This window comes from Notechis scutatus, chromosome 2 (genome assembly GCF_049901735.1).
Source record: "Notechis scutatus isolate UNSWTSFEM ecotype Mainland chromosome 2, rNotScu1.2, whole genome shotgun sequence".
NCBI lineage: Eukaryota > Metazoa > Chordata > Lepidosauria > Squamata > Elapidae > Notechis > Notechis scutatus.
In genome coordinates this window covers 166,584,412-166,728,590 of record NC_142010.1, presented here as the reverse complement: position 1 = coordinate 166,728,590, position 144,179 = coordinate 166,584,412, and the positions used below count along the sequence as shown (strand labels likewise).

At 39.9% G+C, this 144,179-nt stretch overlaps 3 protein-coding genes across 12 annotated transcripts; 2 read left to right on the top strand and 1 right to left on the bottom strand.

Moving 5' to 3' along the window:
* The first annotated feature begins 10,583 nt into the window (after window positions 1–10,583).
* On the top strand, window positions 10,584–27,082 carry MLF2 (myeloid leukemia factor 2). 8 transcript variants are annotated; one of them, XM_087957309.1, is made up of 9 exons: window positions 10,584–10,944; window positions 12,183–12,255; window positions 12,696–12,822; window positions 14,952–14,987; window positions 23,426–23,479; window positions 24,449–24,574; window positions 24,863–25,022; window positions 25,114–25,279; window positions 26,520–27,082. In XM_087957309.1, the coding sequence occupies exons 2-9, from the start codon at window positions 12,206–12,208 to the stop codon at window positions 26,524–26,526; spliced, it is 726 nt and encodes a 241-aa protein (XP_087813435.1). In that variant the 5' UTR covers window positions 10,584–10,944; window positions 12,183–12,205; the 3' UTR covers window positions 26,527–27,082. The 8 variants fall into 8 exon arrangements, with proteins under 8 accessions (XP_087813435.1, XP_026542038.2, XP_026542033.2 ...); XM_026686253.2 differs by having other exon boundaries at window positions 26,516–27,082; XM_026686248.2 differs by having other exon boundaries at window positions 25,114–25,354; window positions 26,516–27,082.
* Window positions 27,083–61,400: 34,318 nt separating this feature from the next.
* COPS7A (COP9 signalosome subunit 7A) lies at window positions 61,401–71,118 on the bottom strand. 2 transcript variants are annotated; one of them, XM_026686240.2, is made up of 8 exons: window positions 71,016–71,118; window positions 69,907–70,113; window positions 67,796–67,871; window positions 66,977–67,065; window positions 66,651–66,853; window positions 64,704–64,809; window positions 62,189–62,340; window positions 61,401–61,989 (listed from the first exon to the last, which is right to left on the bottom strand). In XM_026686240.2, the coding sequence occupies exons 2-8, from the start codon at window positions 70,066–70,068 to the stop codon at window positions 61,950–61,952; spliced, it is 828 nt and encodes a 275-aa protein (XP_026542025.1). In that variant the 5' UTR covers window positions 70,069–70,113; window positions 71,016–71,118; the 3' UTR covers window positions 61,401–61,949. The 2 variants fall into 2 exon arrangements, with proteins under 2 accessions (XP_026542025.1, XP_026542026.1); XM_026686241.2 differs by having other exon boundaries at window positions 70,611–71,038.
* A 26,788-nt stretch (window positions 71,119–97,906) lies between these two features.
* On the top strand, window positions 97,907–137,165 carry PIANP (PILR alpha associated neural protein). Of its 2 annotated transcripts, none has more exons than XM_087957308.1 (6): window positions 97,907–98,281; window positions 125,132–125,199; window positions 126,108–126,679; window positions 126,963–127,044; window positions 132,654–132,881; window positions 135,742–137,165. In XM_087957308.1, exons 2-6 carry the CDS (start codon window positions 125,183–125,185, stop codon window positions 135,761–135,763), a joined length of 921 nt encoding a protein of 306 aa, XP_087813434.1. In that variant the 5' UTR covers window positions 97,907–98,281; window positions 125,132–125,182; the 3' UTR covers window positions 135,764–137,165. The 2 variants fall into 2 exon arrangements, with proteins under 2 accessions (XP_087813434.1, XP_026542051.1); XM_026686266.2 differs by lacking the exon at window positions 97,907–98,281 and adding an exon at window positions 98,557–99,304.
* The last annotated feature ends 7,014 nt before the right edge of the window (window positions 137,166–144,179 follow it).

The following is a 144,179-nucleotide window of genomic DNA, read 5'->3' as shown; positions in this document are numbered from 1 at the left end:
TGTCACTGAGTGAGAAGTCTCTGCAGGCACAATGGCACCTTCAGATATCCTATGACATACTAGCCAAATCACACAGAAACTCCTCAGGGACTCACAGAATTCCCTCCAACTCCATTTCCTTCTGCAGTTGAAATGTTCTTAATAAGCAAGTCCTGCAGAAAAGAAACAGTTGGCAGTCTAAATCTCATTATGATTTTGGTAAGGGGGTGGGGAGCTTCTCCACAACAGCAGTTAGACCTTGAATCGACCCAGATTTTCCATGCTCAAAATGATCTTGAACTGTGATGTTATTGAGATATCATAAGGAAGAAACTCTTATTTATCGCTAACGTTTAAAGAATCAGATCAGGTTTGCCTAGCGTTATTTTCTCTCTCTCCTAGCTTTGTTCGAGTGTTCTGGAAAACTTGACAGCCTTGCATACTTTGTGGTCTTTGCATGAACGAAAACAACAATATGCATATTGGGACGTTTTTATCGTTTATCAAACGGAGAAGGAATGCATCGTCGAAATCTCAAGTGCTTGTATGCGAGGTAAACCAGTTGCACCGAGCGAACAACATGGCGACACAAGCTGCGTAGAAAAGGTTACAAGTCTGAGAACACAAAGCCTCCATCTTGCGCCTTCTCATCCTTGTAATTTTCCACTCCAGCTGTCTGTCACTCTCGCTCGCTCTCCCCGCGTTGCAACGCGCCGCCCTCCACGTTCCGCCCGCTTTTGCTCTCAACAAATTCCCGGGTTCACAAAACCTTCTTCCCAGGGTCCTCCTCTAGCCAAAGAGGCGGAGCTTATTCACTTGGGCGCGCGAGAGTATTGAGTTTAAGGGGGGGGGGCAGGGGAAAGAACACTTTTTCCCGCGCTCTTAACGGGAATCCACGTGGTTTTAGAAGGACATGCCGCGTTTCACTCCCCTTATAAGGAGAAAGCAGGGAAGGCGTATGATTGGGTTATTTAAATGAGCAGGAGGCTTAGCAACAGGCTTTTTATTGGCTGTTGGGGGAAAAAGCTGCACTGTGGAAGAAATGGAGGGAATGGGAATGAGGCCATGGGGGAGGGAAAGGAATATTGGGCGACGGTTTCCGTGGTAACCGGAAAGTGGGTTTCCCCTCGAAAACGATGGGGTGAGGTATTTCAGGACAGATATTTAGGGTGGGGAAATTGTTTCAAAATATGTGTTTAAAACTAGCTGACCCACGTGTCCACACAATAGGAAAAATAAAGCCTCAAGAAGCATAACACCTAGATGTATTTACTTTGGGTATATACAAGACTTATTCTCTTTATTAAACATAGCATTTAAAAATACAGTAGGCTGACCATCAAATTGTGTGTAGCTCAAATCCTGTTAAAACCTCTTGTCCTTTCGCTAGGTGAAAGTGTCCTAAATGTTATTTTTCATGATTTAAACAATAGAAACTTAGCACCCACCCCTCTCCTAGAAAAATGAAATATTCTAGGAAATATTAAAAAGGCAGAATATTATATTCTTCCAACAAAACAAAAAAGTGGCAAAAGTTTATCCTATGTGGGCCAGGAAGCTGAACAAGGAAATCCAAAAACTGGGAGGGGGAAGCAATTTCGCAAATCACGTATGCATTGCTCCTAACAAAATTACACAGAAGTGTCTGAAGACAGTAGGCATTCATATCCACTCCAAGGAAACTACATTCTGAAACAAAAGTAGCTTAGCAAGAGTTTGTGGCCCTATACAAAGAGGTTCTGGAGTTGTTTGTAAATGTTATCTCTATATAACTCCATGTAAATATGAAGATTTAAGATACTGTAGCACTTCCTTGAGCAATTTGCATTGATCACCTCAAAATTTTACCAAAAGGCTGGGCAATCAGCCACGAATGGCCTTGAGGGCCACAGTTTGCCCACCCTTACTACAGTCCACGGCTTTATAGATACCAGGGAGTGGGTTTACACATCATGTAAAGCCTGAACAAACAAGCCACAATACAACTTAATGTATGTGAATCCAGTTTCTGTGGTTTGTAAATTGAATTACAAGAAGTAGGTAACCTATAGCCATCCAAGCTATTTCTGCAGCAAGTTGCCTCCTTCGTATAATTCTTAGTTTATAAGCTATCATGCTTATGGTCACACAACATAGAGCCAAAAAATGCAATAAGCCATGGTATAGATTAATATGTATGAAGCTGGTCACTGTAATTTATAAGTAATGGTTTTGAGCACGTGAGCAACTATGAGACCTTTGAGGGCTATTACAATACTCCCAAGTGCACTGTCTAATTTCCTACAATACTGACGTGAAAAATGCATGAAAACTAGTGCTATTTAAAATAGGTTTATTATTAAAATAAAAATAAACCCCAAACTTTCAGTAATAAACAAAACAACCCCCCCAAAAAAGGGAGGGGAATAAAGCAAACAAAAAACCCGAAGTCCAACAAAAACAAACCAGAGAATGAGGTATAATTTAATAAAACTCAAGAAAATGACTAAAGCTTTCTGGAAAACTAAGATTTAAATTCCTGAGGTTAGTACAAAAGCCTTGATGTTACTAATTGCAACACTCTGTGCTGAAAATCTGAGTTCACACATTAACCTGTGGTTTATTAAGCACAGTTTATTTAATGTTTCAGTGGACTAGGCTCACACAAAAATTAAGCCAACATAACAGGCCTAATTCAGAGAGTAGCTGAAACATGTTACGATGTACTTTATTTATTGCATTTCTATAGCCACACATCTTAAACATGTAACAATATAACAGAGTTGGAAGGGATCTTTGAGGTCTTCTACCCCAACATGTTCAAGTGACTCTTGGCAGTCAAAAAATACATCTTCTGAATCCAAACTGTGACTACGTCATGGTAATTAAGAAGTGCTTTCACCAAGCTTTTATCCCTAGTCTGCTTTATGTGAAGCCCAACTCTTATCCAAACCATTTATGGCTTTATGTCAAGATTGAAGAACTGAATTTGGTCAAAGTTGGCCTCCCATTGACCTGTCAGGCAAATTCCATCAGAGGACCTTCTTTTATATCAATCTGTGATATTATTTAATCCTGAACAATCATTTCTTTCATGGAGAAGGGCCAAGAGAAACATTTTTCCTCAGGATCTTTTCCATACAGAAATCTCCTTTACCAGGCTTATAACTTTGAATGGCAGATGTTCAAAGGGAAAGCAGCTCAGCCAGGTCCTGCTTGATGTCATTCCTGAAGATGTAATGCACTAGACGGGGTACCAAACCCACATCATCATGTGATGTATCATGACTTTTCCCCCTTCACTAAACTGGCCAGCACGTGACGCATCCGGCCTGTGGGCCGCAAGTTTGATAGCCCTGCACTAGACAGCTTCTATCAACTTGGTTTGGTTATTTCCTTCCCCAAATCGTTAAGATTTGCACTGAGGGAAGTGGCCTAGCCACTTTTTGCCTAATATGATCTCCAATTGGAGAATTTATTATGATTGGACTCTGAATGGTTGTGTGTCTTGATGGTTGTTGACTATCTTTTGAATAAAAAGCAACATACTTAAATAACCAACTGCTAAGTGGTGGGTAAGCGTAGGCTATTGTACTCCTGGAAGGGTTTATAAGATTTCTTAATGGCTTTAGGCAGAACCTTGTGACACTGTATGCTGGTATTTTTGCCTGATCCAGCCCAGGTCTTATGTTGATCAGTTTTACTATGTCTTGTATTTCATCTGCTGAGGATGGGGAGGCGAGATAAAGAATAGGTAGACTCAATCCTGCTGACACTCTTGGAAGGGCATTAGTAGGGTTAGTGAAACAGGGAAGTTTGGGTAGAGTGTAGGTCTTGTTGAAGAGCTCCAAAACTTAACAAAGACAGAGGGCTGAGCTGACAGGAAAGAAACTCTCCTTTTCTTCTTTTAAAATAGCAGTATACCAATAATACTGAATTATTCCAATTTGTTTCAAATAATCTGGCAACCATATGTTAAAAGTTCTACTATAGTAGTTACTTCTAAAATATTTTTGAACGAAATCCAGCAGATTTAGATTGGCATTATCCCAATCAATCATGTCAAGCTCCAATTAGAGGCAATCATGAAATTGGACAGAAAAAAAGGCATCTAATATCAGAAAATATATTGCATTGAAAATTTTTGTAGTAACAGAAATTTATGAAAGTTCAGACAGAATAACAAACTGTTAAAATACAAAGTTTCATCTAACACTCACTTCTGCCTACTCCATGGAGTTGTCAATTAGGGGGAAAACCTGTATGGATTGATTGCAAAGGCAGGTAAAAGATACAGACAGCACAATGTATCTCTTTCACATGAAATCCAATAATAGTAGCACTTTTTATATATGTATGGAATACTGAAATTATGACTGTCATCTGGAAAAAAATTAATACATTCTGTAGAAATGTTAAGAAATTATTTTGGGTTAAATAGCCATAACCAATATGGTCATACAGTATGTTTTTAAACAAGAGCACTACAAATATATGAGAGTTTAAAATATCTTCCTATTAAATTATTTCTGCACCCAGCTTCTCGCCCAAATATCAGCCAAAATATTGAGAAACATAAAATAGACAAATTAAATTCTACATCTGAAAAATAGTCATAATATCAGTTTCTAAAAAGAAAAAGAAAACTACATGAAGTTAGCAATTCAGTGAGCTTTCTAAATATACCAGGGAGCTGTATTCTACATTTCTGTTATCTAAGCTCTGGGTGTTTGAGAGCTAGTATTTATGAAAGAACAGTCTGGATTCATAGCTTAAAGGGATAATGTAGTCAACCTTCTCATCTTACCTCATCTCATTCCAAATGAAATAGTCATATGTAAAAGAGAATAGGAAACTTACACTTCTAATAACTATATCATATAAATTATACCTGCTAAAATTCTGATTTTTATGAGACTACAGAAGAAATGTATACACTTATATCTGGCCACTCTAAAGATCAATAAGCTCCTTTTGTTCTTATTACTTTTCTTTTTACTTTGTCACTTTAAATTCCATCCCAGAAGTAAGAATCTCTGATAATTTAGGTGCATGCCATTCTATTTGGGGAGTGTAAACTTCCTTAAATTTAATGGAATTTACTTCTGAGTAAAGATGGATTATGCAGTATACATATACTCCTGGAGCTCATAAATAATGCATAGTAGACTAAATATACTAATGTATATTGTTCAGCTAGAATATATATTTTTTAAAATCTACTTAAACAGAACTAATGTTAAAATTGAGGCTGTTTCATTCTGCCATATAATGTAAAAAGGAAAATATTAAATATACAGATAATTCTCGACATACAACAGTTGATTTAGTGACCGTTTGAAGTTACAACAGCACTGAAAAAAGTGTCTTATGACCATTTTTCACACTTATGACCATTGTAGCATCCCTGTGGTCACATGATTTAGATTTGGATGCTTGACAACTGACTCACATTTATGACAGGTGCTGTGTACCAGAGTCATAACCTTTTATGATTTTCTGACAAGTAAAGTCAACGGGGAAACCAGATTCACTTAACCTTGTTACTAATTTAACAACTGCACTGATTCACTTAACAAATGTGTCAAAAAAAAAGTCATAAAATGGGGCAAAATTCACTTAACAAATTTCTTAGTTAACAACATAAATTTTGGGCTCAATTGTGATCGTAAGTTGAGGACTACCTTTTAGATGGACTAGATTTATTGCTTCATGAGCCAATATACATTCCCAGTTATTTCTGGGGATTTCTTGAAAGTATTGTTTAGAAATTAAGTTATATAATTAAATTGTACAGACATGATTTTAACTGTTTTAGAGTTGTCAGCTACCAGAGTCATTTGGCTGAGATGGGTGGCTATGAAAAGGAAGGAAGGAAGGAAGGAAGGAATATGAGATATCTTAATACTATACAGCAGGGGTCCCCAACCACCGGTCCGCGGACCGGTACCGGTCCACGGAACAAGTCCTACCGGGCCGCTGGCTTGCTGGCGCCGCCATCTTTTTGATGAAAAAGTGCTTCCGGTGAGCTTTTCTGGGTAGAAAGCTCACCGGAAGCACGTTTTCATAAAAAAAAGATGGCGGCACCAGCGCTTCCGGTGAGCTTTTCCGGGTAGAAAGCTCACCGGAAGCACGTTTTCATCAAAAAAAGATGGCGGTGCCCAGCTGATGCCGGTACCGGGCCGCGGCGTAAAAAAGGTTGGGGATCACTGCTATACAGTATTCTTTTCAAGATAGTTTGGATAACAGTTTCCTTCTGATAAAGCAACAATATATTGATTTTAACATAATGGCTTCTATTTCATTTTCTGACGAAGTATTGTTTATAAGGTATAAAATCTTTAAAACTTTAAAGCTTAGAACCACATTATGAAGGAATTCTGTTCTACCTTTTTTTCCTCATCCCACTTTTCACACCTACTTTTTATTATATAATTTTATTTGAAACATTAAAAATGAAGATTAAAAATTAATATAACCAATGTAGAATAAGTAAAAGAAACAAAAAAGAAATCAACGAGAAGGCTAAAAGTGCAAGAAAGGGAAAAAAGAAAAAGAATAGAAAAGAAAGGCAAGGCAAGAAAATGCAAAGTGGCTTCCAATCTTCTTTGAAGCAGTTATAAGCACCATTATAAATTTACCTCATCTCTTATTTCTGTAATCTATTATATCTAATCAAAACTATAACTCACAAGGTTTTTTCTGTTTTACACAAAAAAGTCTATATAGAGGGTTTCCAGCAATATGCATATTGTATTTTCTTTCATCAAAGAGGTCAATTTAGTGATCTCGCAATTTCCAACAACTTCACCAACCATTCCTCCATTGTGTGTAATGCTAAATCTTTGCACCTTTGTACATACAATACTCTTGTTGCAATTATCATGTATAAAATCAAAGTTCCATTATTCTTTTTCTATCTATCAATCCCAAAAGAAAAATATCTGTTTTCAATTGTGTATTCATCTTTTAAATCCTCTTGAATCACCTTTCCCATATACTCACATTCTGTTCATCAGTGGAAGCAATGAACTTCATTGAGTTTATTGATTGAGGCATCTCCCAGTGTCTTTTCAGCAAAGGCCCCAAAATTATAAACATTCTTCCTTGAAAAAAAAATCTTTCTTTTGGCTTTCAAACAAGTAATGCTCCTATTTCATCAGACATCTGAATTGTCTTAATAAACATTCTGTTATGGTTTACTTATGACAAAGAAGATGGGTGTGGAGAATTTCTTTCAGTATATCCAGGAAGACAGAAAGCTTCCAAAATGGGCTTTCCAGAGGTGAAATTTCATTGCTTTGTGCAAATATGTTGCTTTAATTAATTAAAATTCACTTAATTGATTGAGCACAATGTTTTAATTAGCTGAAGCCCTGAGTAACTTTTGTTATTAGATATGCTACACTGAACTTTTGAGAAGCAGTTTCATAATATATTTACTTACAAAGCAGCTATAGAAACAAATTCAGCTTAGTGTTTAATAGTTGATAGGGAATCACTTCACTTTATTTTAAATAACAGTAAAAAGTATTACTGTTATTTAAAACTGAGAAAAATATAATAATTTCAATGCATCATTTTATATATGTGTGTGTGTGTGTGTGTGTGTGTGTGTGTATGTATTGGCTTGAGGTCTATCACTATCATCTCTTTTTTATATTCTAATAAGTACATTTGGGATTGTGAGAGCAAGTTATAGAAACTATTACAAAATAGCTGCCATAATCCTGCCCATTTCCAAAATGATTAGCAGTGAATAAAGCTAGCCATTAAACATCTATTTTCCAAAATATACATTAGTGTGATTGAAAGAAAGGCAGTGGTGGGTTTCAAAGTGGTTTACCATCGGTTTGGTGGGTGTGGTTTGGTGGGCGCGCTTTGTGTGTGTGCACACACTTTGCATGCGTGTGCCAAAAACAGAAGTTGCGCATGCGCAGAGGTTTTCCTACTCACCTCCTGCAATCTCTGTAGCTTCAACAGCTGATGCATGGCAATCTGCTATGCCACGCAAAGCAGCTGCGCTTCAAAAGTAGGGAATAAAGGTCAGCATGGGAGGCCAGGCAGGTGGGCCCAACAGCAGCTCATCAGAGAGAACCAGTTCGGTTTCAGGTGATCTTCAGCACTATCGGTACACCAGAACTGGGCCAAACCGGTAGAATAGCACCACTGCAGAAAAGTAACTTTCATAATAAAATGGGGAGAGGGGAAAAGACATAATTCCATCACAGACAAAACATTCAGCTACCCTATGTATCTATGCTTGAAATAAAAATAAAATCTAGGCAAAACCATGCAGGTCACCCCAAAATATGTAGCAGAGGCAAAATATCTTCTTCACACTTTCCAGTCCTCCCTACCAAGTCAGATTACTCCGTCACCCATCTAGAATCTCAAGATGGTCCCTTGTGTGGCAAGATAAGAATATGTCAGAGCAAAGTTCTGAATTGTAAACAAGAAACAAGTATTAACTGAAATGAACTCTATAAACATATTAATAAATGAATAATAAATACTCTTACTTGGCTGTTTGAGATAACTGATGTTACAATTAGGTTTATGAACTTTACATTAACTAAAAGATACATCTTATTTAAAAATCCATATCTCCTACTTTCTAGCAGTTTTTCAACATTCAGAAACCTCTTCCCTCGCAAAGCAGGAGAGAGCTGTCAGCTAACTGGCTGAAAAGTTAGGCATCCCCTTATATTCTCTGATCACAGTACTGTATGTGCTGCTACCATTTCATAAGCATGCAGAGACCTCTGCTGTTCATATAGGTGTTTTGCAGCTTCAGTGAGTACTGGCAACTCTCCTACCATAATCAGGAACAGGGCATTCTCTGCCCATTTGTGAGAATGAAGGTGAAGCTGGACTGCTGGCAACCATTTCCTTGGAACAAATCTTATGTTCTTTTATTCTGTCTTGCAATATGGTCAGCCTAAAGGGGTGGAAACCCCCAGTCTGCTGTCTCGGGATATCTATTAGGCTAGTCCCAATTTTCAGCTTTCAAATGGAAGGGAATTATGTATCACACAATTTCTATCATTGTGTTTGAACATAAAACACAACATTGCCAATGTTGTGTTTTATGTTCTAAATCTAAAGTGATAGAAGTTGTCTAGACGTTTTGTGAGAGAACTACATTTTGTGTAGTATAGGGTAATTAAATAATGAAGTTAAATGATTGTTGACATGTTGGGTCTACTGCTAGCCATAGCAATGTATGGAGTGACCTACAATATTGTATGTATGTATGTATATGTGCATGTGTGTATATGCATATGCATATGTATATATGTACATATGTATGTATATTGGTATATACTATTCTTGAGAATAGACTTTTGAGTTTATTTTGAACATCAATCTTTCTCCTTTTTTTCTTTTCTGTTTTCAGGCCTATCCTCCAAGAATAACCATTGCTTCCCACACAATCTGGACATTTTAGCAGAATTACTATTGTGTAGCCCAAAATAGTTAACAGCATTGTCAGGACTTAATATTTTTAAGTAGGGTTTAATTCCTGTGGTATTGAACAGTAGCATACACATTTTTACAGTAAAATTTAAAACTATATCCAAGGAATTTGTAACACTTTTAACACATACACATATTTCCTTGGCAAAATTTTGTGTTAACAATTGTGGCTGAAGACTGAGTTATATTAGTCTTAACAAAATGACCTCGACTCTATTGCTACTGCTCATATTGCTGGAATGTGAAGCCTTTGACTTACAGACTACCTTTTTTTTCCCATTTATAAACTATCTGTCAAACCTTTCCTACAAGAGCTCAAGGTAACAGATTACATTTCCATTTTTCCCTAAAAAATGAATCAAGGAAGGTTGGTCTGAAAGAGAGTGCCTGGCTGAAAGTCATTCAGTAACTTTCCACAGCTGCATCCAATCTAAGCCAAGACCATAACTACTACACAGGGCTGGCTCTACTCAATGTTTGCCTAACCCACATAAATTGAGGCTTCTAGCAGTGGAATCCTCCTTTTCCTATGGATGCTTCCTCTTTTGCCTTTCCCCCTGGAAGTGAATGAGCTGCTCTGGAGCCAGTAAGACAGCATCAGCAAACAGCAGGCAGGCATTTCCCGAGGGAGACAGAATTTCTAGGTATACCTTGAAGAAATCCATCTTGGGCCTGTGCTTCCCTCTAATGCAGATAGTTCTTGTTGCTTGTTATTTTAACTTTCCTTTTCTTTACAGGTTTGCAAAGGTTATAAATGCAAGGGTCATTTAAGTTTTTCATCACTGTTCTAACTGAAAATGGCCACTAAACAAGGCAGTCACTCAGTAAGGACTCTATTTTTCAGTGCAAAAGAGTAGAAAAAGGTAAAATTACAAGCCCAGGTGTAGTAAGGTAGCTTTCCAAGAGTGGCATATCAAGCAAAAATTCAGGGGTGAATATTGGCCTCCTCCAGACTCACATAGTTTAGTTTAATATATACATACATTCTATATATATATATATGAGAGAGAGAGAGAGATGTCACCACTCGACATGGTAAAAATTATTACTGCGTTGCTTTTCAACAAGCAGTTTGGCTAGTAACTCTATTTATGGAAGGCGGAGCTTATAAAGGAGGGTGGTGTTTCTGACCTCACATCCTGTTTAGGCCTTGTGGGTTTCTTTGAAAACGAAAAATATCCTTTTACTGCAAACGGGATTTGCAACAGTATTTATATTTTTGTCAAGGAAAGGGAGACCCAGTGGAACAACCCGGCCTGCTTTTCCTGTTGCCGTGAGAGGCTGCCGCGTTGTGGCAGCCTGGACCTGGCCAAGGGACCATCTCCTCTCTTCTCCACCCCCACCCTCCCGCACGCAGCATAGTTACAACAAAGAACACGCTGTGGGGTGGGGAAGGGGGCAGGAAGGGATGCAGCGTTAATCTTCTCCTTTAGGGCTCGTGGCTGGAACAAATTCCGAGAGAACAAGGGACAGGAGACGGCAGTAAGAAGGGATTTGGCCGGAGAGGTGAGTGGTTTCGCTTCAGAATGTTGTGTGGGTTTTGGAGAGGGGGAGGTTGGCTTAAGTCGAGGAGAAGCTGGGGATGCGCTCACAAAGGCCCGGGTTTCTCATCCCTGCTCCCGGGTCATTCTTCCTGGAGGCGGGCGCTTACACCGGAATTTGGCAAGGAAGGTTTGGAGAGAGAAGGAAGTCGGAAGATGCCGCAGGCCGGCCTATAAAGGATGTAGGGCAAGCCAGTGTTCTTGATGCGGTACTTTGCAATAAATGATTGTTGAGATTATTGTGTTCTACCAGCGGTGTGTTTTTAAAAAACAAAACCCTTGTTATTGTCACCAGTAATCTCTAATATTAATGGCATGTCTTAATAATCGTATTTGCTAAATGTGGTGTTAGGTGAGCTAGTGTCAACTTTAGGAGTGATGGGACGCATGGAGAGGAGCTTTCTAATTTGGGGAGAGGGATGTTGAGGAACGCTGAGCATCCTCTGTACTGAGAAAAGAGCCAGATGATTTGAATACATGCGGGAGATTAGGATTGAAGGACGCCTTTGGGCAAAAATGTTCCTGGAAAAAGAGAGTAGATTGATGCATTGCTTGATGTGTGTGTTGTCACTCTGATTATAAAATCCTGCAGAATTCCTGATAGATTGCTATTGTCTCTTTGGTTAAAAAGATTCTGTTACATAAATTGAATGATTACTTCTGTAAACACCATATTAAAGCAGTCAGATTAAGAGGAGAACAAAACTTTTATCATTTTTAGCAGCTGAGTAAGAGATTTTTGGAAATAGCTTGTTGTGCAGCATTGAGAAAAAGAACCTACATCATTGTCACAGTTATTAAAGGTGCAAGGATTTTCTCCTTCACATTTGATGGCCTTAACATTTGCATGAATGTGGGAGAGAGGACTGGATGGTTTAGCATGAAGATAATTTGTATTGGATGACACAACTTGAGTAGTTCTCAAAAACAGTTTCAACTGTTTTTGAAGTCTATTTTTTAGTTTGTTTCTCTACAAGGAAAGCAATCAGCAGCTGGGTTCCAGGTGTTGTAGTTATTGGAGTTTATTTATGAAGTGTTTAATATTGTTTAGGGACTAGTATTTATAACTGTCTAATGTGTTGCTATTGCAGGTAAAAGATGTGATTTAGTCTGGATAAGAATAAGTAGAGTAAGACTGCTTGAAAGGAGAGATTTGGGAAGTTAACAAAATTCATATTTGTTTCCTGTTTCCCTTTTGCACAGCCCATCCTGCATTTGAGGGAATTATGTTCCGGTTCATGAGAGATGGAGAGCCAGAGGATCCAATGTTTATGATGTGAGTCAAGCATCCTAGCCTTTCCATATAGGAGAAAAGGATTAGAATAATTTTCCTAACGGTTATCCACAAGGATTTTGCAAATATCACTGTTAGAATCACAAAAACAAGTTTTAAAAATGTTCCAAAATTCAGGAAATGTCTAATGTCACAAGATTTTGATACTTTGTCTGAAATATCTTGAGATTCCAAAAGTCTTGAAAGGTGTTTTATTTTCATTTAAAAAAATTAAGAATTATGGTTTTTCAGACACTACCTAGAATGGTCTTTTTATTTGTATGATTTCTTAAGTCATTGGTGATTTTCTTCAGAAGCTTTTGCCTGATGACATATGAAGTAAAAGCCTGTGAACCACTGCTCTAGGGGAAGGAAACCGGACTGGGGGAATGATATGGATGATTTAGCAGCTTAACTCCCTTATGAAACTTCCTTTCCCATAGGGATCCTCTTGCCATCCATCAGCAGCATGTGAATCGTGTGCTTTCAGGTGGATTTGGATATAGCCCTTTCCTCAGCATTGGCAATGGGACAGTACCTGGAACACGCCAAGTTAGTCGAAGAATGCAGGTAATTCAAAAGTCAGTGGGTTGTGGCTAAATCTGTTTATGTTTCTAATCAAACTTAATTTTTAACGTAGTGCTTTGGCTTGATGAGAAAAATCTGGATTCTGTCTTGGTTATATACCTATAACCAGAGAAAGAAGGATGTCCCACTTCCCAACATCAAAACAGGGTGATGCAATTATTTTTTAATTTATATTCTACTTTGTCATTTGGTGAGATTCCAGACATATACATGATTAAAATAAGCACATAATTACACTAAAATAAAATAGAAAAGGTACAATTGAAAATAGCCCTAGTTAAATTCCAGTAACACAATTTTAATTTAGAGCCTGTAATTTTGTAAATATTTCAGTGTATCTGGGAACAGGATTGTGCAAATATGAAGTCCCATGGAGATGACTAATTAAAATACCAGTGACTCACCAAGGTTTCCCCCCAAATTGCTACTTTTTAACTTGAGGGCAAAGGCCCAACCATTCCTTAGCAAAACACATGGCTACCTCTTCCTTGAGCAAAACCAATGAGTTGCTGTTTCATTGGCTGCCCACTATGAAAGATGGAAGGTTCATTGTTATCTACTTGATCTATTTTGTAATACATTGTGTTTGGTTATATATGGTACTCTTGCTTATATATGCTACTCCTACCCATTCTAATTTAGGAAGATCAATCTGAGTAATTCATAGAATGAAATTATCCTCAGGATTGGTTTATTTAAAACTCATGTTATCAAAGATAACTGATGAAGAAATTAAACAATATCAATCACAGAACAGAATGCTTACAATGTGGGAACCTTTCACCTTTTCTCTCCCCCCTCCCATTAGATCTATACTTTCTGTTTCTTTATCTAAGTGCAAAGCAGAAGAGCTTCTGTCTTTTATTCAATTACTCTTTGGAGAATCTATAACTAGGGATTTTACGATTTTTCTCAGTTATTTATTAAAACTACACCAGTCCCAGTGATTGCAGGTGGTTTATATGATTATGCCTATGTTTATAGACATTCTCAATATAGTTTAACAAGGGGCTGAAACAAGGCTTATTTATTTTAGTTTTTTAAATCAAATTTCTACCCTGCCACAATCAGATGATAATTTATCAGTTTATGGAAGGCAAAAAATAAAACATTGAAAGTCAGATTAAAATTCAGTCACACTAACAATCAAAATAATAGAATAAATGTTTTGGATAAAAACAAAACCAAATAAAAGATAACAATAAAAATAAATAGAAATAGAAAAAACATTTAAAGGGGGAAAATGAATAAGAAAAAGCCAATGTCTTTGCAGATAAAATATAACATTTCATTTATTAATGTTTCTATAAATATAATCTTAATCTTGGATTTCTATTATTTTACTTTATTTGCCTCTTTATCTGTCAAGTTATTCATCCCATGACTTTCATTGTATTTAAGTTAACACAACTTTGCTAGATTGGAGGTTTTGTGTGTATATTTTAACTTTATCTGGGCAAGATTTCCAGTTGTTAAATGAAGTCGTCTTTCTTGTCAAGTATTGTCATCTTTTTTGTATGTATTTATGACCTTTCTAATTTCTCTTACATGATTTTAAATAACCTCCAGGCTTCTGCAAGGAATGTGATATTACAAATAGTGATTCAGATTTTAAGGAATTCTTGTTTCATAATCGACTGTTTGATTTGCTTGGCAATTTCTATTTGTGTGTTTGTTGAATTTTAAAGTCTTCTGGCTAAAATTTCCCTCAAAATAGATAACACTTATCAACATCCATCTTATTTTTCCTAGAAATCAAATAAAGGGTTATTTAGGTATGTTTCTTATCTTGTAGTTTCATGGCCAAGACAGCATTTTATATTTTATAGTTGAGAATATATTCTATGTATTCTCAGTTTTGTCTATATCAACATAAATTCATCAGCACTGACAAGCATGCAGTAAACTGTATAGATTTTGGCTCTTTAACACAAATTTGGGTAATAATCAATTTGAGAATAGATGAAGTTCTAGTATATACTTCCTTAATCTTTAAATTGAGTGTAAATTTAAAGTTCTGAGTTCCTTGGTCCTTCTCTATGCTAGATAAAACAAGATTACTCTAGAGAGGTGAAGTCTAATTACTTCGTGTCCCTTTCTTGTTTTTATAGCCTGGAACTGTTTCGCCCTTTGGGATGCTAGGAATGGTAAGCCATAATTTTCTCCTTTCAACAATTACTTGTTCTAGCCTGGTTTTTGTGATCTTCTTTTCTGCGTAATACTTCAGTTTACTTCAGTTTGTGATAGTTTAAATACTGTATATTACTGAAAATAATGAGGATAGCAACATTTCTCAAATAAATTTATATATAGCTGTCAGTTATTAAAAATGATGCTGGCTGGAAAGTTGAGAGTTGAATTCACCTCTTTCTAGACAGAAAGCTGGGGTTTCACTTTTGCATCTAGTAGGTGGAACAGCTTGCCCTGCCTGCCTGAGCTTTGCCTTCTAAAAAACAACTTTTCCTTTTGCCTCCATTTTAGGCTGCAAATCGCTGTTCTTATGTAACATTATTACATACACCATCATCATTATTATTACTATTACTATGAATAGTGCATCCAAAGAAAGAAAGAAAGGGAGGGAGGGAGAATGATGCAGTATTTTTGGAATCTTGCTTATCTGTCCAGATACTGCTTGAAAAGATGATGATGAAGCTGGCAGGCATTGAAAGAGGGCCCACAGGAAGACCTTGGTTGTGTGGTCTAGATGCAATCAGGTTCCATGGTCACCTAGGGAAGCATTAGCCATGATCTAGGCTGACATCACATGAAAGGAACATAATTCTTTCTTTCCCACCTCTTCTGCTATTATTCATCCAAGAAGCACAAGTCAAACAAAGAGGCCAGCCATTTTTTCTTCATCAGCAACTAGTGCAATAAAGGAGTCACTGAAGGTTAAGGTGGGCACCATTCCAGCAGCCTCTTTTCACCTGCCATCAAAGGAAGCTGGACAAGCCATCAACCTTTAGGAAAAGAGGTGCCAGGGAGCCAAAGAATATTCCTCTGAACTTTGAGGAACAATAACATGGACATTTTGTCAGATGAAATGGGAATGAACCTGAATAGGTCAGGAAAAGTTTCCATCGGCTTAGTAAAGGAGCACAGGATCTAGAGAAATCAGATCTTCAGTGGTCTCTCCAGCAGATGGGGATAGCACTGTTGGAACATGCCCCTCTGGGAGTGGAAGGGATGAGTTTTATTTTGCCAGATCATGGCAGAACTGAAGGCTTCAGGATGCAAAGGCCTTAGAGTTTCTACTACTACTGTCCTGCTGCATCTTCTTAGCATATTCACAATCACTCAGAAGAAGCTTAGCACAGGGGTCCCCAACCTTACGGTCCAAGCGGACTTCGTGCCGACCCAGTAAGGAACAAGCCTTACCGGGCGCTGGTTGCTGGGCGCCGCCATCTTTTGGTAAAAAGTGCTTCCGGTGAGCTTTTCCGGGTAGAAGCTCACCGAAGCACTTTTCATCAAAAGATGGCCGGCACTGGCGCTTCTCGGTGAGCTTTCGGGTAGAAAGCATTTCTACCCAAAAGCTCACGGCGTCATGGCGCTTTGCCATCTTTTGACGAAAAGTGCTTCGGTGATGTCACCGAGGCACTTTTTGCACAAATCATGGCGGCGCAGACCAGCTGACGCCGACCGGGCACGCGGCGCCCAGCTGATGCCGGAACCGGGCAGCGGCGTCCGAAAAGGTTGGGGATCCCTGGCTTAGCAGGCGTCAAATGAAGATACTTATTCAGAATGTGAGAGAGGGTTAGGAGAGAATATTCTGCCACCTACATTCTTGGTTTTCATTGCATTAAGTGGGGGGGGGGGAGACGATGAATTCACATTCAAAACCATAAAATAGAGGGGAGGCTTTGTTAAGCAGTCAGATTTCATAATGAGAAGTTTAAGGAGGTTAAGAATGGCTTCCAAAAAATATTTTATGCCGATCTGTTTTCAATACTGATGAGGAACTAAGCAAAAGTAATTGAAAGTCGTAGTTATTAGCACCAGCACAAACTATAAAGCTATAGGAACACAACATGTGGCCAAGGGTTCTCATCTTCCTGAAGTTCAGACTTAAAAGCCCTGCTTCCAGTTCTTTTCACAGAGCTTATAAAAAAAGGGAATGGGCAAAGCTAAGCACACATAGACTCCATAGAAGAATTTGTCTTCTGCAGGAGGCCATGAAATGACAAGGCATTGCCCTTGATTGACAAACAGCTGTCTTGTCTTCAATACTGTACAAAGAAAGAGATGAAATGCTCATGGATCTATAAAATGTAGAGGTGATGGAATGCTAAAGCATAAATAAAGCATTGGGCATTTTGGTGACAGGCTACGTCTTCTATACCCACCAGAGGAATGATAATTTACGGTGCTAGTAAGAATTGTTCAAGGACATAATTCAAAAATTTCAGGGAAGCAATCAGCAAGTTTGCAAAAGCATTCAAACTGATTGCAGATACAATCTTGGGTGGATTAGAGTTTGCAGCCAATTCTCCTGAAATACTAGCATATTGGAGCCTGTGACCTGCATATTGGACAGTAGACCACCAGTCAAGAATCAACCTTGCAGCCAAAACTTTTTTGTAAAAAAAGTTTTTGGGAGAACCTATTGACCCATCGGTTGATGGAGGGGAAAAAAAAATTCTATCCTTGATGCAAAGTCGGGAAATATAAAATACTCTACAAGCGATGCTTTAATTTAGGAAATGCGCATTGGAGATATCAAGAGAAATATCATAGCAAGAGATGGGGTTTAGAAGGAAAATCCCAGAAAAAATGAGTCTGAAATTAATAGTACCACGTCCTTAGTGAATGGTTTGCTGCCAAGATTTTGGCATATTGGGAGCAGGCTTACAGAGACAAATTTGGTATAAGAAAATTTAAAAGGGATAGGTAATCTTTGATTTATGACTTTTCATTCAGTGACTGAAGTTACGATGGCACTGAATGAACAGTGATTATGGTTGGTCCTCGAAATTCCTGCCATCCCAGTTTCCCCGCGGTTACATGATCATAATCAGACCTCTAGGCAACCAGTTCACACGATTGGTTGTAGCATCCTGTGATCATGTGATTGCCATGTGCAGCCTTCCTTGCCGGCTTCCCCAGAAAAGTAGCAGGGAAGGTGCAAGTCCCTAGGGTAAGTCTCCCGCACCGGTGCACTCTCCTCCAGCCTCTCTCTGGCAGCCACTCATGCATCCCTGTGTACATTCCCCCATCCAGCAGTAGCCACTTGCCTGCCTGCCAGGCTGGGACTGAACAACTTCTAACCAACTTCCCTACTGACTTTGGTTGTGGGAAACTGGCATCAAGTTGTCTCAACAAATGACTAGGATTTGATTAGCAGTGGCAACCAGGACTGCTGGGCTTTACGACTGAGTCACTTAGCAATGAAAATTCCAGTCCCTTTGTAATTGAGGACTGTCACAAATCTCCAAAAATTTAGAGAACATCACAGGCTATTAAAGTCATAGGCTAATTTCTGGACATTGAGGCAATAGATTGAGTCCTTGGGTAAAAAGATCCTCCTGTATTTTCCATTCCATGACAGAGCCAAAAAAAGAACAGGGTTCGCAGCCAGTCTTGAGAGCGTTTTGTTTGGTGTTAAAAGCATTGACCCATCCAGTAAATGTTATGACAAAACTATAAGACCTCTTATAAGCACAGGAAAATTCATCATGAAACGACGCAGTCATTAAATGAGGTATCACATGATCACAACTTGCAACCTTCTGTCAGCCTTTCCCATTGACTTTGCTTGTTGGAAGCAGATTGGGGAAATCACAAGTAGTGATCACATGACTGCAACACACTGCAGCTGGAATTGGTTGCAGAGTGCCTTGATCACAATCACATGACCCCAGGGATGCGACAATCGGAAGTGCAAGGACTCTTAAGTCATTTTTTTAGTGCCATCATTACTTCAAACAATTGGTAAATGAACGGTCGTAAGGCAAGGTCTATCTGTACATCAACAAGAGTGAAATGAGATTATAGGTGGAAGCGTCACATAATTGGGTGAAAACATCTCTGGCCTCCTGTCAATAGAGCATGTAAAAGATGCATAGAGTACAATTGTGGGTCAGGGGAACCAAGAGCCTGTCTTGGATGGGTAAATGGATCCTTGCAACAGTGGACCCCAGGAAAGCAAGAAAATTCATCTGATTTCAAATTACAGGGCAAAAGGAACTGATGCCCTCCTGCCTCTATGGCCAAAGAGACTAATATTTAAACACTCCTGTCTAAGCTGATACACAAAATGAGGATATTCGGGGCATGTATAATATTAATTCCTCCTTCTTGCCCTGCAGAGCTCGATGCTGAACAGTATGGAGATAAGTAGGAAGCTTCCCAGATATCTGTCAGTACAGCCAGACATACTGAGCCTAGATCTTGGAATGACTTCATTTCTCTGCCTGAAACTTGAAAGGGACATCTTCTGAGTGTCAGCTTGCCAGACTTCTGCAGTGACACCATCTTGGCATCCAGGTTATCTAAATACCATCAGAAACTTGCCATGCCTTTGAACACTGGTGCAGAAGATAGAGATGAAGAGTAATAGGTTTCTAGAGATAGGTCTGGATAATACCCTTGAAAACAGTACCTTTCAAAATCAGGTCACTCATCTGGGGTTCAAATTATAGGACAGATAAAAATTTCATTTTGCAACATCCCCAAGTTCAGTATGTTCACAGGGGGACTACTAGTCTGCTATTTCCCCCAGTTAGGCACCATTTTCCTTTATGGGAACTGATATTAGTTCTGGGACTAATTATCCCTGTCCCCTTTAACACGTTAGAGTGAACCCCATGAGCATTCTTGCACAGAAATAAACTTTTCTAATGGAAATCATCTTCGCCTGTGAGATCTGAGAGAATAGACAGTCTCTCAAAGGAGACTCGTATGCGCTTCACCAACCCAGGGTAGTTTTGAGATTTCATTCAGGATTTTATCCCAAAGATTAAATTCTAACTTTCTCAGGGGATAGGAGATACTGCTGCCAGATTTCATCCCAAAACGGAGTAAAATATTAGACATATACAGAACCTTAAGAATTTGCCTTCAGTCCATTCTAGGGAGCAGAAGGCTGACAGCTTATTCCTCTTCTTTGAGAGATGAAATGATACAGATGGATCAGTGACTGTATTATTCTGACCTAGTCAAGCAAATCCTGACTGACATCACAGCCTATTTAATCAGCCTCGGGAGATCTAGAAGTGAGGATTCTGCTAACAGACCTCTACAGGGTAAGAACTTGGGCAAATGCAACTAGCTTCAGTAAAGCATTCCAAGGCAGACACATTTGACTTGGAAGAGGCAGCATCCTGATACTCTGTACTGCAGACAATCCTTTAACTCATACTGATCAACCTGGCACGCTGCTACAAGTATATGTTTTCTGGTTATCTCCATCTTTGGGGACTGAGAATTTGCATTTTGACTTGTCACACTTTATTGTGGTATATACATATCGTAATACCATACCATACAGATGGACCAACAATCCTACCCAAATGTAAGGATCTGTAGAGGTAATTGGGAGGAATTTATGAAATTGGTTCTTTATATTTGGCTTTTACATGACTGGTTTGTTTTCCTTGTTTACCACACTGAAAACATGCTTTGTTTCTAAATCATTTTCTCAGCTGAAGTTATGGTGGGTATTCCTTCCACCAAATGCAAAATGCTAAGCTGTGCTTTCTGACTAGAAGAGGAAGTCTTCAAAACAATTAAAAGAGATAATAGGAATTTCTAGTAAAATTATCAATAAATTTACTGAATTTGAATTAAGCTTTTCTCAATTACCTTTTATGATAGGATATTAGGATAGAGTTTGGTAGATTGTAAATCCGATAAATAAATAAAAATACTACTAAAACTTGTCAGTACCTTTAACTAGGCAAAACGGTGCATCATAGGGCAACCATTTTTGAACCAAGGTAACTCAGATGGGCTAACCTACAAGAATGTGTCCAAATTTGGGACTCATAAATCCCAATGGAATGAAATTTGGGGAAGTGGGGGTTGCTTCAGGTCGCTGGCGGCTGCTGTGCTGCTGCAGCCACATGGTCTTCGTTTTCAACATTCAGTGAGTTTCTCAGCCAACCTTGTTATTACCTCACTCGCACATCCAATAGCAGCCACTTACCTGCCTGCTGAGAAGGGAAGGAAGGGAAAGGGATATTTCCTATGTTCCCTGCCAGATTCCCACAAGGAGATTCAATGGGAAAGCCGGCGGGAATTCACTTCTCCTTCCTCTGCTTTTCGCCCACTCTTGCTTATTCTGTTTTTCTGTTTAGGTAAGGAAATGTCTCTGAAGTGATGACACAACAAGTTGTCTAGTATGTCCTAAAACCACATTGTAATGTATATTTTCTTAAATGCATATTTATTCTAAGTGTTATCATGTAGTACTTTGCAGATTGCAGATAGGGAGGAAAAGATGCCGTATTTTTCAGTCTATAAAATGCACCTAGTTTTTTTTGGAGGAAAACAAGAAGAAAAAAATCTGCCTCTGTCTCTGCCTCCCAGCAATTTGCCTCCTTGCAGCAAACAGCCAACCAGCCTGGTCAGCATCAGCACAGCCTGATTTTGCATGGGTAGCTGATTGGCAATTGGATCGGCCGCTTGGAATACCGAGGACCAGCTGTTCCAGTCTTCAGGGATCGCCACCCCCATCACTGCGCGGAGGCTGAAAATAGGGTGCACAGAGGCGGCGATAGGCGTGGCAATCCCTGAAGACTGGAACAGCTGATCGGTGGTATTCCAGGAGGCAGGTCCAACTGCCAGTCAGCTGCTTGTGCTAAATCAGGCTGTGCTGAAGCTGACCAGGCTGTTGGCTACTGCAAGGAGGCAAATTGCTGGGAGGCAGAGGCTGAAGGATGTGAGCTGGTGGGTGGGCAGGGCTCCAGCAACATCCACTGTATAAGACCCACAGACATTTCCACCCAGGGTTTTTTTTGGGGGGGGGGTGGAGTGCATCTTATACACCGAAAAATATGATAATTCAGAGTTCTAGAGAAATTTAGATACATATTCACCAAAAAGTTAACTGATTATGATAAAAACCATTTACAGTGTTCTCCATTTTCAAATCACATATAGTCTACTCCAAGTAAATAAACAGATCTAAGGTGTTGCCCCTATGCATCAGACCTAAAATCACCTAAGTATATCCTGACCCTCATCCAGACCTTGGATATTAAATTTCCCTAGCACTAAAGTCCAAGACACTCCAGCACAAGCCAGACCTCTAGAAAGATGTACAAGCTTACTGTTGGAAACAGGATAATCATAACATCAACCTAAACATTACTTTCTGGCCCAGCTTCACTTAAAGGGCATTCATATCTGGTAACCTATGGAGTAGCATATATGATCGGTGCCATGGTCTCTTGAAAAATAGTTGCCATGATCCCTTCTAGAGCTGGTTATTATGACTTTTGCCTGAAATTCAGAAGATCAAATGGTAAGGCTACATTCCTGTCCTCACTTGCAAGGTTTGTGTGTTGCAGGCACCACCTTGACCCATAACACCTCTTGAATGGCGGCATTCCCAACAACCGCTTTTGTAGAACTCCCATCAATTTCAGTAGTCTCTCTCTAATCCTGTTGCCCTTTCCAATTACACTCTCTTCTCTGCTGCTGCCATTCTGCTCCACTTCTTTCATGGTCCATCTTTTTCTAAGCTCATTGATCTTCTTGGTGGTTTGGCTATAGTGACCACAACAATGCATGGCATAGTGGTCTCCTTGATTTAAAAAAAAAAATTCTACAGATATTCATAGAGGCAACTCCTTAAATCTGTGTGTTTTTTAACTTGGAGTAGATTATATGTGATTTGAAAATGGAGGGCGTTTATCATAATCAGATAACTTTCTGGTGAATATGTGTCTAAATTTCTCTAGAACTCTGAATTATCTTTTCCTCCCTATCTGTAATCTGCTAAGTATCACATGATAGTGGCCATAACAATGCATGGCATAGTGCAGTGATCCCCAACCTTTTGGCCGCGACCCGGTACCGGCATCAGCTGGGCGCCGCCCCGTACCGGCATCAGCTGGGCGCCGCCATCTTTTGATGAAAAGTGCTTCCGGTGACCTCACGGCACGCGTTTCATCAAAAGATAAGGCGGCGTCGCGCTTCGTGAGCTTTTCCAGGTAAAATGGCTTTCTGCCGGAAAAGCTCACCGGAAGCGCTGCGCCACCATCTTTTTGATGAAAAGTGCTTCCGGTGAGCTTTCTACCGGAAAAGCTCACCGGAAGCACTTTTCATGAAAAAGATGGCGGCGCCAGCAAGCCGCGCCCGGTAGGGAACTGTTCTGCGGACCGGAACCGGTCCACGGACCGTGGTTGGGGACCCCTGGCATAGTGGACTCCTTGAATTATTAAAAAAAAATATTGCTACAGATATGTTTAGTAAGGTAGGAAGTGTTTTCAGAATCTGCCCTTGAGTTTGGAGCATTCATATCATTAAGGGTATAGAATGTACTCATGAACAATTGCTAGAAATTGCAACAGCTCCTAATTTCACTGTGTGACTTCCCTGTCTGGTCACTCTCCACAAAGCTCTTTTTCTCTCTTTTCAGGCAGGTGGCTTTATGGACATGTTTGGAATGATGAATGACATGATTGGGAACATGGTGAGCTCATTTTGTCTGCATTTCTTTTCCAGTATCGTTCTAGTTGATATTATACGCAGTGTAAAAACCCCTTTAAATGGACAGAGAAACTGGAAAAACTCTGGCTTCATGGATATATTATAACATGATTGTGTTATCAACATTATGATAACATTGCAAAATCAAAAGTTTTTGATCAACCAAGCTTCAATTATTGTTTGTTTTAATTAGAAGCATTCCAGAGTCCCACGAGTCTCTCCTTCTTAGAGAATAGAGAATTTGAGCTTCTTTTCAAACTATTCCCATTATGGAGAGGCAAACTTCCAGTAAATGAAGCAAATTTCACCTGAGTTCAAAGAAAGAAACCTAGTCAAATTATCCAATACTATAAATATTTCAAAATAAGATTTGTAAAATAGCTGCACACCTCAGCTAAAATGAGGGAGTTTTCTTAGTACATAATTTGAATGAACTTATAGAAGATTTAAAATTAATGAAACTTTTCACCACTTCTAGTGCAGGCGGTGTACAGCCTTTCTAATTTATGTACTCTTCATGTGGGCAGAAACAATATTTTCCCCCCATCTCCATATTTGATTATTTTCCCCATTCTTTCTTGAAAAAGCCAGACTTCAGAGGCAGAGAGGAAAATCAAATCTTGCTTGAGAATTATCAAGAAATCATCAGGAAGGGAACTGAACAACTAAGCTTGCAGGCATTAGATTTTTGGTACAGAATCAGAACTGCATAAGAGCCTTTCCCAAAACTGCTACGAAATTGTACTTTGTAGTATTTCAGAAGAAGAAAATTATGAATTAACATGAAATCATATGAACTGAATAGCTTTCATCCAAATTAGGTTTGGTCTGACAATTTTTGAAGTGTGCTTCAGGAGAGCTATTGAGACCTAATGCTGCTCCTCTTCAGAAGGTTAATTCATATTTTATACAATGGAAAGACTCAGTACAATTTTTCTTTATTGTACTTCAGGAGCACATGACAAGTGGTCCCAATTGCCAGACATTTACTTCTTCCACCGTCATATCCTACTCAAATCTGGGTGAGGGCCCTAAAGTCTATCAGGAGACCTCAGAGACACGCTCTGCACCTGGTGGGGTAAGAAATTGGCTGTTTCCTTTGACAAAATGTTTAAAGAAGCACCAAGATTGGTTAATTCACTGGGTATTCCTTTGCATGAGTACGAACTTAAGAGAGAACAAGAGGTAAGGCTTGTTTTCAGGTATGGGACGAACCCTTTTGTGTGACAACAGTGACAACCAAGGATACCCTATTTTATCATTTGAAACAAGTTGGTGCCTGCTGAGGCCAAATTGAAGAATTTCAAGGGTACAAGAAGCAGCAATATTATATTATTCTAATTATGATTTGTTTTGCTACCCTCAGATCAGGGAGACGCGGCGGACGGTGCGAGATTCCAACAGTGGACTGGAGCAGATGTCAATTGGGCACCACATCAGAGAGCGTGCACACATTATGCAGCGCTCACGCAACCATCGCACAGGTGACCAGGAGGAGAGGCAAGACTACATCAATCTGGATGAGAGTGAGTGTTCCTTGCCATCGCTCTCTTTTCCTGCAGCAGACTGCACAGCATGACCACACTCAGTTGCTGCCTGTCCTGTTTTGATTTTCAGGTGATGCGGCTGCATTTGATGATGAATGGAGGCGAGAGACTTCCCGCTTCCGGACACAGAGGGGGCTGGATTATCGACGTCATGATGGAAATACTGGCCGAAGAATTGAGGGGGGTCGTCTTGCTATTCAAGGACCTGAGGATTCTCCAAGCAGACAGTCGCGTCGGTACGACTGGTGAATCCACAGCAGATTTAAGGGGGGGTGCAGTGCAGTCACCCCCAAAACTACATTCATGCTCTTGTAAGTCTTAATTGTTGTTTCCTCGCTTGCACTGTGCGTGCCTTCAAGCTTCTGAGATAAGAGAGTTATGGGACCTTGTGAGCCAAACCACCTTTTTCAACATGAGTTGAGTCAGTGGTTTATTTTACAGCCCAGCAGAGTTTGCTTTCTTTTTAATCTTTCTGGCACACAAATAAAATGGTAAACTGGTACAGCAACATTGCACGTTTTGGTAAACTGGAAGACAAAGTTGCTGCTTGCAGAGCAGGAGGAAATATTAAGATCTGGTAGACTTCCAAAAAAGCATGAATGAGCTTATATTTATTGATATTTACCGTATTAAAAACTAAAATGGATGTATTTGAGGAATAGTTACTGAATTATGTAAAAATAGTATTAAACCCAGATATTAATAAAATTATTTTTAACAAATAAAAATACTGAGAAGAGTTGCTTTAAAAGTTTGTAAATAGCTTCAATGTTTAGCAAATAATTTTGATTTTCAGGTCCTTGACAAGGTTTTGGGGATCCCCAGGGCTTCTCAGATCACACTTTTAAGAAATGCTGCCTTGAAGTGAATGGCTTCTTCCTCTTAAATAGCCTTATAATTTTAATTTTGATTAACTGCTGAGGCTTTTCTGTGAACAGATTCTGTACTTAAAGTACCATGATTTTGATTCTTATAATAGAGTATAAAAAAGTTGCAAATTATTATCAGAATAATTTATATTCTAAATAGGAGCTAGATATCTCCGGTGCAAATATTTTTTACTCAGATTGAATTGGATAAAAACAAATAGTTATTTCTTTTTGGTGGCAGAAAATTATAACTATTACTCAAAACTATGTTCAATAAAGAATAACATCTATTTCTCATTAAGGTGGTAAGTCTGTGAATTGTACTTCAGGCTGTGTCTGAAATATTACCTGTTCCATTTTTAAAAAGAAAAAAAAACCTATTCACAAAGAAAATCAGTGGGAAGAAGTAAATTATTAGTTTTCTTCCTGTATACAGAAAACTTCACCTCAGTTTTCTAAGTGCAATACATTTATTTCTATTATAAAATCCAGTATCTGAATTCCAACCAGGACATGTGTGTTTCTTGTTGCTCACTGACTGTGCCTTCTGTGTCCTTTCTAACTTCGGTTGTTTCTTTTATTTCTTCCCATCCTTTTACTTAGGTAGACAGTGAAACTCTGATGGTGAAGCCCCCACAAAACAACACTTGGATCTTCTGCAAGATGAATTCTAGTTTCCTGCCCTCCTAAGAATTAAATTGACTAATTGCATAGTTACATTTCTTGCATAGAACAGTTGGCCAAGGAGAATGTGAGGGACTTTTATCTATAAATGAGTAACATATAAATTACTGTTTTCCTCTAACTCCTTTCTGTCTCCTACACAAGCGCCCCAATTTTCTATTTGGATGCTTTGGGGAGTTTCGGGAGTTTTTGTTCATCCCCATACCTCATTTCTACTTACCCATCTCAAACAGCAGCCACATAACGATTGATTAGTGTCAAGTAGTTGGAAAACAACCTTTAGTTGCCTCTGCTCTTGATCGGCCTGCCTTCCCTGGAACTTGGGGTATGTATGAAGTGCAAGAGATCAAGTAAAGTGTGGATAAACCAAGCAGCTCCAGCCTCTATTCTCCGGTTGTCAGCTCCCAATCTTATAAAATTTGATTTTGTGAAACTTGTAACTAAATGTTTATTGAGTTGAATAAAGAAATGGAACCTGTAAAGTAAGTGAAATCGTCTCTATTTCAATGATTGTGTCTTATGTTCTCAAAAGACAGAGGAAGACTTATTGGATGTATATGACACTGTGGAACTTTTGACTTCATAGTTTGTATCCTACTTTGCTGAATCAGCATATCAGCTGAAGTGATTGATTGATTGATTTTTAAAAAGGCCCATATTGTATGTGAAAGAGTTAGAGAATTCTTAATGGAGCAAAGATAAGCATTAAACCCTGTGGACGTACTATTCCAACTTTGATTAGGATGAACATGGGCTTTTTTCCATTCTCTCAGGATAAAAGCTTTGAAGTTTAGCTATATTGTTTTTGCATAGACATTGCTGGACGGTGGGCTAAAGTTTTTTAAAGATATTACTCAAAATACTGAATACAAATATTACATGCACTCGTAGCATGTTTATAAAATGGGGAAATAGTTTTGGCTATTAAATATATAGTGAATATTAATACCATTTATTGATGGGACAATATTAAGTAAGCAATTAATCAAAGGCTCTTTCCAAGTGAGGACCAGATTTTTTCCCCCAGTGGGCAGTTTATTGGACTGTTACACTTCTCTATACAGAAAAATTGGGGCTACTTGCTGTTCATACAATGTGCTTTAAATTGTTGCAGCTAATTGGCTCAAGTTTCAAAGCACCTTCTAAGACATAGGTGAATACTTAAGAACCATTTGGTTGTCTGTTGGTTCTGTCTTGCTTGGATCTCCAGAGTGAAGTCAAGGCTCTTTCTTAATTTCAGAATGTCTTTTACTATGACCTCCGTATGCAGGTAGGTAAGGACATACTAACACATAGGTATCCTGGATAATACCAATAAGCTGAAGGAGAATGTGATCAGGATTCATCGATGAAAATACGTGAATCTGGAAAGGAAAGAAGCCCTGCAGGCACAAGGAGAAGCACTCGGAATGAAAGACAGGTAAGAGAAATGAATTTGGTTTTCACAGGGCACCACCATTGGAAAGAGCTGTAGTGGAGTGTGGATTGTGCAATCTGTTTTTAAGTGTTGCAGAATCTGAAGCAACAGATTGTAGTCCTGTCTCAGAAAGGAGCCAGTTGAGTTTAGGAAGATCCTAACAATATCGGTGCAGTGGAAGTAACCAGCAGCAAAACCTTAGCTGTCTCGGGGAGGTGTTCACAACAGCACCTGTAGGAGCCAGCAAGGTCAGACATGACAGCTTTTTTTGATGCAGTAAATAAGCAATGTTCCGAATGCTAGCACGTAGCGTGTTTTCTATGGGCTACTTTGGCTTTGTGCCACAAGAGGAAGGATACAGGGAAAATAGCTGTTACTTTCTGGAGCTGCGGCGGTTGCCATTCAGCCATTTCCAGAATTTGTTTTCTCTAAATTTGACAATGCTCTAGTATGCTATTTAATTTTTTTCTTTAAAAAATATTTGGATATCTACTTGGAAAATGCTTACAAAGATTTTATTGTGCAACCATACTATCTTAATTTCCAGATTTCCTTAGATCAGGATCTTCAATAGCCCAAACTTTCCACAGTTTCCAACTTTCAATGCAAAAGTCCATTAAGGAAGAAAAGACAGAACAGCTCTGCAAAGTATTTTATTCGCTAATAGTAGAAGGTCTCCAGTGGAAGGGATTTTACACTTTAAGATTCATATCGAACTGTTGATCTTCCAAAATCAGTATATGTACAAAACTACTTTACCTTGATCGAATTCCTTCCTGTTCTTGGCAGGACCCCTTGTAGAAGTGAGTCAGCGAAGGATTAATTCCAATTATGCAGCACTTTCAAATTTCAGACTGGTAATTCTTGTGAATATTAGGGGTTGAAAATGCATACAGTATTTTAATATTGAACCTGTCTAAAGTAAATTCTTCAACAATGCATATATGCAAATCTATATTTTGCTTCATGATTTCTTATTTAACATATCTTTTTATTGTGAAAAGCAAGAGAATAAAGTACAGCCAATGGAAATAATAATTCGCCCCCCCCCCCCCTCCGATTCAATTACGACAATGTTGGGAGACAATATGATAGTCCTGCTTTTTCTAGAGGGGGTTAGTCTCTGCATTCATTGTTTTTACTATGGCACTAATGTTTTAATATTACCAGAAACTGATGCAATATTAGGAGGTTCATTTGAAGCTCATTTAACTACGTTTTTAAAGCATGGAATGTAGTCAGCCAATAGTTAAACCTTTAGCTCTATGGGGCAAGAGTAATACATGCATTATTCTAAAGAATGATTTAGATTTTTGATTCCTTAGATAATTATGGGAGAAATTCAAATATTGCAGTGATGCTATTGGGAGCAGTAGAATCTCTCTGAATCAAAGAAATCACACATTTTGACTACAGGAGTAATTCGTTCTTCCTGTGAACTTTTGCATTCACCTGTTGTTCTGGGGCTGATAGCTTCTTCAGCTTTTCTACACTCGCACTGATAGGGACCTTCAACATCTCTCAATCATCAACGGCTAGATGCACTGCCAAAAAAAAAAAAAACCATGAATAGTATCAGGAAGGAATGGTGAGTGTGTGTGTAACAGTGATGGGATTCAAATGTTTTTACTACTGGTTCTGTTTGCGTGGCTTGGTGGGCCTGGCAGGGGAAGGATACTGTAAAATCTCCAGTCAGAGGCGGTATTTGCCGGTTCTCCGAACTACTCAAAATTTCTGCTCCCGGTTCTCCAGAACTGGTCTGAACCTGCTGAATACCACTTCTGGTATGTAATTTATGAAAGGGGGGATACTTTTCTTGGCTTTTGCAGGAGCATGATCATGAAATCTATTTTGAATGCAAGAATTCATTAAAAGAGCATGAAATAACAAACATATATGATATACAGTACCTGCCTTCCCAATATTTTACCTGCCTAATACTTTGGAGGGACTAGAAAGGTCTCAAAAGTTTGAGATCTTGCAACCGGACACCATCCCACTGACTTTCTCATTAAGCCATTTTGAAAGATTGCTTCTGATGCCTGTATTTGTAATGAAGTCAGTTACTATCTGCAATGACAGCAATGTCTTTTTATTTCTGTTTTCTACTTTTCAGCTAGTGGGAGATGCACAAAAATGCATGTGTATAAAGCAGCAGGATAAGCTGTGCATTAAGCAAGAGATTCAAAAGAATGTTATCAATGATAGTAGTAATGTTATTAGGATTATCCAAAATAGCACAGAAGGGTGCAAGCTTTCAGTCTCCGAAGACTTGTTCATCAGGCCAGATGTTACAAAAACCAGGATTTAAGGAAAAAGAATTTAACATCAGTCTCAAAATGAAGGTTGTGGACTCTGTGCAGAAATTTAAGCATTTCAAGTTGAAATTGATATCTTTTGAGCCATGTTGGATCTATTTAACTATTTAGGTAATGTCATCATTTTATGGACCAACAAGAGCTGTTGCTGCTTTTTATGTACGAAAAAAAAAAGACTAAAAAAAGCTCTTGGAATAAAATTGTGAAATACTCCCACTCTAAGCTAAAGTATAAAGGGAAAATTGCCTCTTTTGATTGGGAGTTCACTGTAGAGCCCATTATCTCCTGTGTAAAAAGCCCTGCTAACTAGGTCTCTCCTCTTTCCCTCTTCTATTTTTATGATTTTGCCAAAGTCATCGTTAGATATTCCAGATAGTTTTCTGGAGAGAAATGTATGATCACTAATGCAGTTGAATTGATGCTGTTGTTTGGGATGAAATACTTTCAAATCAGTCAACGGTGAAGATGGAAAGACTTGGTTTATAGGAGCAATTACATATTCTTGCAGTCCAGTTTCATATTGGTCTCTACCTTATTCCAGTAATCTTTTCCGATAATCCTGTGGAATGTGCTCTCTCAATTACATTGGTTTAGACTATATAACCATCTCAAAAACACAGAACGTAGAATCATAGGGTTGGAACTTCTGAAATCTTCTAATTCAACCCACTGCTTAAGGAAGGAGACCTTACCATTCTAGTCAAATGGTTGTCCAAACTATTTTGTATATTGTGGTGACCAGAATTGTATTTCAAGCATAGTTTCACAAGCGGTATATTTCTTGTAATCTTGATGTTATTTCTCTCTTAATGCAGCCCAGGACTGCAATTAGTATTTTGGGCAAGATTTTGCAATTTGTAGGTGTGCCTGTTTTAAAGTGCTTTATAAAAGCTGCGCCTGAAGATATCTGGGCTGCAGGATAAAGTATCCAGTTTATGAATCTTTATCAATGGCAGCTCATATAAATTAGAAACGTGTAAAGGCAGCTTTTTTTTACCATCAGTTTCAATAGCTACTGATACTTACCTTTGCTCAAATAATATTTGGCTCTTATGAAACCTGAGATCTGTAGGTCTTAAAATAGATTTCCTCAGCCTTGTGTCCTTAATAGTGATGGGACTACAACTCCTGGAATTCTTAACCAATAGCACATTGACTGGAAATTTAGTTGGAGCTATGCTATCCATACATCTGAAGGCCAGAAAACAAAAGTTTTTTTCTTAAGAGAGACTACCTTTCTTTCTCTGATAAATCCTGGTTTAATTTAATCAGTGATTTGTATATTTGCCTCTAGAAAGAAAGCAAAGCCTGGGAATGATTCCTCTTTGCATTTAAAAAAAGGATTTGTCTTTCTATCTGATGGAAATATCTAGGATCACACATTATAATTTTATATGATTGCTCATCACAATGTTCTTGGAATATGTATTGTAAAATAACATACAAATGGTGAAAATAATTAATCTTCAAGAGAATGCTTGCTTTTCCCTTCCTATCTGATACATACAATGCCAAGCTGCAAGAACAGTTTTGACTGCTGGGCTATGAATATTATATATTGTCGGCACGACAGCTTTGTAGGATTTTAAAGAAACCAAAAAAAAGCAATAACAACTGTGGAAATGGAGCCTGGGATTCTGCTTTCTATAGCATTTGATGAAATAATTAATTAGAATATGACTGATAGCAGTATCTGAATATAGAGCTGCATGTCCAAAATTAGCATACTTAATCTTCCTTTAATGAGGATCATGTCTGGATACAAAAGGATGACCCAAGAGATAAGGGATAAGGAGTATAGGCACCTGCTCAGGCTGGGAATTTAATTTCAGGACTAAAACTGTTCTTAGCCCTTCTTCTACCAACCGATCTGACATTTTAGCTAGTGTGTGTGTGTGTGTTGTGCAACCGGTCTAAAATAGCTGTGGCCCAGAAGTCGGAGGAGGAGAGCTGTAGCTGCTTGTTTGGGAGGGAACAAAAGTTCATATATGTCGAGGCAACTCCTTTTAAGTCACACATTCTGAAATGAAGCTTTGACATGGAAGAAAAGTTCTGGACACAGCTATAGGAAATCACCCATTTGTTTGAATGCAACCTCTTCACCCCATATTCCAGGATAACCCCCCTTTTTAAAAGGCTAAACTATTGTTTTTCCTTAGAGACTTGGAGTGTGTGTCAAAAATGTTCAATACTTGCTGTTAAATGAACCCTGCTGTGTTTAATGTGGAAAGGGTTGACTGGACTCCTGTAGAGGCACCCATCTTGTTCAAATCCTTAGTATTGCCTGGCCTGGATTGTTTCCCAAATCAATTCCTAATGGGCAAAAGTACCCTTCTTGCTTTTGTGTTTTATAATTTTCAGTAGTTCAGGAAAAGGCAACTAACTTTGTGACCCTTTTCTCCATATGTCACCCAGTAATCTTTTTGATTTATTAATTGGTTCTATCTATAAAAATGATTCATTCAAACCTCCGCCCCCATTTCTTTCCTCCCTCCCTCCGTGGGACTGGGAATGACTTGTTTCTTATCCACCCCTCTTCTTTCCCTCTTCCAACTTCCCCCTCCGCGTACACTTCACGGCCTGACATCCCTGTACCTGAAAATCTGCCAGTGGGTTACTTAGAAGACAGCGGGAAATAGAAATGCAAACAAGTATAAAAACAATGTGTCTCTTTTCCATTGTGCTTGCATTTGTCCCCACAAGAAATAAACCAGGATCAAATAAAGCAGGCAAACAGGTGGCTGTGTGTGTGTTTCCAAGAGATGGCTGCTGTTGCACCGGTCCTTTCCACAACACATCTGAATAACTAACTGTGGTTAGCAAAGGACACCTGGTGACTTATGTATGGTACACTAAGGTTTAATCTAGAGCCTTTCTGATTTATGCCTGTCATTTTTTGCCATAGCATCATACCAAATGTATCCCCTTCCCATAACTGTTTTTTTTTCTTCTTCATTTTTGATAATTTCTATTCCTCTTGTGGCAGTCCCCAACTGAAATTTGCCTACATCGGCAACTCAGAATGCATAGCTTCAGAATGCCCAGCAAGGTAAGAGGAGGCTTAGCAAGCGTGCAGTAGTGAAATGGCTGACTGAGAATAGGCACATACGAAACTGACATGTCTGCACTGTTTGAATAATGGGGCAAATAAGGCTGGAGTTGACAAGCCTGAAATGGACTAGCAAGCAGTGGAGGAAACAGCTAAGAGGCTGAAGTTGGCATGCCAAAGCTGATTATAGTTGATGCTCACTCTGGCGATTGCTTATTTGCTAGAACATTCTCTAGCTGGGGGGAGCACTGTTGGGGTTGAGTACATAGTTAAAGATGCTCATTTTATTATGTTATTTTTCCATATAATTCAACAGGACAGAAAATCTTCAGTCCATCAATATTGAAAAACATCCCCAAACTTTTTGAGCTGGTTTCTAAGTCCTCCCCGCCCCCCCGCCCCTGTTTTCTTTTGTGTATGAAGAAAATGGGCTGAAAAATGATAATTTATGTTTGAAAGCAAAAGTCGTTCTAGAGCTAGAGAATGCAACACAAAATTTGTAACGTGCACTTTTCAAGAATGCTAATCGAGACTTTGATGTTTATAAATGGAAAGCAGTCCAATTATAAAGGAGCAATACTGCCATGTTTTTAAGCAGATGTTTCTGAGCTGATGATTCCCTTCCCTCACGTGTACACCCCACCCCCAGCCGCTTTCTCCATCTCCTGCAGCGACTGGAAGTTCACAGGGGTTCTGTAATGACTTCTAATGGCCCCACTCATAGGCAGAATATATCTAACTAGCAGCAGCCAATTCAGAAATGTAATTATGGGGACTGTTACCAAACACCTTCACTCTAAAGATATTGAAGGCTACTCAATCATATTCTGACAAGAACACCGTTGCCTTGGCGGCAGCTCCTGTTTTCAAGATTATTTCCACAGCCCATTAAAACTATCCCAGAACATCACTATCACCAAGTGTCAAAATTATCAATTAATGCATGAACCTTCACAGGGAAATGGGAGAAGATGCTCCTTGAGGGTTTCCACCCACCCACCTCTGCTAGATTCTTGTACTCAGGGCCCTTCTACAATGTGTTAAAAGCAAAGCGGCTTAGTGGATTATTCCAGAATCTTCAACATAGTAAGCAGAGGTATATATAATGCTGTGACAGAGTACATAGTTTTTTTTTAAGTAAAAGGGTCCCAGGTTCAATCAAAACACAGTTGCCCGAATGATTTTATTTGAAATTCTGGAAAGGGATGGACCAGCAGTCTAGCGCAGGCCATAATGAGCTGGAAGAGACGATAAGAAAAGCAGTGCAAGGAGGCCTAACGCAGTGTTTGTCAACCTTGGCAGCTTGAAGATGTGTGGCCTTCAACTCCCAGAATTCTGGTTGGGGCTGATTGGGAAATTCTGAGAGTTGAAGTCCATACATCTTTGGGTAGCAAAAAGCAGAAACTTCAAGCAGCTGGTTTGAAGTAAAATGAAGCAGTAAATGTATTGTTCTTTAAAAAATACCTAGACATTTTTTGTCCAAAATAATTTTACCAATTTTGGTGACAGCACTATGTATTGTAGAAAGTTTTCTCTTGGAAAAACGAAATATTTTAGGAAATATTAAAAAGGCAGAATATTATACCTCCCTGGATGAGAAAAGGAGAAACATGCTCTTGGAAAGCAGCCCCCACCTTTGTTAATAGCCCCAGAAAGACTGGACCATCCTATATACAAGACAAAAGGTTGGGCCAGCTTATCTACAAAATAAAAGACCTTCACCCCCAGGACATGATAGGATTAGCCCCCACTCAAGACCCAAAGCAGGGTAAAGCCATTAAGCCATAATAGGAATTGCCCAATACCCTTTCAGAACACAACCCTCTTCATTGCATCATCGCCCAGCAAGATTCAACCGAGCCTGGGACTCAAGACAACCTACAAAATTACACCTGTATGGCCCCATGGGATTCTGACAACCAATCAGAATACATGCCCTTCCCACAGGAACAGGAAGCAAGTTCAAAGCCCAAGAGAGGGTCTCTCTCTCTCTCTCTTACCCATGCGCTCGATTGCCCAGGACCTCAAACTATGTGGTCCTGTCCACCATCTTTCCAAACAGCTTCCATGTTTCCAATGTCTTTCTCCCAACTTGGAATTGAACCCAGATGGACATTTCTTCCAACAGTATCTTTGAATGAAGAAGGCAGAATGCAATATAATTGCTCTTCTCATTTAAGGGCATGGATCAAGTGAGAGACAGTCTGGAGCCCATAAAATATAATGGAATATAATGGTATCTTGGTTGCGAGAATAAGGTTTTGATGACGTTTGACAACCTGGTTGTTGTTTCTAATTATTTTGGGCTAGAGCAAGATTTCTTTTTCCCTTCACTGCTTTTGTTTGGTGTTCCAGTAACAAATGGCTTATAATATCCATCAAAATATCCCCACACAAAAATCAATGCAAGCTCACCACTGATCCCTATTATTTTTAAAACAGAAAAATAAAAGTGCTTCCTGGGGAAATTTTCTAAGCAATTTCCATAGAGAAATTATTAACATTGGAAGAGGCAGAAAGTGTGTAAAAACACAGATGAAATGCTGACTCATAGCTTGCCTAGGCTCAGGAATCTTGAGTATTATTTGTTTTATTATACTATACTAATTAACAAAAGATGCCCAAATAATATTGTTAAAAATCAACACAACTTCACAAATTATAATCATAACAATAAAAAAGTAAAATGCCTCTGAATTATTGACAGAAAGCTCCAGAAGCTTTGGCTACAGTCATCCTCCTTCCAATGTCCTGATTTTGCCCAGAAAGAGTTGGGCAAAACTCTGGAATACTGGAGGGAGGTCTCCAGCTGCCTTAAAAACCACACAAAAGCAGAACAACCAAGACCAGGCTCATCCTAGGACCTGGCAACAACTCTTTGCACCACACAAGTACCTGAGAAGAGTTATCATATCTGCTAAAATTGTTCTTTATGATATTTAAAGGTAGAATACAAATAAATGAATATGTATGTATGTATGTATGTATGTATGTATGTATGTATGTACATCAACCTTACATTCTTTCAAGCTTGCAAATATCTCCTTGTGAGATGGGAAAAGAGAGGCAAAGCTTCCTCATTACAGATAAGCTATTCCATACATTAATTTCTGCCTTTTGATTTTGATTTTTTCGTAATTGTGATGGACAGTGACCTGAAATTTGGAAAATTTAGGCATGGCTCAGCATTAATAAATATGTACCGATTCACATGTGCTGGATCTTTTTCTTGGCAATCTGGTTACTCTAGCTTCACCGTTTTGTCAAAGTTGAGTTGAAAGGCTGGCAAAGAAAAAACTACTCTGAGGCTAGGTGCAGATTTTAACTTCCTAGAAATCTTCATATTTTCTCTCTCTCTCTCTCTCTCTCTCTCACACACACACACACACACACACACACACACACCACCACCACCACATACCACACATGCGTGCATGCGCACACACGTGTCAATTCTGAGCATTAGCTGTGAAAAAAATGTGCCTGAAAGCAATGCCTATGGGAATATCTAATATCAGACAGATGGCTGAACAAAACTCTTAATGATGGTCTGTCTTCCTTCTGCAAATTCTTGCTCAACAGCTTTTACAAGAGGATTCATACAAGAATTTAGCTTGACCGTTTTCTATTGTTTCAACTGTAGACTTGCTGAAGAAGCCTAACATTTGTACCTCATAGCTGCTTTTGGCTTTTGGACTTGCCCATTGTGCAAAGCAAGATGTTTTTTATCTCAGGGAAGGGGGAGTGGTTTATCATAATTAGCAGAACATGCACATCAGTGATTAAATTTTCCATAAATGGGTTATTTCAAGAAGGACAATGATAAATAATTGCACACACCTCCCATGATGCGGCACTGAGATAGTTGTTAAAATGGCAGTAGGCTTGTAGATGTCTTTCTCTGGAACTGCAAAATAACTTTGGGGCCTTGGAGGTTTGGATAAGATTTATGAGCAGCCATAGCTTACAAATGCCTTATAAAAAAAACAGCAAACACCTAACACCTAACTAAGAAAAACTGCAAGATAAGTGTACCCTTGAGAGTGTGGAAGCCCACAATTCTTGTCTAAGAATGCCTCTGTCAGCTCCTCATTTTGGCCTGTTTCTCCTGGCAAGAAGAAGAGAACAAACAAAAATTCTAAAGGCAACAACTTAATGTAACCCTTTTTAATACTACCCTTTAAAAATATTAATTCAATGAATTTCCAAGTCTGGAAGGCTCAACATCACATTTGGCCTGACAAGAAATATATCACCTAGAAGTATGAGTGAGAAAGTAATCCATAAACCTGGCAAGAAATGATAGTTGAGCAATAAAGTATCAATGGCCCAGGTTGGAACAGTTTCTAACAGTCAAGGCTCTTAATAAAAGGACATTTTTTCCAGGAAAGAAGTCTGCTCTTACAGCAGCTGAGCATGCTTGCTGGGGACGGTTCATCACTACTCTCAAGAAACACAAGCAATGTTAATGGTTAACACTTAGATGGTTTATACAGTGTTAATGGTTAATATTTGGAAGGGAGACCACAAGGAAATTCCTTTGTTGCAGGTAAGAGCTGGGCATTGTAAGAGCATTTTGGAACAAAGCAGTGTCAACCTTCTTCCAGTTTGGAAGAAGGAGCCAATTTTGGTGTAGTGAAGGCCTCGAAACCATGACCCTATCTGTTAAGTTCGGAAAGTCGGGCTCATAAAGACGAGAGACTTCAGTAACAACAGCTCTTTATTTATCGGCAGGAACAAGTCTAAAGTAATAGCAGCCGTGGCGGCTCTTATATAGAGCTGGCCACGGCTTGGCGGCCAATGACGCTGCTTTAAGTCTCCCGCGCTTGGTTTTAACCAATCGCAGCAGACTCTTAGCGAGCCAATCATAACTGCCCTGGCTGTCCAATCAGGTCGAGGTTGCAGCGGACCAATGGGAATGCAGGCTTTCAAGTCTCTGAATATGGAACACTATCAGTTCTACCATAGGCCTCTCTTAGCCATGAAAGCCAGCTTGGGCCAATCATTTTGTCTTAGCCTAACCTATCTCATAGGGTGGTGGTTGTGGGGAAAATAGGAAACTGTTTTGAATTGACCGTGTGTATGTGTGTAAATAAAAGGTATTATAAAATGTAATATTAGTAGGTAATTTAATCACTACACAGACATGTCCAAGTCTCCAGAAGTGAAGCTCAGCTCAAAGGAGATTTTGCTTTTACTATGTTTATACGTCTACTGTTCAGTACAGGTTAAGTACAAAAACATTTTCTAAGCATCACAGCTCTCTTCATAAATCATAATTCATTCGCTGATCTGAAAACGACTATATTTTTCTCGGTGCAACTATTCTCTCCTATGCCAACCATTAAAAGTGCAGGAGATCAAACACAGATCAGAATTCTTTATGGGCGCTATCAATCTTACCCTAGTACAGGAATGCAAGAGTTCAGGATTTCCAATGGAGAGACAAATCCAAGATTCAAGAATCAGAACACAAGGAACATAAATTCAGGGAGTCTTGTCCAATGTAGGAAAGTTGCTTTTTAAAAGACATCTGACTCCCACAAGGCTTACTTTTATAGCACTGATTCCGACCTTCCAGATTTTTTTCAAGAAGCCTTATCTCGGGTTATTCTACGCACTTGATATTTCTGTGTAAGCAAGGGTTGAGGATCCTTTCCAGATCAAGGGATTATCTCATTGCTCCAGATCTACAGCCTCATCTTCCAACAGCCTCTTTCTGAGGCTCTTCAGCAGATTTTTGAGTTGCAAGTTGGAAAATGTCAAGCTGTGCTCCTCCAAACTAAAGCCTGATTCTTCAGATCAGGCCATAGAATATACTTTGCTGGAACTTGGTTGAGGACAGAAAAGCTTGAATTATAAATGAGGTGTGCTGCTTACCCCATAGTTTGCTGATGCACGATTGTTGGACTTAATTAATCTCAGAGAGGGAAATTACTTCTCAAATCTCTCCTCTGCATGTAGGCAATGTTACTAGTAGGAAACTCTACAGCAGGAGTGTCAAACTCAAGGCCTGGGGGTCGGATCCGGCCCAAGGAATGCTTATCTGGCATGTAGGACCACCCTGGAAACAGAAAAGGACTGCCCTGCGGTGCTTCTGCCACTGAAAACAGAGATCAGGAGGGCCGCATGACCTCCGTTCTCACTGGCAGAGGATTGCAGGAGGTGTCGTAGCTGAAAACAGAGCTCGGGAGCACTTCGGACACAGGCACCCCCTGACACGAGTGACATCGAGCTGGCCACGCCCATCTTGGCTCCCCAAGGTCAAACACAACCCTGATGTGGCCTTCAATGAAATTGAGTTTGACAACCCTGCTCTACAGGATCAGCTTCTTATCTATTTAATTTGCCCAATCCCAATTCTTCCTATATTATTGAGTTTCTTTCTGAGGGAAGATGATGGAAGTTGTGACTTAAGGCATCAAATTGGTTGGTTCTTGCTGCAAATATATGATTTCTGAGATGATGTATCAGGCTTTGTCTTTTCTTCATCCTATAGCTGCTCATGATAATTTCTTTTGAAATATTATAAGAGGAGAACATCCTCTTAGAATATATTTTGACCAAAAGAACAAACACCTTCACTTTTACATTCATGTAGGTCTGCTGCCGGAGTATAAGAGAAATTTAGTACATAGTGAAAGTATCTCCAGAGGAAGCAGAAGATTTTCAAGAAGTATAGCATGGAATGAAAAAAAGAGATGTCAAGAATGTAACTCAGTTTCTATTTTCTTCTCCATTTTTTTTTTCTGTGGATGGGGTTGGTGATGGTGGGAAGGAAATATCAATTACGGTAGTCCTCGACTTGCAACCACAATTGAGCCCAAAATTTCTGTTGCTAAGTAAGGCATTTGTTAAGTGAGTTTTCTCCCATTTTACAACCTTGCTTGCCAAGTTGTTAAGTGGGGGTCTCAAAATCACATGACCCTGGGACATTGCAATCATCATAAATATGAAGTGTGAAAAATGGTTATAAGTCACTTTTTTAGTGCTATGGCAACTTCGAATTGTTGCTAAATGAACTGTTGTAAGTCGAAAATTACCTGTACATAGATAGTTGAACACTGGGGCACAAAGATAACCTTTGAATGGGGGACTTTCTGGTCCTCAGATTCTGAGTATAAGAAGTGAATGGTCATTTTTCTCCTGCTAGTGCAGTCTCTACAAAGAGCACAGAGATTTACCTGCTCCTACAAACACATATTTGCAAGGCCATGTTGGTGGAACTGTTGGGAAAGAATGGGTGTCTTCCTTTTGAATATTCAACTTTGATTTTTTTTTTTAAAGTTAAAGAATATCTATAAACCTTATAGAAAGTAAAAGTTTAGATAGCATTCTGGTGATTATTCGATAAATAATAAATCTTCCAGCCTTCTGACCTTTTGTCCAACAAAGGCAAAAATCCTAGAATGACTGAAATACATTAGTATACTACTCTGCAATTATGGAAATGTAATGAATTAAACTTTAGCCATTTAACATTATTAGCTTTTGTAACGAACAGTGAAATGTCATGCAGGAAGAGTGTGTATGTTTGCGAGTATGTGCACACACATGCTTATGGCAAATCAATTAGAGGGACAATTGAGAGAGAGATCAGTACAAGAGGCAGAAAGGTCTTTAACCTTTCTTCTCTCATATATTTTCTGAGAATATCATCGCCAAATTGTCTATTTACTCTAAATAAGGGACAAATAAGAGTCAAAGAAAAAACATTTGAATTAGAGGCAAGTTACTTTTTGAGCTGAGAGCATAGTTGGAATTTTGAAAGTATGAAATGGGTCTGCTCACAAAATGGCTTCCAGGGAGGGCTCTCTATCTTCAAAATGGTCTCTTTTATGGGCCTGACCAGAATTCATTTACCAGAAGTCAAACTGCTCTTGGGTCACTCTGCACCATCTGTCAGCCCTCATCCATCTTGAATTGGATTTGGGGCTGCCACAAGGGAGGATGGGTAACCGTGGGAATGAAAGTAAAGTGAGAAGGGAGGATAGCCACAACAACATTCTTTCACCAGAGCTCAAGGCCGAGTCGCTGGAGTTTGGAATGGAGTGACTGAACTTGGCAGGCGTTCAGAATGGAGGTGGATTGGAGAGTATGACTTGAGGGTGATCAGTAAGGGGGTTGGATATGAGTTTAATTTAGCAGAGGAAAACGCAAGATTTCAGATTCGGGTTTTCCCAGATGTGCCAATATGACTTCTCTAATAAAGTCTTACTTGGATGGACTTTGTCTCTGAGTGCTGAATGGAGATGGAGTGTTTGGTTGGAACACTGACACCATTTGAAAGAGATCTTTGTGGCTCTTAAAAGTATTGCTGCAAGTGCTAGAAATTAGTGCTTTACTTTGCTTTACTATACGTCAATGTCCTGTTTAATTTATTTCATTAAAATAACTTGAAAAATCAGATGAGACATGAAGTCTAAGGAAATCAATAAGTTATTTAGAAACATATTGGTCCCTCTGGGCACTCCTTGACCAATCCTTAATTTAAATGGAGAAAAACAGACCGGAGTGAAGTAACTTTTCCCCTATCCCCTATATATTTCAAAAGCAGAGTTTGGGCCTTTTGGCTTGATGTTTCCGTTTTGGATTAGCTTCTCCATCATTTTAATAGTTTGTATGCGTGCTGAACTACTCCAATCACCAAGCCTACATGGCCTGTGCTGGTTCTATCAGGATTGACAAGATTTGTGGTTCAACATGCATGGTGAGTGCCACATTGAGAAAGGATACTATAATGTGTGGTATTTAAACTGAATATAATGAGTTTAAATGTTTGCAGATATACATTTTGAATGTGAATTCTATATTATTTAAGAGTGAATGGATTTAAATAATTTTCAGCTTTTAGGGGTTGGTGGGGTTCCCTTCCTTTTATTCAGTTGCAAAAGGCAAAATAGCTTAAAAAATTAAAACAGAAGTCTAAAACAGAATAAAAAGAATAGGTATAGCCTCAGCAATGCCACCAGAAAGACCATTTAATGCAAATAACAGTAACTCAATCATCAAATGCCTTCCAGAATTTTAAAAAGTTTTCATTACACATCTCAAGATAAACACCTGGGTAATTTCCCAAAGGAGACAACAATTCCACATTCTGGTGTTACTATTAAAAAGGCACATTTCTGATGTCTGCCAATTTGATTTGTGTAAAATAATGGGCCATTAAACAGAATCTGTCCTATCATTCTTCAGTTTCAAGTAGGTTCATATTAACACGGTCTTTCGGATAATCTAATTCTAGGTCATTTAGGATTTCAAAAGTTAATAAACACCAGCACTTTAAATTGAGCTTCCATCACTATTCTACTTAGTTACCTTTCATCAAGCTTAGTTTCTGATCTCTCTTTCAAAATAGTTCATATAATAATCAGAAGATAAGAAAATAATGGAAAAATACTGCCAGATGTTTCCAAAGCTTTTTACTCATCCATTTCCTTTACAGATTGTGAAAGGTAATGTCTGGGTTAATATTATTTAGTTACAGTGGCTGAGTTCCATGCCTAACATCTTCAGAATTTTCTCTTTCTCTCCTCCTCTCTTGGAATTCTCATATGAAAAGGTTGGAGTTAGTGTGAAGTGGCCTCCATCTTTCCCTTTGTAGATATGCCCCAGTGGGTCTCCATCCTGCCGCTTCCCTGCATGTCTTGGACTGGAAATGCCATCACCCGTCATTACCCAGATCCATCATGGTTTCCCCTCCCAGCAGCCATGCTGGCTCTGCCTGTCCAAAGAATAAGGTGGCAAACTTTTTGGGAGATCCTTAGGGATTGTGTGGTCTCAGACCACTATTAACTGCTCTTTTTTGATTTACTTTATATTTATCACAGGACACCCCACCCCCTAGCAACTTGACCAGAATGGAAGAACTGGACTCATCCTCTTTTAAAAACAGTATGATATTTGAAAGAGGATTTCTGGATGCCATAAATCTTGACTATTATAAACCTTGCATTGGCAAGCAATTGATACACGTGGGGTGAGATAGCTTATTGTTTATGAAAAATATAGTTATTTTAATCTGTCATTCAAATAGTGCCTAGTGGTACTTCAACGATTATATCAGGATGAATAAATAATGAAAAGGTCATGAAAAACATAAAAGGAAACGTTTCCAAAAAAACTGATTCAGACAAGATAGACCAATTTTTGTTCAGTGATTCATACAATTTGTCAGCCAAAAGCTTGAGACAATACCAGCCCACAGAATCTCCATTAAGCATTGGAATATGATGAAAATAAAGAAAAAGAACAGTGTTCCTCCCACTGACCTAGCAGTCTGCAGTGCCAGAATTGTTAAAATATTCTAATTTTGGAGATGTTATATCCGAGCATCATGTAAACTCCATAGGAGTGATGCAAAAAGGCCATTGTACAGTTGTGGTTTCAGATAGAACAAGCATTACAATTCCAGTGGATAAAGTAATAAGGACAGGTGAGATTCTGTGTCTGATAGTGACAACCACATCTAGCCTAATGTTTTCACGTTGTTTCTAGCATAGCTTGGAAAAAAAGCTATCCATGTTAAGACCCTTAATAGGAATCAATAATTAGACCATAATTCTATTGGTAATGATTTTTAAAATTTTATTGTTCTGCAGTTTGACCATTGTAATTCATTTTATTTGCTTTTGTCTGTAACTTTCTCAAAGAGACTATAATACACTTCCTGTCTGACAAGCAAACAAGAAGATTCTTATCATAATACTGCTTCTACTCTTCTGTCCTTGAAAACCTGACCTCATTCCTGTTTCAGAATGGAATATGATATAAAACGGGATCTACAGTATATGCAGTTGACTCAGAAATGGATGCTTAAGGCAGGGATAGGATCTGCATTGCTTACTGTCAACTCAATAATTGACCCACAATTTTCCAAGATGAGGGATTTGTCAGTGGGCCAATCATGCTCACACAGCCCTAGGCAACAAGCAATGGCAACCATTTCCAAAATCTTGCCAAGAAAATTGCAGAGACTAGTCCAGACAGTTATCAGGAATAAAAAAGGACTTTCTACTCCACATTCACCAAAGATGTCCTAACTTATTGCTTTTTCTTTTCTATTAAAGTAGGGGAAAATGTTACTTCTTAAACAATGGGGAGTTCAGGGTACTTTTTGGAGAATAAATTTCCCAAGAAAGAAATGCTTTCAGATATTTTCAGCTTCTCATTACTAAGCTTGGATAATTCACATTACATAAAGTAAAATGTTCACGAGTCCCTTTTTCACGAACCTTGGCTGTGTTTTCCGATGCATAGTTATTCTTTCAGTAGTTTTTCTTATCCTTAGCACAATTAAGATGTGTGGGCTTCAATTCACAGTATGACTGGCTGCAGAATTCTGGGAGTTGAAGTCCACACATCTTAAAGTTGCCAGGGTGAGATACACCTCCTCTTTTGCATCAACAGAGAATTTGGCAATTTTCCATCTATAACTATATCACCAGCTGTTGACTCTTCTAGATTAGCTAGTGCCACAATTATATTGAGGGTATTTCTTTACATCTATGAGTACCCATCCCATTCTCAGAAAAGTATGTTGACATAATTTACACCTCCATCTCCACACAGGTGGAGGTGCCTCAGCAAGGAAGCTAGAGAGAAGTACTGCCTTTAAAGATGTAAGGGCAGGATGGATGGATCCCTTAGTTTCCTTTTCCCTCCCACTCTGCATTATCTTCCAACAAGAAACTATAAGTTATTCTCTAGTCTAGTTTATAACATGAGGCCAGACAGGATTAAGAAGACTCTGAGCATTCCCTTCCACTTCGTCCTACCTAGATGAGTAGATGGACATTTACTTGTTTATTTTTCTATGAGTTTCCTGATGGAGCAATGATCCTGTATTAAATAAATAAACCGCATAAGCCATCATTTGAGACATTGCTCACATGCACATTAAAACTACCACTTAATCCTAGTCAAGTCATATGCTCCAATGACCAGTCAATCAGAGCTTTTGAAGTGGGGCGATTGTACACCCCCCCATCACTTTATAGGACTATTGATCATCTAAGAAATTGAAAATCTACTGGCAAAATAAAACGAAAAAAAAATCTTGCTTTGCACAAGCATCACATCCAGCTTCTTTTGCAGCCCAAGCCAAAATAGATGGACATTGCTCAGTGATGTCAGATTTTGGCTGACTCTCATGGATGAGAGGATAAGAAATCAATATTCCTTTGTTAAAAGACTGCAATTTTCTCGTGATGAAACAAACAAAGAAAGAATGATAGGGAATCCAGGTAATTTGCACCAGCTTAGATCAAATTGACCCTAAAGGGAAGTGCCCAACAACTGGCTGGGTAGGAAACCTGCACTAAGTAACCTACAGGAACTGAATGTACTAAGGGGTGCGACTGAGTTGTGATGTCCCAACATTTTTCATTATTTGACAAAAGCTTCTGCACATGCTGATATTCTGAAGGTCAAAGAATTCTGGGTTTGTGACCCAACCATTAAGTGGGTGGCAAGTCCCTGGCTGGATGAAGGTCTGTATCAATGTCAGGGTTCTCAGTCTAGCTTCTCTTTGGGAAATGGTCTCAAATTATACTGGAAGCTTCTGGTTGAAGCCAACTGGAAAAGATTCTTCTATGATGATGAAATATCAACCAAAAAACCCCCCAAACCCCTCAATAGTGGTGGACAGGACCAGATGGTTTGAGATCCTGGGCAAAAATGAGCGCATGGTTGAGAGAGGGAGAGAGATTTATACCCTCTCTTGGGCTTTGAACTTGCTTCCTATTCCTGTGGCAAGAAATGTATCCGGATTGGTTGTCAGACTCCCATGGGGCTATGCAGGGGTGGGATTCAAATTTTTTTACTACCGGTTCTGTGGGCGTGGCTTAGTGGGCATGGTGTGGCTTAGTAGGCGTGGCTTGGTGGGCATGGCAGGGGAAGGATACTGTCAAATCTCCATTCTCTCCTCACTCCTGGTGGAAGAGACTCAGCTGATCAGCTGGGACTCGGGAGACAGAGAATAGATGGGGCAGGAACAGTCAGAGGTGGTATTTGCTGGTTGTCTGAATTACTCAAAATTTCCACTACCAATTCTCCAGAACTGGTCAGAACCTGCTGAATACCACCTCTGCTTTGTAGGTTGTCTTGAGGCCCAAGCTTGGTTGAATCTTGCTGGGTGATGTAATGAAGGGGCTTTGGGCAATTCCTATTATGGTTCAATGGCTTGGATCTGAGTGAGAGCTAATCCCATCACCCTGGAGCTAAACATCTTTTGCCTTGTAGATAGGCTGGCTGTCTTTCTGGGGCTATTAACAAAGGTGTGGGCTGCTTTCCAAGAGCATGTTTCTCCTTTTCAAATCCAGGGAGGTATAATATTCTGCCTTTTTAATATTTCCTAGAATATTTCATTCTTCTAGGAGAGGGATGGGTTCTAACTTTCTACACATACATATAAACTTATGTCACTATGTGGACTTTGAAGAAGCAGGATAGGAAGTGGCAATGAGAATGCCACCGGAAGACCTAAAAAATCCAGGTTAGGGATAGATCATCATGGGGAAAAATCTATGTGGTTGCGAAGAGTCAAAATCAATCAATCATGTCTCTATGTATTCACTAAATGGTATAATATTCAACAGATACAATTCTAGCATTTAATTTATTTATTTTTATTAATTAATTTAGTCATTCTGAACTTAGCACTTGGATTCTATTTTTAATATCCTGTTATTCGTATTTATTGTATTTCAGCAAATGTTATATTCACTCTTACTGAAGTGAAAAAAATGTTTCAGACTTTAAGCCGTATTTTTGTTTTTCTAGGAAGCCAGTTTAGTGCAATGGTTAAAGCTAGAAACTAGAAGACTGAGAGTTCTAGCTACCCCCGCTTATGCACAAAGCCAGTTGGGTGTCCTTGGACCAGTTACTCTCCCTCAGCCCCAGGAAGCAGGCAATGGCAAATTGCAGTATTTCTGAAAAGCTTGCCAAGAAAATTGCATGGACTTGCCCAGGCAGGTGCCAGGAGTCACAATTGATGCAAAGACACACACACACACACACACACACACACACACATGTTTTCCTAGAAAAGGTCCATGGTTCTTCCCTATGGTATGGGTTTACACATTTTATTTTTTTATGTTTTTATTATGTCAACTTTAATTTGTTTTTCAGTGGTCATAATAAAGGCAAAGCTATTTGTTTTGAGGGAAGAGGTGGGGCTTATATTTCTGTCATTTAAATCAGATTAAAACATTACTCTAAAGAACATGCTTTTCTTCACTGTACGCTCAGCCAGATTTAGGGAAGTGAGATCACTAAGACTTTCCAATTGTGCCATTTTTATAATTTTTTTTACACAAAACAAATAAAAGGGTAAAAATAATGGAGAAAAAAAGAATTATACAGAAAAATTGAAAAGAAATGAAAGAATATCGCAAACAGAAAGAAAAAGTATATACATAGTGACTTCATTTTTGTCACAAGAAGTATAAACAATTTAGTAACTTATCACCTTTTCTTAAAATACAAGAAATGATTTCTTCATCTCATCTTTTATCTATAAACAAATCCTTAAAACCTTGTCATCCAGTTCTGGTCAGCAAATTAACTTCAATCAAATAAATCCAATATCTTTTTATTCCTTTTATTTTTAACAGTCTTAATCTTTAATCCCTTCAAATAGTGTCCTAGAGGTTGTTTTCTTTCATTTTTTTTCTTTGTACCTTCCCATAAAACCCTTCAGAAGTTTTGTAAACTCAATATAAGAATATTATTCAAATTGCTCTTTTGGTTTGGAACAAAAATCTGGTCTGGTTCCAAGCCAGACCAGAAATAAAAGTTAAAATAAGCAAAAAAAAAAAAAAAAAAAATAGTAAGAGAACACCTGTCTGATCTTGATGAAAACAAATCACCGGGGCCTGATGGATTACATCCCAGAGTTTTAAAGGAGCTGGCAGAGGTCAACCACTGCACCATATCTGTCAAAAATCCTGGAGCATCAGGGAACTACCAGAGGACTGGAAAAGAGCTGATGTGGTTCCCATCTTCAAAAAATGAAAAAAAAAAAAAAAACAGATCCAGGAAACTATAGACCAATCAGCCTAACATCAATACCCGGGAAGATACTGGAAAAGATAATAAAAAAAACAGATCTGCCAACATCTAGAAACAAGTAAAGTAATAATTAGCAGTCAGCACGGGTTTGTTAAAAACAGATCATGCCAAACCAATCTTATTTCATTCTTCAACACAATGACTAAATTAGTAGACCAGCAAAATAGTGTGGACATAATATATTTAGATTTCAGCAAGGCATTCGACAAATTAGACCACAACCTACTTCTTAGTAAGCTAGAAAAAAAGTGGAATAGATAGCACCACCACTAGAGGGACTCATAACTGGCTGGCAAACCATACTCAACGAGTAGTTCTTAATGGTCTACATGGAGGGAAGTAAGCAGTGGGGTGTCACAAGGTTCCTTCTTAGGCCCAGTACTCTTCAATATCTTCATTAACGACTTAGATGAGGGAATAGAAGGGGAACTTACCAAATTTGCAGATGATACTAAGCTGGCAGGAATAGCTAACACCCAAGAAGATAGGCTCAAGATCCAGATGGATCTTGACAGACTAGAACACTGGGTGGTATCTAACAAAATGAAATTCAATATAGAGAAAGAAAGTCCTACATTTAGGCAAGAAAAACCAAAAGTACACATATAGACTGGGTGAAACCAGGCTCAATAGCAGTAACTGTGAGAGGGATCTTGGAGTCTTATGGACAACCAGCTAAATATGAGCCAGCAGTGTGCAGCAGCCACCAAAAAAGCTAATGCAATCCTAAATTGTATTAACAGAGGGATACAAATAAGATCAACGGAAGTACTAATACCACTCCATAAAGCCTTAGTAAGACCACACCTAGAGTACTGCATCCAGTTTTGGTCACCACATTATAAAAAAGATGTTGAGACTCTCAAAAAACTACAGAGAAGAACAACCAGGATGATTAGGGGACTGGAGGTTAAAACATACAACGAACGGTTGCAGGAACTGGCTTGGCTAGTCTAGTAAAGAGAAGGACCAAAGGAGACATGATAGCAGTCTTCCAATATTTGAGGGGCTGCCACAGAAAGGAAGAGGTCAAGCTATTTCCTAAAGCACCAGAAGGCCAGACAAGGAATAATGGATGGAAACTGAACAAGGAGAGATTTAACCTGGAAATAAGGAGAAACTTTCTTACAGTGAGAACAATCAACCAATGGAACAGCTTGCCCTCGGAAGTTGTGGGGGCGCCATCAGTTGAGACTTTCAAGAAGAGATTGGACTGCCATTTGTCAGAAATGGTGTTGGGTCTCCCGCTTGGGTGGACGGTCGGACTAGATGACCTACAAGGTCCCTTCCAACTCTGATTATCTGTTATCTGTTATCTGATTTCAGGAGAAAGACGCAGGAGGAATGAATCTGGAGGCAAGATACAGAAAAGGAGGTCTCCATTTATTTAGGAATTAAAAATGAAGAGACACAGCAATCTGTTCTGGGACAGCTGACAGTCTGGTCAGTGGACGGGTTTTTATATGGTTCTAGGGCTTTGTGTTTTAAATGCCTAGGTTTGTTGTGAAATGTACTTTAATCTGTGCTTGAGTGTGCCCTTTAAGTAGTCTAAGTATTGTTGCCTGATTCCCATTGTGGCTGGGAGGTTGTGCCCTGTCCTTGGAGCTGGGTGGAGAATGTGTCAGCCCCGGATCCATCTTATTTCAGATTTAGGGCTGCCATAGTGGGGGATGGGCACTCTGTGGTAACAGGAGAGAAGGGAGGATAGCCCCCAAAACATTATTTTGCTAGAGCTCAAGGCCGAGTTGCTGGAGCTTAGAGGGAGTGACTGGACTTGGCAGGAGTTCAGAATTGAGGTGGATTGGAGAGCGTGACTTGAGGGTCATCAATATGGTCAGGGTGTGAGTTTTAACGCTGGAATTCAGATTTGGGTTTTCCCCAGATGTGCCAACACGACTTCTCTAATAAATTCTTACTTGGATGGACTTTGTCTCTGAGTGCTGAATTCAGGATGGAGAGTTTGGTTGGAATGCTGACAGAATGTAGATTTTAGGTGTCTTTGTCTCTCTGCTTTTTAAAATCTGATCAGTTCCAGGCCTTCTGTGGTGGCTGTAGCTGAAGGTGTTTATGAATGGAATAGTTTGTGAAACTAAATATACATTCACAGGGGCTGGCCACTTGCGTGGTTTTGCTTCAGGGTAGGCTTTCCTTGAAAAGCATTTTCTTGGGGGGGCGGGGACATTTCTTTGCTAATTTGAGGGCTTTCATATATTAAAAGGGAGGATTCTCCCTAAGCCATTTATATATCTCTTTTAATAATTAAGGCATCAGCCAGTTCCAATCATATATTCAATGTAATACCTTTTGATATCATTTTCTTTGCTATATTCATTTTAAATCCACTTTCAGATCAATTGCAGTCTTATGCAGTAAACCTTGTTCCTCTTCCAAATATCTTTTAAAGACTGTCCTCTATAAAGGCAGAAAGATTAACTTCTAAATTCATTGCTCACAAATTACTTCTAGTGATAAAGTATTTTGTTCCCTGTTATGTTAGTAAGTCAAATGTAAACATTCTTCTCCTTTAATTGTAATATTTAGTTCCTGTGGTTCCCTCTAATATCCGACATTCAAATTCCCATCCTAACACAAGAATCCAGAACAGCATTTTCCCATGGGAAGGTTTCTAATGATTAATTTCAAAATCTTATTTCAAATCCATCTGGACCATTAGACTATTTATAACTTTCAAAAATCAATGTTCTAATCACTATTTCGCTGTTTATTCCCCAAAAAGAAATGTTTCTATCTCCTTAAATTTATCTTTAAAACTTATTTCACTAAGGATTAAAAGAAACTCACCCAGTGCATGTTAGAAAATGTTTCGATTGAATTTTTTTTAATAACTGAAAAGCAATTAAGAAGCAAAGTGATTAAGACATGAGGCTCAACAGATTTTTGTGTGCGTAAGGCTACATTGCAGCTTATCAAAAAACAAGGGATACAGATTGATTGGTGGACATTTCTTCAACTACAGAACAGGTACAAACAAGACATAAAAGATTTTGGAATATATTTGAAACCACAACAACTGGATAAAATTTTACTAGGCCCAGATTTAAAAAAAAACATTACAAAAATCTATAAACATCTGCTGGAAGTAGACTTAGAAGAAGAGGATGTTAAAGGATGTTAAAGGATGCATGATAGCTTGGGCCCAAAATATCGGACACAACATAAATTTGACAGAATGGGAAAGTTTGTGGAATAGAAATTATAAATTAACAAAATAAGCGGTATATAAAGAAAATGCCTATAAGCTGTTTTATAGGTGGTATTTGCCTCCTTCGAGATTAGCAAAATGTATCCCAATATGAATCTGGCATGCTGGAAGTACAAAAAGAAAGAGGTTATATGTGGTGATCCTGCTCGGAAACCCAAAAATATTGGTTAAAAATTCAAAAATTGTTACAATGAGCAAATAGAATTAGAACCGGAATTATTTTTATTGGGGATATTCAGAAAGAAATATGGGAGAAATAAAAAATATTTAATATTGCACATTTTAACTGCAGCCAGGATTGTCTATGCCCAGTGTTGGAAACACACATGCATACCACCAGAGGAATTGATCATTCAAAAAATAATGAGCTGTGCTGAGATGGACGAATTAACTTTGAGTTTACAAGAGAAAGAGGAATCTGATTATTACAAGATGTGGGGAAAATGGTATGATTGGATTGAGCAAAGATAGATTGTTGGATAGATAAATGGATTGTAAATAAATAGGGATAAGCACTAGATAAGTGAATGATTTATATCTGCATAAATTCTATATATTTGTAAATAATGCACAAAATATTAGTATAAGATGAATGTCACAAACTGCTGATGTTATAAGATTTATATTTTTTGTTGTTTGTCTTTTTAAAATTATAAAAGATTAAATAAAGTTTTTTTTTTTTAAAAAGGCTACATTACAACTATGAGCTTTGGTGGAAATCCCACAACTCTCAGCTACTCAACTCACCAGCTGACTGCAAAAACCTTAGTTGCTGCAGTTTACTCCTGAGGAGCAGCTGTCCATGTAGTATAAGTAGGCAATCTCACAATCTCTCCTTTTTTGGAGAGATTTGACTCACCAGAAAATCCCATCTGGCTACTGCTCTTAGTTCGCCATGAATCCTCACCAGAATTTCCACTGAGGTACCATTTCAAAACAGGGCAGTGAGAATTTGGAGAAGCCGTGTTTTTAAAAAAGATACATTGTGGTTGATTTTCAGACTTCATATCGGCTATTTCTCAGTGCAAAGCAACCTGTTGTTGTTTTTTTACACGTGACCCATTGAATTTGTTTAGTAGTGATAAGCCACTTCCATTTTGTTGCCAAGAAAGCTGCATGGATATATTCAAGGTTGCCCCATGATTATAGTATTTGAAATGCATTATTTGGGTCATGTAAGACAGGCGTCTCCAACCTTGGCAACTTTAAGACTTGTGGACTTCAACTCCCAGAATTCCTCAGCCAGCTTTGCTGGCTGAGGAATTCTGGGAGTTGAAGTCCACAAGTCTTAAAGTTGCTAAGGTTGGAGACCTCTGATGTAAGAGAAACATAAATATCTTTATACACTAAAGCACACTTTTCTTAAGAGGACAGTGCAGCTTGTGATCAAGCTGGGATATGAACAGATTACTGAATCAACTCCTAATAGAATTAGATTAAGTTAAACCACAAATCCCTTGAAATACAACAGCCACCCTAAGCTCAGATACACAATATGCTAAAGCAGCACAGGGACCTGTCTTTTAGCTCTGTGTCATTTTCCCAAATCTCCAGATGGCGCTTTGACTGGTCTGGTGTGCAACAGAAGAATGGGAAACAGCACTGATGCAGAGCATTTATGTCCTGAAGGATACAAATGCAAGGATGGGAGCTTAACAAAAGGGAAACGAGAGAGGAGGCAGTGTTAAGATCTGGGAATTTTTGCTGCAGCATCTTTATTGTCATGAAATGACCTGTATGAATTGGGAACATCAAAAAGCAGCTTTGTCTAATGTACCGGGAGTATTAAGGATAAAGACAGAAGCAAACACAGCCACATGTTGTTCTTTGATTCTTCAAAATTTCAAAGGAAGCAAGAGAAATGACAGCTGAGCTTGCTCAGAACCAATGATAATGCCTTAGTCTTTCAAGCAAAATGATTTAAAACAACTATAATTAATAGCCTGAACCTCAGACAAGAGGAGGGAACGATGGATATTTTGCATTCATGTTTCTTGATAACCCATCATGTTGGGTCTGTGACCTCTAATAAATATCTGAACTGAAATCTTAGTCATTCATAAGTGCATTCACCAGCAGGAAAGTATTTTCCTGTCATGCCCCTGGTGGAGACTGACTCTGAGGAAGAGGAGGAACAGCCAACAGGGAGTGGGAGTGTGGCTCCAGAGGTGGTGGAGGAGGCTGGGGAAGGGCAGAGGCCGGCTGAGCAGTCAGAGGAGGATTCCCTATCCATCCTAGGTCATGCAGGGAGGAGAGGATCAGGGAAAAGCGAGGTCTACTCAAGAGGAGATTACCATGATCCTCCTTGTGGCTTGCAAGTGGGAGCTATGTATATAAGTTTATAACTACGCAGTTAGAATTGCTGGAGTCAAAGTTTAGTGTTTACTTTGAAAGAGGTTTATCTTTGCTGGCGTTCTTCCCATGGACTCTCCTCGGTTATTTTCCTGGAGTTTATGATTAGTTATCTTGGCTTGCTTCGGAACTCTCGTCAATTTGGTTTGTTTTGGTTTTCTTTTTGCCTCATTATTTACTTTTGTGACTTTAAACTGTGCCTAATAAATCAGTGAAGTTAAGTTGGAAGGCCTTACCCAACTTTAATGTATGTTTTGGGTTTTGGGTTATTTTGAGAGACTACGGGTCATCACATTTTCCTCAGAACAAGTCCCGCCTACATACGGTACATAATACCAGAGAAATGCATAGTTGGGGAGCCTCCTATTTCAGTGTAACCAAAGGTATAAGCTTTAGGCCTTTCACAACTGGGCTGTGAAAATCTAGATGTCCATTAGGTGATGAAGTTGATCTCCTCTCTCTTTTCTAAATTCTCAGGGCATTCTGACATAGGCAGTGAAGTCTGCTCCTCCTAGTGGTGTTGCTGGATACTGCCCGCCTGCCAGGGAGGTGCTGAGCTGAACACAGACCAAACTTACATCAGGTCCAGAGTATTGTTGTTTCTTTGTTGCAACCAATGATTCTATATCCATATCCATCAAAATGCAGATATGACCTGGATGCTATTGTGGGAAGCCCAACAATATTTTGGGGATATTAAAAAGGCAGGATAGAATATTTCCTCTAAAGGAGAAATGGAGAAAAAAAACACCCAGCCCCAGTTTCTCTGCCCCAAGCAGAAACTGAGGTGGCCAACCTATAGAAATGCAGGTTTGATAATCCATTCAGAAAGACGGGGTCAGGCAGAAACTTCAGATAAGCGAAACAATAAGCAACACAATCAAGCCAAAGATTGACAAAATTAGCTCAAACACCTAGGATTTGCATTTCCCCTTTTGCCTATAGAGCCAGTTATCACCCTTACATGACCCCACAGGAATCCAGAAGATGTAAAACCCACCCACTCAAAACTCCATTTTGTCAGCTGTCCCAGAGTCGGTGGTTCTGCTTCATCAATAAAGGGAACCTTTATTTTCAATCAGCCTCCAGTCTCCATTTTATTTCCAGTGCCTTTCTCCTGGTTTGGACCTGGACCTGGATATTTCATTAAAACACTATGTTTGATCATGCAAGATGGTGTTCGTCAGTCCAAAAAGTAGACCCTGCACCTGCAGGAATAACACTAGGAAGATGATGATTCTGACTTGTGTCATTTATATTAACTAGTAGGCAAAGACAATTCTGTGTTTCTTTTTACTAAGAATATGTGCCCTTTGTTGTCAAGAATCCTGTTTGCTGAACTCAGATTCCCACCCACCCCTCTTATTCTACCTCTCTGGCTTTGCAGTCTTCTGCTATCTAATTCGACTGGCCATGAAACTAGATAAACCAATGTCAGCTAGGTCCTGTCTATGTTTTTAAAATGTAATGTGTATTTTTAAAGTAATGGATTAAGAGATTTGCCAAATTTTCTTGGTATGCTTGCTCACTTACTTTATTAAATAAATAGGCCAGGCATCTTTCTCTCACTAATGCCAAAGAGACTTGCATACTGCCTGGAATTCAAAGTAGCTGTTAATAAGAGGAAGTTTTTAGCAAGAGTGGTTCCAAAAGATAAGACTGTCAGTAGAACACATTGCTTTGAATCTTTTACAGCAGAATCCCAGTTGAATAATAGTATGTTTTGTGAATGCTCTCCAATCAGGTACAAGGATCTCCTTTGCTTCTAGAGAAAATTGTATCTCCTGGACATTCTCAATTCTGTGGATATAATTAAACTGCTTGTCTCCTGTGTTAAAACTGGATGGATATGAAACTGGTTTAAAAAATTGCTGCTGGATTTCAGTCTATGCCTTAAGATTATTAATGATACTGGCCAGGTATTCTGTCCCGGGTATCAAAGCCTCAAATCAATGGTGCGTCTAATCTATTTCTATGCTCTTTCCATTCATGCTGGGCGAAAACTGTTGAGTGGGCATGTGGAGTGAAGAGGCAGGACACAGCAATCGCCGGTTTATTTTAGTCAGTTAAAACACAAGCCGCTCAGCCGCGGCAAACGCCAGCTTATATAGCTGGCGCTGTCCAATCTTTCAGCCACTGACGGGACCACAATCCTTCTAGTTTTTCTCAAACCTTGGGAAATATAAGATACTTGGACTTCAACTCCCAGATTTACCCTGACTACCCATGCTGGATGAGGAATTATGGTAATTGAAGTCCACAAATCTTAAAGGTTGCTATTGTTGAGAAACACTGCTCTAGGCAGTTCTTTCAGGACATGTGATTTCCTTCGTTTGATCATTTGTATGATTCCCTGCCCCATTGATTCTCGCCTGTACCTTCCCATCCAGCGTATCCACTTGTCCACTAGTACAACATTTATTTTATTTATTAAATTTATGTGTTGCCCATTTCACTATCCAAAGTGACTATGGGCTTCTAATGAACCATTTCCCCCAGATTTTACTTTTCTTCTCATCACTGCAGCCGAAAGATGACACTGGCAGAATTCTCATCAATTTCAGGTTTTAAACAAAGCTGGGGGATTGGGGGGAATAAAAAGAAAGTCCCACTGTTTCATTGGTGCAGATAGAAGCTGGTGAACCAATACATTGGAGACCCATCTGTTAAGAGATACAGAATTCTTCATCCAGATAAAACTTAAGACGTCTTTTGCAAAGCATTGTGGGGTGGAGGCTTTATACAGATATAATCCTTTCCCCAGTAGCCATAGTGAAAATGAGCACCAGATACAGATAATCAGAGTTGGAAGGGACCTTGTAGGTCATCTAGTCCAACCCCCGCCCAAGCGGGAGACCCGACACCATTTCTGACAAATGGCAGTCCAATCTTTTCTTGAAAGTCTCAACTGATGGCGCTCCCACAACTTCCGAGGGCAAGCTGTTCCATTGGTTGATTGTTCTCACTGTCAGAAAGTTTCTCTTTGTTTCCAGGTTAAATCTCTCCTTGTTCAGCTTCTATTCATTATTCCTTGTCTGGCCTACAGGAGCTTTAGAAAATAGCTTGACCCCTCAAATATTGTAAGACCTCTATCATGTCTCCCCTGGTCCTTCTCTTTACTAGACTAGCCAAGCCCAGTTCCTGCAACCGTTCATTGTATGTTTTAGCCTCCAGCCCCTAATCATCCTGGTTGCTCTTCTCTGTACTTTTTCGAGAGTCTCAACATCTTTTTTATAATGTGGTGACCAAAACTGCAGTACTCTAGATGTGGTCTTACTAAGGCTTTAGAGTGGTATTAGCACTTCCCTTGATCTTGACTGTATCCCTGTTAATACAATTTAGGATTGCATTAGCTTTTTTGGCGGCGGCTGCACACTGCTGGCTCATATTTAGCTGGTTGTCCACTAAGACTCCAAGATCCCTCTCACAGTTACTGCTATTGAGCCTGGTTTCACCCAGTCTATATGTGTACTTTTGGTTTTTCTTGCCTAAGTGTAGGACTTTACTTTTCTCTATATTGAATTTCATTTTATTGGATATGGCCCAGTGTTCTAGTCTGTCAAGATCCATCTGGATCTTGAGCCTATCTTCTTGGGTGTTAGCTATTCCTGCCAGCTTAGTATCATCTGCAAATTTGGTAAGTTCCCCTTCTATTCCCTCATCTAAGTCGTTAATGAAGATATTGAAGAGTACTGGGCCTAAGATGGAACCTTGTGGCACCCCACTGCTTACTTCCCTCCATGTAGACCCATTAAGGACTACTCGTTGAGTACGGTTTGCCAGCCAGTTGCGAATCCATCTAGTGGTGGTGCTATCTATTCCACTTTTTTCTAGCTTACTAAGAAGTAGGTTGTGGTCTACTTTATCGAATGCCTTACTGAAATCTAAATATATTATGTTCACAGTATTTTGCTGGTCTACTAATTTAGTCACTAGGAAAGGGACATCATGGCAGATCCATAGTGATCAATTGGAGCACAGGCATTGTCTAGATCACATGAAAGCCTGCCAGAGAAACTGCACAGCCAGGCCTGTGCTGGGGCAAACCTTGGGGAAAGTGGGGGGAAGAGAGAGACCCTTTTGAAATGTAGCAAAAAAGGACAACTGCCAATCTTACCCAAGGCCAGGATAGGGACAAATTAAGAGGGGTGTCCTCTGTTCAAGCTACCTCAGTGTGATTGTTGAAACACTGTTCTCCCATTTTGTGAGTAATCCATGTGGAAGGTCCTTATACCAAAGCCTAGGGGGAGGTCATTTTCACTTTAATCTGTTTGGGCTGGACAGCCATGCGTATTACTCAAGGTATACCATGTTAGAAGGTTTCTAGTCCATGTTTAAATAGAAGAAAGGTATTTTTAAAGCCAGTTTGATTTAAGATCAGAATGTATCTAAAAGGACTATCTCCTCCCTCCTCTCATGTGAGCTTTAGACTACTGGCCTACAGGTAGACTTCCCTTCCCTTTCCCACATGCACCAGGCTTCCACATTAGATCCATTCCCTTCTCCCGTTATTTTTAACTGCTTTTAATAGTTGCTGCCTCCTGTTTCCTGCAAATTCTCTAGAACTGTTATAACTTTTGTCTCTCTACTGTAAGCTCCCTTTGGGCAATGGATGATAAAGCAGAGTGAAAAGCTTGTAAGTAAAAATAAATACACTAATGAATAAATAAAACCAGCAAGACACAGAATCATTATTTTGTTTTGCCCTTACACCAGCCCTTTGAGAACATTAGGCTAAGAGAGTTATTGAATAGCCGAAGGTCATCTAGTGCCTGAAAGTGAATAGGAATTTAAACATTTCTCTTTTAACACACTGCTACCTTTTGTGCTATAAGTTGCCTAGCAGAAAGAAATACCTACCTTTGTTTTCAGAAATAAGACTGGCTTTGCCTGGCACATTTCATAACAGTTCAGATTCAAGTGACCAAAAGATTGTTATAAGATTAATGTTCCCTTTTTAACAAATGAAGCACAAGTGTAGCCCATATCATGGTTGTTGTTGTAGTATGAAGGCATCTTATTTATTTGCCAAAAAGTGTCCTTCGAACAGATTAGCCATCTCATTGCTAGCTTGGCCACGCTGAAGTTGTGCACAAGTGTTTCCATTCTATGTTGGCAGGAAAACCTTCCTAGGCTTTGAAGGGTTAGCTGGGCACTAGCTATCCAGCTGCAGGACCATCCCTTCCCATCTGGTTGTTGGATACAACCATTTCAATGGCCAGTTTTGCCACTGCTTCCAGAGGGACTGGACACATCACCAGTGCAACTTGTATATGTGAGCACAGTTCATTTATTGGATATCATGTCAACCTAATCTAATCAAGCTAATGGAACATTTATCTTCCATGAGATCAATATTCCCACTGGGGGGGGGGAGACTGTCAGGACCTACATGACAACCCCCATTCTCAGTCACGTACTTCTTCCCCCGACCTCCACTCCAATATTTTAAAGATTTTCTGGAGTAGTGCTTTTCTTTTGAAAACATTCAAATCTTTTTACATAACTTGTTGGTAGAGAGACCCTGGTGCTCCTTGATTTTTAATGTTGGGGAAAGGGTACCGTCTTACCCATTTGCGACAAATAACAAGGAAGAATTATCAGCACTTGGGAGAATTTAAACTACTTTGACTCTTGGGCTGTGCAGTTTTTGGTGGGATATTGTTTCTGCCTCCTCTCTGCAAAGCCTTGAAGGACCTATAGCTGCCTATATAGGGCCAAGAGTTCCTGTTGGTTGAAACTCAGTCTATCCCACCATACTGCAGAATAACCTGGACTAAATTAACTAACCCACCAATGCTTTAGCATTCCCAAGGCACTGCAAAGGTTTAGTACCTCTTCTGTACATCAGTCAGTTTCTCTATGTCTTACTTTCTTAGCAGCTGCCTAGCCTTCTTTAGGTAATCTTTCTCTCATTACCTGCCCTGAACCAAGCCAACAAGTGACCACTCAGCCCAGAAAATACAGATTCTGAGCTATTCCCCACCACCACCCAACCCGGCTCCCCCCCCCAAAAAAATATCAGAGGCAGCTCCTGCTAGTACATGGCTTGATGTGAGAGGCGAGGACCTCAGGAATGCCTTAAAACTTCCCCCATGTTCCAAAGTGTGCAGGTTACAACACTGACCAGTCCTGTTTTTGAAGCATAGTAAAGACAGATTCTTGAAACAGTGTTTTTCATAACAATGTGTTTTCCTCCTGAGTCGAAGAAGGGAGGAATGCATATCATCACTGATCTGAGGACGTTAACCTAGCTTTGGGAATTCTGAAGGTTCGTCTTAGCAGTGGATAAGTAGGCTTAGCCCAGCTTTGATATATCCAAATCTTTCTGATCTTCTTCCTGTGCACTTGGTTGGGGCTCTTTTTCATATTTCTTTACAATTTCTAAAAACAAAGGTTACAGCTGAAACAATTTCACATATTTTTCTCACTGTCAATTGCTGCCCACCTCTATTTCTATTTCTCTAGTTCTTACAGTACTGCCTCCTCCCACACCATCTACCTTTCTTGGGGGGGAAAAATATATATATCCCATATTAGTTGGGCAGCATTTAAGTTAGTAGAAGAGAAGGTTGTCTTCCAAAGACAGTTAGGAAAGCCTATGTCTCTAAAGTGATGTTTCTCCCTGCATTTTTAACAGTTGCAGACACTAGTTGATTTCCAGTGCTTCAGAAATTGCCATTTTGCTACTCTTCTTACCCAATAAACAAAATGGACTAATAGCTTTTACACTGGGTTCAAGCCAAAGGAAACTATGCTTCCCACTTCTGTACTGAGTCCCACTTATTTGAATGACTTTGTCCCAGGCAGCTTACGGTTTCCAGTCCTGTTCCATCAGCAGGCTAAATCCGGATCACCTTTGTAAGCCCAGCATGAATCAGGATCTGGCATACACAGGAACTCTGCACGGATGGAAAATCCCAATTTTCCAGAGTCCTATTAAGCTAGCTGGCCTGTAATTTCCAGGAACCTTTTTTTAAACAAAGGTTTCTATTTAGCAGTCAGCCATGAAGATATATTACATAATTTTATTTGACTAGGTTTCTCGTTAGAGTTCTTTCAAATCTACACTATGCTTGACCTCATCCAAAAGACCAAGAAAGCTTTTGATAGATGTCTTCTAAATATAGTGATTGGTAAGTTCTAACATTTCTTTGGTTTGTCTGAACTTCCCCCAAGTATCAGTTCATGTACTGATTAGCATGGGTTTATTCCCATGCTAATAAACTTATATATTATTTCTCCTACTATTTTCCCTCTAAAAAAAAGTCCCACTGTAACCTTTAAAATAAAAGCTATTATATATTCAGTTACCAAAACATCCAAAACAAACCAGCATGGCACCGAAGTGAAGATACTCTTGGAAATAGGTCTGTACTTTTTTATTTGCTTTATATATTTATACTATTTTTAAAAACAATCCACTCAAACACTCACACAAACACTCCTCCCTTTCACAGATCCCAGTAAAGCAGGAAACTGAGATGTCAAACTATATGCCCCACAGCAAATGTCCCAGGATCTCCTCAGAAAATTTAAGCGGCCATTTGATGCCAGATTTGTCTCCACACAGGCTACCACAACAATCCTGTTGGTGCAAATGTAATTTTAACACCAGCCATTTCATGGCTCCTTAAAAATGCATTCAAGAAAACAAAAGTAAGGAAAGAGAGAGGGGGAGGGGGAGGGAGGGAGGGAGAGAGAGGGGGGGAGAGAAGCAGCACTCAAAATAGAGAAGGTACAAACAAGATTACCAGATAGGAGCAGGGGAAAGCAGCTGTAAGAAACACAAAAAGAAGATAATGGGAAGGCAGAATCATTTACACAGGGACAAGGTTGCACAGAAATACATCTGGATTGAAGAAGAAAGCACCAGATGTGGGACACCTGTTTCAACTCCCCAGCCAGCAGTTCTGTCAGTTTGATTTAGACCAGATCTTTGCACTGCCCCGGAGCCTGCAGAGAAAAAGAACGCCTTGGAATGAGGACCAGCAGAAGTTCAGCCCGAACGCTCAAGACAAGGGCTTTACAGACTCTACATGTAAATTGCTAGAGCCCCAATGTAAGGGACTGACGAACACCTCAGGCAATGCTCCGCTTTCCTGCCCTATCTGCAGAAAAGTGATAGCCAGCCTTCACTGGAATGCCGTCTCACCCTTTGCCCTTGGAGGCCTTCTTGCTAGCCTGGCGCTGGTTGGTACCCGGTGCAGGCTCCCGGAGTTCTGACAAGTGCTGCTCGGGGTCTTGGGAGGTTGCCGCAGCTGCAGCTGCTGTGGTTACCTTAATTGTCTTCTTCAGATTTGCCACCTGCCGAGCGAAAAGAAAATGAGGGACAAGAAACAAGGAAAACACAGTTCTGAGCTCCAAAGACAGAAAGGGTTCCCTAACACAATCATCCTGGGGGGGGGAAAAAAATCTCACCGGGTATTCTCCATCCAGGCCTTAATTTAAAAATCCCATCTGGGGGCCCGCCTGTGCTGAGGTTTCAATGCACGCCTTCCAATGTGCTGCATTCAACTGGAGGGCTGAGGGTGTGATTATGAAAATCACACTGTTGAGGTTTCTCTCCCCTCCTGCTGACTCATCCAGTTTATTAACAATACTTGTAGATTACCCCACTGCTAATAGATTCTGGGTGAGAGCAACACAGCACAGAACCAAAGAAGAAATTATAAACTGTACGTAATATAAGCAACAAATGAATGAAATGCATGAGCCAGGAAGTTACAGGTATCTAGAATAGTCTTTTTCTTACATTGCTCATTAATCTAAATAATTAATTTCTCCAGCCAAATAAGGATAGGCACTTTGATTGTATTATAAATATGTTCATAAAAGCACTTGCTGACTGTGCTATAGATTGGTTTGGAGAATAAAATATTGCTCAGATGAAATGTCGTTTTTATTTTTTTTAATATTGGTAATGTTGCATTATGCTCAGTTTTCTGAACAAATAATAGTCACAAAACTTTATCCCATAGCTCCCAGACCTCTAATAATTAAGGTATATTTGTGGAGAATTAAACTGGAGCATTTTATCTTTGCCTACACGTGACATGAATTTTATCAGAGCATGTAAAGGCAGACAAGGACCATTGGCTCAAGGACAGCTCTGGGTTTTATATGCCTTGTCAAGCATGAACACTCCAAAAATGGCAGGTTCTGGAAGGAGGTTTTAGGTGCTTTAATGGGCAAGCAAAATAAATGCCTTAAATATCTGAAAGCTCCACATACACACTTTGCTCTCTTACAACCTCCTAAATTCTGAAAACGCACCTCCGCATCCTTCCTTCAGTGTTTCTAAGCCTGGAACAACGGTGCACATCAAAATGCAACAATTAGCAAAATGGGAAATTTGGTAATGCTTGGTAATAATTAAAGGTTCTGCCACATTCAGTATAGAATTAAATGGCTAAAAGGCAAATCGACCACGTAAAAATGAAAGAAAGAATATTCTCCATGGAGAGGTGGACAAAGTTTTTTTTTTTAAATAATCTAATCTGGTCTGTCATCCAGGTTAAAATTGCTATGATCAGCACCTTTCTGCATCTCACTTCCAAAAATGTTATGTTAAATATTTTTGGTAAGATTTGAACGATGATCATAGAATAAGTATTATAATCACCTCTTTAAAGACAATATTCACAGGTTAGTTTTAGATCCAGTTTTACTGCTTGTGAGAAGTGACTTTTATCATGTTATACACAGAGACAAGAAAATGCCTCACATGGAGTCAGAAGAGGTATTATCTATTAAGCAGCAAGGAAGGAACATCAGATACGGAAAACATGGATCTGACATTTTCAGTCTATTGTTGCAGGGATTAATCTCATCTAAAGTAGGCAAGATAAATCTACTGGAAGCATGTTTATTAATTACACGGGCCTCAATTTCAAAGACTGTAAACACAGTACAAGAGCAACAGCAACAGAATGACATAGTGATTGAAAAATAAAACTTGAAAAAAAAATATATATAACCCCAATTATAATAGCAACATACATACTAGGTCTTAATAAATATAATAAAGAAATCCAAAGCCCTTCCAGAACAGCCAGGTTTTTACAACCTTCTGGAAGGGCAAAGGGAACACGAGCTACCCTTCCTTCGGGGAAGCGGGGGGGAGGGCAAGTTATTCCAGACAAGTGGAGCTACCCACAGAATGCCTATTTTTGGGAGCCCTCCCACTTTATCTTCTAGAACAGGGGTGTCCAACCTTGGTAACGTTAAGCCTGGAGGACTTCAACTCCCAGAATTCCCCAGCCAGCTTTGCTGGCTGGGGAATTCTGGGAGTTGAAGTCCTCCAGGCTTAACGTTACCAAGGTTGGACACCCCTGTTCTAGATGGAGGTGACTTACGGCAGGTCTTCCCTGTCGATTTAGGGATTTATAGGCAATAACCTAAAACATTTGAATTAAGCTTGGCAAGTTGCTGGTAGGGTTTATGCCTCCCACATCAGCTTTCCTCCTTGACAGACAATTGACTTGCTGAATTTCAGGGGCACAGTCTTAGTGGGTCACTGGAGACTACAGGTGGCCAGAAGCTGCCTACTTGAGGTAGACCAGAAATGTTGAAGGCCAGCAGAGGTTGCCAGGTGTAATGGTGAAGTCAGTCCGGGGGTGGGGGTGGGGTGGGATGGGGAAGCTGTGCATTGCAGCCCTGGCCCTCACCTCACTCTCAATCTGCTGCTTCAGGACCAACTGCTGCTCTTTGTGTTGATTGGCTCGGCTAACTTGTTCTTCAATGCTTGAAAGGACAACTTCGCAGCCCTGGCACCTGGGAAGGACCAGTAAAAGTTGAACAAGCAGGAGACCAACAAAGCAACTAAGAGAGCAAACAGCATTGAGCAGAAGCTCATAAATCTTGAGATTGGGAGATCCAGAAGACAGACTGGCTCATGGGCACCCAAGAATTAGGAGAACCATCAAGGAGATGGGCATGATAATGTCATGCAAATCTCATAGTGCTTGCATCAGATGTTGAGATCCAAGCACTTAATGGCAGCATTTACTTGATGATGAGTGGATCTCTCTCTCTCTGTCTCTGTATTTTAGCATCATTGTATTTTGTGCTGTAGACCCCACTGGAGAGACTTCAATTGAAAAGTGGTGTGCCAAGTGTTCTCATAGCAAGGGAAGGAGTGAGGGGTAGGAGAAACAGTTCTTGGAGAATGAATCTGTCTCCACAGACATCTATACTTTGGCAAGATCACCACACAGGCATACAACTCTCTTCCCATCAGTGAAAAGTATTTTTCTAAGAGTAGGATCAAGTTGAATGCATACCAAGATTTTAGAGGTACAGAAAAAAAAAATGTAAAGAATCTTGGCTTTCACTTTTAAAAGACAAAAAAGTGGTTGGACCTAAGACCAAATTTCTAGTTTATGGAAACGCTTATTTACAATGTTTTGCAACATTTGATAAAACTCGTACATTACGTGGGGGGAGGTATATTTCTATCAACAAAAAATATAACTTCAGTGTCTTTAGCATCCCTAATTGCCTCCTACTCCACTTTTAAGGTACATAAAAGTAGGATAAATTATGTTAATGGATGTAACTTATAGACCAATTCACAGGGCACCAAATCCTGGTATTAATACTGCATACAGGTAGTCCTCACTTAACCACCTTTTGTTCAGTGATCATTTGAACTTACAACAGTGCTGAATTAAGGGACCTACAGTAGATCCCTCTCTAGTGTTGAAGTGCTCCCCAAGGTCAGAGGAACAAAATTTGGCCCACCTAGACTTACTGTCCCTCTTGCCACCAGTTCCTCCCCACCTCCCACTTCCCAACAGCTGATCTTCATCATTGCCTTTGCCTGCCTCCCCACTGCTGGGTTCACCATCCTGGCACGGACAGGTGGAAGTGTTGTGGAAGTGTTCCACAGACGGGCGGGCGAGTGCTACAGGCAGACAGGTCTGTGCTGTGCCACATGCCACTGGGGTCCTTCTTTTGGGAGCTGGCCAGGACTTCCCTTTGAAGAGGAAAGACTTGGCCAGCATGCAGAAGGTGACCAGCGCAAAAGAAGGATCTGGCTGATGCACAAAAGGATGCTCTGGCCGGTTCATGAAAGGAGAACCCGGCCAGCAGTGGTATGTGGTGCACTGTGTACAGTGACAAGCAGGGTTGGGCTTGTCACTGTAGGAGGCAGCTGGTGACGGTTGTCAAAAGGGCAGAGATGGGGAAGAGCTGGGTGAATGGAGGAAGTTGAAGTGGAGGCAATCACTTCTCTTCCTCCAAAATTGGCTGGGATCTAGGTGGATCCTCGCCGAATGACCATGTGCCATGAACAACATGTGGGATTGCTAGAACTGCTGTCAATAAGCAGAGGGGCCCCCGCCTTGAGGTTTTGCTTAGTGACAGAGTTGCCAATCCCAGTTAGGGTTATTAAGTGAGGACTATTTTATATAAGTGATAAAAAGCCCTTCGTTCATCCTTGCCAAGCCGCGTGATGCTGGTTAGGAGACTGTCGTCCCGAATGGGGCCCCATGATCAGCACCCATCTGGCTTCTTTCCACATATGCAGCAGAGCCTGAGAAGGTCTGTTGGGCTTCTTTGACTTTGTTAAGATGTAACTTCCCAAGTTTTCACAAGACCGAAGTCTTCCTTACCATTCTTGGAGCGTGCGTGTAATGATACTGAGTTCCTCTCTGCGGATGTCCCGGCCAATGCTATAGTCCACCTCTAACCGCTGGTTGCGCTGGTCCAGGCTCCCTCGGAGAACATCGGCATACACCGCCTCAATCACCAAATCCTCCAGTTGCCGCACATTCTTCAGTTGGAGCTGCTCCAACAGTACAGAATAGGGGATGCACTGCAGAGGCACACAAGCCGGGGTTAAGTACAACGTTGGTTTGTTTGCATTCATTAGCCACCCAATTCCAGAGGGCTTCTAAACTAGGAGCAGAATAGGCAAGAAAAGGGGTAGGTAGGCTACCTTCAGCTTAGAAGCCAAGGTGACTACGGACAGGTGGCGCAGTTTGTTCTTCTGAGCTTCTGTCAAGGGAGGCAGATTCCCAGCTTCAGCTGTTCACAGACCAAAAAGAAACAAGAAATATTCCTTCAATTCCTCACTACCTTTGCTGGATAAGATCCCATCCCCTTTTTATACAGTTAAGCATTCTTCCAATTTTTTTTTTTTCTACTTCTCATGACAGATTCAGGCACCCTACACCCAGACCCATTTTTTTCTCCTCCTCAAATAGAATAGAAAGTTTAAGTCAAACAGTCAAAATTTGCTTAGACAACATGCACAGTGTTTACATAAATGTCCAGTAATCCTATGCAAATTCTTCCTTCTTTGGGGGTCTAGAGTTTAAACATACAAATTAGCCACTTAAGACATTTACAAAACCAATAGACTCTAATTCTGAGAGCACACTCTCCCAGTAAAAATAAAAATGTGGTTGCCAACCACAAGGCAGCCCTCTCCTTATGCACTACAAATACTCTCCATCCATTGGGACCTCACCCAAAGATCCTGGATAACAAACAGGAAATTAGAGAAAGCAGGATCAAAGGAGTGAGGCAATTACACATTATGGGCCAGCTTTAGTCTCCTTTCAATGTCCAGCAGTTTCTTTCTCAACTCCATGAAACGTTTAGTCCATAGGGAGGAGGGATTCAGCATTGAATGACTTCATATTATCCAAACCCTGCTATGAAGCATTGCTTCATTTTTGTTTTCTTGGTTCTTCCATCTCTATTGGCAATTTTCTCTACCATTCCTGTTTCTTAAGGAGAAAATAAGACATACCCAGGTAATCTGAATACGTCCCATATGCAAAGACTGTAAGCAGGCGGAAAACAGGTGAGAACTCACTTTCAGCTAGCTGTAGTGGGACAGAAAACAACTACAGTTATTTGAGAAATGACTAAAAAAAAATCATTTTTTTTGCGTTCATGGAATCTTTCACATCAGAATAATTTTGCTTAGTTATTAAAGAAACTTAATTTTCTCTCTTTCCCACATAGAAAACACCAGCACACAGCATGCAAGAAGGAAATGTTGGTGGCCCACCTTGTGAACATGTACATCCCGGGTAAACAATAGATCTGGCTTTCATCAATATGGTGAGCCTCTGCCCACTCTGTACCACTCAAGAAAATTATGGAGGAATTGATATAATGTACTATTTTGCCTAGAATTAAAAATACCTGATATGCACGTAGAAAAATATTGGATAGAGGGAAATGTTCTCGCCTATTTGCTCTTAGACATACAGCATAGTTTTATATACGGAGAGTTGTTATTGTTAAATCTATTTAATGTTATGAGTCGCCATCTGTCATCCCAAATGGTATAATCATGTATAATTTTAGTACAAACAATTTTATAGAAAATCTTTAAAACAGCCTATTTGTTTCCTTCTGTGCAGTGTTCTTGTGGAGGGAATGCTGCAGTTTACAAATGCTCAAAACCAACATAAATATCTAAGAAAAAAAAAGGAATAGATTTATAGAGGAAAATAACCCTGTATTTCTCTCAGAAATAAAGGAAGGTTATGGATAATTTTGTATAACATTTACCTCTCCATCTAGCTCCTCTCCCAAAAATGTGTTATAGAAAAAAGGTGGGAATTTTTTATACATCACCAAAATCTGTCTATTATTCAGGTCATTGACATTCAGAGGTTTTGTAGACTTCACAAAAGCAAGGTTTGTGTGCCAGGTTAAAAAAAAGTGAACCCTTTTAAGTTCCCATATTCCATTGAACAAATCACCTAAGAGAAATACAGGGTTATTTTCCTCTATAAATCTACTTGGACTGCTATAGCATGAGCCGTGGTGGCGGCGCAGTGATTAGAATGCAGTACTGCAGGCAACTTCTGCTGGCTGCTGGCTGCAGTTCAGCAGTTCAATTCTCACTGGCTCAAGGTTGACTCAGCCTTCCACCCTTTCAAGGTTGGTAAAACAAGGACCCAGATTATTGGGGGCAATATGCTGACTCTGCTTAGAGAGAAGAACTTAGAGAGGGCTGTAAAGCACTGTGAAATGGTATATAAGTCTAAGTGCTATTGCTATAGTTTGGGAACCACATATTTCAAACCACTATGTTTCATGACACATTTTTAATAAAGTTAAGGACCCCACACTATTTTCTTTTTTATTATCATTGTAAGCCTTTCTTTAATTATAGAAAAAATGGCCTATGAACCAAAAATATTTAGAGGAATTCCGTGCAAGGGCCTACAACATTACTTTTCTTTCAACCCTTTTTTTCCACCATGTAATCATCAAATCTTTTAATTAAAGGTATATATTTTTAGGGGGATTCATGCCTTTATGGAGGATTGGGAAGCATTCAAAGAGACACATCCCATTTAAAGGTGGTACTGGGTAGATCTATTACAAATATATATTTACCTGGCATAAATACTGGCATTTTAAAATTCAGCATACAGAAAGATCAAGCAATTCTGTTTAGCCTGAGCAATTACAATCCCAGACAAAAATCCTAAATGACTTTAGGAACCCCCCGTGGATTACCAAATTCAGTATGAAAAGCATTCACTTAAAAGCAAATTTATTCAGTGCTTCAATAGAAAGACGATTACTCCATTTTACACAAGAATTTGTCAAAGGAAGTCACACAGAAACCTGAAGCTGCTCATTTATAGAGCAGAAAGAACATGTTTCAAAGGATGTGTGAACCAATGGTTCTGCTTTAAAGCATAATCTACGACTTCAAATTATCCTAAAGTAGTTATAATAGCAAGACAGTGCTAAGAAAGGCTGTCTTGTAGAACAGAGGCACCAGGGGTCATATAAACCTAGAAAGGATAAGGCCCTTCTATTTTCCATCAGGCCTTTGGAAGGCTGTACATATAGAACCGAGGTCTTCACCCCAGGAGTCTCAGTGCTCACCTCTTGTACATTTGGCATATCAAGAAGCTCTCCAAAAACATAAATACCAGGGGCTTCCAGCACTTGATGAATGAGGCTGGCCAGAGCAGCTCCGCGGGCAGATCGTGCCAGCAGTAGAAACTGCTCCTGATTCTGCCCAGACACCTTCACTTCGGCTGCCATTGGGCTAGGCAATCAGAATGGTTCAGGACTTGCAGCCCCCACCACCTAAAGGCATAAACAAGTATAACAACTGGAGCTTCTCTTATTATCCTGAAGCATCAGAGAATAAAGTGTAGCTACTGCACCACTCGGATATTTATTTATATGATTTATACATCACCTAGGACCAAACAAACTAAAACAAACAAACAAACAAAGGATCTGGGCGACTCACAAGATCCAAAAGTCCCACTGCAATAAAATACAGTACAATGAAATGCAGTGGTGAAGTTATCAGACTATCCGTAGACATTCACACATATATTTAAAATATGAATATGTATATATTCAGAATATGAAAATACAGAGACACAGAAATACAAGACATTTTGGAGCAGCCAATTCCTGGTATACTTGCTCAGTGTCTAATACAGTTATCAGTTCCAGGACACAACTTAATGTCAATAATTTAAGAGAGCGAAAGCGTCCCCCCCCCCCCACTACTCTTTAAGTTAACTCTCTCCAAGAAATGAAGGTTGTTATACAGGAATGTAGATTTTTACCCTCGTTCAGACGACTGTCTCTGGGCACACACGTGCTGACTCAAGGCTGTGCATGAGTGTAAGCAAGTGTAATTCTGCCAAACGGTCAGCGTGAGCAGGGCCCGGACTCGGGCCAGGAAAGAGGAGGTACACGGAGAGCGACGAAGCGTTTTACGCACAGAAGACAACACAAGGGGAGAAAAGGAAGGCAAAGAAGCTGCGGCAGGGGAAGAGGAGAGAAGCGCACGAGAGCCGGTTCAGGAAAGCAGACCCATCTTCTTCAGGTCACGTTGGCCAAAAGAGAAGAGTGGTGGAGAGCAAGGGAAAGGGCCCCTGCTGCTGCGTCTCCCCACCATCAGATCCAACCGGGCTCCCTAACTGTCCCAGAGCAGCCCTGCCTGCCTGCCTGCCTGCCTGCCTGCCTACCTGAGGGTCCCCTTCCCGCTGGGAGCGGCTGCTAGGAAAACCTCCAGCCAAGAGCTCTCGACCACTTCCGGGTTGGTGGCGTCACAGCTGCCCCTCAAACCCCGCCCCTTTGACCTCTCATTGGCCAGCTCCCCCCTAGGAGGGCGGGCCTCACGGCGAAAGCTTTCTAAGCGGCTGCTACGCTCTCCGGGCCAGTCTTCGCGCTTCCCTCGGGCCGGGGAGCCGTGTGCCGGGGCGCCCCTCTTCCCCCTGGTTTCCCCGAGCTCCACGCCCGCAGTAGCCAGAAGTCTTCACTTGTTCCTCGGCCACTGACCTTCCCCGCGTTAGACAACGCCGACTTTGGTTCATCGTCCAACAAATCCACCTCCTTCCGAAATCACCCCGTGGTCTCTTATCCCCCGGGGGCGGGCGATTGTAGAAAGAAGCAGGCTTGCTTCGGAACAAAACCCACGCACGTCCATGACCACGAGAGGGGTTTGTTTGTTTTTCCCCCCCTCCCTCGAGCTTCCAATTAAAATAAAAGAGCTGGGCTCGGCAGAGAAATCTCGTCCGGTTCTGCCGCCGGCGCCCTCCGTCCCTGCCTTCCATCTCCGGGGAGCGGGTTTTGAAAACAAAAAGCTGTATGGTAACTCAAAAGGGATGGGTGGGTTGCGTTTTTCCAGGAGATCCTGAGATTAAGAGGGTGGTGGTTTTATGTTACTCGTTGCATTTGTATCATGGTTTTAGGTGCCCACTGCCTTCTACGCCAGAAAGTCGGAAAAACGTGAGCAAGAATGAAAAGCGCAGAAAGATCGTGCGATTATTTCACTTGCCTGCGTTTTGTCTTACTGGTGGTAGCTTTTCCGGTAGGAAAAATGGAGAGGGGTGGAGGAGGCTTGGGAATAGAGGCATCCAGTAAGGAAGGGCCTGCATCTTTTGAAGCAGTGAGGAAAGGGGGTAGAAATGGAAGTTTTGAAAAGAATGGGAGCATCTTCTCACCACTCGTTAGCTTCGATTTCCCAAGGATAATTTCAAGCCCCCCGCCGGGACTATTTTCAGGGGGGGGGCCCCCCCCCTGGGGGGGGGGGGGGGGGGGGGGGGGGGGTTTCTGTGTTTTTTTTTGTTGGGGGGGGGGGGGGGGGGGGGGGTTTGGTTGGGGTTTTCTTCTTTTTTTTGGTTGTTTTTTTTTTTTTTTCTATGCATGGAACTGTAAAACGGATTGTAACACTTATTTTCGAGGTGATTCCAGGTAATTTGGGGGGGGGAAGGAACCTCACAAAAGTAATAGAAGCAACTGAAACTAGAATTGTGCATGTTATACCATGTTATAATTGTGCATATTATACCATGTTTCTAATCATGCCTGATGTTGCAGCAGAGATCATTCCCCACTGTCAGCCTTAATGGTATCAAACATTTGCTGCCGGGGGCTGCTTGTCTTCATCTGCTGAATGGTCAGGCAATCTTTGACTGTTCGTGTGCATGCATGGGTATGCCCACTGTCTTCATGAGAAGATATATTTGGCATGAACACCCAAATAAAATGTGAATTCAGATAAATGGCTCCTTGGTTTCTCTCCCATTCTGCAGCATGGTAGCCATGGTAGTCTTTTGCTAATTCTGGTGCCATCTCAAATACTAGCTTATCTTGTCTAGCATGAGGTTTCCAGAGCTGATTTCCAAAGCAATGCTAAGGCCAAAGCAATGCAAAAGTCTGCAATATATTTCTCACGTTACTAGGTAGACACAAATGAGGAAAATAACCTTTCAGAGGAATAAGAGGATCCAATGGAGCAAGCATCAATTTTAATTGCCTCTGGGTGGGTGGGTTTGGTTTATTATTTCAGCTGTATAATTTGGAGGGGGATTGCTTATCACTTTACTGTCATGTAATTCTAACGGTATTGTAACCATTTTGCTGAAATAAATAATCCAATCAAAATGGCTGTGACCTGAGTAATGTGGGCGGCATTCACAGAAAGAAGAATAAAGACATTATTTTTCTGTGATGAGGCAGCCCTTCTCAGTCTAAAGTTAAAAGAAGATCCAAGTTATCCATTCTGTAAGAAACCCAACTCAGTTGCTTTGCTCTGGCATTTTCATTAGAAATTTGTTTTAGAAGCATGATAGCTTTATGATCCGCTCTGCTTGATTTAAGAAACAGAAAGTTTTCCATACTATTTTTAAATGCTACCATTATTTTAAAAAAGTCCCTTGCTTGTACCAAAATAAATCATTCCTTCAGTGTTCACATTTCAGTAACCCTTAAAGGAGACACCTTGCAAAACCAGCAGCTTTGTACCGGAAATGTGGAAAGTTCATACCAAACAAAATGTACTTTGAAAGCTGGGCGTTTTCCCAGTGGTCATATGCATGGCTACTTTGCATTTAACCATCTATTGGGGAGTGGGAGGGGGATAAAATATGACTTAATAATGGACCTACTTATTTGCAAGTAGATATAAACTTGCCCCAGGAAATTTAGAATTTATTATGCTAGAATATTGCTAAATCAGGATAAAGCAAAATCAAAGTGGTTTGATGAATAGTCAGAAAGACGTTTTGTGATACTGTAATCACTGCATCTTCCTTAGCCATGGGAAATTCATCCAGTGACTTGAACAAGTCGTCATCCTGCCTTCTATACGACTTGACATAAAGCTATATTTTGTGGAAGGCAAAGTACAGATGTGATGACCAGAGCAGGCACTGCCACACAGCAGGAGAAAATGACTTGTTTTCTGAGTGATATAAGCTGTAATGGGGCATACATTTTGGTCATCATTTCAGGCAGAAAAATAATTTTCCCGCTATGGATAGCCAGATACCAGAGAGCGTGCTACTATTTTTTACAAGCCTTTTACTTGCAGACAAAAATAAAGTGTAATGATACTGAAGATCAGAGATTTCTGTTTAGTTGGATGGAAATATTTGCCCAAAAGCAGCCTTCTGTAATACAGCTAGTCCTTGATTTACAACCGGTCATTTAGTGACTGTTCAAAGTTACAACGGCACTGAAAAAAGTGGCTTATGAGCATTTTTCATACTTATTATGACTATTGCAACATCCCGTGGTCACATGATTTACATTCAGATGCCTGACAACTGACCCATATTTATGTTGGTTGCAGTGTCCCATGGACCTGTGGGTACCCTTTTGCAACCTTCTGACAAGCCAAGTCAATGGGGAAGCCAGATTCATTTTACAACTTAACTGCAGTGATTCACTTAACAACTGTGGCAAGAAAGGTTGTAAAACGGAGTTTAAAACTCACTTAACAAATTTCTCACTTAGCAACACAAATGTTGGGCTCAATTATGGTCGTAAATTGAGGACTACCTATATGTGAGAGTCAGTGATAGGGTCATAAAGTCTTCCTTTCTTCACTGAAGATAGAATGTATGCTGCTATCCACTTATGATTCTTGACTTTATTGTACCTTATGATTCTTGACTCTTGACGAATGTATCTTTTCTTTTATGTCCACTGAGAGCATAAGCACTGAGACAAATTCCTTGTGTGTCCAATCCCACTTGGCCAATAAAGAATTCTATTCTACTCTACTCTACTCCTACTCTACTCTACTCTACTCTACTCTACTCTACTCTACTCTACTCTACTCTACTCTACTCTACTCTACTCTACTTTACTCTACTCCATTCCATTCCATTCTCTTTTGATCTGTAGGAACTATACTGACATGGAATCTGTGGTTCCCATTACTGAGCCCCACTTAGATGCTATCTTGCTTCCCTCTAAAGCAACAGGTGACAAAATTTAACTAAACTGGACATTACCTTGGAACAATGTCAGAGTAAGAAGATATGCACTATGGTGCTTATAGTGGGACTGCTAAGGAAGATTTAAGCCTGTCTCTGCCAGGACCGTGACTGTGCCATGGTTAGGTATTGGAGGCACAGCTATATAACCTATGAAGAAGGTCGTCTTGCTTCCTATCAAACAGGGGAAACACCTTTCCTTTTCACTCAAAGGCTGATCTGAAAAACATTCTTAACTAGGAACAGCTTCCTCCACCTGACTTTGAAGGATTATGTATTCTCAACCAAGAAATAGCCAGCCTTGTTTTACCTCTGCTGAAATAAATCTCCGCTTGTACTTCTCTTATAAACCAAATCCCATGAATCCCACGTCTTAAGAAAGTATGAAATATATTTGTACCAGAGTCGTGTTCCAGTGGTCTAGCTTTTTCCCTGTCAGCTGGGAGGCCAAGTCATTTTAGCGTCTCCACCTGAGGCAGCACATTCAGGTGGCACCTCAGCCAGACAATAGGGGCCCAAATAGGGCAGGAGACATCCCTGCAGGAATCCCGATGCAAAGAATGAGAACAGTGCAAAGGTATTGTGTTTGCACAGATTTGATCTTCTCCTAATTTGCCCTCAGTGGATTAGAGCTGAGATGTCGTGAGCCCCATTATTATATCCCTGCAGAATTAATAGGCCTTCGTCTGTTTGGAGTGCCTGACTCATACAATTCTTCCTACCCTATTATAAAGAATGTGCAAAATCACCATTAACACACGCGTGTGCACCCAAGATTGCCAGAGAGCACAATGCCAGACTCCAGGTCTTGCCAGCTCCCTTCCTCTCCCCCTACCCTTCTCCCTCCAAGCCTGCTTAGTCTCAGGTTTTATCTCACCATCGATCCACAGTGCTCACATTCTCCGACACGCTTGCTGCTTTTCATTAGTCTGATAATGCTAAGACCGTCTCAGCATCCATCTCAAGCTGCCTCTCCTCTTCTCTCTTGATTGGCTGCTTGCCCAGCCACATTGCTCCTGTCTTCACTTGGACCTCAAGCTCCTTTCTGACCCCTCTGGGGCTTCCCAAACCTTTTATTCCCAGTTGAGCTACCAAAGCTGCTCGAGTTATTGTTTTTCAGTTTCATGACAGGCCACATTTGCTCTCATCATCATCTGATATGTAACCCTCCCTCCACTTAGACCTGAAATCCTTTACTCTGGTGGCCAAGGCCCATACTGAACCTTCATGAGGCCGTTGCAGGTTTCCAAGGATGTGGGAGGAGGGCGAGGGGTTGTCACTATATATGTGGGTCAGCTTGGATTCATTTTATTTCACTGTAGTTACTACTACAATTTCCTTCTGTTGTTTTTATACCATATAAAAACCAACCTCGAGATTTTTATATGGTATTAACAGTATTGGCACTTCAAGTCTCATCAGGCTCAAGGTTGACTCAGCCCTTCCATCCTTCCAAGGTGGGTAAAATGAGGACCCAGATTATTGGGGGCAATATGCTGACTCTGTAAACAGTTTAGAGAGGGCTGTAAAGCACTGTAAAGCAGTATATAAGGCTAAGTGCTATTGCTATTCCCCAAAGTACTTAATACGTTATTCCTATGCTGAGTGATTTGAATGAATGGAATCTATCCTTTGTTTTGTTTTTCTTTGTTTGTGAATATCCAAAACACCCGTCTCCCATTTATGCAAAGGCACAAGGGGTGAAAAGTGTGCCTTTATCGTCTCACCAAGGGTCATTAGGAAAGAGGCTTTAGTCACTAGATGATTTCTAATTAGCTGACTCCATTCAGGGTATCAGAGATAAAACATTTTCTCTGAATAGGGCAAAGTAACAACTGGACTTCTCGCACAGGCTGGCTTTCGCTTACCATCGACCTCCTTTACAGCTGAGCTTGGTGCTCAAGAAAGATGAGAGAAAAAGAGCACCCAAGCAGGAGTCCTAGTTGATCTCTCTTCCAACTATCCTCTCTGCAGTGAACCTTCAACATGTACGAAGGGTCTTATTCAAGGATGTAATAAATAACATTGCGCAAGGCTGACTTCTTTGAGGTTATTTGGAATTACTGGCATGTATTGTTGCTTTCTCTTGTTTTACTTTTATTTACCTTTTCTCAGTAAATGCTTATATCTTATATTAAGTATTTTCATTGACCTAAAAAGGGAATTCCTGATTAAGGCATTCTCCACGTTCAAGAATGCATTGTATGATTGTAATACAAGTATTGCTTATGTTTCAGGGCTCATGGAAAGATTTTTAATGGCGTATATCTGGGCTTGGGACAGGATCCAGAGTCTTCCTATCCCTTCTCATAGAGCTGAACTGAAGGGCGAAATCTTGGGGGAAAAGGGCAAGGAATTTCCCAGCCAAGGAATCACAAGGTGGCACGAGACTCCGTAATTGATGGCAGCCTATCCTAAATATGTTTTAGGGGAAACCACTTGGGAAAAGGGATCTGCCAGTGAGGTTTGAAATTACTCCGTGATTTATTATACAGGGTCAGGGGTGCTTGAAAAACTTTAAAAGGATATTGAGTCCTAGTGGGTGAACAGGGACTCCACTTTAAAGCATGGGATTTTGTGATGATTCTATCAGTTCTGGAATCCTGCCTCCATAAAGGATTGTTGCAATAAAGCTACCAGTAACACAAGCCACTCAGAATTTGCTATAAGGGGGGCAGCTATATAAAAAAAAACACAGCACAGCTTAACACATATTCCTACGCACTTCCTGTTAACAACAATAGCCATTTCTACAAATGTTTTCTGCAGAGAAATACATTTAGTATGGTCTATGTTCTTGTCACCAACTGCAATCCACTTTATTAGATATACGAAGAGAGAAGCAGGATAAGGTGCTGCCCAGCCCTGCCCTTGCAAAGAGGGACCTCATCCTTGGGCCTCTCTCTGGCACTGGTGAGGTGGGAAGTTATCTGAGGCCCACTCCAGCACATGTGTGCTGCCTCATTCTGAGAACAGCCAGTCATTCAGGAGCCACATGCCTCATTCTAAGTTGAAGAGATTGTGAAACCGGTTGTGGAAGCTCATGTATCCCCTTGTGGCTTCCTCCCTCACAATGTTTTCCTTCCCCAGAATATGGCACTCAAGAGGTAGGCAGTTGAACTGATCTACTGTATATACAGTAAGTGGGACTTCTTGAACTGCATGAAATATACATTTGTGGATGGGCAGGGGCAAAATATAAAGAGAGAATCAGATGAAAACTGTATGCATAATATATAGACCATGAGAATTAGTGATGCTTGCTTCTAAAACTCCATGACTGATCTTGGAAAAGCTAAATGGAATTAGTCCTGGTTAGCGTTCAGATAACAGACCCCTAGGAAATTCCAGCATTGTAGTCTGGGAAGTTGAAAACCATCCCAAAAGAAGCCAGTGGCAAATTACTTCCTTATTGTTGTCAAGAAAATGCCATGGATGTGATCATGCAAGCATCAAACTCAGGCCTGCATCCTTATTAACATAAGTAGTGTAACAAATATGTTTGGTAATTTTCAGAGCACTGGAAACAGAGCCACTTAATGATAAATTGCTTTCAACCACTTAACTGTTTCCTGATGAGATAAAGGTGGTGGGTGGTTTTTTGTTTTTGTTTTGATAGGGTGGCCATCTAGAGGTAAATGAAATATTTATTAAAAGAAATATTTCCTGTTGGTTAGGTATATTGTCATTGTCAATGGCAAATTTGTCTGCATTTATATTTGCTTGCTTAATGACTGGCTCGTCTGTATTGGTGTACTGGTAGCTGATAATGCTCAAAAGTAAATGAAAGGTGAGCTGATGGTGCAGATCATCCCTTAACTGCATTGCATTACTCACAACTTGGTCATGATACATAACTGGGTGATCTTAGCTTAATCATCAATTCCAGCTTCACTTGCTTTGTATTACAAATCTTAGGTGAATGGCAAAAAAACAGTGGATTAATAGGCCCTAGTATCTTCACCTACTCCTCAGTGGCAGACTTGGCTCTTAGTTTTTCCAATTTCTCATTATCTGCCTATGCAGGTTTTCCTCAAGATTTTTACTCTTTGCCTTTTTCTACTTTGAAGTGGAGGGATTTTGAAGGCTTCTTGGTGATTGTAATTGTATAATTTGGATCCTTGCTCTTTTATTGACCTTTTCTATGGTTGAGTTTCTTCATCTCTGTGCATTTATAAATTGTAATGAACACACTCAGAAGAACCTGAAAAGGACTGAAGGCACTTGAAGGTTGAAGCTCCCAAAGAAAGGAAAAGGTCAAACACTGAAAAAAAGACCATCATATTCTTTGATATGCATGGTAAGGTACAGTTGCAACACTAAGTCTATCAATTCCAAAGACAAGAAAGACACATAAAATAAAACTTTTGGACATATTTTTAAATAATAATTTAATTAAAAATAACAATTACAACAATTTTAAGTTTGGGACATGCTAGAGATCTGATGTTGAAGACACAGGCAAAAGGGAACCCTAGAGTTTATATAATTCTAAAAAGTTGGGTATTGCCCTTCAGATCTATGTCCTCCACTCAGTTTCAACCTGCCTCCCAGAGAGCAAAATTAGTAATCTCCCATTTCCAGGATATTAGGGGATAGAGGTACTTCCCTTCCCCCCTGAAATTCGATCAGTTTCTATCTTGTTAGGTTGCCAGCAACCAATAAAAAGAGAACTGTTTAAGATGTCTTTGGGTATTAATGTTCCTTCTGTTATTTCTGCTTTTGAATCATTGTTTTATTATTCTGTCCATACTTCAATCATTACTTATGGTTATGTAGAATTATTTATACTATGGATATTTCATTGTTGAGACTGTAACCCACCAGGCATATCTTAATTGTGGTGGATAAAATAATTGAACAACAACCAAAGAAACCAACTCCCAAATAAAACATGAGCTCCCCCATAACATAAACATTTGAGGTCAAAAGTGTAAAAGGCACATGTTACATACATCCTACATAAAGTGCAAAAATGCTGACATAAGAGATAATTACACACATACACCTACAAATAATTACTCAAGTTTTACAGCAGTATGTAGTCATCATCCTGCAGATATCCAAAACAAGGAACATTTAGCCAATTGAGCTTCCTGGGGATTTTGTCTTCTCTTGTTTTAAAGCAAGTTTTCAGACAGAGTATGTAGCATGAATATCAACTGCCGGTATTTTGAAAGCTAGGAAAATTAATTTGTGGGGAAGAAAATATTGCCAAAATGGGGGCAGGAGGGGTGGAGCTTGCATTCATATCACAGTTGTACTATCTGGTAGAAACATATCATATTTAAGGTGCATATTTTTGAAGGAGGCTTACATCCTGTCCCCTAAATCTCAACATTCAGGAAAACCTCTGGATAACACACGATTACAGCATGATTGAGATTAATAAAATAAAAACCTGGCAGATTAGAGATTACTGGAAAAAGTATTGCTTCGCATGTTGCTTCTGCTAATTCCACCCCCACCTTGCTTAAGGCGATGTGCACGGGGCTCTGAAGCAGTCATTCATCCTTTTTCTAGCTAGATACACACTTGCTTTGCTGTAACAAATTCCTCAGAATATTAAGCTGTTTTCTAATTCTATCCCTGTGCCACTGTTATCTCACACCTATGAAGAAAAGCATCTAGCAATATCTCCACAACCATTTCTCAGAGCAGCTGTTCTCCACAGTAACCTATGCCAGGTTGTCTTCCTTCAGATTATAAGGAAGGGTTTATGGGACTTCATAGCAAAAAGCATGATTGCCAGGAAGAAACCAGCCGCAAGAATTGGTTCCCAAGTTGGTAAGGATTCAGGAGGCTGCATTGTAAACAGTCAGTGAAAAGATCTGAAAAGGTTGCTGGAAAGAAAATTTAAAAGACAGCAACCAAATGGGAAAATGCTTGGTTGGTGGAATTCCTGTTCCCCATATCTTTCATGGAACCAGTGCAACAACAGGCTTGCATTGCATTACATCTATTTTGATTAGCTTTCAGGAAACAAAGCAATGTCAGACACACTTAGTGTTTCTCAACCTTAGCAATTTTAAGATGTACGGACTTCAGCAACCAGAATTCACAACCCAGTATGGTGACATTAAGATCTGGTCAAAAATGGGACAGTCTTCTTTATAGACTGTGGAGATTTTTAAAAAGAAGCTAGACACCTATACCTATTCTAGTTTAGTTGGTTTTCCTTCACGTTACAGAGTCATGGACTAGATTAGAGGTGTCAAACTGGATTTTTTTGAGGGGCCGAGTCAGCATTGTAGTTCTCTATGGGCTGGCAGGGGTGGGTGGAAACAAGATGGAAACCTCCTGCAACACCCTGCCGGCCAAAATGGGGCACAGGGGGCCAGGTGAGCCCTCCCCATGCCCTGTTTTGGCTGCCAGAGACACCATGGGCTGCTCCTTTGCTTTTTTGGGGGGCCAAATTTAAGCACTCCATGGGCCCAATCCGGCCTGCAGGCCTTGACTTTGACACCCCTGGACTAGATGATTCTTTGCTCCTTCCAATTCTGTGATTTTTATATGTTTTGGATAATAGTTTCAGGGATAAAAGCAGAAAGGGAAGAAGAATGATGTAATTAATAAGAACTTTCTGAAGAAGGATGGAACAGCAGCAGGAACAGAAAGGTATGTTCATGCAGAGATATAAGGAAATGGAAAATGTTTGATAAGATGAAAGATAAAGTTAAGGACCTTGTACTGAGTCTGAGGTGAAATGGCCATTTCCTTGCTGCTTTGCTTGTAATTTTCTCAGGAGCGTAAGTCTGGAACAAATGGCCAAAACCTTATCTTGCTATTACCGTTGTAATGATTTTTTAAACGCATATTTCATTTATATTTTAAAATCTTGTTGTAAGTCACCAGATGCAGACAGAAAGATGGGATGCAGAAATTAACAGTGTATTTTATGCTAGTTTCAGGGAATCTTTGATTTATGCCAGAAAGGAACATTATATCAGAGAGATGCAAAAATGGCTTTCACAGGCTTGATTTCAGTTTAGGTACATCACAAATATCTGTGATTATTCTGCTCACATAGTCCAAATGGCATATTTGCAACATGACTAAGGATGCAATTCTGTACCAAAGAGCAACTGTCTGAATGATCTTGGGAAGCAGCAAAAGGGTCATTCTGCTGGTGTAGACAGAGCTATGTTGGCACATATAGCCAGTTGAAATTGCCCTGGAGGTCCCCAGATCATTGCCCCCATGTAGCTATTCTTCCAACACGATGCCACAGAAATGCCACGAATATGTTACAAATATATCTCTTGATATATCAACAGACCTTTTACTCTAAGTGAAGCCAAAAGAATAAAGAAGTCTAAAGACACTGCTTCATTAGAACATTATACTATTGTTGCGAGTATCAGCAGCAATATATTACATATACTACGGTAACTGGTGACATTGAGCTATGGGCAGCCATCTTAGTGAGTAAATGAGGACATGAGTAGAAACTCATCAAATGGCTGATGTATGGTCAGAACCGTCTGCTCAGCAGCTGTGTATAATAAAACCAAAGTCACCTCTACACAGCAACTAAATAAATGCCAAGGCAGGGAAAGCAATGCCTTTGTAGATGAAAGAGAAGCCAGGATTGCACCAGACTATTGTGTGAAACTGTTCCGCCTGCAATGGGCAAAGACAAATTATGAAGCAAATAACAACATTCTCATTATAACAATTTCCCCCCACCTGCCATCGATTATCCATACATGCAGGAAATGGCATTTTTGAAGCAAAGATTTACTAGCTAGATCAGTGTTCCTTAAACTTTTTTTCACCTCTCAGGACCCACTTTTTAAAAATTATAGAGGACCCCAAAAGAGCTTTTGTTTCTATGGGTTATGTTTATTGATATTTACTATGTTTAAAAGTGATACATAACATTGTCCTATACTTTGACATAGGCTGGCAAATAATTTTGATTTCATAGACCCCTGAGAGGTTCTTGGGAGTCCCCCAGAGATTCTAGGGCCATATTTTAGGAAACACTGGTCTAGATCAATACCATATTCCTGGAAATCAGCCGATCAGCTTATGGACCTGAAAAAGGAAAAAGACAGTATCTGGTCTCTTTATCTGGGATGCAAATGCACTAACATCTTTCTGTATAATGGACAAGCTGAGAGAATGGACATTTAGAGTTTAAAACATGAGGCAGCTGGACATAACAGAAGCTCCCTCTCTAAGAATAACCATCATGGCAGCTTACTAACCCAAGAGAGACTAAAAGACTCTATCTGTAACCATGAGACAACCTATGTAATATCCCATCTTCTCCATTAAGACTCACTTCCCTTTTGGGCTGTTCATCCAAAGCATTGTGAAGTAGAATTAAGGGACTGGTTGAAGGAATTAAAAACAGATTAAAGTTTATTCATGCACCATGTTTTCTATTGTCTCTCTCATCTCCTGCAATAATACAATAGTTTACTAATATATTTAGGTGATTTGTTATTTGATAGGATGGGACCAGGGCATGAATACTGTACCGATTCTGAACACTTTCTTGCCCTTCACAAATATTGTGTCCATAACAGGCGCTTTTTGCCCTAATTTATGGTCTTTCTTGCCACAGTTAATAGCATGGTTCTTGTGTGAATCTGGCTTCTCCATTGACTTTGCTTGTCAGAAGGTCACAAAAGGTGACCTCATGATCCCAGAACACTGCAATCTTTATAAATATGAGTCAGTTACATGAATTTTGATCATGTGACATAGGAATGCTACAATGGTCATAAGTGTGAAAATGGTTATGTCACTTTTTTCAGTGCTGCTGTAATAAGTTTGAATAGTCAGCAAATGAACTGTTGTAAGTCACAGAATGCCTGTAATAAGAATAGAACAGAACAGAAGAGAGTAGAATAGAATAACAGAATTGGAAGGAACTTTGGAGGTCTTCTAGTCCAACCCCTTGTCTAGGCAGGAAACCCTACACCACTTCAGACAACTGGTTATCCAACATCTTTGTAAAAAACTTCCAGTGTCGGAGCATTCACAACTTCTGGAGATCCCAATATCAACATGCATTATAAATAAAAACAAGTGTAACTACTAATAAGTAGCCATAAATTAAGGCAAAATTCACAAATTTCTAGCAGTTGAATTTTTAAAAAGCTTTCTGCATATTCCTGAACTGCAACTGAGTCAGAAGTTGCTCTGTTTCTGGGAAAAGCTATTCCAGAAAGTGCACATGACAAGAGCAGAACTACACCAGAACGACAATAGGATCTGGGCTGCTCTGTATGGGAGGATGGAATATCTTAAATATTCTGGTCCAAAATTGTTTAGGTAATCTCAGTCGTGTATGAGAGCAAACCAGCAGTTCTCTCAGGGGTGGTTTATATGGTTGCAGCAAGGCAAATTACAATCTCATCTCTGCAGCTTGTACCAGCTGCAGCTTCCAGATTTTACATAAAAGCAGCCTTACCTAGAGCACCTTGCAACAACAGAGCTGAGAGGTTACCATCTGTCAAGCTTCTGAGGTAGCCAGGTTTGGAAACAGCAAGGATTTCAGGAACACCACCTTACTATGCTAGGCAGAGGCGGTATTCAGCAGGTTCTGACCAGTTCTGGAGAACCAGTAGCGGGAATTTTGAGTAGTTCGGAGAACCGGCAAATACCACCTCTGACTGGAGATTTTACAGTATCCTTCCTCTGCCACACCTATCAAGCCATGCCCACAGAACCGGTAGTTAAAAAAAACAACTGAATCCCACCACTGATACTAGGGTATAAAAACAAAATCTTGAAAGCCTACCAGAATATCTCTCTACCCCTCTGATGCCAAACAGATTAAAAACAAAGTTATTTCAAGTTTCTTTCTCATACTTTTTCCTGGCTCAGGACTGAGTTGTCATTTAGTTTCTACTGGTGGCTTTTGTCTTCCTTTGTCAAGGTTGCATCGTCACTTCTTTGTATCAACACACAGACCCTAGAGCTTAAGCTATCCCTGATTGGATCAATGCCAATGTTACCAATCAAAGTTAATAAAAGTTCTGTTTGTCAACACAAATCCCTGAACCTTTAGTTCATCTCAGCTTCCTTCCTGACCCTTTAGAGCAGGGGTCTCCAAACTTGGCAACTTTAAGACGTGTGGACTTCAACTCCCACAATTCTCCAGCCAGCATAGCTGGAGAATTCTGGGAGTTGAAGTCCACACGTCTTAAAGTTGCCAAGTTTGGAGACCTGTGCTTTAGGGAATCTGATAGGCTTTGAGACAGTGATGGGATTCCAAAATTTTTACTACCGGTTCTGTGGGCATGGCTTGGTGGGCGTGGCTTGGTGGGTGTGGCAGGGGAAAGATACTGTAAAATCTCCATTCCCACCCCAACCCACTAACCTGCTTTCCAGTTCTATTCTCCTATGCAGGGCAACAAAAGAAGACCCAATCAATCAGCTGGGACTTGGGAGGCAGAGAATAGATGCGGGCGGGGCCAGTCAGAGGTGGTATTTGCCGTTTCTCCAAACTACTCAAAATTTCCACTATCAGTTCTCCAGAACTGGTCAGAATCTTGTGAATACCACCTCTGTTTTGAAGGTGTCCACATTTGAAGGTGTCCACAAGACCAGAACTGATCTTTATTGAGATTGTTTAAGATACTCTTGGAAGTCTGATTATATTTTTCCTCCCCTCCCTTTCATACTCCAGTGAGTCAGGAGCAGCAGCCTGAAAGCCTTCCTAATGCTACCTCCTTTCCTAGGGCTCAAGGCATGCTTCTGCTATTTTTGTTTTTGTAACAGCTTCTGAATACTTCCTTCAAGGCCATATCCATGGCTCTCTACAGAACTGTATGATTATGGAACAAGCTGTTCCATCCCAATTTCTTCTCTATTTGTCAATGAATAATTTTACTGACATATTTTAATTAGGGTTTTATGAGGTCCGTTATACTGAGCTGGCATTCGCTTCGGTTGTCAATTATTTGCCAGTGGTTAAGGCATTTCATCAATCGTCAAGACTGCTGGATTTATCCATAGTATTTGATCCAAAAATGTTACTACATACTTTTAGTTCATTAAGCTCTGTTGATCCATTTTCTATTGCATAACTTTCATTTCATGAAGAGTTCTTTGTTCTTCCTTTTATCTGTGGTTGTTTGGGTAACAGCACCTTGCCCCATTCTTATTTACCTGCGTGGATGCAAGCTGGATCCTAAATTCATTTAGAAATGTTCTGTGCACATTTGGATGTTTTGTTAGGCAGCTAATGAAGTGTTTGGGCTGGGCTGCAGAATGCCTCAGGCTTCTATTGGACAAAACACCCAGTTGTGCCTTCCCATCCCTGCAGCGTATCCACTGTAAGCAGGCATATGAGGATTACTATTTGCAAGGATATTTCTTTTCCTTTTCTTTTTCTAGCTTCTCTCTTCTGCAGCCTCTGGGATAAACTGTAGGGCTGGGTGTGAGATGGCACTTGAGAACAGAAGGGTGGTAACTTGTAAAGCAGCCAACGTCTCTTCCTTCCAAACTTCTGGGGGCCAAAAGAACAATTGCTAGAAGACAATAAGTCTCCATTCCAAAAGAGAATAACTGGAACTCAACGTAAAACTATTCAACACCACCTACAATGCTACTGTCCTTCAAAGTGACCTTGATTATGTGTCTGAATGGTCAAACAATTGGCAACAAATCTCGACCAACAAATGCTCTGTCCTACACATTGGTAAAAAAAAATCAGTACACCAAATACAAACTAGACGGATATGACCTCGTTGACAATCCTCACTCTGTCAAGGACCTTGGAGTACTCATATCAAATGACCTAAACACCAGAGCTCACTGTAACAACATTGCCAAAAAGGCATTAAGAGTTGTAAATCTAATCTTACGAAGCTTCTCCTCCGGAAATATTGAATTGCTAGCTAGAGCATACAAAACTTTTGCTAGACCAATACTCGAATACAGCTCATCAGTCTGGAATTCACACTGTATATCGGACATTAATACAATTGAACGAGTCCAGAAGTATTTCACGAGAAGAGTACTACACTCCTCTGTTCGCAACATAATACCCAGGGTTGAAATTTTGGGCTTGGACAACCTTGAACTATGCTGCCTATGGTTGGACTTAAGTATAGCACACAAAATTATCTGCTACAATGTCCTACCAGTCAATGACTACTTCACCTTCAACCACAACAATACAAGAGCACACAACAGATACAAACTCAATGTAAACAGTTTCAAACTTGATTGCAGAAAGTACGTCTTCAGCAACAGAGTGGTCAATGCCTGGAATGCACTACCTGACTCTGTTGTTATATCCTCTAACCCCCCACTCCTTTAACCTCAAACTATCCACTATTGACCTCACCCCATTCCTAGGAGGTCTGTATGGGGCATGCATAAGTGCACAATCGTGCCTACAGTCCCTGTCCTATTGTCCCCATTTATTCGTATCTATTCCCTGTATTCTTACTCATGTTTATACTTATGCCTATTATCTTGTAAGCGATTGACAAATCAAATCAAATCAAATCAAATAAATAAATATTCAGTTAGAGCTCATCTTCTTTGTATGTACATCTTCCTTTTCCCTCTGCCTCCTTCCACCTAAGACTTAAAAAGTTCCATCTCATTTGGATATTATAAATTCAAATGTGCAAAGACAGAGATTACCCCCTTGAACGTAATCTGTTTGCCTCTCTCTCTCTCCCTCTTTCTTCTTTTAAACTTCCCTTCAACCTTTCAAGAAAAGAGAGAAACAAAAAAATGATTGATCCTTCTTTCTGACATTCAGATCATTAAAAAGGGGGTGAGAGGGAAAGTGTCATTGTTTTGCTTGTGAACTTGTAAAAAGAGAAAGCAGCTCATTTGTGAAGCAAGAGTAAACTAGAAAGTCAATAGTCCAGGTCCAAAAGACCCTGCAAGGCAATGATTATTGGCCTAGGAGTGTAAGCGGAGGGGAGGGTCCTGGCACTGCTTCACACATAAGCCAATCAAAGTGCAGGGAGTTGCCTATAAGGAAATAAGCCACAGCAGGCAAAATAGACGGCATCACTTGGGCAGAAAATCCTAGTTTGGACAGAGAGCAAGAATATATGGGCAGATGTTGCACTTATGGTGAGATGGGGAAAAAGGTAAGGATACACATATTGAATCTTGCCTTCTAAAAACAGTTGGTATCCTGCAGATACAATGGAGCAACTTGGTTGTGTGGACCAGTATTCAGTATATAGGTCACTGACTAGATTCTTTAATTTTTTATTTTTTATTTTATTTTTTTCCTCCAATTTCAGTCAGGTTTTACTGGTTTTGGATAAGAGATATGTTTGCCTCTCCAACTGCCTCACTGAAAGTTCCAACAGGATGTCTTTACCACCTCCTTAAACTTGAGTAAGGCTGTGCTTTTTGCTTTTCATCCAGAATAATCTCCTTTCCCTTCCCTTCTTTTGCCTCTTTTTCTTTTTGAGAATGTGGATATCTTCCACGATAGAGACTGAATGACTGACTGACTGACTTACTTACTTATACTTACTTACTTATTTATGTACTTTGTTGTGAACGAAAGAAATGTAATTAATAAAGACTCATTTGCCTAGCAGGATCGTAATCCTGCACGTCCTATTGGCCCATATAATGGCAAGTTGTGATTGGTTCATTCCGAGCAATCTGACTGGCTGTTGGCGGGCCGCGCCAAGGTTCAAACACTATCCATTGGTTATCCGGGAGCAGCTTACTCTATAAAAGAGTGACTGCTAGCCAGGGTTTTTTGTCTCTGTTATGCTTGTTGAATAAAGAGCTGAAGTTCACGGTTTAGTCTGGTCTCCGTTCATTAACCCATGCCTCAAACTTAACATACTTATTACTTATTTACTCCATTCTATTGCTGCCCAACTCACTCAAGTGGGCTGCTTACAATTCTAAAATTATAAAATAATTAAAACATTTTTTAAAAGCAATAAAACAATAAAAACATCTACAAAATTTTAAAAAATCAGTACTTCTAATTAGTAAAGTCTTTAATCAATCAAAAGCCAGGATCCTGTAATTTTCATCTTCTAAATATTGGAAAATCCATTTGTATCTTTTTAAACAGCTAAGCAGTCAGTTAAGAAACACTGGCCTGTTAATGCTCCTAAGGGACGCCTCATCTGGTCTCCTGCAATAGTTTTTTGGTAGAAATATATGACTCTGCACTCTGTCTTCTGATTTGTATGATCCTGGATCTTCCTCCAATTCATCTCCACTTCTTTCCATCAACCCATACATTGGTTAACTCTTTAGAAGCATTACTTTTTAAAATTGTTGGCACTGACTTCCTGGGTCAGGCTTACTTAGTATTTGAATAATTTGATAAAATTTATGCTTCTTTGTGCTCAACTCATGTGTGTAATCAAGGCCATTTCAGAATGGCACTTCCTATCTAGTTCCTGCCCTTCAGAATGGATGGCCCTACAGTCGGAGTCCAATCTCTTGAGGTTTATAAAAGACAGCTCTGAAGTTATGGCCGAATTTGATACAGATTTAAATTATGGTACTCTTGGATTAGCAAATGTTTTAGATTGATTATTACATTATAATAGTGTTGGTACCAATCAATACTGTGTTATATTTTTATTGCCTTTTTCATATTGCACTTAGGTATCATATTGCACTTGATGTAAGTGCCATACATCAAATACTAACACTGGTTCATCTAGGCCAGGAAAATTCCTTATTTCCTGGACTGGGAAGTCAACGATCTGCAGTGCCTCCATAGAAATCAGCCTCAGAAAGCCCACCCCTGGCTCCATCCAGTTCATGAGGCATGTCCACAATCTCCCCTAATTCAGCTACGGCACAAACATTTTGCAAGGAATCTCTGGGATATTGATGTTTTGTATCTTCAAATAACAATTCCAGGGATTTCATTGTAAACATTAAAAGATATTACAGATATTTCCTGTTATTGTCACCACATTAGTTGCAATAAATGCTGCAAGCAAGAATGATGCTAATGGAAAATAATATTTCTGATCCTAACTCTTAGTGATGATCCAATAAGGAACCATGGTTAATGACATTACTGAGAAATCAATCAAAAGAACAGATTGCTTTCCTCTCTTTCTCTCTCTCTCTCCCTTCCTCTCCTAATAAAGGACAGTGATTTAAAAAGACATCAATAAATTTAAAAAAAAACCAGAGTAGTACATGTTCATGCTGATAAAATTATCTATCTGATTAGAGCTACCATGGTGACTTAGCCCAGATCTGAAATCAGACTCTGCACAAACTCCAAGTTTTAGTATGAGACAAAGGTGCTCCCTAAAACATTTGATATATTGACCTCATGACTAGAGGCCAAAATAGATAAAATATAGCCTTTGTATTCTAAAGACCCTCCCTCTCCTTGTAATCACATTTATACAAAGAGTTGGTGAAACCTAGAATATGCCTTTATTTATCATTCGGCTAAGTATTGCTAACGTTTGTTGACACCTAATAAACTTCGGATTTGCTGGGGGTAGTATCCTTGAATAATAATCAGAGTCAACAGAGTCTGGCATTTACTTATTGCTTATATTTTATACTACTGGGGAGAATCTTTTTTTTCTAAGAGTTTGGAGATGGATGGCAATTTCCCTCAAAATGAGGGCTGAACAGGGATGGACAAGTTTGCATCTACTGCTGCTGAGACCAGAAATAGTCTTCTTCAGGAGAGGTTATAGATCTCCTTTATGATGCTCCAGACTTTCATGAAATGATGTGTTCGTTCGTCCCAATCTGAACATACTGGGCCACCTGCCCCCCTGCTCATTCAATTGCCTATGGTTGTAAAGGACCACGATTGAGACAATATATTTACAAGAACTTTGTCTAATGTTTATTTCGAAACAACTGAACTGATTTGACAAATGGAACAGGTGGTGGATTGCATTGAGCAAATTTGTTACTCTCAGACCAAGGATTGGGGCACCCAATCACTTGGGCAAATGTTAACAAATGCCATACCAAAGAAACAATTATGATGGATGACTACTTGAAGAGGCAAGGCATGTCTTCACCATCATCTGTTCTGTTTCATATCCTGCAATTCTTCTGAATACAAGGATGTAATACAGACTCTGTATGATCAGAAAGTCACTCAGGGATTACTATTACAATAGTCTACACAATACAAGACAAATGCCAAAATTACCTTTATTTCTCTTTCTTTATACCTTTTCCCTTGTTTTTCATAGGCTGCTATCGCAGAGGCAGATGGTAAGCATGAATTTGGGAACCTTTATACAAAATTTTAAATATTCTGACATACAAACAAGGATCCGATCCCATTATTTTCATGTCTCAAAAGTATTATTACACATTCATTCTGAAAATATATTGTATTTTGTACATTTTTTCAAATTACCAGCATCAACAACTATTAGTCCATAGCAAAAATGCCATTTTAATCTATTTTGGTTTATTGTAGAACTAACCCTGAAGTTCAACATTTAATTATTATTTTGCAGCATTCTCGGTTTTGTTTTTGATTTTTTTAAATTCTAATTATGTGATGTGGTTGCAAACATAAAAAGAAACCTGTTCATTTAAAACATCATTGTTTTGTTCTTTTCATTAAAAATAATGAATAAACTCCCCAAAGTCAATTTCTATTGCAATTCACACTTGATAAACAAAAGAGCTGAGCACTAGGTTAATTACTCTTCTCCCAGAGCAGAATGCCTACAAGATTTGGTGAGAAATTTCTTTCATCTTTTTGACAGCATACAATAAAAGTATCTGATTATCTATTGAAAATCTGTTACAATTTTTAGAAAAAAACATTTTCTATATTTACTGCTGACTAGAAATCCCTTCTGGACTTTTTGTGTGAAACAGGAAAAATGAATTTATGATTTGATGGTTAGACAGAATAATTATAAAGAGACTTATTTTGTAACCATAGATTAAGGGGTAAATTTATAATTGTACTTATAACTGTTGTAAAGAAGAGCTGAAGCTTTTTTTTCCTTTTCTATTTTCCTTTTACCTTTTTTCCTTTCTTGCATTTTTAGCCTTCTCTTTGATTTCTTTCTCATTTCATTTTTTCTCACTCTGTATTATTTCATATTAGTTTTTATCTTCTTCAGAAGGGACATATCATAAAGAAAACAATATCAAAATAATCTGCAGGATATTTCTGAAACAGAAGCTTCGTTGTAGTTCTGCCCACTGGTGATATAAAACAAATCTGGGGCTGAAGTCACAGACAAAACTATCCAAAGCTGTATTGTAAAAAAACCCAGTTCCTTCGGAATAAAGATCAAGGTAGCTTTTCAGAGGTATAGAATATCGTTCCTATGAACAAGATACATCAGTAGAGGGAAGTAAATTTCCATAAATATTCGGAAGGACGACCTATGATTTCAATCTTTTCCTTTTTGTTCCACATAGAAATCAAAATATGATTTGACTTGGTCCCTCTTGAAAATTCCAACCTTAATAAGCCGCACCGCTTCCCATCTGATGCACCTACACCTACTCCTACTCCCACAATTTGCTTCTGTCCACCGATCCAGGAAGAAGTTCTCAACACCATTCCTTGCAAATAACAAGGAAAAGGAGGGTCTTCCTGCTGGCAACTGTGCTGAGCATTTCAAACAGTTCTCCTTGAATTATTCTTAAATTGCTTCTTCCAACTGCAGAGTTATATTTCTTTGCTTGTTCCACAGTAGACAGTTACCATGGGATTGATTCCACAACAGGACCTGATGTTTGCAATCCTATTGTGTTAGTGGCAGAGAAGTTTTACAGAAGGCATTACTATGCCTGTGTTCCCAACAAAAACTGCTCTCTTTACAAAGATATTCACTGTATTGTCCTGACAATGTACAGATGCATAAGAGAAAAGGATACTTGAAATGAATTAGACCAAAACTAAGTGCTAAGTGCTATTTGAGGTTCTTTTTTATAAATCAGCAAAAACAGAAACATTACCATTTTATTTAACTCAAGGAGAAATTACTTGTGTTTTCTTTAAAAAAAATTAAGATGTATCTGTCCATGGCTAGGTAACACTAAGCTGAGTTGGATTGATCCTCCACAATCAGACTTAGTATTTCGATGGAGCACTATCAGGAAATCTGGCCTGCAAACTGTGGTAAAAAATGAAGGTTTAAAAAATGCTGGAAGAAGACAGAGACCAACCACTTCTATATTGCTGCCAAGAAAACTCCAGAAATGGCTCAATTGAGTAATCAGGAATCAAGCACAAGTCAACTTGATTTTAAACTTCACCTTTTCTTCCTTGCCATTCTTTCTGGGTATCAAGTTCTTGCATCAAGTGCAAACAATGAAACAAGGTTATATTTTTGTAAGAGAGAGTGGGGGGAGATGAATTAAGTAGACAGCTATTATTAAATAGTAGCTACATTTCCAAACAAATTACACTCTTTACAGTTTTAAAAGCCACTTTCATGATAGTTATTTACAATGCCTTCTAGCATCATCCAAACATTTTTGCACTGGTTAATAGGATTAATAGTGTCATAGCAATGTCCTATCTGAAATAACCTTGGAAGCAACACTTAAGGCTGTGCAATGCTTCTGCTTCTGTATCCAGAAGATGCCTTGAAGTATACAGCAAGCAGACAGAACATCTGTCTGCAACTCCTTAAAGCAGCTGCATCATTTCCCAAGGATGACATAAATGTCTATATATTCCAAGATGGTTCCAGAATGAAAAGCATTGCACAACTCTAGTACTTAAATCACAACCACACATTTGAATCCAAGTGGGATTCAACTGCATCTTAAATGACAAAATTCTCAGTTGTTTTATTGTTATATATCGTAACTTCTGTGCATCTCTGGTAACTTCCCTAATTCTTTATTACAAAACTATTTACAGACATAGCACTAATTCATGATTGACTGACGTTACCCCACTTTTCCATTTCCTAATTGTATCTTCAACACAGCGAGCAACTTAAACTTAAAAAAGAATAAGAAAAAACACACACTTTGAAAAATAAAGTATTAGAGAGCAACATCTTGCATTGTATGAATCCAACCACTGGCAAATAGTAAATAAAGACAAAAGGGATTTCCCTACTGCTGAATTCAACAGATGGCCACTTATCCTTCAGCTGATAGAAAACTATACCAATTATGGCATAACATTTGATATCACTATTGTCAATCCCTATTTTGCCTCTCCCGTTTGTTCTGACTCACTGCTGAATGGCATTGTCCTGATCATATGTGCGCAACTTGTGATAAGTAAAGTGATTGACTGAGCCCCACATCTTTGTTGTCCTCCCTTTTCTGTACCACAGCAGGCAGGAAAAACATCCATCAATCAGGGGTGGGATTCTACCAGTTCTCACCTATTTGCTAGAACCGGTTGTTAACATTCTAAGCAGTTCGGAGAACCGATTGGCCTAATCCTGTAAGGAAGGCAGGAAGGAAACATTCTGGTGTTGCTTACAGAAACTGCTTCTCTGTTAATCCTTATTACATTCTTGGCAGGACTAGACTTCCTGTCTCAGGAACTTCTCTGGAATTTCCCCCCCCCCCTCCTTTGCTGGTACTTTGCTTGTGTGGAGTGACCGTTCAAAGTTACAATGGCACTGAAAAAAGTGACTTATGACCATTTTTTCACATTTACGACTGCTGCAGCATCCCCACAGTCATGAGAGGCCAGGCGAGGAGATGCATGCCTCAATGTGAGTGATATTGAGTTGGCCATGCCCATCAACTAAGCCACACCCACAGAACCGGTTGTTAAAAAATTTGAATCCCACCCCTGCCATCAATCATAGTGAATAGGATGAAGGAGGTGGGTTTGAGTACAAAGGTCTGTCCATCTTCTGAAGCTGTTCCCCATAGCCATTACCCAATTTTATCATAACTCAAATTGAATACAAGTTTTAAAAATACACAATTATTTTTAAAATATTCTCTCTCTCTCTCTGTCTGTCTCTCTCTCTCTGTTTCTGTCTTTCTGTCTCTCTCTGTGTGTGTCTCTCTGTCTCTGTCTGCGTCTGTCTCTATCTTTGTCTCTCTCTCTCTGTGTGTGTGTGTGTGTTTTCTGTCTCTGTCTGTGTCTCTGTCTCTCTCTGTCTCTGTCTCTCTCTGTCTCTGTCTCTTTCTGTGTGTCTCTCTGTATCTTTCTTTCTTTCCTGGCTTTTCCCCTCTCCTACCAGTGTCAACTGACAGTGAGAAAACTACCATCAACATACAGAACCTCAAATAAAGTAAACAAAATCCATCTAGCTTATATGAATTGCTTCAATAGGTTTTCCAGAGCATGTGCTGACTTTATTTCAGAATTGATGGTTTGAAAGAGGATATTCATCTGTTTTTCTCCTTTCAGAGCAATTGTTACATACATTTTGTTCAAAAAAGCAAGGTAGGTGAAAATCAGCATGCTGTTGTCCAGACAAGTATTACATTCCTTCTTTAATGTCAAGAGATCTAGATAAAAATCAGAAAATTTTCTAGCACTTCCAACAATCTCCCCAATGATCCTGCTATTAAATGACTAACACAAGAGTCAACTTGTTCTAACCGAATAAATGTGTGAAAAAAGCTTTTGTCTAAGATGCATTCTAGGACACATTTTGGACTCTTCTGGTTCCAACATAAGGCCAAACAAGCTAGAAGGCCTTGTCATGCCATATTAACGGATAAAAGATGGATCACATATTGTAATCAAATTCATGGACAAGTGGCTTCCTCACCAGTTTGCCCGGTGGGCACTTGAAGGGTTTACCGTTTAATTGCTGACAAACTGGTGCTTCATCCAAGCTCTCTTTCATAAACAGCCCAAATGCTCCCTCGGTATTCCATCCAAGCATCCCAATCCAGCAGGCAATTTAGTTTGCAATAGGGACCAATAGGCACTTTAAAATAGAAGCTTTTGGCCTTGTCTCAGACACCTGTGCAGGGATCTAATCCTCCATAGCGGATGAGAAATCCCACAGTGGTACATAATGAACCAAGCCACCACTCCACTGTTATCCTTCCTTCTTGAAGCAGCACACATGAGATAACTCTCAAATTCCTCCAGGAAGGGCTTGGCCGTGCAGCTGAAAAAATGCAACAGCTTTTACTCACAATATTTTCTTTTTCCAAGCCTTATTCTGCCCCAATTATTTCTCACTTTTCCCCCCACACGCAATGTCGAAAGAAAGGCAGAACAAAGGAAGCCAAGTCGTCTAAATTGGTAGCTGTTTCACTTTTGCAGTCTGAAGTGTAACAAACACTGTAATGTAACAGCTGTGGCTTGGTGCTGGTGAGTAAAAAGTAATTAGCAGCCTATCCTCAAGTAAAGGGTAAATCATGTGACTGGCTGCATACAGTATTGCTCAGTTGGTGTGATTCTATATGCAGGTTGGAGGGAGTGCAGAAACCTTGGCTAGGCATTGACTGACCTTATTACTTGGATTTCATTTTCTGAAAAAAAAAAGTTTCTAGCCCCTATGATTTTCCTGTGTGTTAGTTCTGTTGAGATGGCATGGTGTGTTTCTAAAGGTAACATAGTCACTGGGTTTTTTAAATGGTTAAGAAAGCAAGGTTTAAGTAAGCTGGAGGGCTGCTACTGCTTCCAGGTATCTACACAGAACCAGAGTAAATTATAATTATCACGGTTGGCTTTCTGCAAAGAATTTAGGGGGAAATTAATTCAAAATGCACACCGAGAATAAAAAAAAAACATTGTAAAGTTGTGATAAGGTGTATTAACAAACAAAGTAGGCATTGAAAGATTTGATAACTCTTCTACTCCCGACATAGCAAGCACAGGAAGGCTGGAGGGGGAAAAAAAGGCAGCACAACAAAACATTACAAAGGCTCAGCTTCCTGCTGTATAATCCCCCAAAATGCTTTTGGTCTGCTGTGGGCTTCAAAGCAAGCCCTGCCAGATAGTGAATGCATACATTTTTAAAAAAAATACAGATATTCATCACCATCGCAAACATTTTTTAAAAGGCATGGCCACTCTGCAAATGGAAGAGAAGCACAGTGCAGAACTAACTGGGCAGTGACAGAAATCAATGATCTACAGATAGAAGAAGGAGAATGGGCAAACTGGCAATAGTGAGATGAACTGGGGCACAAAAAAAGCAAAAAAAAAAAAATTACAAGAAAAGGGAAAAGAAAAACATTATACAAACACACGAGTAAAAACTGGATACAGTAATATTGGAGTAGCCGTGCTTTAAGTATTTTAAGAGAACCTTTTTAAAAGCACTGTATCACAGCTTCTCTCTGCTTAACTTAGATCTGGCCCTTGTGGTTGGCATCGTTGTACAAAAACATGGATTTTTGTTTACAATTTTCAGGTCACAGACTATCCCTGTGTTTGGAGAGAGGGTGGTGATGTGATATGATGATGGACTTGATCCTTTGGTCCTTAACCATAAAGTTAATATTTGCAGTTTTCATCATGGACAGTAAAGTTGTTCAGCAGACTTCCAAGTGTTTAGAAGCAAAATCAGATAGGATTAAGCTGCAAGTGCTCAAAAGAGTAGATAAACCCCAGGTTTCCCAAGCGCTACAGGTATAATAAATATCCCCCAAAGGCCATCTGTTCACTTTCCCTGTTTTTAGCTCGATGCTTTAACCATGAGACAAAAGTGGCTCTACCAACGATATAACTAACAACATACTGCAGTGGTTCATCATTCCTTAAATACCCATGGCCCTAGGGTTTGTAAACATGTGTTTGGCACTTCTGCACTGCATTTTTAATATATATCTGAAGGGTCCATTAGGGACTAAGTAAAGTGATCCAACTATTTCTCACTCTCCAAGAATAACATAGCCTCCCTCAAATCATGGTGATTTCAATTTTTCGTCGCCTCGGTACCTTGTTTGTTTTTCTACTTTGCGGTCTAGCCGTCGGCTCTACTAATCCCCTTGAGATCTCCCGTCCAAGAAGGAGCCAGGCCAAAGCCCACTTGATTTCCGAACCAAGTTCACGAGATGCTCATACCGGGATTTTAGGGGGGGAAACACCCCCAAGGATTGAAATCCTTCCAGCTTAGGCGCAGGGACCGGGTCCATTCAGACTTCGGCCTCGCGTTGCAGGTTCCTTGCTCGCTCACTCGCTCCGGCATTTCTTCCCACGGGGAAGGCTTGAAACAGAGGGGTTGGCAAAGAAAAAAGGGGGAAAAAAAGGAAAAAAAAGAAAAACGGAGGGATGCTTTGGGGAAAAATATTCCCTCCCGCGGCAAGGCGCTTGGGAGATGCTTCTGGACAAGTGAGGGGTGGGGTGGAGGCGAAAGGCGAGGTTGGAGATTCGGAACTCAGCCGGAGGACCAGAGGAGGAACGATTAGCATTTGTTGCTCCAAGCAAAATAAAAAATAAAAAATCGGAACAGCGGAGGGACGGGAGTCGAAGAAAGCGCAAGGAAGAGCCGGACGGTCGAGCTCGCTCTTCCGTTTAATCGCTGCCTCGCCCGCCCCCCTCCGCCCGTTCTGGGTCTCTTCTTCCCATGGAGAGAGGCGGGGGGGCTTCAGCTCCCACCCTTCCCGAGCGGACGAGCTGGCTTTGGAGGTTGAACCGAGACAGTTTCAGCCACAGGTGCCGCCTGGTATGTCCCTTGGAGACGCCTCGTTCCATAGCAACGCCAGAGAAGGAGGCTGGACTGCCGGGGAGGATCTGGCAGAGAGCAGGGAGAGGGGCGCCGAAATGAATCTGCGAGACTAGCTCAGGAGGGAGTTGGCGGCGGGAGAGGAGGGAGGGAGGGGGAGAGAGACCGAGGGCAGTATCACTCCAGGCGGATCCTCCCGCCAGGAGTCCCATCCGCGGCTGAAGTCAGTCTGCAGCCTGGGAACGGGGGGTGCCCGGCCCCTTGGCCCTGGAGGAGGGGGTAGGTGGGACGTCTTCATCGCCCCCAAAGCGAAAAGGGCTCCCTGGCGCTCGCCTGAGGTCTGGCGTGCGGACAGGAGGCTGCTCACTTTGCGGGTGCTCAGCCTCGTGCTCTGAAGAATCCGCCGCTGCTTGAACAAACAAGCGGTCCTTTAGCATGACTGAGCCGGGAGGGAGGGGTTTTCTCCGCGGGGAAAGGACCGTGGCTTGCAAAGCGATTAGCCCACCACACAGGCACAGCCGTCCAAGGGAAGTTGGAGCGGCGGGAAGGGAGCTCTCCCCCCGGCCGCGCAAGCGCTACACGCCCTTTCCTCAAAAGTGGGGCCCACGTGCTATCTGCCCCGCACCCGAGGGCCTTTCCCCCACCCCCGTAACCCCGCCTGCCCCGCCGCTGGCCCCTCTCTGCCCGCCGCTGTGCCGCCCGCTCGGTCTCCCGCCAACAGCGAGAGCAGCAGCCACCCCGCGCGCCAGTCAGTCGCTCGAGGGGGCGGCCTCTCGTGGCGCGCAGAGCAGGGCTTAGCCAGCAGTCGGAGGGTTAACCAGGGACCGAGGTGTGAGCTAACCAGACAGAGAGACGGACAGACAAGACAGCCGCTGCGAGGGAAGAGGCCGGAGCAGCCCGCCCGCCGCCGCCGCCTCTGCCTCCTTAGCCCGCCTGGCCATGAAAGGCGACGCCAGCTGGGAGAAGGAGAGCGGCAGCTGGACTCTTCCGCGGCTAGCCGGGTCCCTCGGCTCGCCCGCCAAGGTGAGTTGGTGGCTGGCTCGGTCCTCCGAGCTTTGGAGGAGGGGAAGGCAGAGCTCGCCCGCCCGCCCGCCACTGCTCGGAGACTGCGAGCCAGCCGCTCGCGGCTCTTCGCCTGCTCCGTCGGCTTCCTTCTGCGATCCGCCGCCGCCGCCGCCGCCTCGCAGGTCAGCGTTTCCCGAGCGGGGCTGGGCGGTGTCCTCGGGGGCTAAGGGAGTGGGGAGAGCCGGGAGACCTGGGTCGTGGGGTTGTGTGGAGGGCTCCGGTCCGGCGCAGGAGCTCCCTGAAGAGCCGCGGGAGGAGAGGGGAGGTTGGAGGGAATCGCGGGTGAGTGTGTGCGCCCCGGTCTCCTCGGTGGGCTCCGCGGCTGGCTTCTGCGGGGTTTTCTGGTGGGAAGAGATGTCAAGGGAAGGCTGACCGTGCGGGGGGAGAACGCGGGGCGTCTGATCGGGGGCTTTTGGCGGGCTGAAGGGGAGGAACGTTCTGTTGTGTATCGTGTGTGTGCGTGTGTGTTGTGAAAACTGGCAGAAATCGAGGGCGTTCTCTGCGATAGGGGAAAGCGGGTCCCTCAAAGAACGGCAATTTGGCAACCCTTTGGGCGGCGATACTTAGCAGTCTCCATCTAGCCTTTTCCAGCAGCCCTCGCCAATCTTGCCCTGAGCCTATTTCGGCTCCATCCCTTGTGCACAGACGCCCAAGATCTGCTGTGCCCAGGAGCGATTGTGGTAAGCCAGAAGATAAACAGACACAACACAGGGGCGTGAGGCAATTACTTCACCACCACCTCCTCCCCAGTACCTAAGGGGATGTGCCACGTAGGTCCTGTCCACCTGGCCAAAAAAGCTTAATAGCTTGTGGATGCAGGTGGAAATTCAGATTAAGCCTTGCAGGCTTAATCCTCACATTTCACAATTCTTTTTTTTTTAAAGAGGAAAATGCTCTAGGCTTCCAGGATTTTCAGTAGACTCTAGATATGCTTGCTTAGCACACCTACACGACTCCCAAGCAACGAACATGGAATTTACTCGCCCAAGGAGATTGCAGTGCAACTTCTTTCCTCCAAATCTCTGGAAGAACAGATCTGGTATTTTTAAAATCAAGTTCACAGTCTGCAGTCCATTGGAAATAGGGAATTACAATCTCCTGATCCTCAACTCCCTGGACGGCTCTGGGTTGGAGAAGGCTATTCTAAGCCATCTGATTCATTCTGGACCACTCTGTCAGTCCTTGAAAAACAAGACTTTTCCCCACTGGGATTAAAACACTTTCCAGCTCCTCACAGCAGCGTCAACAACACCATCGTAGGGTGAGAGACCACCAGACTCTTCACTATTCCAGCTAGAAAATATTGCTGAATTTCTCTAAACAGCACATTAGTTATTACCACCATGAAATCACAGCCTGGCTTTGAATATAGCAGGGCCATACTTTGAATAAATAACACAACAATTTTATTCCTAGGCTAAGATTCCCCAAACCTCTTTAAGCCTCTATAACAGTTGCCTGCCTGGATCCAAAGCAATTTGGATCCAAAACTGGCTAGCAAATCCCTGGGTTCTCAATGGCTTGTCTTAGCAACATTTGCTTTTTGTTTTTTATTAAACAAAGGCTACATTAAAGATGACTGCTTGCATGTGGCGGTGGTGATGACTCCTGCAACTTATGTATTATGTGTTAGTTAAAGAATTCCTTTCCATTTCTGCCCCAGACTTACTGCCAATCAATTTCATGGAGGGAAAGAAATTTTTTAAAAAAGTTTCCCGATTACACGCACACCTCCAAACACAACATCTTCTTAGGGCATCATTTTATATTATTATATTTATCTCCTTTGCTACATGGCAGGATTTATTGCAGCAAACCCCACTCATGTGTTTTAGCAACTGGCTTTTAACACTCCTACTAGTAGTCTTGGTGAAAAGTAATTGTTTGCCTGAGGTGGGATATGAGATACTGAATCCTGCTTGTCTTTCCTTGGCTCCAGAGATGGTTTTGTTTCTACCCGTAATAATGTATTGGTGCAACTACTGACCATCGTAGCATCCCATGGAAAAAGCAGAGGGGAGCTGAAATGGAACTCAAGTGGTTTCCCTGACTGAGCTTTCAGGAATGATGGTCTGGCTCAGACATTTTGATATCTGAAACAACATGCATTCTTCCCTCTATTAAGCAATACGAGAGACCATTTGCTAGATATTTTCCTGCAGAAGAACTGTTAAAAAGGATGAAAGGAGTTGTCCTTAACACCAGGAACGCTCTGATTAACTGGTCTCCTGCAGGTCAGAATTCTTCCTTGTTTTGTCAGTCTTGACAGTGACAAAAATCTTATGGAGGCTGAATTCTGAAAGTAGCTCCATTGGAATAAAGATTCAGCATGCACAGATTATTTTAAATATTCAAAATGCAAATCCCAACACATTCCTGGGGAAATCACCAAGTGAATAACTATAAGGTGGGTTTTTTTTTCAATATATCTTTTGTCTCCCGTTGAATTTTTTGCCTGGCTGGTTGAATTTTGCATCTTTATCTACTAAATTACATATCTGTTTTCCTTTGAAAATGCACAGAAATTCTGAAGCCTAGACAAAAACACAAAACGTATAGATAAATGTTGTTATGTCAGGAAACTGTCAGTTCTGGGATTAATAAGGGAAAGTGACACCTCACTCATTTCCCCAAATTCTCTGAGGATGTTCAGGCAGCCTGTAAAAGTGGGTGCTCCCACTGATTCTGTACAAATGGATTTTCAGAAGCCTTTCAGAAAACCATTCTTCAAAGTCTCTTAAGAAAACAAAGTCATCCTAGAATAAGAGGGACTATTGTTTTGTCAGTTACTAATGGGGAGACGGGGAGAGGATTGGTTAAGTTGAGGATCCAAGCAACTGTATTTACAGAGCATTGGGCTGACTTCCCTCCCCCAGTTATGTTTTGATCAGGGTCAACTTTGGCATTTGGCCATATCTGGAGTATTTTTTTTTAAAAAAGCAGATTCTCTCTCCCCAACCCAGCCCCACACATAATTTGCTTTTGGGACTTTCTGCTTAATGGACCAGTATGCCTCCAACTCCTCCTCTGTTTGTTAGGACTGCTGAAGAGCAGAGTGACAAATGAGTAAAAAATCAAGTGGGATTCTAAAAATATAAATAGGAGAGTTGAAAGGAAAGCACTGAACAACAGAAAGAAGCGGGGAGAGTAGGGAAGGTAGGAAGGAAGGAAGGTAAGAAGGAAGGAAGGTAGGTAGGTAGGGTAGGTAGGTTGAGCTGGAAACACAACTGGCAAAGCTTTGCACTTGAAAACAGATTGCTGTCTCTGGAAGGTCATTACACAACTGGGTGACTTTAGCAATAAAATGGCAGATGAAACTCAGTATTAGGCATTGCAAAATGCTGGGTGTGTGTGTGTGTGTGAGGAAAGAATCCTTATAGTAAATATTTTCAGGGTAAAGAGATGCATATGATTTGTGGATTCTAAATCATATGCTGCAAATGTTGTAGAATTTGATTTGTAGAAAATGGGAACAAAGATATAAAGAAAGGCAGCAAAAATAGTTTCCATAAGGTTTAAGACTAAAAAGATATTTTCATTGGGCTAAATGACCAAAAGAGTGCAATGGATATTATGAAGTTAACAAGAAGCATTTGTTAATTTTGCTTTGTTTGCAATATGAAATAAAACAAGGCAATGACTGTCAAAGCACAGAGAGGCTTTCAGTTCAGTTGGATTTGTGAATGAGTTGTTGCCACAAAGTATTATTGTATTGTGGGAGAAATTGAAAAGAAAAAAAGAATTGGCAGCACAATCTTGTATTCATCTACTTGGAAAGAAGATCCTTTATACTGAAGCTTCTACCTAGCAAAGTGGGAATAGGATTGTAGCTTCAACAACAAAAAAAAAATAGAGAAAAATAGCATCAATAGAAATTAGTCTAATTCAGTGGTTTTTAACCTTGACAGCTGTAAGATGTGTGGACTTCAACTCCAGGATTTTCCCAGCCAGCACATAGTTCACACATTATATTAAGATGGTGTGCCTGAAACCTTCCATCTCAACCAGGATTGTCTGACGTTACAATGTATGCCTGTTTCTGATTGGCCTACCTGATCCAGACAGGTAGGAGCAGCTGCCATACATAAAACGTTGGCAAAGCCCACTCATTTGTCTCAAAGCATTGATAATGGTACCTAATCTGATAATTTGCTCATTTGGAAAAAGGTGACCAAGCAAAGATCCTAATGCAATACTTTATAAAACTTCAAAAAGGTAAGTTTTTCATATAACAGATGAACAGCTTATCTCTACCTCTCTACCTCTTTGGAAAGGTGCAATGGAACTATTTTCAGTGACTTAAACCAGCGGCCTGGTTTATTTGGAACTCCATAGAGCTGCCATTATTTACCAAGGTGTTGCTGCCAGCCTGGTTGAACAAACCAGGCTGGCAGCAACACCCAGGTAAAAAATGGCAGCTCTAGGGATCTGTGTATGTGGATGAGTGTCTTTGAGTTAGTCTTGAACTCCAGTCAACCAGCTGGAGAAGTCTCTGCAGTTTGCTTGGCAACATTTTTAAAAGTGGTTTGTCCTTGCCTGCTTCCTAGGGCTGAGGGAGAATGACTGACCCAAGAGCTCCCAGCTGGCTTTGTGCCCAAGAGAGGATTAGAACTCACGATCTATCAGCCTAGTAGCTGAACCACTGCACCAAATTGGCTCCCTTCTAGGAATTACACTTACATTTTTTTTTTTACTAAATAGCATTTCTGTGAACTACCTGTAAAACCTCTTTTTGGAGAGCTGGTTTGGCCTAATGATTAAGGCAAAAGGCTAGAAACCAGGAGTTCTAGTCTGTCTTAGCCATGAAAGCCAGCCGAGGAACCTTGAGCCAGTCACTTCCTCTCAGCCTACTCCACCGGATGTTTGTTGAGGGGAAAAGAGGAGGAGGAAAGTATGTGGGATATGTTTGCTGCCAGGTAGAGAAATATGATGGCGGTTCTCATATTGTGGGAAAGATCCTGAGGAGAAACAGGAACTTGCTGATTTTTAGTTCAGTTCCTGAAATGTCTTTTGAGTTGATGACTTCACATATGTCCCCATAGTTTTCTTGTCAATAATAATAATAATAATAAAGTACTTTGCCTTGTCCCTTTCTAGGATGCCTTTCAACCTCCTAGTCAATGTCTACACATTGGGAATTTTCTGGACCTTTGACATCTAAATATTAGGTCTGATTAGGTTTAACTTCCCAGCCCAGGTCGATTCTGATGTCGCCAAAATTCTGTTTTTAAAGCTGCAGTCCCAAACCAGTGTAATTGGGAATAAACATGCCTGCTTAACAGAGCTTAGAGAAGGCACATGGTGACTAATTCTTATGTCCCACTGGATTTCAGCCGCTAGACTGAGATGTAGGGCAAGGTTCGCCCTCCTCCATTTCCTCTCGCCTACAGGCCTTGGCCAAATTTAATTTAGGAACCGAGGTCAAATGTTTTATTCCACTGACTCATCCAACGAAGAAAATAAATGAGTTCATCAGTTACCTCTCTGAAAGACACGAAAAAAGGGATGGGGAGTTAAATAAATAAATAAATCTGCATTTATCGCAGTTACCTTTGAAGAATGTTCGGTTATCCTACAATGAAGAGAGCATGAAATTAATTGAGATGGAGAAAAGATGGAGAAAAAACACTAGCTTAGTTGCTTTTTGAAGGAGTATTAGAGAAATCAGTGGTAATCCTAGTCCTGGCTGCTACGGTAGCTAAATGAAACTTCTATTAGATAGGTCAGTTGCTAAAGGCACCAAGCTAGCCCTCTGTTAGGCAGTAAATTAAGATGTGATGGGGGGGTGAAAGCCAGGTCACAGGTTAACATGATTTGCACAAACCATTCAGTCCAGTCTGCAGATACTCCATTATGCCAGTAGAAAGAAGTTTCCATGTCTATGATTCCTTTTTTGTTTTTGTTTTTTTAGAAGATAGGCTGGGGTAGGTCTTGAAGCAGATTTTAGGAAGAATCCCATATTTATTGCATATTCTGAAAATTTCTGGAGCAAATGCCACATGGACATGGGCGTAAAAAAGAGGGCATTTTAAAATGATCCCAGTTCTGAAAAGAGTAAGCAGAAGTGACTTTCTCTTGTATGCCCTCAGGGCTGCCTCAGATCACATGCGTACCACTTTTTAAAGCCTTGGAATGGAGGAAAAGTTTCTTTGGTAATTAAATCCTGGATTCTTATACAACAGGGTGAATGTTTGTTCCCACAGTAGCTATTCGGTGTGGTATTACCATAGTTGGTTCATTCAGGTTAATTCCGCAGGGCACCAGTTTTCACCCCTAAGTCCCCCAAAAGAATATTGGAGAGCTTTATAGAAACATCGAACAAACATTCTCCCAAATGTTGGAATGAGGGGAACCAGCACGGAATGGCAAATGTGGTCTCTCCAGCAATGAAAAGGTGTGTAACCAAACCTTCACCCAGTTATGGATCCATCCTTGAGTTACAGCAGCTTCTGGTACAAAAAAAAAAAATCTCCTTGTTTTTGTTTCATTCAGGAGCGGGAGGGGAAGCATTGCCATCAGCTCAGAAAAGAGGTTGGGCCCTATAGGTCAGATGTTATTTGAAAGTATCTCTCCAACGCTTTCTGTACAAGTGATGTTCATTTGGCCGTTTTAGAAAAACCGGAATTACTGACTGTCAAGTTATCATACTTCCTGTTTATGAATACCCAGTGAGAGCTGCGAAGGTGGCATAACATCATGGTTGTCAACACACGCTTTTCTTTCAACAACCACAACCATTCTAGGTTGTAAAGCCTATGTCTGTGTTGTTGTTGTAGGTGATGGGGGTGGGGAAGGATTACTAGCTCGCTTGAGCCAGAGGCGACATAATCCAAAAGAGCAATGGTCCCTACTTATATAAGCTGGGAAAATCAATCTGAAAGAAGGATTGTGAGACTGACCAGAAAGTTATCCAATACTTCCTCCAGGTCCCCAATGGCAATATTGAAAAATAAGCTCAGCTGCCCAAGAAGGATGAATACAGTGGCTGAGCACTCACCAGCAAAGGCCAATGAGTGGTGATTCTCAGGCAAAATAAATCTGTTTTATAAATATTGAGCAGATATCTGCAGTTCTCAAGGCCAAGAGTCCATGAATGTGAACAGGCAAAAGGAAAATACCCGAAATGCAAACTTTAGAGCAGATCTATGTTGCACATTGGGCTTGCTTTCTGCCCACTGCAGTAGGCAGATTTTCTGTGCATATATTATTTCTTTCTTATCTGCAATAAAGCAACTTACTCAGCCATGTCATGTCTGTGAAGCTTCTGTGGTTAGCAAATTCCTGAATAAAAGGTTGAATGTCAGGAGTGCTGAGATTTATTACCATGCCTGGTGTGAAGCCTGACACAACCGCCAGATTGGTTCAAATGCTGTGTGCAGAGGGGCTGTCCATTTTTATGGAGCATCTTACACTGAGATTGAAAAAAAGTTTATGGGTGCCAGAAGACTGTAATTTACATTTTTGGAGTATAAGGGCTGTAGCTGCAAAGTTGTCACACGTATGGATTACATTAAAATATCCAGTTTGGTTTGGTTTTTTTCCTAAATGCTTTGAGAGAATTTGGGGAATTTTCTTGTTTTGTAAACTCAAGTTATTGAAACTATTTTAAGATTTATGTTATAATTTTCATGTGCTAACACAGGACTGTCAAACTCCCGGCCCATGGGCCGGATGTGTCACACGCTGGCAACACCCACGCCTGGTTTAGCGAAGGTGGGGAAAGTCCTGATACGTCACATGATGCTGCCATGACGACATAAGTTTTGACGGCTCTTAACAGAAGATGTGACTCTGTCACCTTTGGTAACTACCTATAGCTGCAGGAGTTTCTGTGTTTGCCTATCTGTAATTTATGTTATTCCATTGATTACCATTTCTTTATGCTTTCCTTGTGTTTTTTTTTTTAATTTATATTAAAAGTTCACAGAATCCTTTTAATTCAAAGAATGGAACAGGACATAATTTCACTTCAGCATCTATGTTTCATGTTTTCAGTTGGAGAACTGACATTTTAAGTAATTGATATTACTATATCTCTATAAATTGCCTTATTTGTCAGGTCTGTTGTGTTTATGGTTGGTTGCACAGTCAACCAGCTGTTTAGACGGGATTTGACATTTTTATCCACCTATCGAGTATTGTTTTTATTGTAGATCGTCCCACAGTCAGCTAGATGTTTAGATTGAATTTGGCATTTTTATCTGCCTATTGTGTCCTTCCCAAGGATCTGGAGTAGGCAGATGTTGTTGTTTGATGATGTTAAAGGTATTATCACAGCATGTAAATGATTCCAAGTGAAGCTGTAATTGATTGATGGTGATTGTGTGAATGGTGATAGTTTATTATTTCAATTTGCATGGTTCAACTCTATAGCAGCTCTGAGCTACAACATTTGTAGCAACAAAGGTAAAGATTGTAGCAATGGAATTCATGTTTAAAGTCAAAATCCAAATTGTGCTAATTAATTTACAGGACAAAAATTAAAATACTTGCATGCTTAAACAAAGCAGCAAGTAATTTGGCACAAACTATAAAAATTAGTATGTTTTCCAATTTTAGCACTGTGTGTATTTTCTAAACTTATATATTCAATTGCCATACTTTCTTTTAAATTTTAAATATTTATGCAGTAGCACTTTAAATGAAATAGCACTTTAGCCCATGTTTTGAATCAATTGTTTAAAAATAAACATGTTCCAAATATGTTTTAGAAACATTGTCTTTCCTAGTCACATAGTCACAACAGTTCCTAGTATAGCAGAACATAATACAATAAATTTATAATCTGGAAAGTGTGGAAAGTCATTTGGCTCTCTCTACATATATACTGGATATATATAGCTGACCTTGGAAAAGCATTTAAGTGTAAAAGCTACAATCTATCAGGATTTCCAAACTTCTCTATTCTGACCCATGCGTTTTGTAATGCAAAATCTGATGCAACAGTGAAATGTTGCCCCTTTTTTCCCATGGGCATTTCTGAGTTGGCACCATAAAAAAAAAAAATTGGAGCCTGACCATATCTTCTCAACTTAAATAAATTTTGGAAAAATTTTAGCTTATATTGATAAGCTGCATAGTGCAATTCCCTCATTTTTTTGGAAAAGCTGAAGCAGGCATGGCAAAATCAGCACATTTGGGCAGAAGTAGCATAATTTATTTCAAATGTGTTTATTTATGCATGTCTCAGGATTCAAATAGACTAAAAATTAACTACTGTACTTTCTTTCATTGACAGAGTGATAAATCTAGGTAATAGCTGATGCAGTCAGAAAGCATTTCAGGAAACTTCATTTGATATGCCCAAGCCAGAAAAATCTACTCTAGGTTATCAACTACAATTCATTATGCTCAGCACATAATTGACTCACCAATAATATGGGATAGTGAAGCCATAATTTGCTTCACATATCTGAGTACTAAATGGTTGGTTTAACCATAGTTTACTGAATAAATCACAAATGGTTGCCTTTGCATGTTATCACTTACAAAAGTTTTATTTGCTTAAATTAATAGCAGGGAATATAGACTGAGCAGTTTGTCCCATTCTAATTCTATCAGCTAGGAACTCAAACTTATGCAAGGTGGCAAAGCACTTATCTTCTATCAAGGAAGTGCTGCTTTTAGTTTCTCCTTTCTCTACACATTCACATATTAGGAAACATATAAAATTCACACATTTTATGAACCCATGCTTTATATAACCATGGTGTAACTGGAAAAAAAAATCCATTGGCTGACTTTGAACATAAACTAAGTAGATTTGCATAATCTGCTAAGCCCAAATCTCAATTTTGGCTTAACATTTCATATGAATTCATCTTTGAGCTTAACTAATCTGTGAATCCAGCTACTTTGTGCAGGTTGTGCAGAACATTTATCAATAATGTTATGTACTTAATGCACATAACGTACACAATTATTATGTTCTTTAAAACACGACTGCCACTTAACTAGTGACGGGCCTTCATTAAATTTACGATCTAATGCAGGTCCTATAAACTGTCTTCACTTCCACAGATGACTGGCACAGATTTCATTGCTTGTTTTACTCTTTAAGAACTTACATTTTTACTCTTTGTGGCCATAAAGAGAGGCTTGTAGGACCTGTGCTGGAAATGAAACCATAAGAGAGAGTAAGATTTGGTGTTAGTTTTCCTTCCCAGATTTTCTTGCCATTTCTTATGACATGAAGAAGTTATAACCTGGGTGAATTATGAAGCCATGAATAAAATCTATTGTAAAATACAGTGTTAGAATGTCAAAATACAATATATACAACTCTGTAGAGAGAACAACACTCCAACTGACACACTAAGCCTCTCATATATCAATATATTTTAATGTGTTAAACTACATTATTAAACAAATAATAGCATGTTTATGATTTTAAAAGGGGACATTGAATATTTTTCTTGTAAGAATAATACCCCCCCCCCAAAAAGTGAGATGTCTTCTGCAGAAGAAAATTATAGCATCATCATATCATGGCTGGGACACTAACACATAAACATACTGCAGGCAGGTTTCACATTGCTACAGTGATGACTGAGCGATGCTGTAAATTCTTAGTGTGGATGGGCTCTGAGCACGTTGAACCCAGGCCTAAGAAATCTGAAGGGAATTTCTATGTGCAATTTTCCCATAATTTAACAGAGTATGATTTAAAATCCGTAAGCAGAACAAAAACTTACTTCTTTAGGTCATCAGAGGGCAATGAGAAAAGGATAGATTATGTGTGTAAGGTAAAATAGTGAAGGTAATAAATAAAGCATGGCAGAAAATGCACATATTCAATGAAACAGAAGAAGCCATTGACAGAGAAAAAGGTTGCATCCATGCAGGAAGGGGATGGCTCAATAGTTCATTAGAGAGCCAGTTTAGTTATGCTGGAGACTGTGAGTTGTAGGCTTCCGTCAGGCATGAAGGCCATTGGGTGACTGTGGGCCAGTCATTCTCTGAGTCATTCTCAGCCCGTCCCATCCCACAGGGTTGTCACTGTGGGAAAATAGGAAGAAGGAATATTAAATATGTTTGCCATACTTTGGGTCATATATATTAAAAAGGCAGGATAAAATATCATAATAAAATAAGTTCATAGAGGCAGCAGAATGGAAGAGAAAGAACTGCTGGTGCCAGTGGCACACTGGCTGCCATACCAAAAATCTTCATTTCCACAACATTTGCATCAGTAAGTTATCAGTAAGCCACACTTGATCTGCACATATACTACACTTATACATTATGACATTCTAGGTTCCTGGGATGAACTCAATGCATCTGAAGGCCAACACTAGCTAAAGAACTGGTAGCTGTGACATTTTTGTGTATATAGTAATAATAATAACAACAACACTTTCAAACAATATTTGCCTATTCCAATTCCTTGTGAAGGTCTCGATAGGTGGATAAAAACGCCAATTCTAGTGTAAACATTTGGCTGACTGGTGACCAACCATAATAAGACCACAAAGTAACAAGATCTGAAAACCAAAATTGAAAGACTATGACATAAGCTGACTGTGGTGGTCCCATGGATATCGGTACACTGGAGACCATACCAAAAAGTCTTGGGTAGAAATTAGAAACCATGTGCATTGACAAAAATTTCCATCTATCAGATATAAAAGGCCATGGCATGCTGCTTGTATCCACACAAATATTATGTGGATTCATTATACCACCCTAGGTTCTTGAGAATAACTCAATGCCCATGAAGACCAACTTCATCTAAAGAACTGGCTGTTGTAACTTCATCTTCTTCTGTAATGATGATGTTGATGATGGAACCATCAAGAAAGAAACGGAAGGTTTAATACTTGCTGCTCAAGAATAACCACTACAAACTAATGCCATGAAAGTGAAGATACAAAAACCACTGACAATCCAAATTGTCGACTTTGCAATGACAAAGTTGACAAAGTATTTTGTGCTTAATATGTGAGTGCAGTGAAATCGTGCAAACTGACTAAAAGTTAGACATGATCGAGTTGCTAAATTAATCCACTGGTCATTATGTAAAAAATATGCCCTACTGTATCCGAAAAGTCATGGGAACATAAAATGGAAAAAGTTGTTGAAAATGAAACGGTAAAGATCTCGTGGGACTTTCAAATACAGATGGATCACCATTTGGAATACAACATTGCCAGATATTACAGTTGTCGAGGGCCAAAGCATACCATTTATTGATATCACTGTACCAGGAGATACCAGAGTCAAAGAAAAAGAGCTGGAAAAAAATCACGAAATATTATGACCTGGCCATCGAAACTACACGGTTATGGATGAAACATGTAACAGTGATACCCATTGTCATTGGGGAAGTTGGTACCATGTCCAAGAATTTTACAAAACACATCAAGAAATTGCAGCTTCCTGCAATAACACCAGCAGAACTTTAAAAAACTGCTACTCAGAACATTGTATATTTTAAGAAGCTATTTGGTTGATACCTAGGATGCTGGCAGCAACCCGTATCAACCATTAGCACCAGTCACTTGCATTTGTGATACATTTTTAAACGTTCACTTGACTGAGTTTCCTGTTTAATGAATAAAAGAGAATAATAATAAAAGGCATTGACAAATTCTCCATCAGTCAATTGCAGAAAGTGGCTTTACTTGGAACAGCTTCCATCCTGCGATAGGTGGACAAAAATGCCAAACCCAGTCTGAACATCTGGCTGACTGTGCAATTAACAACAACAATAATAATAATAATGAGTAGATCACATACTCAACCCATGCAAGAAGATTGTACAAGCTTAAACAGTGAAATAACATAGTTGCCAAGATTATTCACTGGATTATCTGTAAAAATTATCATGTGCTAGTGATAAAAAACTGGGGGAATACGTCTTTAAAAAATAGTTGAAAATAAGCAGGCAAAAATATTGTGGGATTTCTGAATACATACTAACAAATCTTGGCTCATGACACACCAGATTTAATTGTGGCTGAAAATAAGAAAGTGTTGATAATTGATGTGGCAATGCCAGGGAATAGTAGAATACAAGACAGAAAATTGGAGAAGATCACAAAGTATCAAGATCTAAAAATCAAAATTGAAAGATGATGGCATAACCCATCCTTAGAGTGCCAGTGGTTATTGATAACAGGTGTCATACCAAAAAAATCTTAGACATCACTTAGAAAATCTTCCCATTGACAACATTTCCATCTACTAATATAGATGGCCACCTTGCTTGGATCCACGCATATACTATGCCAATACATTATGATATTCCAGGTTCTTGGAAAGAATTTGATGTGTATGAAGGCCAACACCAGTTAAAGAACTGGCAGCTGTAATCTCATATTGTGTATATAGTAATACATGTGCAAAGAAACATAATAATAACACATGAAAAAGGTATTACCTGACCTGTACATAAAAAAGCAGACAAATAGATAGCAATAAGGTTAGCAGCAGGAAAATTGAAGAAAGAGACAGAGTGTGATGACCCGGGGCATGGCACAAAAATAACAAAGGCACAAAAGTAGATAAATTCCCTTTAATACCTCCAACTTGGCCCCCAGTGTCCAGCTATCCTTGGCTGGAGATCAAACTCTTCCAAAAACAGTCTACAAAGGGAAGAAATGCAGTCTGAACCCAAAGAACAGAAAAATTGGAAATAAAAAAACCAACACAAACCACACTGAAGTAATTAACACGACAGGCCAGGATAATAAATTGCAGACTTGCAAAAGATAATGAAACACACAGTTGGGAGGATGCCAAAACCCAGATAAGCCTTGACAAAGATAATGCACGCTTTGCTTCCAGCAAGGTGCTGTGTGCAAACACCCTTCTTATATCCTGTTCTTCCAGCTGCAACTAATGAAAGGGATCAGGGCCTTTTTCTCTCCCATAAGCCATGTTGCTCCCTTCTCCATTCCTTCCTGCGTGCCCTAGGATAAAGAAGGGGTGGCCCTGGGTCTTCCTCTGAATGCCCAGCCAGACTGTGCCCTTCCCCCGTTTCTTCCACAGCCACACTCCCACTCCCTGTCAGCTCCTCAATCTCCCCCTCATGACACAGAGGGGCTAATTCTGGCTGCACAAGACCAAGTCTTAAGAATAAACGTATGCAAAACGAACATTGAGAAGACAGCAACAGAGAGCAAATGCCACCTCTGCCAAGAAGCTGAAGAAACAGCAGACTGCCTAGTTTGCTGCTGCAGGAAGATCACACAGATTGACTATAGAAAACAGCATGACAAAGTAGCAACAATGGTGCATTGGAATACTGTACTGTATCTGCAAGAAATATCATTTGCCTACAAGCAAGAACTAATGGGACCACAAAATAGACAGAATAGTAATAGAAAATGAAGCTAAAGTGCTCTGGGCTTTAGAATTCAAACAAACAAGCACCTGCCACATAACACTTCAGACTTAATTATTATTGATATGGAAGTCAAAAAAGTATGGATAGTGGTTATGTCAATACTTGGAGATGGTAGAAGAGAAGAAAAAGAACCAGAGAAAATCACAAAATACTGTACAAAGACCTGCACATAGAAGTAGAGTGACTGTGGCAAGAGAAGACAAAGATAGTACAAGTAATAATAAATGTGTCACTTGAACACAATCAGCTTTGACAGAATCACCATCTGTCAATTGCAAAATGCAGCTTTATTTGGAACAGCTTACATCCTGTGATGATGCCTTTAATACCATCAAAAAACATCTTCTTATCCCAGGTCCTTGAGAAAGACTCAAAAGATGGATAAAAATGGCTGACAAACAAAAGATGACAAACCATAATGATAATTGACTGTTTGATCAATGGCTGCAGCAAAATTTCACAAATTGACTATAAGCAACCTCATGACCAAGTTGCCAGAAATATTTATTGGAAGCTTTGCCAGAAGTTTGGATTTGAATATAGTTAAAACTACTGGGACTATCAAGTTGAGACATTAAGATCTTAAGGGAGTTTAAGATCCATACAGATAGACCTTGTTCATAACATGCCTGATATAACATGCCTGATCTAAGTTTTTGAAAAGAAGAAAATCTGGGTGATAACCCTAACCCTATTCTGGGTGATGCTAGGATTGGGGAAAAACAATTGGATAAAATCAGGGGTGGGATTCTACCAGTTCGCACCTATTCGCTAGAATCGGTTGTTAACATTCTAAGCAGTTCGGAGAACTGGTTGTTAGAAGAAATTAGTGGCCTAATCCTGTAAGGAAGGCAGGAAGGAAACATTCTGGTGTTGCTTACAGAAACTGCCTCTCTGTTGATCCTTATTACATTCTTGGCAGGAGTAGACTTCCTGTCTCAGGAACTTCTCTGGAGTTTTTTTCCCCTCCTTTGCTGGTGCTTTGCTTGTGTGGAGTGACCATTCAAAGTTACAGTGGCACTGAAAATAGTGACTTGTGACCGTTTTTCACACTTACAACTGTTGCAGCATCCCCACAGTCATGAGAGGCCAGCTGAGGAGATGCATGTCTCGATGTGAGTGATGTTGAGTTGGCCACACCCAGCAAGTCACATGACCACCAAGCCACGCCCACCAACTAAGCCACACCCACAACTGGTTGTTAAAAAAAAATTGAATCCCACCCCTGGATAAAATTACAAGATACCGGGACTTGCAGTTCAAAATTGAATGCTAAGGGGGGCGGGGGAGGAATCCATTGTTATCCCTGTCACGATTGAAGCCTTCAGAACAATACCTAAAGCACTTCCTCAACATCTCAAAATATTGAATTTATCAGCTTTGAACATCCTAATTTTTTAAAAATAACCTTCCAGCTTGCTTGAAATTGCCTATCTTTTTAGTCGCTGCCTTAATAATTCTTAGGTCTTTAGTTAGGACTTAAATTAAGTTTCTACCAGCCTTAGACAGGGGAAGTGGGGAGGGGGAAGTTGAAAAAATGATTGTTACTGGGAGATTGTTGCAATAAATGAGATGTGAGGTATAAACTGCCTAGTTACATCATTTGCTGTAACAGGCTGATGACAACCACTGAAGTAAGAGATACAGAATGATGACAGCTGTCAAGCCTAGCCCAAGAACAATATATCACAATCCAGCCAAAAGTCTTTATTTGCCAACACTGGATAGATAGAATCTTGCCAGACTAAACCTAGACTACCCTAATTTAACAGACATACCCTGGGAGATTCTAGGGAGTGGCTATCCTAAATCCCTTCATGTTCTCAGGATCCAGTTCTGGACTATTCTGTCTCTTGTCTAAATCTCTTCCTTGGAATGTGCTCCCTCCTTCCTAGGAACCTGCTGAATTATTGTAGTCCATGATATCACTTCCCCCTTTGTTGACACATTCATCACATTGATTGACAGTAGACCTCAAACAGTGTAAGAATTATGCCCCGATAGTGCAACTGATAATACATTATGCTCTGATATTGCATAGGAACTTGAAAGTGCTCTATGAAAGTTACATGCTCTTTTTAAATTTTTAACCTGTTAAAATATTGATGCATTTTTTTTAAAAAAAGGAAATGATAAAAATACAAAGCCGAGAATATGAACAACTGCGCACAACTGATTACCCCACATTCTCCATCCTACCAATCTCATTGCTATATAAATCAAGACAAACTGCAGCAGCATCTTCAAAACCCCCAATTCAGCATCCTACAAGCCAGGACAGCTGGAAAATGCAACCTGCCTTTCTGAGCTCAGGAGGTTCCAACACTGACTTCTTCGTTTGATGTTCCTGCCGTGTGTGGGAGTTGGAAAACTATTAGTAGATGCAGGAATAATTTCTTTCTTACAGAATCTTCTTTAATCATTCAGCCTATAAATAAGCCCACAAAGCTTTAAATGTGAGGCATGTACTTTGTTCTAATGGTGATTCTTTTTCTACCAGCCATGCAACCTGAGATTGGATTGGAAACAAGCTTCTTCCAAAAAAAGACACTTCTCCCAAAGGTTGGAAGAAACGGAGGGGTTTTATTTTCTCAACCTTATTAAAATTCATCCAGTTTAGAGGCTAACTCAATGACTGCGGCACTGCTGGGTGATATACAACTCTATGAGTAGAAGCCCAAGGAAAAAAAGTATTACTATTAATAATATCCACTTTAACAGCTCACATTAGAGTAACTGTAACCACAGCCATCAATCAAATTGAAAAAAGGTCACAAATCACCCTGATCTACTAGAATTAATTAAGCAGCAATATATAATTTAGAAGGCTCTACTGGCAGTATAGAGTTAGGGCTACTTTGTTTGCACTAACAGCAGGTATGGGGTTAAAACTCTTTCTGGCTTTTATGGGAAATCCCCAGTCCTACTGATAGAATCCTATGAATACTCCAAATCACTGTGGGTAGTCCTCATCTAGTGACCATTCACAGTTGCAATGGTGATAAAAAAGCAATTTTACAACCAATCCTTGCATTTTTGACCTTCACTGGTCTATAAAGGAAAACTGAAGTAAGATCACAGTTATGGTTTCACTTGGCAACCCCTTTGCTTAACAACTGAGTTGCTGGTCCCTGTTGGACTTCCTGTATTTCAGTGTTTCTCAACCCTGGCAACTGTAAGATGTGTGGACTTCAATTCCCAGAATCCCCCACGCAAGTATGGGAATTCTGGGATTTGAAGTCCTCACATCTTAAAATTGTGAAGGCTGAGAAACACTGTGCAACTTTATTTATGGTTACTATCTAAATAATTCTGTCTCACTGGCTCCCGACCCACTGCAAAAATTCTTCCTTATCACCCCTTTCCCTCACCCTTCTCATGGGAATTTACTGATATTTTTGATGAAATGGATGTGATTCACGAAAGCTTAGATTTTAGTCTTTAAGTTGCCATAAGATTCCAGGTTAGTCTTTTAGATCTCTCTGTGGAGATAAACTTTTATCCAAGCAATCTCACATCTAAAGCTTGAAATGAGGAGCATATATTTTCTGAAGAGCCTTTTCTCAAACACTGTTATTTCACCTTCACCTCAACTATTAATGTAGGTAAAAGGATATACGTCTGCCCAGATTCTTCTCTTTTTTTCCCCCTTTTCCCTTGTCTTGTGCATTCTTCTCCCTCTCTGTTTCTTGCAGCTTACTGACCAGAAAAGCAGAATCCAGAATGAAAAAGTAGCTGAATGTCTTAATGCAGACGGGTGCTTATGCTTCCATACAGGGCCATTCATGATGTGTTATTGAAACTGAATCTTAGTCAGCGGTTTTAGCTACAAATCTCTTCAGGCAAGGAGCAGAGATCTGTCTTTTTGGGTTAATCTATTATACACATACCAATAATATGTTTTATTTACACTGGAGTACTTTATTGAATGCAGCATTGTGAATGCCAGTGTTATAGCAGAGTGTCATTGGCATTTCTGGGAAGGAGTGGTGCATTTTTCCTTCCCTCTCTAAGCTCTGCCATTGAAATTTTATTTTTCCTTTTTATGAGTACCTTTTTTTTAATTTTAATTTCTGCAGAGAGAAAGTGTTTTCTCCTGCTACACTGCTCAGATAGGTAGTGTGCACTCATGCATCTTTTTGTCATGGCAAAACAACTCCCTAAGAAAATCAACAAACCGGAAAGGTCCGAACAAGCTTTTTTTAGTCTGAAAGAGATTCCAGGGAGTCTCTTGTCTTTTGCACTCAGTGAGAGAACAGCAAGAACCACAAGGTGAAATAGATATTATATGAAATGTTGATCAAAAGAGAGCATGAGAAGGTGAGCACAGTCCCAGAAGATGGGAAGCATTCTACAGAAAGAATTGGTTTGCCACTGATAAAAGAAACAAGATAACCACAAAAGTGAACTTCGGTATCTTTCATGGCGTGAAAAGATTACAGATGCATTCCTTGAAATGCAACATAGCAGCTTTGATATACGACTTATTCCAAGTCTCTAATTGTTATTCCAACCAGCAATCGTTGCATTTCACTGCAGGAGAAAGAATGATAAGGAAGCACTGTGAATCTACTGCCTCCTCTCAAGGTGTTAACTCTACTAATCAGCTAGGGGGCACTGAATGGCCCACAATAAAAATTTCATTCGGGATGATAGTGCATGAGAAATAGAAACCAATGATGTCTATGAGCCTGAAGAAACATAGGGCAGCATTACACGTGTGCATGAGCAAGATGACATAATTCTAACCACAGTTCTTATTTCAGCCCACCCCATTTTAAACAGAAAGACAGAAAGACCCCTTCCTCGCAGCAGTGCTCCCAAAAGTCATTTTTGCCATGTGTCTTCCCATGGTCTACATTGCTTCCCCTTCTGCTTTGCATGCAGCATTGAATATAAGTAACCCTATAGATGTAGTTAGGGTCCTGGGAGATCAGGAGAAGCAGAAGGGATTGGCACCCATGCAATTTATATCATCTTAGGTTAATCCTTTCCTCAAGTCAGTTTGCCTCTTCTCAAGCATAAAGCGCACCTCTTTTTCCAAAGCAACAATGGAGTTATCTCAGCCTCTGGATGACCTCTCTCTCTCTCCACCTCTCCCTCCCTTCCTCCTTCTCTCTCTCTCTCTTTCTCTCTCTCTCTCTCTCTCACACACACACACACTTCCATTTGCACAACATTATGAGATGCAAGACATTGCATTGATATTTGAGTTAATACAGCACTAAAAATAAAACCCTGTTCACAATATATTAGAAATCTGAAGGTGATTCTTGCCCATTAAGAAAAGAAAAGCAAAAGGCAAAACAGAATTAAGAAGTGAATAATCGGTAGATTAAATCAGACCATGCCATCACAAGGAAGTAGAGTTGCAGGAAGCTTCGTCTTTGAAGCTTTCAGCAAATATTGGGGAAAACAATCTGCATTAAATCAATGGAAAGTAACTGCATAAAAAGGATGCTGAATATCTACACTTGGGAAAAATAAATGAAGGGAAGAGAAAGGAGAATTAATATTCCTTCTTTGCATACGGGGGTGGGCAGACGATAGTAGAGTGGGACCCTCTGATAGATTTCTGCGCTATTCTGCAGAGGATTCTGATTCTCAAATATCTGAAATAGCATGTGCATTATGCTATTCCCTTTCAAGTCAAGCAATGTTATGGGAAGCATAAAAAAGGAGTGAGAGTAAGCAGAAAAAAATAGAAGCAGGAGATAAAATAAATTAAATGTAGGTTGCACAACACATTTCCCCACACTACTGACTCCTTTCCAAGCCATGCAAAACATCCCTGCTTCCGCCATGTTGATGCACCAATTCATAGATTGCCTTTTGTTCTTTAAACATCACTGTTTTTCCTCAATTTCTTCCCTTTCTATCAGGTAATTCACTCTTGCTCCTTATATTAATTTTGTGATTTGATATTCTCAATAGAGTCAAATCTTTCAGCATACTTTTTACTCATTTTTTGTATTCAAATCACATTCATTCATCACTTGTTCACTCTTGACCCTATCTCTCCTTGCTTTATTACACTTTTTAAAAATAATCCATCCTCATTACATGCAACTTATATTTTCTCCTGACATACCCAGCTATCACTTGCATATAACAAAATAGGCAGACATATACTGTTACATAGAGCTATTTTCATTTATTTTAAGACACATTCATTATTTACAATAAACTAGAGATGGGGGCAGGGCCAGTTAGAGGTGGTATTTTCCAGTTCTCCTAACTAAAAATTTCTGCTACTGTTTCTCCAGAACTGGTCAGAACCTGCTGAATACCACCTCTGCTGCTGAATGATTTCAGAGCTATTTCCTGGCCAAAAAAAAAAAAAAAGGTAGGCAGGCAGAAAAAAATCAGCAGAAAAAAAATCAGTGGAAGCTAATATGGCTTTCAAGTTCCTGTTAACCTCCCTATTGAGATACCTTGTGGGAACTGGCAGGGACCATCAGAAATTTTCCATCTTTTCTGCCTTGTTCCTTCCTTCCTTTCTACTTCCTTCCCTTCTACCCTCCCTCTTCTTTACTTCCTGTTCCTTTTTTTCCTCCCTCCATTTCTCCCTCCTTCTTCCTCCTTTCCTCCCTCTTTCCTTTCTTTCCTTCAGTCTTTTCCTTCTCTCTCCCTTCCTTCTTTCCTTCTCTCTCTCTCCCTTCCTTCTTTCCTTCCTCGCTCCCTCCCTCCCTCCCTTTAATTGGGTTCACTTTGCGGGAGGTTCCTTGTTTCGCCATCTTTACTCTTCCCCCCCAAAACCCTTTTTTCCCCATTAAAAGCATTCTTCATTTTCTTTGCCACTTTTAATCTTAACTGTTCCTAATGAACTCTGATTACATTCTTTGCAACTACCTTTATATTTGTACACATAATAATACACTCTACATTTATTGTTTTTGCTATGATGATTCTGTTGTGTGCATTTTTCCCATCCACAGCCTCTTCCATTTCATCTTTTCAGGAGGCCTTTAAATTTCCTTGTGAAATGTCACATTTGTCTGGCACTTTGTAACATGATTCTTTTTGGTCTGTTTCTAGCGATTTCCATATCCTTTCTTTGTATTCCATTCATTCATTTATTCTGTTGAGCGATTAATGTTTTCTTATAATATTACACAAAACTTATTCTTTCTCATTCTACTTGCACTCTAATTTCTTTCACTTCCTTATTTTTCCTTCACATCCATTTTTCCCTAGAGCAACTCATGATATTACCAAAATAAGTCTGTTCCACATTCAGAAGTTTTACTACTATTGTATCTTCACTTGTTCTCAGATTTTCAGCATAGACAATCAAATCAACCAAACTTTTAGCAAGAATAATCTTTTGCTTAAATCATGTATTTGGAACATTTTTCTAAGCAGATGCCAAACAAACACTATTCTCATTCATTCTCAAAAAGACCCAATTATTTTTCCTCTATTGTCTCACCTCATTCCCATCTGTTGTTCATATCCTGTAACAGTAAGTATTATTCCCCCGAATTCCATCCATTTAGAATGTTGTACAATTTCCCCTCAAAACTATTCCAGCTTCTTCTATTATCATAGTCACTGAACTGTAACTTGCAATTATAACCAAACTATGACTTCATACTTTCATATGCACTTAGAACAATTGTATTATATCCTTCTCTGCATTTTTCAAACATCAAGTGTATCCTTTTTTTTCTTTCATTAGTAAATTAATATTGTTTGCCATATATTCTTATTTTATGTAAGTCAGAAACTACCATAGTTATCACCATAGGGGCTACTTAGAATTGACTTTCACCTCCCATAAATGGTTTTGATCAATCAGAGGTTTCAAATAGTTGTTTTTTTTTAGCAAGACGAATAGATTGGGTTACAATAGAGCTTCAGTCATGTTACATGCAGCATCCCCTGTTAATAATAAGAACAATTTTGTCAAATTTGGACCATATGGCACAGAAGCATCCAAAGCTAGTTTATCTCAACGTGTGCCCATTATATTATACACAAATTAGGATCTCTAAAGTACATAGCAATCCAATAAGCCATTGCTTCATCCAGCCAATTAGGAAGCATATACAGTGTATCTATACACACATACAGAAAAAATAAATGGGACAACAAGAATCAGGAATAGATTTGTGTGTGAATTGATTTTTGGATTACATATGCTTGGACTGCATTAGTGTCTAGCAGCTCCTTCATTTAAACATTTGGCCTCACATATAAGATACTATTTTGCATCTAGCTATGACTTTGTATCCTAGGATAGTTTTTTTTTAAATAGTGGAGACCTCAAATTGTCTGTGTTGCCCCAGCTGAGCATTTCAGCTTCAGTGCTCAAATCAGGAAAATGCTAACAATATACAAAAAGTTTTTGACTTGCAACAGTTCATTTAATGACCATTCAAAGATACAATGGCACTGAAACAAGTGACTTATGACCATATAAGGAGCCTCTGTGGTGCTGTGGTTAGAGCGCAGTACTGCAAGCTACTTCTGCTGCAGCCAGCTACCTACAATTTGGCAGTTCAAATCCCACCAGGCTCAAGGTTGACTCAGCCTTCCATCCTTCCAAGGTGGGTAAAATGAGGATTATATAAAGCACTATAAAGCGGTATATAAGTCTAAGTACTATTGCTATTTGTCACACTTATGACCATTGCAACATCCCCATGGTCACATGATCAAAATTCATATGCTTGGCAACTGACTCATATTTATGACGATTGCAGTGTCCCAGGGTCATGTGATCACTTTTTGTGACCTTTTGACAAACAAAGTCAATGGGGAAACCAGATTCACTTATTAACCGGGTTACTAACTTAACAACTGCAATGATTCATTTAACCACTGTGGCAAGAAATGTTGTAAAATGGAGCAAAACTCACTTAACAACTGTCTTACTCAGCAACAGAAATTTTGGGCTCAAATGTGGTCCTAAGTTGAGAACTACCTATAGTGATTTTCCATCTAAGTTCAGTGTGTAAATTATGTATCGGCCATACAATGGCCTAGTGCATAAAGTCAACTTCTTCAATCTGTTGCCCTCCAAATCTGTTAGCCTCCAACTCCCATAATCCCCAGGCAGCATAGTTCTCAGCAATGCTGACTAGAGATTGTAGGCGCTGAAATTAGGCGCACTGAAGAGCAGCAACAGGTGGGGTAAGGCAGCCTAGAGGGAAGAGGCTTTGGAAAAGTATCTTAGTCTTTGAAAAGAACTACAAGCTTGTAATATCCAGTATTTTCTATGGACAGATAAACTATATCTGAGATTATCCAGAAGGCACAGGCTGTAAAAAACTAATCAGTTATGGAATTCTGGAATTTGAGAATATTGTCTAATATCATGTTAGTCTACACGAACAATAGTTCAAACTACAAGTCGGAACATATAATCCACTTGTATTTTATGTGTAGCAGGAAAGTGGAAGAAGAAGAGACAACTATGAAAAAGGCAAAAAGGAATGTTGAAAAGCGTTTTAGCCAACCAGAAAGTAAATACTAAATATTTTATGGGCACATTTTTTTCTCTAAATTCTTAAACAGGTTTGGAATCTTTTCTTGCTGATTCATTCCCTTTCACAATCTCCTGTGTTTATCATTCTAAATTTATTCTTATTCCTTTTCTTGTCTGCATGCACAATTAAAATGGTTCTTTATATGAAGTGGATTACACATTTCATACTATAAATACATGGAGGAACTGTTAAGTTTTTAAGTGCTAAAAAAATCCATGACAATAAATTTCTTCTTATCAATCTCAGAAGCAGCAATGGTGATGTTAATGATAGTGAGGTTTTCACATACTCATTTTTTTTTCATTTTTATGAGTGCAAATATATGCACAAAATGGGAATCTTAGGTCAAGTTTGCTCTATGTATCAAGATATAGCCTGTGTACTTTTAAAGCACCTGATATCTTTCTTAACAGTTGAAAGAATAAGTGGAAAATGTAGGAAGTTTAGAATCACTCGGTAATAATAAGGTTCCTTCTCACTGCCAAATTTGGATTCTCACTACTGACCTTGCAGACAGCTAAACTGACTTAATATTTGCTACCTCACCTGGCAAACCTATGCTGTCCCAGCCATGATGTGAGAAATGGGGATTGTTTTATTTATGCCATACAAGGGACACTATAGGGAAATATTGGAGGATTTCCCCACAAGTACTTGGCTTAAAATTTATTGCATAAAATTTACCTCAAGGGAATGGGCTGGGAGTTGGGCAGGAGACAAATGTTGACAGATGGCTAAGATGGCATGTTTAGCCATCCCTCAGTCCTCACTCTAGTTTTGCTGCTCCAGTATTTTGCATGGGTGTGTTCAAAGGGTACCCAACTTCCAGCTGATCTCATTGGCTTAGCACTCTTTCTGAAAATGAGATTAAAATTCTTTTAGAAGACGCAAGTTAGTACTTTTCCAGTAGGACATTAACATCAACTAATAATCAAACTCCTTTCAGAAATGAGGTCATTCTTATTCCAGGAGTGTACATTAAATCAATGTTCAAAAGCAATATCTGACAGACACCAGGAAAGTTATGCTACAAACCAGCAGAGTTAAGGCCATTTATTTCTCTCTCTTCTCCTCCCGAAGTTCACCATGCGTATCCCTCCTACCGGTCACCTGTTAAGTCTTTAAAGGAGGTATCACCTTAGAGGCTTGCTGATATATGAGGACCACCTGGCTTGAAAGAACCACCTCTCTGGAATTAAAGCAGGAGGGAGGGGCCCACATCAGGCTACAGTGGCCAATGAGAGCAAGGATCACCTGACTGTACTAGGAGTATACTGAATTATATTCACCGGGCAACTGATTTTGGTGTCAAAGGGAAAACTCTGCTTTAACACTGATACTACCACGCTTAAGGTAGCCCCTATTTTACTCTTGGGTCAAAAAAAAATCAACATCATGAAGACATAATGGGGGGAAAAAAGAGGTTGCCAGGGCATGTCTAGTCTAACGAACATCATGAATAATATCTGTCTATGCCTGGTCAAATGAAGAGAAGGACTAGGGGTGACCTGCAAGTAATGTTCCAATATTTGAGGGACTGCCACAGAAAGGAGGGTGGGCAAGCTATTCTCCAAAGCACCTGGGGGCAAGACAAGAAGCAATGGATGGAAGCTTATCAAAGAGAGATCTAACCTGCTAGAACTGAGGAGAAGTTTCCTCAGAGTGAGAGCAATTAATCAGCCTTCAGAAATTGTGGGTGCTCCACCACTGGAGGTTTTTAAGAAGAGATGAGAAGGCCCTCGTCTGGAATGGTCTCCTGCTTGGGCAAGGGGTTGGACTAGAAGACCTCCAAGGCCCTTTCCAATTTTGTTATACCGTTACATATTAGTGCTGCAGTCAGATACAAAGGAGGAAAGACCCATGAAACTGCCTAAAGATTTGGAAGTGTTGGTGTAGATAATATCTAACCCTTTTTTTTCCTTTTTTTATTCCTGGTTTTAGTGAAGAATATGAGACTCGTTTACAACTGTGGAAAAACTGTTGCCTCTAGCTATGGAAACTAGTTTCTGGTAAGTCCGTAGTATTATTTTAGAATGTAGGATAGCAATGAGAGCTGGACCATGGCATCTGAGGGACTGTTTTGAAAAGGCTAATCTAACAGCTGTAGGATCAGAAAGAGGTCGATTAAACGCATAGCACCAGTAACTTCAGGTGCTATAAAAAGGCTATTCTGTTGGCATTAGGAATGGGTGAAGGAGCGGCTCCACTAAGAATTAAGAGGCTTAGGAACCAGTGCTTGAATAGGTTGCAGTTTCACAAAGTAAGACTCCTCCCTTTCCTCTTTCACCCTGCAATGTATTAAGCACAGATTTCCCATTGCACTTAGAGAGGAGGAGATTCTGGTTTAGTATTGGTAGTCCAGGATATAAGGATTTTTTTCACCAAAGCGGTGGTCCATTAAGAAGGGAAGAACATACAGCCATGCTCCTTAAATCATATTCAGCAATCACAGGTAACTGAATGCAGCCACTAGACTTCCTGGCCAGGGGGGGGGGGAGGAGGGCAGTAACCACTGAACGACATGAAATTCTAAGGAAGACTGAAAGAAGGATCTCTATAAAGAGGTGAAGGGATAATTGAATCTGAGCCGGGAGGTAGCAAAATCTCTCCACTGTTAACCGTGCAACTCCTTCCAGGCATGGCTTTAATTGAAGAAAGTAAAGTGATACTTAATTCTGGTTGAGAAATATGCTGCTGCTCCACCTTCATGGTGAGCCTAAGGCATATTCATGTCTGGGGCAATAAACTCAAACAGAGACATTCTCTGCTTTTCTAGTTGTTAACATGCGGCCCCTTCTAGTTATCTCATGAAGCAATCAGAAGCTGAACAAAACCACTAGCCGAAACACAGCCATCTTGCAGCACAGAAAGAGGAGTGGCCCAATGAATAAGGGACATCTCTCTTTCTTCTCAACAGCCATAGGAGGTTTCCCCTGGTCTCCTGCTTCCACTTGCTGCACTTCTGGCTCCTCCTCCTCCTAGCCTCAGCAGTTCCGTTGCACAGCGTCTGGTCTCTTCGGACCCGTGGTCTTCTGGCAGCTCGGCCACTGTGTAGCCACCGGAGCCCCACAGCATCCAGATCTTTCTGTATCTGGGATAAGAATCTGCCCACGGAGAAAACAGGATTTCACTCTACCTCACTGCGGCTGCGCTCTATGGTTTCCAAAGGGGCTGGCCAACGCCATGCCATACGGCTGAGGCGTCAAGCCCAAGGGATCCGGCCTGCTACCCCATCCGGCTTTGAGGATGGTCCCTCCTCATCTCAGTACCCCTGGGCCATTGTTTGGGGTCCCACAGTCTCAGTTGATGAGGGAGGGGATGCCAGCTCTGCCAACCCAGGCTTCCCACTTCTGGATTACGCCTTTGTTTCATCCAATGGAATGGCAACAGCACAACCCAATTCCCACTCACTGTTACACAATGAAGGGCTCAACCTGCGTCAGACCCCAGCCACTCTACCACCCTTCCTCTTTGGACCTCGTGGAGAAGGTAACCATCAGTTGCTTTCCCTTACTCCTATAGAAACTGCTTTAATGATTCTGTGTAACTAACAGCTTGAGTAACAAGCCAAAATTAGGCAGGGGCTATTTTTGTCATTGCAAGAACTGCCTTCTGTGGCTGCTAGGTTTCTGCCTCCCTGTTTACAGACGTACATAAATCAATCTAGGAAATAGTTGGCCTTCCTAAAAGGAGCTTAAAATTTAGTGCTTCTCCTCATAAAATTAGTCCCACTTCTGTTCTTTTCTGACTCTGCAACCTTTGTCTGTTCCAGGTGTGGACCCTCAACTTTACGTCACCATTACAATTTCTGTCATTATCATCCTTGTTGCTATGGGAATAATACTCAAGTTTTGGTAAGTAGAGTCTACGCAGGTGTAAAGAGTTGTTCCAGGCCTTTGCTGAAATCAAAAGTAGTATTGTGAGATGTGACAATGGTCCTGGGAATGGGCTATAATTACCTATAATGAATTCCAATGCCTTGGAGGTCATTTTTTCAATTATCCATTCATTTGCCTTTAGAAGTGTATTTTGTTGCCCTAATTATCTCATAAGCAGCCAGGCTGTATGATTAAAGTTAGTGCTGTCCAGCAGGAAGCATTTTGTATATTATGAAGCCCATAATATGCCTAAGGCTGCAAATGGCAGGTCACTGCCCTGTCAAACTAAAGGAATTGTTAGTAGTTACTCTAATGTCTCACCCTTTATTACTGTGAGTGGCGTTTAGGATGGAGAAGATTTAAAGGTCAAACGCAGCAATTTTAAAGCAATGGATGCTTTCCATTTTCTCATTTCAGTTTTGTACAAATAAGCTGATTCTGCTGAATATTTAGATCGGGTCTATACGCAGTATGGTTTCAAAGTATAGAATAAAACCCCATTCTAAATATTTTTGCTCAGTAGATTATTAGAAGTACCATATATAATAAATAATAAAATGACTTTATTATTATATGCTGTTTTGTAGTGAATGATTAGCTTCTTTCCTTAGTTAAGGATGGATTTCAATCTCATTTGACATAATGAAAATAACCTCCTGTGTCCTACAATGTTCAGCTTAGGGTGTTCATAATAAGGCTGAGCAGTGATCCAGATTCAGAGGGCAAAATGTGATTTGGTACATGCATGAACACATGGCTAAAACTCTGGAGAGGCCCTGCCAGTCTACATAAAGAATATAAGCTAAATGAACCAAATATTTAATTCAGTTTCATGTAGCTTTTGTTTACTTTTCAAAAGCTATATCTAGTTTTCATAATGTTGAGGTTATTCTGGTTTTGGCTTAGTGGGATGTCAAAGCTATCTATATGGTTTAATATTATATGCAAACATAATAACAAAAAATGTAGTTTTTTGTTCTGTATTTATAACATTAAAAGTAAGCAGCTCACTGATATAATGAAGACACACAAGACTACAGAAGTGGGTTTCTCTTGAATGAAGAAACCATCCATACAATTGTAAATTGGATTGATGCGGCAGTTGAATGTATACTTTTCTTTAAATATTTGGTCTGTACTCGTATCAGATGCCATCAAAGAATTCCCAAGGCAGTCGCTATGTAAGGGGTTGATGGAGTCTTTTATTCAGTTGCCATAATTCAAGCCCCACCGTAGAGAGGTTTTTCTTTTTCTTTTTGTGTACAATGATTTCATGTTTTATTTTTCCTTGTTTCAAAAGCCAAAGAACTATTTGAAGAGGTAGCTTTAAAAGTTTTGCTTCAAACCTGTTATCTTCCCTCTATAGAACAGAGGCAGGCAATGTTTATGTGGTATAACACAAAATGTTTCACTGCTGGAAGCTATATTTTTCATTTTGGGTCCCAAGAGAAACAAAACGTTCCTAAATAGGCAGCACCAGGATTTTTCTTTTCTTTCTTTCTTGAGTATGTGTGGCATATTATTTTTGCAGCTTGATTGACTTTATATTCTAAGTCTTAACCAACATTTCAGTTCCCTCCAGAAAAATTGTGGAAAACCTGCTTCAGTTCTCTGCTGATTTTCAGTCTGCAATTGTCTGTAGATCTGGGGGTTCCAAAAATATGCTATTAAGGCTGTATGTGTGTTGTAAATCATGGACTGCCCACATCTGATCTAGTATGTATAAGAAACAAAATCAATTCTTCTTTCATCCACCCCCTTAGGAGACAAGGACGAAAGGAGAATTTGCTATCACCTACACAATACTTAATTCATCCATTACTAGAAGAGTATTTAAACCATATAGAGCTTTGTGAACCAATTGGAGTTGAAGGGAAATGAGCAGGACTGTTATTTTCCAGAATGTTTGGGCTGCTCACCCCCATTTGTGGGACCGCAGGAATCAGAATGTCCATACCTTGTAATCGGAACAAGCATATACAGTTGTGGAGCTCAGCCCCAGGACTGAGGATTATGGTTACATGGGTGATCTTCCTCCTTAGTGACTGGCTTTGTCCAAGCTCATAAATCTCAAGTAGGCAGATGGGTGGGCGTGCAGGCTGGCTAGCTAACAGGGTAATTCTTTTGTATCAGTTCCTTGCCTTCTTCCTTATCCTGCACCAGAATGCAAGTATCAACACAATGCCAGTATCAGTCAGCAGCAGTTCCCAGGGAAGCAACAAAAACCTTTTGTTGCTAGCTCAGCTCCTGTTAAAATCTACCACCTGCATTTCTAGCATAATTCTAGGCCCAGTACTCTTGAAATCAGAATGAAAATTGGCAGCCTTAGCTACATTAGGCAATGCGTAGAAGCAAACATGATCTGGAAGCTTTGACAATGGTGTTAACAATCATCTGTGTCACATGATACCAATCAAGGCGTTCCTTCAGGCAATACGGTAGCCCCGAGGATTGAAAGTTTCAAGAAAATGCTGCTGAGATATTGACAGCTTTTGCCTGACACATAGAAATGAAAATAAAGGATGTGTGTATATGGATGGAAAGGTTTATTCGGTGGCTGTGGATCACTCGGATGTGGGCAGCATGTGTCGAGTAGAAGTTGCCTTTTTTCCATAACAATGATGCAATATGAAGCAGTTAGTTATTACAAAATGTGTGAAAACATATTTTACAATTATAGCATAAAGATTTGATGTTTAGTCATTCTGTGCATACATTCTTGCTGACAGAATACAAGGATTTGTAGGCTTGGATAAAAGTAATGTTTTCTGGGATTCCTGACAAGAGAGTAACCAGGTTGTTTTAGGGATCCATTCCATATCATATTTTTTTCAATGGCGGCAATCTCTAAGATGCCCTCCTAATCTGTTTCATAGGTAGGCAGGTAAGTAGATCCATGCATGTCTGCAAGGTATGATATTTGCCAATGTTAGTATAGTGGTTTAAGTATTAGACTAAGAGGAAAGAGGAAACCCAGGTTCAATTCCCCATTCAGCCCTGAAGCTGGTCAGGAAATTGCCTTCAGTTTAAATTACATCATAGATTTTGTGAGGCTTAAACAAAGGTAGCAATCTAAAATTGAGGTAGACAAAGAGAAGGTCTCTGTAGGGATTTTTACATACTAAAGACACTTGGCTATGCTTATTTTAATCCTTCTCTGATAGCAGGAAATATACAAGATACTATCCTTATGAAATAAGAGACACTGGAGTTGGGGGATAGTGGTGTAAAGTGGTGAACCACACAATTTCCAGATGAGAGAGAAGAATAAATAATTAAAAGGTCCATGAAATAATAATGTACTTTCTACAGAGAAAGGAGCAATCTCAACTATATTACTGTTACTGTTATCATTAAGGAGGTAGCCTGAGAGAGTTTTAGAAATACTCATATACTTTTCTTGTACAGTTAAAACAAAAAAAATCTCAGCCTCCCAAATGAATTTGGGAACCACTATTTCCTTTCTTTATGGTAAGTGCACCCAAGTACTTTAAGCTATGAATTCTAACGTATATATTCTTCTTTAATTAACAAAGATAAAATACAAAACAGAAAAACAGGAAAAAAAACACATTGACAACACTAATAACCAAACACTAATAACCAAAAAAACGGATCTTATGTACAAAAAAAAAACCAGACAAAGAAAAAATGATATATTAGATACACAAATATCCCCGATGTGGAAATCTATTTATCTAGCAATCAAATCGACCAATACAATCTATAAATTAAAAAAATAACCAGTCAACAGGTTACCCCAAACATAAAACTAATCTTCAAATCCCTCTGTTAACCAGCTGTTATTATATTTAACATGTAGAAAATCCACAAACTCTTTCCAGTATCTTACAAAGTTGTCTAATCTATTGTCTCTAATCAAGGCAGTTAATTTTGCTATCTCAGCTAATTCGGTCAATTTGAAGATCCACTCTTCAAAAGTTGGCCTAGCCTTTTCTTTCCAATATTGAACATATACAATCCTCGCAGCGGTCAACATATAGAGAAATAGCGTCGCAAACTGTTTTTCAATTGGTTTGTCCATCATACCTAAAAGAAAAGCAGGAACCAATTAGAACATGTTTCCAATGTTCTAAATTGCTATGCTTGTAAATTGCTGCTGTTGGTGAAATTCATTATTTGCTTTCCTGTTCCAAATACGAAAAGGGCTGTACAATAAAAACAATCAAATATATAAATAAAACTAACAAGATTAACAAAAACAAGACTTAAAAAATAAAACTCAGATAAAGCTCTCTCAAATGCCTGAGCTTTAATGAAAACTATTTTTAAACAATAGATTTAAAGGACCAGACAAATTCCTTTAATTGCTATATACCAAATTCTAGTCATGGGTAAAAGGAACCTAGAATGGAGGTAGTCTTCGACTTATGAACATCTGAAATTGCAGACTCTAAATGAGTTTTGTTCCATTTTATGACTTTTCTTGCTAGTTATTAAGTGAATCACTGCAGTTAAGTTAGTAATGGGGTTGTTGAGGAAATCCCCATGGATTTTGCTTGTCAGAAGGTCACAAAAGATGATCTCATGACCCTGGGAAACTACAAAATTCATAAATATGAGTCAATTGCCAGAGTCTAAATTTTGTTCACGTGACCATGGGGATCCTGCAACTGTCGTAAGTGTGAAAAACAGTCATAAGTCATTTTTTTTCAGTGCCATTGTAACTTCGAACAGTCACGAAACAAACGGCTGTAAGTAGAGGACTACCTGTATAGCCATTTCCAGTTGAGCTTGGTCCACACACCATGGTGTGGATTTCATAGGGACGGTTCAATAGATGCCTATTAAACTTCCACAAACAGTACCCAGCAGGGGAGGGGATTCTACCGGTTCGGACTGGTTCAATGGAACCGGTTGTTACGATTCTGCACAGTTCAGAGAACTGGCAAATCATGCCACTGCCTGGCCCCGCCTCTCCCTGCCCAGTCAGTCCTTATCATGCATGCCCAACTTCACGTGCATGCCCAACATCGCTGACTTGTGTTCTCCGCCGCCCAGTCACTCCTTAAGGTATTTCTTTTTTTCCCCTCCCGATGATCAGCTGTGCTGGGATCCCCCTCGCTGTCTTACTGCTTTGCGCCCCCTCCAAGCTCCATTTTTTGCCTTCCTGGGCCCCAGGAAAGCTTCCTGGGAGCAAAAATGCCCCCCAGGAGGCTTCCCTGAGGCCCACAAGACCCAAAAACTGGGGGGGGGGGCTGCAAAAAAAAAAGAAAGAACCCACGCCCACCCAGTTACATGGTCACACCCACCTAGCCATGCCCACAGAACCTGTTGTTAAAAAATTTGAATCCCACCCCTGGTGCCCTGTATTGTAATACTTTGAGATATTTGAGTATTGACGCGTTTCAAAAAGAGGACAAATTCTATGTCAGCGAAACAAGTGAGCTTTTTATTTTCCCAGCAATCAAAATTATAGTTTGAAGGCTGGAAAATATAATGTCCTTGCAAAAGAAAAGGAAGGTAATGGAATGCCTTTCTAAAATTAAGCAATGAACAACCCCCCCTGGAAGTTATCTGTGGATGCTGTTGTTGATGGTCACCCTCTTCTCCACCTCCCTTAGCTGGGACCGGAATCAAAAGCGACGTCACCATTCTAGTCAGCAAAGTGAATTGCAGCAGCAGGAGAGCCAGCAGCCTTTAACCGACCTGTCACCTGCCACGGTCAGCATCCTGGGGCCCTACAGCGATTCACAGGTTCCTATGCCAGAGATGGTGGAAAGTGGACAAGTCCTGGAAGGCTTGGAGAAGCTGGAGGGTCTAGGGAAGTCCAGTGCCTTCCAGCTCAACAGGTAAGTAACAGCGTGGACCATAATTGGATGTTGCTTTTGGCAGAAGAAGAGGAGGGAAAACAAGTGAAAATCAGAGCAAAAAAGCCAAACAAACTCAGAAGTATATAAGCAGCTGATTTTGTGTGCAGGCCTAACAAACCTTTATTTGAGCCACATGTCAAAATAGATTCTACATTTTGGTGCAGGTTTTGTTTCCCCTTAATGTTTATACTCTAGGCTTTCTCTGACATGATGTTGGGAAGAAACCAATGGAAAAGAGAGTGACTTTGTACATTTTGTTTGACAATTTTATAACGCAATTGTAAAGACTACGATGGGGAATATGATAATTTCATTCATTCTTTTCAAAATACATTCTTATCTATTCTTGTTCTCCTCCCCCCATTCTTCCCCCATCCCAAGCCTTTGTTCCTTGGAAGATATGCAGTTCTCCTTTTCAGTACACATTCCAACTATGCTATGGCTTTTTTCAAGTGGTATGAAAGTGATCAGTAGTAAAAATTCTTCCTCCATTCCATGATATTAAACGTTTTTTAAATTTTACACAGACACCTCTGTGGTAGCAGTATTTGTGCTCAGAAAGTAATAAAAAAAAAAGACTAGCAGTAATATCCCTTCAGCTGGATTTTTCAAACTCTTTTAGGTGGTGGAACTTGTTAGTTAGGAAAAGAAATGCTAGAAACTTTGATCAAAAGTCTACTGATGGATAATTGGCTGTGCTTGAGTGATTTTTTTTTTTGCCCCTCTAGTGTCTCACATAACCCTAAGGTTGAAAAACTATGCCCTAGAGAGGACAAGTTTTAGACTGAGAGCTTCAGTTGTTTAATCTGCACGTACTATGCTTTGTCACTGTGTTCCGGTTCCATTTTAGTTATAAAATGTTAGCAAATACCCCTTCAAGAATTAATGGTACTGGGGAGAGGGAAGGTTGACTTTCTATTTTTGTATTTGTATAACTTTCAGTTCTGTAGGTATAAAACAAAAACAGGGATACAAAGACTTCAGAAACCTCAAGGAAAATAATTGAAAAGCAATTGATTGTGTTGCTGCTGACTCTTGGCAGCCATATAGATTTTCTTCATGAGGATTCTATCCTAACTTAGCCTTTTAGATCTTCCAACAGTGCCCTCACTGCCACTGTCACTGAGCCTACCTATGTGCTGCATGGTGGACCTCTTCTTCTCTTTCCTCTCACTTTTCAAATGGTCCTGAAATAATGACTCACTGCGATAGGCTGGGGACAGGCCATGTCCCTGGACACTGATGAACTCTAGTTCCCAGTAGCCTCAGGCAACGATAAAGGAAGCTGAAAGTTGCAGGTTCCATTGATGATATAGGAAAAGGAGTAGTCTTATGTTACTGCTTTTAAAAATGGTCTTCACTAGAAGGAGTAACCAAAAAAAAAAATCCCTAAAAGCAACTATGACCTTTACAAATAATAGAAGAGAAATCTCACTACTTTTCATTATTCCTACCGGTATCGCAAGCAGAGCCCAATATGCCAGGCAAGGCCACAGAGTTCGCAAGAGTTACATTACTTGACTGCATTTCCCATGCAACCCACCCACTTCCACGCCTGTATAATAGTATATAAACAGAATGCATTGGTTTCTGTATCATGGGTTGGGTAAGCTAAATCATAGATTAACTGGCACCATGCAAATAGGTGGTAACAAGATTACTTAGACCTCTAATATATATTGGGCTAAAAGTGACTGAAGATGAATACTACTAATACTGTAATACATTTGACAACTTCTGAAGGCATCTTGGTTCTATATAATAAATATATAACAGCAGCTGAATATCTATCAAAAATTACAGTTAATCAGCGAGAATCAAATATTAATACAGGTAGACCTTGAGTTACAACCATTTGATTAGTGACCATTTGAAGTTACAAAGGCATTGAAAAAAAGTGAGTTATGACTGTTTTTCACACAACCATGCAGCATCTCCATGGCCATGTGACCAAAATTCAGGCACTTGACAAATAGCATGTACAGTTGCAGTATCCCGGGGCGCGATCTTCTGACAAGCAAAGGCAAAATGGGGAAGCCAAATTCTCTTCACAACTGTGGCAAGAAAGGTTGTAAAATGGGGAAAATTCACTTAACTTGATTTGCAAAGGAAATGTTGGGATCAACTGTGGTCCTAAGTCAAGGAGTACCTGTAGAATCATGAGTTAAAGGCAGACATCCATATTATGAGAGAACATTTTTCATAAAAGGATTTCTTCTGACCACCCATTTCTATGTGAACTGTTTTGATTTGATTTTTTCCACCCTTGGTATCTCAGAAGTCATTCCTCCAATCGGGATATTCCATTCCTCGCTATTGTCATCAGTGGGAAGACCTCTCCATCCTGATGCCCTGTATGGTGTGCTGGGTTCTTTGGGAATAGATAGGAATAACATGAGTAGACAGGACCATGCCCATTCTCCATGGAGGGGGGAGGGGTTTCTCTCCTTGACCCATGGATAGTTTTATATCCTTCCTCTTTCTGAAGATCCCTATCTATAGGGGCTTCCTCCAACAAATGGGAGACAATAGGATGCAGCAATGAGAAAGCACGAACAGAATGTTGGCTAATGTACATTTATTTAAATGTAATAGTTGATGAAATACTCTCAGCTTTCCCAAAATTTATCATTTTGGCATAGTGTAATGACTTACATGCTACCCCTTTTTATAGAGAACTAAGAAGGTTTTAGAAATAATCTCACCCAGGCTATGTTAGCATTGCAAAAGAGCAGATAAAGCCACTCTATTCTTACCATCTAAGAACTGGGAATACTTTTTTATTTATGTCTCTAATTTTCTCCCATTCCATTTCCACTTCTGTCTCCTGATCTTCTAGGATCCCACTGGTGAACTTGTGACTGAATGTGCTAGAAGGAATAAGGCTTGATGTCCTTGTAATGAGCTCAAATGCTGAATCTCCGAGGGAGTCCCACAGAAGCGGCAGCCCTTTATTTAGTCCCATCCTCCTGCAATGCCACTTCTGGTGCAACAGAAGAGTTATTGTGGATCCCTTTGTGTCACGTCCTTCCATCATCACTGCGGACCTGACAGAAACAAGAATGAGCTCCGTTGCAACCTGCCAGGCTGGGCTTTCAAAAGCGCCATGGTGCACGGGGATTAGGGCAGTGTCATGCCAGCAAAGCCTGGGGGAGGAACAAGTAGATGAAAGCTACTAGTATCATAATAATTTTTACATCTCTCTCTTGTATCTTGACACAAACAGTTGCATACAGATATTAATTAGTAAGCATGCTTGATACCAAGAGGCAGGATGCTGTGTGTCTTCCCTTCCTTCCCAACTTTCGTTCTCTTCCCCTTCGTGTGATCTGATGGGCCTTCCAAAAGGGCAGTTCTTAGCATCAGGGGTGGGTGGGGGTGGGGATGATGCAGATCTTACTGGGTCATGGGAATCAACATACTATATAGGAAGCGAAAGTACAACAAAGGGGAACTAGATACAAAGAGTCAGTGACAAACACACTCAATTTCCTATAGTGGTTTTCAGATTAACCTTTTATCTAGAATTGCCATCCCTTGTTCATTCGTTTTAAATTGTGTTCAAGCATCGTACTGAACCTAGGACTGGTTAATCCAAATCTGCCACTAACAGGGCACCCTCTTTCCTCTGAAAACCACTGCTTGTTTATACTTTACTGATACAGAACAAAAACCTCTGCCCAGAGATAATCGGAGAACACCGATTAAACAAACAAGCCAATGGCTATTTCAATGACACAATTGCAAGACTATGCTGTCTAGTGATGACAGGCTAACCATAACTGAAGCTTTGATAGGGTCTTGTGCCTCCCATCAAATGTTTCCTGGCTGCAGGTGCGGTATGCTTGATTGCTTCATAATGAGAATGAATGGAAGATAAGTGAAAAGCTATTAATGGCCCTCTGAATAGCTTCTCTTCAACCCAATGAAGGCTTTGTTTTGACAGCAGAACAAAAATGCATTGGAGGGGTTTGTTAGTTGCTTTTTTTTTTTTTTTTGTCTTAAAAATATGGTGAAATTATGTCCCTTCCCTCAGTGTTAGAAAACTAGCTATTGAGGAATTAAAAGAGGAAATTGTTTGTTTATATTGCTAGGAACTTCCACTAAACAAAACCTTTTTGTGCGTAAACATAAGATTTTCTTGATAGCAGCAAGTGTTGTTCCTTTTGTATATGTAAAATCTCTGATTAATTAAATTTACTGCCAACTGCAGAAAGGTAATTCCTTTGCACTACTGATGCACTGTAGTATGTAAGCAACCCATACCATCTGTCTGTTCTTGAATTTTTAAGCACATTACTTGCTATAGCTATGGTGCCAAGAAGGTACATTTCCTTCATGTCCCCCTTCATTTGCCCTTCTGTAGCATTTCATTCTAGTTCTGAGTTCCCCACTACAATTATGGGATGAGACTTACCTGTCCTGATACCCCCAATGAAACTATGGTTTGCAACAAATGTGGCCTCCAAAAGCATTGTAAAGTCAGTGCCAAATGGATTTCTCTAGGAAGAGATTCCAAAATGGAGCTATCACTGCTGATCATGCTAGGTGGTATATATATATATATATATATATAATGTGTATTGTGCCCTTCCAAGTAGGGAAGTAGTAGAGATAGAGTTTCAGGTAGAGATTTGAAGATGGGCAAGCCAAAGATTATAAACCACATGTAGCCACTGCATTGCTAAACATTTCAACCTTAGGCTCATCATTAAGCCTTCTGGGGTCTGTTTTTGTTTTAAAGCACAGACCAGCTACCTGAGCAGTCTGACTCTTCTTAGTATAAAAAGCTACTTCCTTGCAATGCCGACGTCATTATCCCTGGGTGTTTCATATTTTCTGCAGTGGATTCTCTAGCTCAGAACAAGTATTAAAGGTATATGTTTATAGTTTTTGTACAGTATCTACAGAACTGTGTTGTATAAGCGGGAACAAAACCAAAATCTGTTTTTTTTAAAAAAAATACGGGCATCTGTTCCAAAGCCCCAAGGAAGCACTTATATGTTCTTTTTATTACTTCAGTTTCTGACAAGCACAATTCTTTATCAAAGGTTCCTCCGGTAATTATATCTGAGCTTCCAACATAAAGCCGTTTTTCTGTGATAAATCCACAAGGGGCAGATTCCTTTATACCCATCTTCCCAGATACTAGATCGCATAGTTATGAGATACTCTGTACAAACATTTGTAATGTTTATATCTTGCTCTTTCCCAAGGAAACTCATTGAATGAGTAGGTGCCACCCTGTCAATGTTAACCTCACAACTCTTCTGTGAGGAGAGAAAGAGAAGAGTGGCCCACACTTATCTGAGTGGAATCTGAGATTTGAAGCCAGCCTGAATGGAGATCTAGCCAGGTATTTGGGATTTAACCAATCCTCTTCAGTTCTGGAGAAAAATGCATAAGTAACATGTCATATCTCAAGTCATTTCTATCCTATGAACACTCACTCAGAACTAAACTGCATTGTTGCATTTAGAATTCCACTCTCAGAATCACCAAATAATCAAAGGGGTATAGGGACCCTGTAGTAATGAAAATGAGGGATGGGAAGGTGGGCTGTTGTCATTTTATTTTAATTAAGGAAGAAATGAAGGAAACTTGCCATTGTTATTTGTGTTTGATCCCTCTCCTTTCTTTGTAGTATACTTAATAACAAAATGTTTGCATTCTTTCATCTGCTTAAGGATATATGATGCACAGAAAATTATTTTCAAGTGCCATTTATTTCAGTATGGAGTTACATCTATTTTTAAATTAAGAATTAATTGCCAGCATACATTTCTTATTCAAGTGAAATAACTTTATAGTTTATTTTTATGCAGTAATATGAAGTTTAGTGATCCCTTCTGCTTCTTTGGGGCAAAGGGATTGTCACCTAGTTATTTAAGGAACTATAAAAAACTCTATATTTTATTAATTGTATCAATAGTACAGAGTTAGAACTTGACTACCAAGATTCCTAGTGGAAACTACAGACCACCCAGGCATGCTTATTAACCAAAAAATAACCCTAACCCCCACCATAACAGTACTCTGTTTGCATAAATTTGATACGCCAAAATAAATCAACTGAGCTCTTTTCAGCTTGTTTATAACTGTCATATTTTAATGTGTGTACACAAAGCTGCTTTTATTTTGTCAACGCATAAGATGTAATCCCTCCACCGCCATCAAAATTATAGAGACGTTGGAATGGATGGTGTTGTAGCATGTGAAGTAAAGCAAGAAAAAGGCAGGCAGAAATATTATTAAGATTGTCCATCACTGGAAGCAAAGAAAAAATGGTGCTGATATAAACCTTGGGAGAGAAGATGAAAAACTGGTTGGGTGCTTAACTACTTAGATGTTTACCTTTTCTATGTCTGTTATTCTCCTTCCTTGATATGTGCTTGCAGAAGATGAGGGTTCTTCCTCAACAAAATTGTGTTCTTTAACCTTTAAAAATATTAATCCTCATGCTGTTAAAACAGAGTGATGTCAGCAAGCCTGACTAAAGATGTTTTAGCAAATGAAATGGAAAATGCAAAAACCTTTAGCCCGGGATTCAGTCCCTGGGGAATCTTCTACATGCCTCATTGTAATTAAGGGCATTTCTGTGCTTACTATCTGAGCTGTTCCTGTCCTGTTGGTAATGCCTGCTTGACTCGAAGCCAGCTTTAAAAAGCCTGGCCAATATATATATATATAACTATATACTGTATCTGTTTCTAAGGGCTTTTTGACTCATTTTTACCAGTACTACAGTTGGTATAGCTGTTTGAACATGACTGGTTCAAAATCCAACGTGTTTTACAATGATATTTTTTTCTTTCCAAAATTCCTTTTTCGCTCTTTGTTGTACTTTCTTGGGTAATAATTGGAATTCCACTGATTCTCCAGTCACCTGAGATAGAAGAATTTTATCCCCAGCTTCCAAGCAGCTCGTAGCTTAAAATAGCTCAAGTGTTACTTTTAAGAGGCTAAACACAATCCATGTTAGCATTCAATGGGTTATTCATATGGGGAAAAGAGACTGAGCAGCTGCAAAGATTCCAGCCAAGTTGTTCTAAAATAATTTCTCCCAGCAGGAAGAGGAGGAGGTAACACTGGAAACGGTTGGGTTGGCAAAGCAGAGATGCCACCAAAGGAAACAGGCAGGCTAAGGCAAAACTGAAAATTGAAGTGGGTGAGTTTGAGGAGAAACCATGTTGTGGGCAGCAGCCAGCATTCATTTATTCCTGTTTGGATCCATTCGTCATTTGGGCACATGGCAAAGTATGCACAAACCCTGGATCTGCTGTTCCAAGGTTTTCCAGGGGAAATGGGTGGTGGAAGCCCTTGGTTGGGTGGTGTCATCTCCTCTTCATTATGGTTCCTCTTGGCCTTGCCTTGACCCAGAGGAATAGAAGGAGGATTTTCCTTCTATAGTTTGTCCTTGGAATGGACAGGTAAAGAGATTTTCCTGCCTAATAGGAGAGAAAAGAAACCAACAATGATTACTATGATGGGTCATGACTGAAGTCTAAAAGATCTGGTCATGAGAGAATGACTTTCCCATATGCGTTCATATTGTAGGCAGTTCTGCCTTCATGACGGTATGTACAGTTCCATAAAAAGCTTCTTTAACTTTGCCGCATTGGAACCCTTGGAGCCTTCTATGTCATTATTTATTTTTGTTGGCCTCTGCATCAGTGATAATAGATTAAATGCTGTTAATTGTAAGTGCATAACTGCACAGAGCCTCCCAATGGGGGTGGTTACACTGCACAATGAATGTACTTTCTATCCCTGCCACATGTAATCGGATTTCTTTGTCGGGTGCTAATTCTCTCGTTGGCCATATTGAAGATATGAGAGCTGTAATGATAGCATCAGGCAAATACCAACTGGGACCCAAACAACCCATGAAACAAACACCACCCCCCCCGGGTTTACATTTCCAAGAAAAAGTTATGATGCTGTAATATTTTTCCTGACTATTTGTTTTCATGCCAATAATTGCATTTTTAAATAATTTAATTTATCCCAAAAAGTATAAACAGTTTAGTAACTTATAAAAGTAGAACACATGAGTTCTTCTTCCCATAACCCATCTCTTATCTACCGTGTTACCCCGAAAATACGACCTACCCTGAAAGTAAGTCCTAGCTTGAATTTTACACGTGTCCAATATAAGCCCTACCCACCCAAAAGAAGCCCTAATTAAGACCCCGCCCACTGCAAGGTAAAAATTAAGCTTGGGGGTGGAGTTTCCCTACTATTTACCTTCGGACAGTTGCAGCCAGGCCTGGTACACCCTGACACCTGCCTTGCTGGCCTATTTCTTCTGCAGCCGGCAAAGCCAGCAAGGATTTCCCGAAGGCCTCTGCAGCTGATAACAGAGCTCCAGATCCATCCGGACCTTGCCTTCAGGAAAGCTTTGCCGGCCTTACCGGCTGTGAAGAAAACGTTCCTGAAGGCCTCTGACAGTGAAAAGGAGACTAGGGGGTGTCATACGTAAGTGAGGTTAGTCAGTGGATGATATCCCTCAAAAAGAAGAGCTTTTTTGCCTGTTTTGGTGGCAAAAAATATAAGACAGGGTCTTATTTTCAGGGAAACACGGATATAAACAAATCCATACAATGTTGCAATTTCAGTCCTGATGTCAACAAAAGCCCATTAAGGATTACCAGAAATAACAAAAAAAATATTTTGATCAAATAAACCGACTTTATATTCCTTTTTCTCACCTCCAGCGCTCTTCATCTTTAGTCCCTTCAAATAATAACCTAGAAGTTGATTTCTTTATTTTTCTTTGTCCCTTCTCACAAAATTCTTTAAAGCTTTAACAAACCTCTTTTGTAAATCCAGTATAGGAAAATTATCCAGGTCACCTTTTTGATTTGTTATTTCTACATCTCTTTTAGTTATTAAGGCATCAACTGGTTTTTTTAATATGTCCAGTGTAATATATTTTTCAATGTCATTCTTCTAACTTGTCATTTTTTTTTGATCCACTTTGAAATCAGTCTCAATCATGCCAAGTAATGCTTGTTCCTGTTCTGTATCATCTTCTCAACCAGCGGTCGCCAACTGGTGGGCTGTGAAAAAATTTTGGTGGTCCGCAGAGAAATCTCACCCCCAAAGCACTCCCCCCAAAGCAATTAATCCAGGCTGCGCAGAAACACAAGGCTGTGCTGCCCACATGGCCCGCGGGAACCCTCCCCACCCACTTATTCCTTACCCGGCAAACTTGCCTGCTAAATTGCTATTTTTCCTTTTTCTGACCATCATCTGTTCTGCTATGCCAGGAGATTTAGATTAGCTAGGAAGCAGGAAATGGTTGGATTTCTTGCTTTCTAGCTAGTCTTTAGAACTTCGGCTCTGCTTTTAAGCACAGCCAAACCTCCCTTAGGACTGAAGGTTCTATTATTCAGTGCAGACTCATAGCAAGCAAATTTTATGTGACCGACTGAGCTAGCCGATGGCAGATAGCTAGATCTCTGAATGAATCTGTGGGCAACTCAATCTGCCTGCCTGTTTTGCCTGATTTGGGGTAAAAGTTGCTCTTTTTTTAAATAAAAAATTCAATATTTATATAAATATTTATAATATTTACATACAAGCCATGCCCAGCCAGTCACATGACCACCAAGCCACACCCACAAATTAGGCCACGCCCACAGGGCTGGTTAGTGGTCCCTGGGATTTAAAATTATGAGTTTGGTGGTCCCTGAGGTCCAAAAGGTTGGCAACCCCTGTTCTAAACACTATCTACAGAGACAGACCACCTTAAAATTAGCTTCTGTGTCCATAGTTCAAAAATATCCTCCAATAGGTTCAGGGTTAAAATGCTTCACTTCATTTGCATTAGTAAGTTGAGTTTGGGGGTTCATTTTCAATTGTAAACCTTACTTCTTTCTTCTTCTCTCTGGTGCCCAATTTTTAAAGTCTATCCAATTTTTTTTTTAATTCAAAGTAAAAGCACTTTCCCAAAGGAAGGATTCTTTATATCTCATTCCAAAACCTTACTTCAAATTTACCTGGTCCCTCAGACTGTTTGTAACTTTCAAAAACCAAAGTTTTAATCACCTTTTTCTTTTCATTCCATTAAAAAAGGCCCTTAAGCTGTATTTAAAATTTATTTTGCTAAGTATTGAAGGAAACTCAGCCTGTGCTATAAAACATGTGGATCGAAATATCCTAACAGCTGAAAACCAATTAAGAAGCAATGTCTGAAAGTGATTAGAAAAGGAAGTATACAAACTTAGTGTTTCAAAGGCAGTGACTGGTTTGAGCAAGATGGCTATTTCCTCATCTCCCAGGGTGCTAAACCAATTAGCACCAGTGTCGTGCAGTCTCCTTGTAGAGGGAAACTGGCTGGAGCATTTACGGGTGATCTCAGTTCCTCTCCTCTATCTATCTATCTATCTATCTATCTATCTATCTATCTATCTATCTATCTATCTATCTATCTATCTATCTATCTACTCTTTCTTCCACTGTGGCCATCAGCTCTGCTTTTTGCAGAGCTGTCTTCAGTTCACCATTTTTTCCCTTGGAAGTCCCCAATAACTGTTTTTTTATTTATATATGCACTAGGTCTAAATCTGCACCCCTGAACAATGATTCAGTTGAATCAAGGGAAGAAGCTAAAAATCCCATGGATCCCAGTTACACATTTATGAATTTCTATGCTGCCCTTCACTATAAATAGTAAAACAATAAAGTTTTTTTTTCACTCTGACTCTGCCCCAATTGCATCTGCAGTTTTAAATTCCTCTTATACCTCCCTCATGGTAAATAGTCAGTCATTCCAACAATGATAAACTATCCATTGTTGGGGAAGAGATTGATTGCAGGTTCTTCCTCATATCAACTTAAAGGGCTACCTTTGGGCCAACAGAAAATTATAATGGCATAACATTTGCTGCCCTACTGGTGATCTCTGTCTTCCCAGAAGCACAATGCCAGCCTTTCGATCTACAAATGAAACTCCTTGTTTACAATGTACACAGAGCAAGTTAAGGACAAGGACTGGAGAATTCCTCTAGTTTATTTCTCTCCACTTCCAGCAAAGGTCATTCCCTGGCAAGAAAACATCTATCATCCACTCTCTTTAACATTGGGGCTGGCAAGGAAGTGAGTTTTAACCGATATTAGGACCATCAGGTTTAGCTATCTATCAAAACTGACTTGGGTTCTTTGGGTGTACTAAAAGCTTCCTGATATCAGTTGATGCACAGATTCCGCGTCATTCCAGAAGAGCACTAAACCCAGGTTCAAAAGCAGCCAGTAGCTGGAGTCATGGGGAGA

Coding starts and splice junctions, on each gene's coding strand:
- COPS7A (XM_026686240.2), bottom strand. CDS start 70,068: ATGGCAGCCGAAGTGAAGGTGTCTGGGCAGAATCAGGAGCAGTTTCTA. Junction 67,872..69,906: donor ATATGCCAAATGTACAAGAG/GTGAGCACTGAG, acceptor GTCCCACTACAG/CTAGCTGAAAGTGAGTTCTC. Junction 61,990..62,188: donor AAGGCCTCCAAGGGCAAAGG/GTGAGACGGCAT, acceptor TTTTCTCTGCAG/GCTCCGGGGCAGTGCAAAGA.
- PIANP (XM_087957308.1), top strand. Junction 127,045..132,653: donor GGAATAATACTCAAGTTTTG/GTAAGTAGAGTC, acceptor CACCTCCCTTAG/CTGGGACCGGAATCAAAAGC. Junction 132,882..135,741: donor AGTGCCTTCCAGCTCAACAG/GTAAGTAACAGC, acceptor CTGATCTTCTAG/GATCCCACTGGTGAACTTGT.
- MLF2 (XM_026686248.2), top strand. CDS start 12,206: ATGTTCCGGTTCATGAGAGATGGAGAGCCAGAGGATCCAATGTTTATG. Junction 12,256..12,695: donor GAGGATCCAATGTTTATGAT/GTGAGTCAAGCA, acceptor CCTTTCCCATAG/GGATCCTCTTGCCATCCATC. Junction 24,575..24,862: donor CACGCTCTGCACCTGGTGGG/GTAAGAAATTGG, acceptor TGCTACCCTCAG/ATCAGGGAGACGCGGCGGAC.